The 104208-nt window shown below is 39.4% G+C and overlaps 1 protein-coding gene across 1 annotated transcript; it reads left to right on the forward strand.

Moving 5' to 3' along the window:
• The first annotated feature begins 1509 nt into the window (after positions 1 to 1509).
• LOC121959851 (potassium/sodium hyperpolarization-activated cyclic nucleotide-gated channel 1) lies at positions 1510 to 84080 on the forward strand. Its single transcript, XM_042509368.1, has 8 exons — positions 1510 to 2074; positions 9995 to 10418; positions 39533 to 39694; positions 51704 to 51922; positions 60216 to 60362; positions 65225 to 65465; positions 73909 to 74073; positions 82779 to 84080. The coding sequence occupies exons 1-8, from the start codon at positions 1719 to 1721 to the stop codon at positions 83924 to 83926; spliced, it is 2862 nt and encodes a 953-aa protein (XP_042365302.1). The 5' UTR covers positions 1510 to 1718; the 3' UTR covers positions 83927 to 84080.
• The last annotated feature ends 20128 nt before the right edge of the window (positions 84081 to 104208 follow it).

Raw genomic sequence — 104208 nt, forward strand, 5'->3', positions numbered from 1 at the left:
ACAGCTTATTCTCAGCTAACAAAAACACCACAGCTCTTATTTTCAGATGATTATGAACTAAAGAAAACATTGTGATGATTATTATATATCATTTCTGCCAAAAGTAGCCTACATTATTGTGCACTTGCATACTTTTAGCCAACTTAAGTAACATTTTGAAAGCAGGACTTAAACTTACAGAGTATTTTTACAGTGTGGGATTAGGGATTGTACTTTATTTATTTGAGTAGGGAAGGGGCGGTGACAGTGACTTTTACATAAGAAACCTTTATTTTAAAACAGTGCACAGATGGCTGCTTTATGTTATCCCTTTAAAATCTGAATCGACATCAGTTTTCTTGCGCTGCATTCAGACACCTTTCACAAGCTAATTAACCCTTTAAAACCTGAACAAATTGGTTTTGAAAATATGGGAAAAATAGTAAATAAGCAACTTTGCAAGAAATCAGTAAAAGGTGACAAGAAAATGACTTGAAAATTAGTTTTTGGGGGGAGAATTATTGGAAAATTATCAAAAAGCCAGGGAAAAACATCCACTTTATTTATATTTATTATAGTTTTAGAATTTAAGTTATGTCATGGAAAAAATGTATAAATATATACATGTATTTTTTTATTTTCACCGCTTTGTTTTTTTAAAAATATTTTACTTGTAACTTTTTATTAAAGTATTTATTGTTAATTTTGGGCAAATTCTCCTTAGGTTGCTCATGGCCTTCTCTTGGTGTTTTTGAGAGAAATCAAACCAGTCTGCTCAGGTTTCAAAGGGTTAATATTAAATGTCAGAACAGAGAAACTACCTTTTTTGATTTAAAAAATAATTGTCAATGCTTTGGGAGTACTTTATCATCCCCAAATGTATCCGTCATGACCCCCCCTTTTTTTTAAACACACTACCTGATTAAGTCTTCTCTAAAATGCACCATACAGATGATTTCATTTGTTGCATATTGTCTCCTTTGAATGCATAATGAAGCTCAGGTTGCTGGTATGCGAACAAGTGCTTGTTGCAACTATAGACAGCACAGTGCAGTCAGCGCGTCCGCGCTCTAAATGTTGGATCATATCTGCAACACCTTAAAAGGTGTGATTTCCACAAGATGTTGTACTAGTTTTCTCATATGACCAGTGGAACTACGATCACACCGACATCACAATCTGCTTCACCGTGTTGTCTTCTATTATCACTCCTCAGTGGGAAACAGACCTGCCGCCAGTCGAGCCACAGGAGGCACACATGCTGTCAATTCATTACAAAAACGCACGTCTTCATTAAGTTGGTATAGCATTCGCCGCGCTCCTATAATGTCTGTTCCCTCCCTCCATGTGTGATGCTGGTGGGAGAGGAGGGGAGAGGTGACGGAGGGGGGCTATCATGAGCCACATTATGTAAATAAGGTGCAGGGGCATGTGCCAGTTAAACCGCAGTGCCGTGCGAAGTGAGACAGAAGCAGAGGCTTTGGACGGTTGAAGCCGGGGCCGTCGGTAGATGGCGGTAACCCAAGAAACCTGATCCACAGGGCTCTCGGGCACTCTGTCTCAGTTTGCAGCACTCGCACTGAAGGCAGAGGAGCTGAACAGTTTGAAGGACATAATAAGAAAAAGAGAGAAAGCCCAGGAGAGCTCACGGCGGCTCCTCTCGAGTTTTGCGCGCAGCCCTCCTTAGCAGGAGACGGAAACCTTTGCCAGCAAGAAAAAACGGGAAAACTAAAAACGCCATGGAAGACAAATCTAATTCGTTCTCCAGCAACAAGGAGGAGAAGGCGGATGGGAATAATGTTTTTCAGAGGCAAGACTCGATACAGAAAAATAACACGGGGAGCCAGAACATGAAGGACCACGGCAACTCAGTGGGCTTCAAGGGGGAGCGGGAAGAGGCCATGGTCGGTTTTGACGATCTGGAGGGGGCGGCCAGGCAACATGGTTTTATGCAGAGGCAATTTGGGGCCATGATGCAGCCCGGAGTCAATAAGTTCTCCTTGCGTATGTTCGGCAGTCAGAAAGCCGTGGAGAAAGAGCAGGAGAGGGTGCAAACGGCCGGATACTGGATCATTCATCCATATAGCGATTTTAGGTAAGGGCTGGAAAAGACACCTGCTCACCCTCCCCTCCCTTTTTCACCCACCCCTCCCGTCACCCGAGGGTCTGCAAGCTATACACTTTCACACATAACGCTCTGTCATCGGCACAGCCTGCCCCGAAGCGCTAATCTACCTCTGTATTTAGGCAATCAGGCAGGCTGAAGGCTTCACTGACTCAAAATGTGCTCAGTGAGTGTGTGTGTTTCATTGCGGCATTTTTGTTATAATAGAGAGGCACGCATTTAAAGCAAAAGGTGTATCAGTGAGATGTCCTTGGAAAAAGCATGGTGAATGTCATGATTTAAAAAAACACCTTTTCCACCCCCGATTGCTTCGCAATGACAGCACAGTGGCAGGTTCCTCATTGCGACATATTCGACTCGTGCAGGGGCGACAGTACCTGGACACAACGTGACAATGCCACTGCAGCATCACGGTTGTAAACATTTCATTGTAGGCGGCGGTATAAGACGACGGGCCTGTGTGGCAAAAAAAAAAAAAAAAAAAATGCACAGAATGCGGTAAGATCGTGCAGGGGAGCGATTAAAGAGAAAATGGCCGTGTTTTTGAATTAATCAGTCAAAACTGATCATGCAAACAGCTGACTGGTGATGAATGAGTGATGTGTTTTTGAGGGAGATGATGTGATGGAATGTGTTTGTTTTAGAGGCGATCATGCCACGCTTCCTCCTTTGGCATGCAGCAAATGCCACAGTGACATGGTTTTTGATATTCATACATATTTACCTCTTAACATGGTTTGTCTGGAGGTAAGCAGGGGTGTCATAGTGGAGGGAATGGGGCTGATTTCCCTGGGTCCCAATGGGAGGAGGACCCTTAAAGAGCCTGGAATGAAAACTTTGGTTTTGTTTGCATTTTGTTTTTAAATATTTCTAAGTAATTAGTGCCAAAACTAAATTAAAAATTTCTAAATAAAGGGCACCCAGTTGCTTACCTGTATAGTGGGGCCCCATGTACTGAGGTTGTGTCCTAGCTGCAGTAGCCACGGGTCTGACTCCAACCTGCAGCTCTTTGCTGAATGTCATCCCCTCTTTCGCCCCCTTTCATGCTTAAACTGTCCTGTCCTAAAAGAGAAAGAAAAAAACTGACTGTGAAAAAACAAATCAAAACATGGGAGGAATATATAAATTGAGAGGAAGGGCGGGGTGCCCACAGAGACTGCTTATGCTAGGGGGCCAGAATCTGGTGCCCCTGGCTGTAAGGGAAAACACAGTAAAGACTGCCTGATAAAACCCCACATTATTACACATGTATGGTCAGCAGTGTTGCAAATGAACTCAGCCACTGAGTTCAGACAAACTGCTTCTAATTTGCCTTAATTTGTGTCACATTTCTGGCACACTGTGTTCAAATGGTAAACAAATGAGATCAGGTACAGCCAGGACCTGTTCTTCACAAGCTGCGTGTTTACAGTTCACCACTCAACCAATTAAGCATCTCATCTGGCCCAGTCTCTGCACCAGTGTCCCCTGGCACAGCTTGATGGTGACAATCATCCGCCGTTTTCCATTGAAGCTACATGTAACTTGCCAGGACACGTTGATCCCTCTCCGCCTTCAACACCGGAGCTGTCCGTGGTCCTGAACTCAGAGACAGGCCTGAGTTTGCAGCGCTCTTGTTTCCCTCAGCTTTTATGCTGCTGCTGCTGATTCAGAGCTGCTGTAGTCTGCAGCTGAGTAGCTTTGCATCGCTGTTATTGATAAACAGTGATTTTAATGTGACAATAAACACATCACGTTAGCTCTAAAGTGCACTTACCATATAATCACATAAAGAATAATGCTAACTAGGATATTCTGCACTCACCCACACAGGGACACTGGCATATGCACATGCCCATGTGCTCACGCAGATGTACAATGATGGTGGGCAAGGATTAGTAGCACAACACAACAGTCAATGAGCTTAGCAATCTCTGAAAACAATTATGTAAGGAGATTGACCCCCCCGTTTGCAAGATGGCCAAACCTGAACAATCCTGTGATATGCATACCTTTTGCACAGCTGGCATTGAATTAGTTGTCTTAAGGCTGTATTTTTGATCTACTGTATGCTGAACTTTTTTGAAAGAGATGGCAAAATTAGGAGGAAAGAAGCTCAAAAATGGGAAATAATGTTATTGTAGTAGACAAACAGCATGTTGTGGGGATTTTGCAATTTAATTTCTGCTCAGGGAGATCGGTCTGTTATTTCACTAACTCAGCCCCCTAAGGTTCCTAGCTTGTGACATTTTCCAAAGGGCGTTTTTTTTTCCATAGGAAGTCCTTGTCCTCTAGCCAGTTTAAAGACACAACTCCTTTATGCCAGTGTCATTGCCTCGTAGCTTGTAATTTGAGTTTATATCCCATTGTTTAAAAAACACCTCTCACGCTGGTGAATAAATGATGGAAGTGCAAGGGTACACTTTGTTTGGCAGCACCTCTTGTTCTGTAGCTTAAAAGCTAATCTAGTTCTCCACTGATTATTTTTTGTTTGCTACAGAAGTGTGTATCACTATCATCGTTATATATTAAATATTTTCTCTCCTCTATTACTTTCTATAATGTGGAAAAACTTTGTTTGACCAAAAAGAGAAAACCCTGTATGGTCTTTTAATGAAACTCTTACGTAAGTACAGCCTATGAATGACACCACTATTCACACAGGCTTTATATCGCTTTGTGGGAGTGTTTGAAACTCAATATCCAACTTATTCTTTGTACACAGTGGCTGCTTAAAGATTAATGGCCGGTTAGTAATATTCATTATTCATAGATTTTTAGAGAGGGCCCCATGCATGGCCTCATACACCTCAGGTTATGCTAAGGAGAGGCCTTTGTCATAGCCTGAAAGACTCTCTGTGTTGTTTTGAAGAGGGTGCCTGTTTGGCCAAGACCATGGCCATATTTTTACTTGCCGTTTAATTTGTTACCTAGAATATATCACGCAGAAAATGAAGGGCCGTTTCTTTTATGGCAACCTCTCAACGTTGCCCCAAAATTACATGTTTTCTCTCAATTTTAGGATCCAGTATGGAACATTTAACATATTGCCCGCCAAGAGATGGATCTACAGAGAATGATAGTTGGTTGATGATCCGTACAGTCAGAGATGACTTTGACCTCCATTTATGTGATCTGAAATCCCATTTTTCTCCCTGTATACATCAGCTCTTGTAGCATGCTGTACTCATCACATTGCAGACTGGACAGGGTCAGGCTCTCCTGAGTATGCTTGTATGGGGTTCCCTGTGTTGCTTGGCAGGAGTGATCTGGCATTGATTATGATGGAGTGCTTGTTGTAGGGAGGAAACCTACGAAAAGAAATGAGTTGGCTTGATTTTGAGCAGGGTTGTTTGGCTGGTCCTTTGATCTACAGCAGGGGTAGTCACGACTCTATGATCATTGGTGCTGCATGCTTTGGGGTTCTTCAGCTCCAATATCATGTTTTTATAGGTCCAACAAGCTATAAAAGTCGCAAATCAGCTTTTGGTCTAAGAACTTTAATGGCTTTTTGTTTTTTTGTTTTGTCTGAAAGGTTTTTTCTGTGCTATATTGGGGCGATGCTTTTTAAAATGGGTTCATACAAGGTGCATACATCTGGCAGAGGACCCAATGCTGTGTCTGCAGTGTTATTGCAGAGCCTGCTGTGTTTGGAGAAAACGATCCAGTGATCGCAGCTCCCACCTCAATCAATCAGAGCAGCAGTTTGTTGGTGTCTTCTAGAGCAGGTTGACAAATTGAAGGACTCAGCAAAAGAAATGACTAGTGGTAGTGCAGGGTGCAGAGCTCATCTGGATGTGAATTCATAGCTGCAGGTGCACCAACAGAGCTGCTGAGCCTGAAACCAAGAGTTTGACTGGTGTCTGAGTGCATTGCTAAAATAGGAGCTGCATTCACAGTTGGGCGCACATGCTCTTAGCTACTGGTTTAACTGGAGCTGGGTGCATTTTAGAGTTAAAGCATTGAAGCAAGAGCTTAATACAGTGATGTTGTAAGAGCTGGGTGCAGTCTGAGCTGTCATTAGTGCTGACTGCATTGCCACACTTTGGGACTGGCACTTTAAAAAGAAAGTGAGCAACTCACTTAGCATTCAAACACCTGACATTCTTTTTGTTTTTTTAGGATTTTGTTTACTCTTTAACTAAGTAAACAACTTCTCTCTAATGCAGCATGTTTTGTTGTGTCCCCATCTATAGTTTGTAATTCAAGGAGTGAAACACAATGTTTTATTCATGAGATAAGTGGGTGTCTTAGAGGTCGTGCACAGTATAAATGCTTCCTACACATGCCATGAGGAGACAGAAATATCTTGAAGAAGTGGGCACTTTGTGGGCTTTTGACATATTAATATGAGTGGAAAACATCACACATTTAAATAGAAAAACAGAAATTTCACAGATGCCATGAAAGAATTTGTGAGTGGTATAAGGATCTTTCTGATTTTCCTTTTAAACCGTCACAGATTTTTTGTAGCAATTAATTTAATACCGTATTGTGTTAATACTCTATTAATACTCTCTCTTAATACTCTATTTTTAGTATTTGAAAAAGTAGTTTTGATCAAAGCAGTGCTGTTACGCACATTATTGTATAAATCAATTTATTTTAGACCATGAACTTTGACTTTTTGACCTCGATTACACCTGGCATTAACATGTATTCTGGCTGACTGACAGCTTTGAGTAGGGGTGTGAATGCACCCAGACCAGATTCAGAGGTGGGCTGGGACCCATATGACCACATTCTTTCAACATTGTGTATGCTCATGTGTCCTGGGCCACATTAGAGGAATGCCTAATCAGCTGATGTTCTTGCTTATTTGATTCCCTGACGATATTGAGCAAACTGTCTGTTGTTGTCGTTACATAGGATGCGACACTGATGGACTATCTCTGGATCCACTCTCCATCTGGCGAATGGTCACTTTAATGTCTGCTGGGGGTTTCATGAGCTAACAGAGCAGCATTTGCTAGACAGTCCCAACAAATTTACATCGTCACCTTCATGGCTTGACTTCTGTCATTAAAATTATTATCAGTCATCAGTCACCCGTTATCCCTAGTGCAAAGCTCACACTCCTGCAGCAGTAATGCCTCATTTTATTTTGTGCAGCAGTTCCGCAGAGTTCCAGACATGGTGAATGTGCACCAGGCACCATGGTCGCTGCAGAAGTTTTATTTGACAGATCGGAACCAGTTCTGGTCCCAACATGCATGTGTGAAATTACATGCTACTAGCAATCTATGCATTGAGACACAGCAGCAAAAGTAGAAATTGGGTATAACACTGCACAGTGTACTGTAGTATGTCCCCTCAATGAAAACAAATAGATTGGCGTTGAAGTGTGCACATACCAAGGCAAACCCACAGCTGGTTTGAAACATTTAGTCTTTGCAAATGTGTGTATATTTTCGCATATAGAGTGGGGACGAGAGAGTGGATCAAAAGTGGTCACTTGTGGAGACAAGCTCTAATGCCAGGTATGAAGAGACAAACTAAGAGCTGTCTACTTGTGAATGAATCACTCAGGACACATTTAAATAGCAGGTGTAAACAGGCTCTTTGAGATCTTGATTTTTAACTTCCCCTTTTATTTTTCTTTAAACAACTCCCAAAGTAAAGTAATATATGTTTTCTACAATGATCACTCAAAATATCTAACCATGGTTTATTTTTATTTTTGTTCTTGTTCACATCAGAAAGGACTAGTTTTTTTCAGTGTGTGTTGTTATGAATCTGTTGAAAAGATTAATCACTGCAGATGTCTTTACTACAGCCTCTCATTAAACAGTTAAATATAAATAAAAAGAATAACTCATACCTCACACATGCACCGCATGGACATTATCCTTCCGTGTAGACTGAAGTGGTAGCAGTAAACTGAAAGGTTGACAGTAGTGTGTGTGTGTAGTCAAAATGGTATGATTTATGGTTTTTGTGGTTATTAGCTAAGTTGAACACATTGTGACTCATTGTGATTGTTGCATAAGTAGATTTCTACCCTTAAAACTTGAGAGGAGTGAATAGCATCAAATAAACCAAAGTGCATCATGTTCTGTTTTTTGATGTCCCACTCAAGGTGTTAAGTTGAGGCTCTCTATATGAAGAGTCCACTCCACAGGCCCCAGTTCAATGCCTGCTGGTGTAAAAATACCTATGGTGGATATTATGAACCACCTAGATGACCGCTGTTTAGTTGAAGTGAAGACAATTATCGGACACATGATCTGTGGATATTTATAAAGCCAAGGCCCCGTCTTAATTCATTCAAACGGATCCATTACCGGGTGGCCAGCCAGACAGGCAGCCTGCCAACCAGCCAGCCAGTCCATTTTCATCTTCAACAGCAGCAATGGGCAGGCAGCAAGGTAGAGCAGAGGCAGGCTGGGATGGCGTCAGCGGAGAGTTTTTAGCACGAGATAGGATTCCTGAAAGCATCTATTTTCATTCACGGTTGCCCAGCCTTTATCGAGGCCCAGGACACTTCGTGAAAAGAGCGGGTGCTGATGAATCACTTCTGGCTCTGTTCATCACAAGACAGAGGGCAGGGACATTAACACAGCCAGGAAGGATGAGAGGGTCTCTTTCTACTGGGGCCCTGAATACATATAGCAAGGGCCAGCAGCATATTTCCTGATGTCCTTGAATCATAATCAGGTTTGGGCCCTGACAAAAGACTAAGAAGAGGTTGAGGTAGCAATACAAACATGAGGCTGTCAGAGTTGGTCCTTATGTTTCTTACTTCCCTTTGTAGGATAGCACATGAGAACCAAAGACCCTCTGCACATCCACAGACCTCAGTTTTTAAAGAATTTCCCATGAAAATTGTTAATTGTTAAGACACTGTGGCAACCTGATGTTTAAAGTTCCATTACAGGAAAAAAGTCAGACAACAATAACAACCCCAACATTGTTGTTTAGCCACGTTTGCTCAAGGAGTCTTGGTTGGTTGGTCAGTCCCCCAATATGTACCAGAAATATCTCCACACATATAGGATAGATTGCTGTGAAATGTTGTAGTCATAGTCTCTGGAGGTTGAATCGTGCTGGTTTAGCAACCCCCTGACTTTTGCTGTTGTGCTGTCACAAAGTTGATATTTGTGAATTTGGTATAAAACAGGCCTAAAACCTCATAATTTCTTTCCAAGCCCCAGCCCAAGCCCGTGCCATGGTAGCAGTTTTGGGCCCCAAGCCTGATTAAAAATCTGAATTTTCAGTGTAAAAAACAAAAAACAAACAAAAAAATATAAACAAATATAAATACAAAACACTTATTACAAGCTAGAGCCCAACTAAAGACTCACTCACTCTGGAATCAACTGGTACATTTGTAAATTCGGGTTACTGTTGGAATGCGTTGGTTTGTTCAGAGCACCACACCCCCGGAGGGGCAAAACGTACCCTGGAGATGTAGCAGCAGATCACCAAATGAAGTGAGAGTGAGATCTTGACCCCAGAGGCTTAACTGCGTTAAATTATGTAGAAATAAAATGCTTAAATACCAGTAAACCTACGCATCGGGCCAATTGGGTTCGAGTAGAGTATCAAAGCTCTAGACCAAAAATCTGAAAAACTAATATCATTACCGTCATCCTCAGGTGAACTTTGCATTTACTGCTAATTAGCAATGATAGCGTGCTAGCTTGTTAAGCATAAATGCTGACATGAGGGTCTATCTCAAAGCACCACTGTGTTTAAGCGATGCCTTGCAGAACTGCTGTATGTTCTTAATTTCCTCTCACTTAAATGCTGTCTCACTCTTACAGCCTGAATGTAGGATTTTGATGTAAAACTGGACTTAAGCATAATACTCTCAAAGTCCCCCCAGTGCAGTCACATCCTTTGGAAATGTGAATGTTTTCCAACATGTTTTCTACCTTGCATTACTGAGTCATATGTGTTGCTTTGCAGGTTCTACTGGGACTTGATAATGCTCATCATGATGATGGGGAATCTAATCATCATTCCTGTGGGAATAACCTTCTTCTCAGAGCAGACTACCACCACCTGGCTGGTCTTCAATGTGGCCTCAGACACCATCTTCCTGGTGGACCTGGTCATGAACTTCAGGACGGGGATCGTCAACGAGGAGAGCTCTGAGATCATCCTCGACCCCAAGGTCATCAAGATGAATTACCTGAAGAGCTGGTTCGTTGTGGACTTCCTCTCCTCCATTCCAGTGGATTATATCTTTTTAATAGTGGAGAAAGGCTTTGACTCGGAGGTATATAAAACAGCTCGTGCCCTGCGAATCGTCCGCTTCACCAAGATCCTCAGTCTTCTGCGTCTGTTGAGACTGTCCCGACTCATCAGATACATACATCAGTGGGAGGAGGTGAGTATATGTGTGTTTGTCTGTGTACATCAGTGAACAGGGAAAAAAATACATAAAGGAGATCCATATAAAAGCAGAGAGCAGTGATGCAGAGTGGTTGTGTAGATGGTGGTTCTCTGGCTGGGTGCTTTTCCTGGCAGCACGGAAACAACCTTGAAAGGTTAATGCACAGATAAAATTGTGCATGTTTAATACTAATAGGTGCTGTCAATCACCGCTGGTCTGACGGCTTATCAGTGGATAACAAGTAGTAGATTCAGTTTCAGCTCATTGATGAGTGAAATTAATTCACCATCAGAAATCAGAAGTAACTGACTCAATTTTTTTTTTTTTTTTTTTGCTTTAGTTCTCACTATATAGTGGATATAATGTATATCGACTCATACTAAAATGTACGCTACTCTTTAACTAAGAGGTAATATGAAGATAATGTTCTACATCCTGAAAGAACTGCTTTCTTAAAGGGAACCTATAATACTTTTCCATATTTTGTGTCTGTTTATAAAGTGTTGCAACAAAGGATGTTCATGTAAACACGGGCAAAACTTCAAATAATAAGGTAAACATATGAAAAAGTAATCCCTGCGAGCAAAATCCTCAGGTTTCCTACCGTTTTTTTCTTGTTTTTGCTTGCTACAACATGAGGTCAGAGTGTGCCAGATGTCTTTATATAGTCATCTGCTCCAGGCACGCTAATGTAGGTGTTGACATTACATAACCTACACATTAAGCTACATGCTAACATCAGGGAAACATGTAAACTCGGTTGCCAATGTTGTTAATTTCTGGCCAATTTCAGATCGTAATCCCGCCAGAACATGTCCAGTTGTGTTTAGGAACTTTTATTGGAGATTTTTCAGATTAAAACGTGCTGCTACTCTCAATTACAGCAATTGCCTGGCCAAGTATAGTGCTAACCTACATGTAGTTACATGCTAAGTCAGGAAAACATGTACACTTGGTTCCCAGTGTTGTAAATTTCTCCCTGATTTTAGATCATATTCCTACTGGAACATGTCAGGTTGTGTTTAGAAGCTTTTATTCATGATTTTTTATAGAAGAAATGGCCGCTATTCTCCATGACACTCATTCTCCAGCTGCAAGTGCACTGCTACATGTTGCTTTATGCTAACACCAAGGGAAATATGTAATCATGGTTGCCAGTCTTGTAAATTTCTCCCCAATTTCAAATGTCCAGTCCTGTTTAGAAGCATTTATTGGTGATTTTTAACAAAAGAATCAGAGATCATTTCCCGGCTCAAAGTACACTGCTACATGTAGCTACATGTTAAGAAAACATATAATCTTTCCGCAATTCCGAGATCGTATTCAAACTGAGACATGTTCGGTTGTGTTTGGCTACAATGATGATGCAGAAATGCTGAGATATGGAAGACCCTTATGTGCTGACCAATCAGAGCAGGCTTTTTTGGGAAGGGCGCTTAAAGAGACAGGTGCTAAAAAGGAGCATTTCAGACAGAGGTGTTCCAGCACAAACAGTTTGAGAAAAATCAAATGTTTTTTTTTTTAACATTAAAGCACGTAAACATGTTCTAGTAAAACCTTAAATACAATCTCAAAATGAGCATAATAGGTCCCCTTTAACGTTTTGTTGGTGTGGTTGCACCTGACGACTCTGTTGGATTTTGTGTGAACATCCACAAGGTTAAATACCACTGGACATAGCCGAGAGCGATACATTATTACCCTCCATCGAGTCATTGCACCCCCTGACTCAGACTGTTTAACCAAGCTCTCCTTCTCCTGGTAACGATTTCATTACTGCAAGATTGTGCTCCTCTGTATCATGACCGAACCATTCCAGCAGATGGATACATTTTACACATCAAGACCCAAAGCACCGGCATTATGTTTGATCTGAAATGTAGTTTAGATAAAATGTGCATGGTTGGCTATAACACCGTTATAGTCGCTATTTTTAATGAGCTAGCTGCTCCCTTTCACCTTGTCCTGAACGTCCTTGCTCCGCAGCTCCCTGTCCATCCCTTATTGTCGGACTTTCCTGTTGTTATCACTGCTGTTAATCCATGCTGTTTGTTACACTGATTGGAGCAAATTGAGCTGTTTTCATGGCTCAACCTGAACTTGGAGTGCACACACTGTATAGTTCAATTATATATCAGTAATAAAAATAGTGTGTTTACTGTATAAAGATGAACCAAAGCATTTACAAGCACACTGGCAGATATAATTTAGTGTAAATAGTACAGTTGTGCAGTGTGTCCAATTCCCAGCCCCCATGCTATGGATCAGTGAACATTTATGGTGCAGGAAAAGATCATCTTTGTGCTGGAGTACCAGTAAGGCAGCACACTTTAATAGTGTTTGTGGTATCTTATATTTTTCTGTCAGTGTATATTGTAAACTGTGTTATTTTACAGTGTAATGTGGCATTTGGAAAAACAAAAGCATTATTCATGCTTCAGCAAAGCATTACTCAAGCTCCAAATGTGGATTTACAGTAAAATACGCACACACACACACACACACACACACACACACACACACACACACACGTTACAAACCATATTCTGAAAGTGAGCACCATATGGATTGCTTGGTGTTATCTTGGCATGCATGCGGAAAGTCGATTATGAATTTCCGATCGGGGCAACACTGTATGTGATATCGCCTTCTAGTTTGCAGCGCTGCATGCAGTGGGAGGATGAGATGGTATGGACCAGGTTAGAAACACAAATAGACGATGCCGCAAGGTTAATGAAAATCTGCAGTGAGAATGCAGGGAGGCGGGCAGTGCAGTATATACAGGGATGTGTCATAATGCTCAGATACAACAGTAGAGCCCTTGGCCCTACACTCTCACTTTGTCTCTCTCATGCTCAGTCATTCCTCTTTGTCTCCAGTCGTCTCTCTGCTTGTCAAACTCTCCCTGCTTGTTTCTTCTTCTCTGGTTCTTCCCCTCTCTCACCCTCCTTTCATGCCTTATTGTACACATTTACTCACGGTGCGTCCTCCTCCTTTAGCACCTTGTCTTTTGTCTACATGTGTCCATTGTATGCTTAAAAATACAGTATAGACCCTGAATACAGTTATTTTGGTGTAACCACATTAAAAAGACACACTGAATAATGGAACAACAGCGAATCAGACACATCCACAGGAGATGTTAGAGGAAAGAAAAGGCACTCGGTGGAAATATTCCCAGCTGTCGTAACATGTTAGGTGTAGGATGCTGGATTAGCGCTTTAATGGGGGGACAAATGCAGTCTCCTGCCGTCATAATGGGTTTCAAGCAGCGAACCATCATTACATCAGCCTTGGGACGGACTCGGTTAGTTATTCAGACAGTGAGCTTCGGCAATAAATCATCTCCCAGCCTGGATGTCCGTCATTCAGTCATCTGTCGTGTGCTCCCTGCCCCCCTCTTTTCACTTTGTCACCATCTCTTCCCTCCATCTGCGAAGTAAAGAGGGCCGTTATTTCATCAGCGTCAGAACTGGGCTAAGTCAGATTTGTTGTTTCGCCAGTTACTCTCTGTTGGTCATACTCTGTGGTGTCTCTTCTACTCAAAGGCCGCACACTCCCACAAGCTTCACTTTTACCTCACAGGAGCAGAATTTTCCTGCGTAGTGTGGCAGATACCAGATACATACATATTAAAAAAGATGGTCAAGAGTTAGCTTAAAGGGACAGTTCACCCCAAAATTAAAAATGCATATTATTCCCTTAACTTTCAGTGCTATTTATCAATTTAGTTTGTTTTAATGCGGCTTGCCAAGTGTTGGAGATATTAGCCACGGAGATGTCTGCCTTCTTTTTGATATAATGGAACTAGATTGCACTCTGCTGGTGGTGCTCAAAACACCAAAACACCCTAACCTAGCATTTTCTTCAGGGCTTCTGCTTCCAGACCAAAGAGCTGCTCCAGCTGCAGCTATACCTGCTCTTTCGGTGGGGCCGTAACGTTGGCTAATTCAGTGGTGCGAGGTTTAGCTTGCAGTACATCTCCCTTTTGTGCAGTGATTCTGTTGATGAGTGTTGATTGGTTGAAAGAAAACAGTTCCTACATGAAATTGCTCACACCATGTCTGTGGATTATCTTGAGTAATCGGGTCGTGAATTCTGCCAAGAGACATTGCTGTTGAGTTTTTCAAATGTATTTTTTTTGGCGCTCTGAGCACCACAAGCCGAGTTGCATCTAGTTCCATTTTATTGGAGAGACGGGAGATCTCTACAGTCGATATCTCTAACACTAAACAACCCACACCAAAACAGTCTACAATGATAAATAGCACTGCAGGTAAGAGGAAAAGATTTTTAGGTGAACTGACCCTTTAATATGTAACTTCATTTGCCAATTTTCACAGTAACTACTCAGCGTTTTCTTGTTAAATGTGCTTGTGTCATAACAGAAACCTCTTATGGGCAGCACTGCTGGGAAGCGGCTGCTGGCAATAATCATATAAAAAAAACAGCTGAGTGGCAACAGTATTACTGCCCACAAAGGAACTGATGCATCTTACTTAAGCAACTCACTCTGATTGTCACTCATTAGAGATGATTATTCAATGATTCTATGTGGTTGTGCCAATAAGTCATGAAAATAATGATGGTAAAACAATCTATATATGATGCAATAGTCTGAATAAGCATTAACACTACCTCTACTATATAAGATAACAAGTAAGATGAAATTGTGATTTTTTTTTTTGTCACACAAGTTCTGACCCCAGCTTGATGCTTCTAGGTGCTACTATTTCTGTCTGTATGCATGGTTCTCTCTGTGTTTGTTCAATCATTCATTCATTTGTTTGCGCACACATAATTGTTGCAATGCATGGTGCTTAGGGAAATTGCAGCATACGGTGTGTGAAGGTCTGTGTACTCAAACACCACAATTTAAACAAGCATGAACCAAATGGGGGCTAGTGCACTGTTTACACATCTGGAAGTAACGCAGTGATTTTTTTCTCATGTTCTTATGATTATGTAAGCACTTAGATTAGAAGTTTTAAGTGATTCTAAGCTGCATAAACATGTTTTCACTGTATAGTATGTGTAGCTTAACTCATGTATAATCTGCACGCTACACAGAAAGTGTTTTAGGCGTTTTGTATGTGTGCCAGAAAGGGCAATAGCAAATGTAGACCAAATGTAGTTCCATCTTTGCCTGGGGAAATGTTTTTCAAGGGCATGTTGTTTTGCCTCTTTTACAAGATCTTGAGCATTTTGTTCAAGAACAAATTTTTAAGGAGGAAATAATTATCAAAACATTCTTTTGTGAAATCAGCATTTGCACTGCACAAAACCAGTATTGTCATGTTAACACTTGGTCAAATGTAATGTGAAAAGTGTGCTTGCAGTGATAAACCTGCAGCAAATTATCACCTGCATTTCTCAGTCATACAGAGCATTTTAACATCTTGTGGCCCCTGATTTTTGATTTACAGTCACAACTTTCTTAAGAGAATAATGGATTTAAAATCAGCAGGTGGCCAGAAGCACGACTCCAGATAAAATGTCGTTCTTGTTTTTTTGGAGCCATATTTGGACGAGAGAGTGGAGCTGTGGAGAGCGAGCGGCGTGTCTGATCCACAGACTGTAGCGACGTCTCACAGACAGCCTGTCACTCAAGAGGCCCTGTCCTTAAATATGCAGAACTTGGGGCCTAAATAAAATGTGCAAGGGTGAGGTATACAAAAATTCACCCCTGCGCAGTTGAAATGAGCTATATGTTGAAATGAGCTATAGGAACCAAAGCGTTTTTCTTACCAGGCTGTAAACATGTTTATTTCTGCTTTTTAATGGGGATTGTGTTTTAAACTAGCCTCAAAAACTATAGTTTTTGGTACTCCTGTATCCGCTTCATCAGCCTCGGAGGTTGCTGCTTGGTTCTGGCTGTGATGATCACTCACAGATTATCATATTTATGTGGACTCTATTGCCAGACTAGACGTGGTGCCCTTAATACAGAATGACCATGATGGAGATTTGGTACCCCTCCCCCCCTTTCGTGTAGCTCCCTGTGCGGCTGCCTATGTCGCCTATAGAAAGATCTGCCACTGTTCATATGTGATGGTTAAATATTTCTCACCCAGAGAGCTCTGACAAAAAAAAAAAAACATATTCATAGTTTCCTACTGCTCACCTATAGTGGCCCACGGGAGAATTATATTTAATGGCTGAGTACTTAATAATTCAATGAAATAATGAGAACAGTTATCGGGGGGCATATTTTGCCCTTTCATCTGTAATTTCACAGGCATTTTCAGATCTTTCAAGGGCATTTTTGCCCCCTGCTCCTATTCATTTCTAACCCTGCTTCCCTTATGTTTTTCTTATTATTTCATGTCCTTTCAGATACAGAGCTAATTATCCCGATGACCTTACAGTCACAGTTTTTTTCCTCCAACTTCTGCTGTTACTTTTGGATATGTGCTAATGTTAGAGAGATCTTCCAAGAATAGATTTAGTTGCCACCATTTTTTGCTTCATTGTATTTACTAAAAAACACGCAAAAGCTCACCAAGGGGATAACACATTTTTTACTGCTGCAGAGAATCCCCACAGCTCCCACTGCCACATCTGGCTCATCACAGCCACCAGGCCTCCTGCCAGATCGCAGCTCAGGCACAAGGGCTCAGGTTGGGCTTGTGGCAGCATACCAGCCCCCCCAGGGGCAGTTGTACCCTTTTCTGAGGCCCCAGAGAGAATTTGTGTGTCGCTCCACGGCTGTTTAAAACGTATCACTAACAAGTCAGCAAACCTGATGTTAACAGAATTATATTTTCTTTACCTATTTTAGCCATATTTCATGGAGGAAGTTCAACGTTACACAGCATGGCTAATTGATTCTCATATGGTCATTTTGTCAGTGAAGTATTTCTTGAAGTCTAAATATATTCAGCTGTAGCAGCTATATTTTAATGAAAAAATATACAAGCATCAATTTTAATGAGTTACTTTAACATTTGTTATATTTTATCCAGTCTTTTCTCTGCAAGATGAGTCATCGGTAATTGCTTTTTGCAACATCTGTGGGGACCTAATTATTGTTTTTTCCTGCAATGCTGCAATGAAAATCTGAAAGAATACGTTAGCATAACAATTTTCAGCAAACTGAATTAACTAATTCCCTCTGTTGGAACAAATAATTAATATATGGCAATATCATACATTATATTTTTTAATTTGTTATTGATAAACTTGGCAAGACAAGCAGTCTTATGTATAAAGCACATTTTAAACAGAGGGAGGATGAAGGTGCTGTACAAAGAACTTAAAACAAGACAATATGAAATTAAAACAATACAATTTAAAATAAAAAAATAAGGGTATGAGAATGAGCATTAACAAGTTAAAATATTCAAACCTGTAATAATAATAAGGCCTAGGTTTAAAAAAAAAAAATTACGTCATCTTAAAAATGCTTGAGAACAATATATTTAGTTTGGATTTAAAAACGGCCGTGGTTTGGGGCATTTCTAAGATGATCAGGCAGTTTGCTCCGCTGCTGTGCTGCAGAATGACTAACTGCTCTGACACACAAAGTCGACAGTCGGCCGTCGGTCGACGTTAGGCCGTAGATGAGTTTATTGCACTAGTTGCTGCGGTGTGTCCCGTACCGTTGGCACACATCGGTCCTAGCCGGCTTTTCTCCCGCCAATTCAGCATGTTGTGTCAGCGTCAGAGATGGCGGAGCCCGTCAGTGACTGAAATCATTCTGATTGGCAGTTCAGCTCAGCTCATGAGAAGAGAAACTGAAGTGAGGAAATTAAACAAACGGCTAAAGTCACGCAGTGAGGTTGAAAAACATTTGTTATATAAGGTAAGATTGTGATCCTTTAGCCACTCAACGCTCTTTAACAGAAATGTTTCCAGATGGTTGTGTTGCTGTTCACTGGGGCACAAAAAATGTGCTTTGTTCTTTTAACACTGGATTGTGATGTTAATGTGCTAACTGGCTAACTAGAACTGTGATGGTTTATCAGTTTGAATGACAATTACAGACGTCGGCTGCCTGCTGGTATGGACAGTTATTTCCTCTCACGCAGACGCAGAACATATGTGCCGATGGCCCGTTGGCTGTATGCTTCGCATTATATTCATATGCAACTTTTTGGCCAAGATATGTCGACGGGAGGCAACGCAACAGTTGTTTTGTTGCCAGTAGTTCTCTGATGTTGGTTTGGTGTGTCTTGGCCTTAAAAGCAGCTTCTCCTGGCTGTAAAATAATGAGATATTCTCTCATGATACTGAGGGGAGTTTTCCTACTGACACTGACATTTAACTGAGAAACTGTTCTGCTTTGTGGCAGCTGAGGCCTTACCTTTGAGTGATGGCACATCATTTGTGTGTGTTTAAATGGCCCCGACTCTGCTGTATTACTCACCGTGACTTTAGTTAACCGTACTTACTAAAACACATGCTTCATAATACATTGACTGCATGCGGTAAATTCATTTTGCACCAATTTAATTCAGGAGTTTCTTTCTTCGTTAGTTAAACAGACATTGAGGTGTATCACAGTACAGCTTGTCTGGTCATGTTGCAGAGTCGACTGTATTTTGATACTGTAGTAACACACTATCACACATGTTGAGTTACACTATGATTGCCTCCCTCTATTCTCAGTATAAACATACTAGAGTAACAAGATAGGAGGTAATGTTACTAGTTTAACTTAACACCCAAAGGTGCAGAGCCTGTACATTGCTAAAACATACAGTATAGTTTCTGACTGGTGCACTTTTATTTTTTCTTCACATGTCCCCTTTTCCAATTTCTTTTTTCTGCTTTTTTAAGGCAGCTCCTGATGATGAAATTGTGTCATCATCTCATGCCATCGTATCATCACCAGAGTTGGGTTTGTTGTATAAATATGCCCTGAGGTGTCATTTTTCAAGGGCCAATCAAATGCACAGTCCTTCCCTGAAGTATTCATGTTCATTTATATCATGATCCGTGGCATGCAAGAGGAACTTTGTTTATTTTTTCATAGGGAAATTAAGTAAATGTGCGTGAGGCACATTTCATCTGCCCGTAGGAAGTGGCCGCCATGCTAGCCCACTATGTTCAGCTCCAGTTTGTCAGCATCAGAATCACAGAGCTGTCCTGCGACATCGATGTGAGAGACTGAGTCACTTCTCAAGATCAGATTGTTCCATTATTTCCCACTAATGCCAGGAAAAGATACTGGTTTGTGATCCGTCTTTTAAACTGCCTAGTTGTTGTTTTTTGGGTTTTTTGTTTTGTTCACATGAGATTGGCAATGTCTGCTAGAGCCAACCTCAGGGCATGATGCAAGTGATCTGTTTAATTATAGCGTCTGCAGGGATACCTCGTCTAAAACAAAGGTGCACAGTTGATTCACAGCTCAGTTGGTAAATTGATCTGAAAGAGGGGAAAATGTGAGCCAACTGACCTGGGTATCTAGTTCACTGCGTGGGAGCAGCAGTAGAGGAGACTTTAACTACATTACGCTGGCTAAATTTGGTCTCCAGCAAAATAACCCACACTATTGTGTGACACTCTGACAGAGGACCTTTTTTTAACTCTTCCATCTTTAGACACAGTTTAACCATCATGCTGAATTAATGCCTGGACAGACCTTCAAAGGTGTTTTTTGACATATATTGATAAAAATAGCTTTTCTTTACTTGTCGTGTATAGCACTTATTATAATATACAGTGCAGTTACAAAAATAAATACATTCCTGTAAGGAAAACAAACATTTCACATCAAGGTATAGAACAAGAGCAGGTTTATATCAGGGCTGCAAGTAACAATTATTTTCTGTGTGTCTGTGCTTCTTTGACAGATACCGTAGCTTATATAAAGTAATGGACGTAGACAAGGTGACGTCACATGTTTTTAGCATTTTTGCCTTCGCTATCTTGGATTTTTGAAGCTGGTGGTTACAACATTTGGATGTAAGGGTAAAGATAAGTTAATGCTGGTTGCTAGCTTGGTTAGCACAGTTCTTTAAAGCCAGGGCTAAATGTATTATTGCTAATGCTAAATTGTGCTTTAGGAAAACAGGCTTAAAAAACTGAGAATTTTATTTATGTTTAGTACAAACAAACACTGAACAAGATTTTATAGACAACCAAAATGTTTCATAAACTGAAAACAGCTACTGCAAGCTGGTACTTGGTTACATTGGTGCATTTACAGCTATTGCTAACTGTGATAACGCTATATCTAATGCTAAATTAGATAAAAAGACTTAAAACCTTTAAAACAATATAAACATAGCGAGAGAAGTCCTTATAAGGTCTTTTAGTACAAAACCAAAATGTTGCAATGTTACAGTTAAGCTTGATGAACTGAAAACACACTGTAATAGCGTAGGATAACTTAAAGCTATGCCTGTTTTCTTTGAGCCTGGTTTTATGCCATAGTACCATTCCCTAAACAACGTTTACACTTAGGACATGTCAACAAATGGCCGTCACCCATCGCTAAAAGCAGCCATGCCCTTGATTATGTACACCTTTAAGCCTTAATATAATAACACTTAAACGGGTGAGTTATATAAGAATTAACCTCCCTTACAGCTGTCATGGATTTTGAAAGATGTTAATTTTTGCTGTGACATTAGGCATGGGGACAAGGTGATTAATGAGAATTGACTCACTTTTGGAGCCAGCCTCAAGTGGCCGTTAGAGGACCTGCAGTTTTTAAAACCTCCGCATTGGCTTCATTTTTCACACCTGGAGGTTGCTGCTTGACAAATACCTATTTGGTGTCTTTGAGTTAATTTTTTTCTCCAACCAACAGTCTAAAAAATCAAAGTATTATATATTTATTATATATAATATAATAAACTGATTGAAATCTAGGCATCATACGATGACAAAGATCATGACAAGGCCACTGCGAACTGTAATTTGCCACCTCACCAACAGATAGTGTGTGGAGTCAAAAAGATTAGTTGGCTTTGGTTTATAGACTCCTGCGGAGTTGATTCACTTGTCTCTGAACAGGCCACGCCAAGTCCTCAGCGCCTTGAGGCCTCCACCCCAGTCCCATGCAGGGACACAGGTGCATAAACACACACACTCACACACACACACACATGCACAGAAGGTGTGCTGAATCATGAAGTGCTGAATCATGCGTGAGGTTGAAAGAGAGAGCTAGAAAGACAGATGGATATAGAGGGGAAGACAAGAAACAGAGGGACGAGGGCAGTATGTGTTACATTTAATCTTTGTGTGTGTATCTCAATGCAGCAACAGTGATTCCTGTACTATGTCCCCCTGATTGATTTTCTATTGTGTTGAGACTCTTTGTCTCTGTCATTATTACAGCCTGTAATTGAAGGACAGAGGTTTTTATGACCTGGTAGTGTTTTTTTTTTGTCAACCTCTGCTCTGTTTGCACCAACATGCCATTTATCACAGTGCTACTTTAAACAAAGACAACATGAATCTATAAATAAACAATATCTTCATCACAGAGAACAAATGATGCTTGTAGGAGGGTAACTGAAAGGAACCTGGCCTCATTACCATGCGCTCTCAAATGGCATGTAGTACACACATGAAGTAGTGAGGAGCAGGGATGTGACCGGCTGCAGGACTCTCCTCTGACGGAGCAGAGTCGCTGGCTGATGACTGTATGCAACTGTTTCGTGTTACGGGATGTGATTAGATGTGATGTGATGTGTGAGGCTGAGGATTGTATCAGGACTGTGTCATGTCTCTGTCTGTGCGTGCATCTGGTTATTTCATACCCTGTGGTGCAGAGGTGGCATATGGCACCTTGGTACTGTCAGGCAGTCGATCTATATCCTCACTGAAAAAAACTGCTAAACTGATTAAACCTTTTAATCTGCTAATAGCATGTAAGGGTTCGCTGCAGCAAAAACTAACAATGAATATAATGACCCACAATAAGTGTTTGAAGACAACTAACCAAAATGGGGTAACTTTGAAGTAAATCGCGTGCAAGTAGTTGAATTTATCAATCCTGAAAGAGAAATCACACACTGCTGGTGGAGATTCGCAGCACCTCTGCTGGGAAAGTTGTACAACCCGGACAATGTTTCAACTTTGGAGCAGGTGTTAGTTAGCCCAGATTCTGTATCACTGCTGCACGAGGTGCACGTAGCCAAGACTGCACAGCTGGTTGTTTATATTTAATGTCCCCCAACAAGACAAAGTCGGGACATTGGACGTTGTTTTGCAGAACACACAAAGGTCTGGCTTCACCCGAGGGTATGTTGAGGACACTAAGGGACAGCCCGTCTGTGCCTGGAGATGTACATGTCATTCATCAAACAGAGGCAGCAGCCTATGTGTCACGAGGGAAGTGTACATTTCATTTTTTTATGCATAAAAGGAGAAGATTGGTAAATTGAGCTTTACAGACTTTAAGCTTAAAGAATACAGTGTGATTTCTCTTTTAAAAAGAAGGTGCAAATGTCGCAGCTAGACATGGTACAATGTTATCAAATTTTTTGCAATTTAGGATATCATCGTAACATGTTTCAAACTCTTAAAATGACAGTAATACTTACTGCAATCACTGTACCTCACATTTTGTTATTTTTTATTGCATCACAGAGCAGATCTATTTAAATGAGCATCCTTTATAGGGAAAAACAATTAATATTTAAAAGCAAAAGCTTTCTCAATATGAAATACGCCAATGCTTGCCATATTTTTTGCATTTTTGAGCTTGGTGTGTATGCATGTCTGGTGTTTATTGCTGGTTTCTGAGTAGTCTCTTTGGGTGCTACTGGACATGATATCCACAGTAATCCCAGTAATGAAAGTTCAGCACATTCATCTTATTGTGTTTTTTAATCATGATGATAAATGATAAAAGAAAAACAAAAACGGATATCATCCCATCCCTAGTTGCAGCTGTAATAAACTTGATATCCAACACACGATGACATTTTGATGAGACATTTATAGTGTGCATTTTGGATACAGTTTCGCAGGAGTCTAGGGAGACATCAATCATATCCGAGGCACCTACACCCACTCCACGCAGCTGCGATCTGAGCTTCTGCTGGAGCAGCAGCTCTGTCTGGGTCACCTGTCTCTGCTTTGGTGCTTCTCTACTGTTTGAAGTGACTTTTTGACGCTTTTTTTGTCCAGTATTCTGTCCTCATATCTTATCAGACTTAGTCTTTAAATGCTGAATGACTCCTCTGGCATTAATACAAATCTGTAAATACATATTATTTTAATTTTATGTGTAATAAATGCAAAAAAATGCAGGTGCATTTGAATTGAGGATTGAAATGCATTGAAATTAACCGACAAATTTCACCTATGGTTTGCTGACTGTGCCTATCTCTGTAGGGATCCTTTTCATAATGTTGTCGGACACTTAGATAATAATCTGAGCCTGTCGGTGCCCCGCAAGCACCTTTAATGGACGTATATTGACAGTGCACGTATGCCCTGGGTGGTTACTCTGTAGCCTGTTTTGCGGCTGCCAGCCGCAGCCCTTTCGCTCACTAATGGACCGTTTTAAAAGATTGTTGTTTCCCATTAGTCACATAGACACAAAACATGGGACACTGGGGTCCAGGTTGAAAAATACAGAACTTACCCTTTAAATAAAAGCTACAGTGCATATTTGACCATGTCACAGATCTCACCTGGAACACCTAGAACAACAGAATGAAGCTACAGCTTGAATTGCTATGAATATATAGTGCTGTGTGGATACAATCGATCAATATGCATAATTGCACCCATACTAGAGGCAAATTTGCTGCCCAGTGCTCTTGAGCACTTGGCTCCGGAACAGTGAATTCACTGTTCCCTCTTCTTCGCTCTTGAATTTTTCATCAGTGTTCAAGCTCCATAGTGGTGTTTGTTTTTGGGCATGCTTTATCCCATTTGAATGAGCAAGCCTTGAAACAGCAGCCCCCTTTATGGAGAAACAGCTAAGAAATTTGCATTTTCATGAACTTGTTCTGCTTATTCTTATTCCGATTTGACTTTAAGTAGCTTGTGAGTGCATTTATTTTATATCAAATCATTCCGCTTTGAGTCTTTGCTGTCTGGGGACGCAATAGTGTATTGTAGCCTTTTGGTGGTTGTTGTCAAAAACAGATTCGGGAACCCCCACCCTGTTTGTAATACTGCAGAGCATGACCGCGCAGGCTGTCAGAGGGGAAGCAGACCTTTGTTGTCTCGAGTGTGGGAGCTGCAGCCTGCGGGGGGCTAAAGAGCTCTGTCACGTGTCTTTATGTGTGACAGTCTTCCTGTCACACATTTGACGTGTTGTGAGGAGGGGGACCCTTCCCTGTTTGAGAGACAAGCTCAGTGTCATAGCAACAGCATCAGTGTTAAACGAACCAAAAAAGAATTTGTTATTTTGTCTTTAGAACTAAAAAAATATACTAAAGATACAAAAAAGGCCTTTAAACCATGTACTGTCATTTATATGACTGTTTTTTATTTGAGCTTTAGATTGTGTGTCATTAAATATATTAGGGAATTTAAAATGTCACAACTGATTCTGATTAATTCATACATATTGGGGAGTGCAGGTCTTTCTTGTGATGAAGCATTTAACAATTAATCTTTTACAAAACAAACATTATCTCTTTCCCTCTCTCTCTATTTCTATCTCTTCACCCTGTGTCACAAACACACACACAAGCAAGTAAAGTCCCACACACACACACACACACACACAACAGCCTAATGGACTCCTCCAGTCCAATTTTGTCTCGCAGACAAAATTGAAGGACAATGCTTTTTCCCCCTCTCCTGCTGTCTGTGTTGTTGTCGTCTCTGTTTTAAGACACGGCTCTCTGACGATGAACATAATGTGCCTTGAATCGTGTTCTTCCTCGGCTCACTGCGGGAAGCTCACTCTTGGCCCACGGGGTGGAAAATCCCAGACTCCAGCGCCTGAAAGAAAGAGTTTTTCCTTCTCATCCCATGTAGATTTAACCCATTTTCCCTCGCCAAGTCACTCAGTGCTCCTTCTGTTGCTAGTGGGTCTTGTTAACTGCAGTAGAGAGTGTTAATTGCTTGACCATATGGTGTAGACTACAGAGTTAATTGTCAGACCCATGGCATTAAAGTGGGGAGAAAAGTATAGCTTTAAACACACTGATTATAGTGCCACAGCATCACCTCTGCGTTGCTGAATCATAAACTGTGGGTAGTTTTGCACACAACACTTTAAATACAAGGTAATTAAAATCAGTATGTCAATAGTAACGCCTGCGCAGCAGCTCCAATACACAGTTTTATTAAACTTATTGGTTAAATGAATGAAAGTGTGGCTTGGAGGTGGTGTGCAGGCATTTCTCCTGATACATCAAATACTGGCTGTATCACACATATTCTCAGTGTGTCTTCTAGATATCTTTATAAATAGATCAAACAGGAGGAAGGAGGCTAGAAAGCATTCAAGTGAGAATAAATATAGGTTAAAAATAGGCTACATTGTCAGCACCCATATGCTTCAAGCTTAAAATAAGTAAATCACTGTGTTCAGTGAAAATATATTTTCATATTGGATCGTTTTGTTCAAGGATCAAATAAAGGTCTTCAAAAAATAAAAAAAACAACTCTAAAAACCAACAATTTAAAAACTAGTATGTAGGATTTTGGGGCATCTATTTGTTGAAATGTCATATAATATTCACAACTATATTTTCACTAGTTTATAATAATCTTACACTAAGAATTGTTGTGGTTTTGTCACCTTAGAATGAGCTCTTTAAATATAGAGCGGCTCCTTGTCCACAGAGCCCACCATGTTGTTTGTGCAGTAACCCAAAATGGATAAATCAAAACCTGGCTCTAGACAGAACACGTTTTCGCATTGGGCACCATAGTTTATCTACAAGCTTGACACGCAGGAGTCATTTCAGTTCTGCAACATCACCACTAAATGCCACTGAATCCTACACACTGGACTTTTAAAACAAAGCTGGTAAGATTATTTCCTAAAAAGCTGACACTTTGTGCATGAATGATTTGGACAGCAACAAATTTAGATCAGCCAAACCATATCCAGATGGACAGGCCAGTAGCAGTTACAAGGATAAATAAAGATTTTAACTGCTAGTTAGATGATTGATAAGACAGACATAACTGTTAGACTTAATAGTATGAATGCTGTTTTGGTGAAAACATCTTTTCGCTGTCGTGAAACTATACAAAACATATAGGGATTCCCACACATTCATTTTTTTGTGGCGGCCTGCCACGATTAAAACATCTGCCGCCACATATTGATTTTGTATTTTTGGAGTTTGACTGTTCATTAGGAGCACGATCAGAATATATTTACTGTTTGGTTATTCATGGAACCACATCTTCAGAGCATACTCGATAACTTTGCAGCATAACTCCAGGCACAGTGAAAGTGAAACTTAACCATTAAATGCGCTGGGTCTAAAAGTTTGCTTTCACTCACCTCTGCAGCAGCTGCTCCTCAGAGCTGCTCCTCTCCTCTGATCTGATCTGATCTGACAGGATCGACAGATCAGTTATCCTCCCCATAAGTGCTGCTAAGGATAAAAAGAGCTCAGAGTCTGCCATCGCTGCATTTAGGGGCCTGCAAAAACATCCCCAAGCAAAGCACCCTTTTTGCTTGGGGCCCTCCATAGTCCAGTGTCTGCACAAAGAGACATGCTGTTATAAATTACTTTCTCTGCACAATGAGGCAATTGATTTAAATAAAAAACTTCTTATAGATCGTATTTATTGTGCTCAGATTCCTTATATAATACCCACTGCAGGCTTTACAGGTCACTTCATATCCTTCAGTGACTGTAAGCAGATATGTGACATTTAAGATGTTGCATACTCTTCCACTGGGAGTACCTCCATATGTATATCTCTCTGTTTTCATCTCTTACTGTCACTGTCAGTCTGTCTCTCAGTTCAGCCCTTTATTCGATGTCAGATATAAACAGACACGGTAAAGACAGAGAGGCAGTGACACCGAGGGGCACATGGAGAAAAAGAGAAGAGACAATTTGTCTAGACAGGAGGCCAAATCTTATACAATACGAAAATGAAAGTGTTTGAATTCTTAATATAAATGCTTTTATGCTATATGAACAACTGAATCAGAGCAGTACATGCACTGCCATCCTCTGTCATTGAGCCCGGGGTGTAACTGTTTCAGCAGCCCCGCAGCAGTCAAACAGAATCAACATCTGTTGTTTCTGCCAACATCTGCTGCTTTTGTTTTTTGTTTAGCACAATTTTGTTTTTAAACTTTTGATATTCAGCACAAATAGGAATCATTGTCATGATTTGTATTAACCCCTTCCAGAGGTCTGAGAGAGAAAAACTGTCACCAAAAGCGGCTTTGATCGCCTGTCCGCCCCCATGGGATATCCCCCTGTGAACACAAGTTTCCTTCAGCATGGTGTGCACTGTACAGTAAGCAGACAGATGACAGATATAGTCTTGGGAGAGGGCTAAAGTGATAAGTGTGGAGATTAAGCTAATCTCGGGTTATTTTTGTTCGCTGGGCCGTTGTTGGTAGTTGCTCTGTTTGTGTTTAAGAGGTATGTCGGGAGGCTTACACTAAAGAAAACAGATGCATTGGTGAATCCCTGACAAAAGCTCTTATGATCTGCAGACCCTCCATACTTGACTGACTGATTCTCCACGAGGCACATAATGATCCCGAGTAACATGGCAGACATCCTGTAATGATGCCTTATGCACAATAATTAATTTGTAACTAGTGAAGCATTTAGAGTTCTTCCACTCTCACTTCCCAAGAGTTAATGTTGTGGTGGATGGATTTTACCGAAGCACCCTGCATCCATCTGTCAGAACGGCAGCTGTGCTCATCTTTTGAGCTGTTATTAATGAATGTAAACACAACAATTTATATTGTCTCATATGGAGGAGTCGCTATGGCAATGAGCTATTGTGACATCATGGAGAAGTGTTAGTATGGATGTCCATTTGTGACTGCAGCACAGATTAGATTATGTAGCATATCAAGTGTAGTTGCTCATGATGCTACAGCTAACACAGTCTGAGGTATGTGAGACTAGATAATGTTGTTGCTCCACTCTGGGTTGTAATATCATGCTGCCCCCATAAGGCTGTGCATTTACAGTATGATTGCAGTATTATAGTTGTATAGCACTTCATATTTTGTCTTTTTCTATATCATATTTACACTCCAGATGCAGTTAACAGAGAGGATCAATTGCAATATCATATTAATATATCAATAATTTCACTAGACAATTCGCTAAAATTACTACATATAAAGCCATATCTGTATTTCGGGAAGACTGTGCCCTCCCGGTAAAATGTTGAAGGAAGGGTCCATCTTGCTGATGTTTGCATGAGCACAGCAGGTCACCCTGTGCAATCCAGTCAAATCCCTCCTGCTCTCACATGGGCGCTAATCTTCCCTGACTGCCTTCTTAGCACAACCACAACTCAGGCTACAACACTCGCCCTTCCTCTCTGTCACTCCTCCATGACATCTGCAAAACTGCGTCTTTGCTGTCCTCTTTCTTTCCCTTTCACTCGTCTCGCTGCAGTATATTCTGTGTTTGTGAACTGAGTGTGGTTCAAATTCAAATAATAAATGCCCACAAGATGTTGAAAAATGTCATTTTTGATACTTGAAGAAGATCCATACCACCCTTATGTGTGTATGTTATGTAGCGAGCAAGAGCTGGGAGTCACTTAGCTTAGTTTGGCATAATGTGAAAGTGGTTGCGCACAAAATGCATTTTCAGTTTGCGCTTATACGAGAAAACTTGAGTAGAAACACAAACCGAAAAGTTCAAGAAAAAAAAAATTACAAAAAAAAATTCTACTGTAGGTGAAAAAGTTGGTGTATCGATAACAGGTAAATGCATCTGAGTACAGTAGAATGTTTTAACAAGCTCATCTGTGCACACAGCTGTGTTACCAGAGCAGATCGCTGTAATATCAGCGGTTCAGAACTCTCTTTTTCCATTGTGCAGTGTGCTCCCTGTTATTATGCATTCATTGTTTTCCGTCGTTTGAGGCTTCAGTCGTGCTAGTTTAATTACGTCATCTCAATGTGCCTTCTACTGCAGTGGCATTTGACAGTAGTGAATAGACAAATAAATAAATTCCATTTTATTTTTTAAAAAAATCAGACAATTTGCGTCACATTTTGATGGAAATCCAGCTGTTGTGACAAACCCAAATTTCTCCTCTCAGCCTTATGTAGCTTTAAAGTAATTTGAGCTCATTGTTTAACTGTCCAATTTGCAACTTTGCTGTTTTGGAAGCTTTTTTGCAGCAAGAAAAGCTCTAAAAACTCCCTGTACACCACCTGTTCAGAAGACAGACACAGTTAGTGACTATGATGAACATAGTGGAGCATTTTGCAGCTTAAGAGACAGCAATTCCCCTCAGGAGTTTGTAGCAACCAAAAATGGAGGTGACAAAGGGAATTTTGGAATAAGTTTCATCAGTTGGACAGAAACAGAACTCCAAATGAAAGAAGTTATTTCTCCATCCCTGCTGTTTTTGTTAATAAGCAATAGTTTGCCAACAAGTTTAACGTATGAATTTAGGTGATGTGTGAGTGTTGTGTTCACAACTTGTCTCTGCTGCTCAAAAGTGGCCAAATATGTTGGTAATTAGTAATATTATCTCACAACACAAATATATACTGTAAGCAATTCATACTGAATTTTCTCTGGAGGCAAAACGATTACCGTACAAACTGTATGTATGCCAACTGCAGGTGAATAATGATATCAAACACATTATACTATTTGTGTCTTTTCAAATATTTTACAGAATGAATCTATTTTTGTTTTCAGCCTTGCATCGATGTAGCATGCCTCTCTGTCACCTCCCTGATATCTCTCAGCTCTTTGTCTCTTCCCTCCATCATAGACCGACTAACAACATCATTCCAGGAATTAAGTCAGTGTCCTCAGTCAAACTGACCTGCTGAAACACACTTGCATAAGCAGACAATTGGAGGGGAAAATGGGTCATATGGCGAAAACAGTTGTTCTTGACCCTACTGGCGAGTTATTGGAACAATGTGTCCAAACAGACTCAATTGTTTTCTCAGAAAATCTTCTCATTGGACTGATGAGTTATCAATGCACAGGCGCCACCACCTGAGCTAAAAGCACTGCTTGTGTTTGGAGATATCAGTCATGTGTACATGTTTTCTTAGAGCCTAGCTGATGTTGTTATTTTGTTACCGCTGCTCAGGTTGCAGGTACAAATCAATAGAACATTCAGCCTCCTCTTCATCCATAAATAAATTTGCTTGTTCCCCTGATGCACTGAGCATTTCCCTGCACAAAGAAGACTTCTCTAAGCCTTTAAAGAAATTTCTAAAAGAAAGTGCATAAATTAGCCGCATTACGTTAATTGCATAAATTAGAGCATTGTTGCAGTCAAAAAGAAGCCTCATAAATGCCGATAGAAGAGGTTCAGGATTCGTCTTTAATATTTCAAGTAAATGTTTATTTACAACACAGTGTCCATGCAGAAAACATCATAAATATGACCCCTGTGGCTGTGTGAGCTTCTGCCCCAGAGCATGCTGCCTCTGCCAATGCAGCTCTGAATGGTTGAGCATGGATTTAGGCAGAACAGTAGTGTCGAGGTTATCACGCTCACACGACCAAAATAGACGCAGAGCGGGTGAGACAGCGGGCAAGGCAGCTACGCTCGCAGTACAGTGTGATGTGCTTAGTGGAGGAACTGGAGAATACTGCTGATGGACACAGAAATGATGGAAAAGAGCGGATGAATTCCCATAGGAAAGAGCTACATGTGCAGAAAGGGTCTTTATTTCAACTCAGGATTGACACATTACCAGGGGATGACTTTCCCAGTTTAATGAATGCATTGACTGATGGTTGGTATTAGAGCTAATCCAGTAAAGACAGTATCACCAAATCCTCCACAGCACCGCACCTGCGGTCTATTGTTATCCTACACCTTCACAATAAGGTGTGATATTTGAGTCCTTAATGTTTACTTTGATGATCAAGTATCTGCTGAGGTCACACTGCAATATTCAAACATTTGCAGATTAAATGTGTCGCAAATTTGCACAAAATAAAAAACAAGAGCAGCATTACAAAAAACAACAACCAATAAAATGAGTCCCAAGTGCATCATTTTTTTTGTTAGTTGGATATTAAATGATGGAATTAAAAAGAGAGCCAACTGTGGGTAGCACGTCAGAGTGTGACAACCAGTGAGTTTTAGCTGTAATGTGCAGTTAACACTACATTTTTATTCTTTGAGGCTCATTAGTGGCACTGAGTGTGGAAATCTTCTCTTGTCTTTGCAAGAAATATTCTGAATTTGAGTGCTTGTCAGATGTTTTTTTTTTTTTTTTTTACCATTACAGGTTTGTCACTGAAATGATGAACAATCAGGCTGTTATGACTTAAAGTGGTTACAAGATAAATGAGGATGGCAGGAATTTGTGTGGGATAAGCAACATGCTACAGAAATGTTTTGTTTAATATTAATTCAGTATCAGAAAGAAAACTGACAGGAGTTTTTTTTATAATCTTGTTTTGTCACTGATATTTTAGAGATAAGCAATGGTGGAAAGTAACAAGTACATTACTCAAGTGCTCTACTTAAAGGAATACTTGACCGCCTGGATCATCATTTGAATATCAATTAGGTCTTCTCAACCTGTGTTGAGTTTAATTTGTGAAGAAAATAAAAGGGATTTTGTTTTTTCAAGCATGCCTCCACAGTGAACGAAAAATCCCAAATTAAAAAATTCTTGATCAATTAAAGCCAAAGAGGTCCACATTTAACAACAGCAAAGCAACATCGCTGAACACAGGAGTAGTGTAATTTTGGTGTTTTAAAGAGTTAGTTCAGATTCACCAAAGTCACAACAACACAAACAAACTAACTGATAGAGGGAGCTGTGGAGCAGCTCCTGTGTTTATTGAGGTAAAGTTATGTTTTGTTTTTTCAATGGAAGCTGGCATCAAAGAGAGCATAGAGAAGTTTCACTTTCAGTTCAGACTCCCATCAGAAAGGCCTGTCTCTGTGGGAATTGCTGAGCATACACATTCAATAGGCGAGATTTGAATTCTGCTGCACAAGTTGTGTGAGAGTTTGTAAACGGGTGTTTTTGATATAGTGTCACTGTCATTCAGCATGGACCCCTATGACTTCAGTTCATCAGTTTTTAGATTGTTCTTCACTGTTGAGGCATGCAAAAAATAAAAATTAATTAAGTAATTTATACTTCTAACCAACTTCATTTTAGCAAGAATATAGTACATTTATGCTCTATAAAAGATATGAATCATTGCTATAGATTTAACTCCCTAGCGGTACATAAATAGTCGGAATTAGCTCCAGCTTGACCAACTAATGATCTATCTTTTAGTTTTCTATTTGTCGAAATTAGTCGACAAATAGAAAAGTACACATTTCTGATGTTACAAATCTTTAAACTTACAAATGAACCTAATACTGTCTTTTTACTTTATACTTGCACTTACCTGTTGGCAAAATGTAGATTAACGTAACTCACTCCAGTAACCATGTTCCAACATAAAATCGACCTCTGACTGAATATACACTACTTGCCTCTATGCCTACCTGCAATGCTTAGATAATAATATGATTTGTCCAAAATTCTGTCTTAAATTTGGTTGAGTTACCTTGAAAGGGCCTTAAAAAGTGCTAATCGTAAGTGTCTGGTGCCTGTAGACACCTTGTTTAAGTATTAACTAGTACTTCCTCCATGAATATCACGCTCTACTGTGCATGTAAAGCAAGCGTGCAAGCAGTGAAGAAATAATGACCTCCTCTTTAAAGAGTTCCCTGTTACATTAATAGATCACCACTTGTTTTCTGGCTGTGTAAAGATCCCATTGATCACCACCTGCCTTTTAATTAAGTCTGCGGCTACAAATTACTGTTGGGCCTCATTACCTAAATGTTCTGCTGCAGATGCAGAGGAACAACAGTTTTTACACAGCTCCAACATGGCTCGGAGAAAACCAAGTTTCATGTTGCTGAAAGATTTTCTCTCGTCCTCTTGTGTAGTCTCGTCTATTTTAGTCTGCATTGTAGATAGATTTGCAGACTGATGAGCTTCTCAGAGTTTACAGTATGCTGCCTGAAGCACTGAAATAATGCCAGCTCTATTTATGTTTATTTATTGCTGAACTATACATGTATCAACATGATTGCGCATAGGGCATTATCAGGCATGGAAACTGTAATTACTTCCAGCAAGCTGCTTTTCTTTGGGCAAAGAGAAAGTCTATTTCCAGTGTATATAAAATATTCCATGTTCAGCTTTTCTCATAAGATGTATTCATCGTCTTCAGACATTTTAGAATCTTGAGAAGACTTTAATGTCCAACAAATTTTCTTGTATATAGACGCAGAGGGAAGAAAACATGAGACTTGCTAAATCCCAGTGAATTCCCATTACATGATAATATGATTTTTCAAATCCAAGTTCAACTGTAATTTTGTGATTAAGCAACACCGAGAGAGATCCAAAAAGAAGATTTACAAGACGATGTTAAGCGGGAGAATTCCAGATTTTCCTGGAAGCAGTTTTGTCATCCTTCAATGTAATAGCCAGTGGTGGATTTAATCCCCTCAAATTAGTCCCTCGCTAATCCTCACTAACCTCAAACAGAGGTCACTCATGTCCAATTTGAAGATGCATAAAGAACACTTTGTAATTGCGTGTTCGAGGCCCACAGCTTGATGACGAGTAATTCTCCTGCATGCTCTTTTCTCTGCACATCAGATTCAAAACTTTAGCCTACAGTACGTACATAAACCTGACAGAATGCAGTGGAGAAAATACTTTAAAAGTTGAAGTGAAACACGTGTTGGATGACTATGCTCAGACTGTAACAAGTGGACCAAGTTTTGGTGCTCACAAAAGTGTGTTTGTGTATGTAAACACACACTACCCCCCAGGTTGGCATCCAAACCCTCATCTACGCTACCGTACACTACTGATGAATGGATGGGGACATGCCAAATGTGAATGAGTGGCGTGCTGGCTGGACAAACCCAGTGTGTGACCTTGTGTCGCTATCACATCAAATCTTGGCTGTTTCTGTCTACTGTATTAGAGGATTATGCTGACCCTGGTCAAATTTAAGCTTGATGCACTTAATTCTAAGCCTATATTTTGCAGATGCCAACCGGGAGTATTGGTGGTGTTTTTGGCTCTGAGTCAGTGCTACCTATTTCCTGTCATCGTGCAGTTAACGAACGCCTATGATGGCTGAGAAATGTTCTCGTGGACACACAGCTTGGTCAATTGTTGTATCTAACTTTAGGACGTAGTTCTGAAAATGTCATTACTGTTACAGTTAAAGGTTTTAATAGGACCCCTCTGAACCCATGACAAGAGCACAACCATGCACAGTCACAATCATCAGGGGAGGAAGTGGAGGTGTTGGATTATACAAGGCTTTTAAACAGGCTAGAAACTACATGGATCAGTGCTAATAGAATGTAACCGTCACAAAATCGAGTCAATAAATTGACGAAGGGACAACCCAACAACACATCAGACCACAGAGCTGCAAAAAGAAGCGGGGCCTTGCATGACATAACACAGTGTAAGCTTGTACTAATGCTGCTTTGCAGAGCAGCTTTGCTCACATCTTTTCAAAAACATGCAGAACATGCAGAAGAAGAGAGTATGACAGGCCGGTACTGCAGCCAATCAGAAGCTGCGAATCCCCTTGGGGGGGGGGGGGGGGGGGCACTTGCTCAGCTATTTTTAAAAGGGGGGGGGCACTTGCTCAGCGATTTACATTACATGGCAGATGATGAGCAGATACATACCTGCCTTCTTGACAGACTTTTTTTAATCAGCAACTATTAATAATTGCTGTTTGAAAAACAAACAAAAAAATCAAACATTAGCTTGTCACCCCCCCTTTGATGTTGAGAGAATAAACTACTTGCTCTCTTTTTTTAAAAAATATTTTTCTTATGTTATTAAAATTTTGTTTAAGTTTTTTTTTACAGAAACAACATCACTCTTAGTCAACAAATCAAATGACTCCCACATGTATATAACATTTTTTAATTATATAAAGATAACACATAAATAATTTTAAAGTTTTGTCCCAACGTATAAAAATCATATCTATATTTCTTTTTTATATTATTGTAAATTATTGTGAAAACATTTAGACTTTGGTGGTCACAAAAAACAAGCTATTCAAAGATGTCACCTTGGAATGAATAAATTAAAAAAATAATTCCCAGATTAATAGATAATGAAAATACATTTTAGCCACAGACATTTTTGAACACAGTTTTAATAGGGTTGCTATGCTCAACCCAATTGCCATAAATATATCTTGGCATTGAATGTTAATGCAAACCACAGGTATTTTATGTTTACATGTTATCATGTAGCAGACACACTGAAACTTTATTTTTCAACAACAATTTGGTTAATGTATGTTCAGGTTTTGGCACAAAAAGAGTTGGTTGTGGTGAGTTAAGGATCATTTTTTGGCTCAAACTACTCTGTTTGGTCAAAAACAAAATCTTTTTTTTTCCACTATTGGACCAGTACAAAATACCCTAATCCACAGCCTAAAAGCTGATGAAAACACAGCAGTGAATAATTTAAACATTTACCTGTTGTTTGTAAAATTAGATCAAAAATGACACAACTTGACAAACACTGATATGTTACATATGAAACGTTCCACTGGAACATATCCTTGGCTTGCAGAAACGTACAGTACAATGCCAGCATTTTCTTCAGGTGACTGCTGTGCTTCGTGGTGTAGTGTAAAGTAACAGAGAAATAATCTGTATCTGCATTTTCAGAATTAATAATCTAAGTTTGCTTCATTCAAAGTGAACATAGTTTACAAGTAACCTTTAAGGCTAGTTTAAGTAACTTCCTCTAATGTCGTTTTATGTGAAAGCTTTAGTAAAAAAAAATCCTCAAACGCCATCAGTGCTGTGCTGCGTTTATTTTTAGATCGCGTCTGATTTCCCTACCTTCACATGTTGGCCTATATTTTAATCCTCTCCATCAACATTGTGTGCCGCACAGACACAATACTGTCTGTGGCCTTAGTGCGACTCATAAACGCCCGGTCACAGAAAGTTGCTGAGTAATGATCCGATATGTGCGTGTTTTAAAGTTGTGGGAACTGAAGTCTCTGGCATCTTTAGTTCTGATGACACATATCGTGAGCACGACATAGGACGTGTTCTCCACAGCAGGGACGTAGGCCCTCTGAACAGCTTTTAGAGCCTGAATTTATAAACTCTCTCCCTTTGTACCTTCTCTAACTGTCTTGTTTGTTAGGTTAACTGATAGGTGGTTAACTGATTTATATTACACAGAAAAGTTGCACATATTCAGCAAAGAAAGTGCCATAAAGAGACAATGTTTTAATCCTAATACATTGTATGTCCTTAGTGGTGACAACTCCAACACCCCGCTCTTTCAAACAGTTAAAATTCACCCTCATAGATCCCTACCTCACAATGAAGGTTATCCTGTATAATCCTGTGGCCTGACCACTGATCTACACCTGCAGCCTCTATTATTATCATCTCTATTAATAGACTAATACCTCGTGGCTACCTGCTGCCACTAGCAGGCTTTTCAAACCGGTGCCCCCTCGAAATACAAACCCAAACAAATCCCTCATTGCGTTAATGAGTTTCTACATCTTTCCTCTCTGTGCTGGGTGACTCAGCGTGACCCAGAGGTCACAGAGGCTTCCCAGCAAAGTGAAACGGTCCCTGGGAATTTGTAAAACCTCTCTGCAACCTTCAGACACATGTAACCTTATCATCTGCTTTCCCCTAAAGCCCGGTCCTCTCTGCTTAATTTTTCAGTTCCTTTTGTTGTATTTTTTTGATTATGCATTCATTGAAAGAGTGCAGACAAGCAGTCGACCCACGTCTATTTCTGCCTGGTGTGAATCATTTGCAATTCAAAGAGGGACCAAGGTGCTATTTCCTGTCTCCAGTCTTGTTGCAATCCTCCAAGAATGTGCACCTTTATTAGCTACCATTCTGTCTTTGTTTTCATCTCTCCCGTTCTCTTCTGCCCTGCGCCTGTTGTTCTGTCCTATTATGTCACCTAAGTGTGATGAGTGTGAAGACACACACACCCAACAGAGGGAGAGAGAGATCTGCTAAATTAAGAATAAAGATGTAGGCAGCGGAGGAGATACTGGGTGCATTGAGACAGCCGTCCTGTAAGCTACGGGCTAATTTTAGTCTGTGAGGGCAGTGCACTGTATCTCCCTGTGGATGAGTTGAACCATAGAGGGATCTGAGCATCAGCTCAGCCTCTTGTTCTCTCATCTGTTCTGTGTGTGGACACTGTCCTTTGTGCAGAAAGGTTACAGGATAGTCACAATAGGCCTGGGTGGAGAGATGTGGATTCAAAGAGCTTTTAAAACACCTGGTGTTTAGGGGGTAGGGGGGTGGAGGGGGGTTAATGGCAGATTTTGCATGGCAAAACTGATTCAGAATCAGCACAATATGAAGTCCACGCTCAGGCTCTTTCTTTTCTGGAGTGATTGCACTTTAAGCTTGTGCTGACTGGCATTCGAATCATATACTGAGGACTGAAGGGATGGTTGATGCTGACATTAAGCCCATTTTAACTAACTCTCTATGAGAACTAAGATGTTATAAAAATAATTTCTAGAATCTGCTCCCTACTGTGCATTTAGAGATGCCTCAGGTGGAGCTGCACCTGCAGTGCTCTGTTAATCAGCACGAGTGACAAGTGAGTTTTTAATCCTTGATTACAAACCAGTTTGCCACCTCTTTTCCATTGATCTGACACCCCCTGCATCTCTGTTCTCCACATGCCTGCTCACCAAAACTTTGCGCTTTATAAGAGTAGTTAACGCTTGGGATTTGATTTGGATTGTGATATTAAAGACAACACAATGCTGTGATACTGTATATTACAATATGCCTAAATACATTTTTCTTTGACAACCCGTAAGTCATCCATGCTGGCATTTCCCTGGCATGCTTCTGTCTGGCATTATTTTAGTAGATTTATTACTTGAAGAACTACATTTTGTGTTATCAGCATCATGTACAACTTTGAAACGTTTATCAGTGCTGTAGAAAAACATACCTGAAACAAAAACTTCCTCACTTTGCATGATTTCTTGTAACCTCATGGCAGTGTTTTGTACCATAGCCGGAGGCCCAGTTAAATTGTCATTACGTTTGTGATTAGCAGAATGGGCTGTTTAAAGACAAAAGAAAGCCATAAACTTAAAAATAGATACTAATTACCTGAAATCTTTCATTCAACAAATTGGCAAATGGTGGAGGTTTATTATGCACAACACAGCAATCAGCAATTGCCAATCTTCTTCCTTCCATATTTAACTTTTTTGGAAGGAGAAATTGAGCTCCAGCGTGAGGGTGATTATGGAACAACTAACCTGGAAAGAAGTAATGGGTTTCTCATGCTAATGGGAAACTCTGAATTAGTGCCACAGCCAGCCGGGCGTGAGTCAATTCTCTACGCCCAGATCCGACGTGAATGAAACCGCTTCACATTGCACATACGCTTAGTCACCCAGTTGATGACTTTCTATTCTGAAATTTCCTGCTCTGATAAAATAATATGCATTTAAACACAAGTCCCGGCTGATTATTCCAGATGAATGCACTGCCTTCATCATTGAGGATTATTCACTTCACTCACTCTGCATTACCTACTCTGTGCTGTATGTGTATTTCTTCCACTGGTCAGTTTGTTTTGGAGAGCATCCATGTTGAATTTTACAGCTCAACATCTGTGAGATACACACACACACACACACACACACACACACACACACACACACACACACTGGTAACGACATATTCTCTGGTGGTCAAACAGGCACACCATGCCCTCTACTTCAAAGGTGACTTTGTACTTTTGTGAACGTTTTAAGTCCCTTTTTAATCCTTTTATCTTAAATCTTTTTGTATCTCTGAAATACCAACGCATGTGATGTTTCAGAGACACCAACAGCTCTAAATCTGAACCAGTCTGTCTGTCTGTTTTATGACATAATGTACTTAAACATATTGTATGATCACATAACAAATGAGTTGCTAAAGAGTCTAATTAAGGTCTTTCTATCTCTTTATCTCTTTGACAGATTTTCCATATGACCTATGACCTGGCTAGTGCAGTGGTAAGAATATTTAATTTGATAGGGATGATGCTGCTTCTGTGTCACTGGGATGGCTGCCTCCAGTATCTGGTGCCTCTCCTGCAAGACTTCCCCCCTGACTGCTGGGTGTCCCTAAATGGTATGGTTGTAAGTATTACACACTCTTCTCTTTTGTTTGTTATTTTGGCATTGGGTATATGTAAGAGGGGTTTTGCATTTAATTGTATATATATATTATATTGTGCTAAAGACACATGGCCCAAAACAGCATTGTTCCTGTATTGCAGGGTAGAACTAGTTAGTTCTGGCAGTACAGTATGAGGAGGAAAATCAAAGAGCAGGCAGTTATTTCATCCTTAAACAACCCTGCTCGTAGATAATGCTGGTATGTTCAGACTGTATGTTGACACTTTTAACGGTGCAAGTGCATGGATGGATTACTGAAAAGGCCTACTACTGGGCAAAATGTAACTGGAAGAGACATGTACCAAACAGAAAGAGACTCAGAATGACCACACACAAACATAAAACGACTACAAACAGACAGAGACATAAGGCAACTACAAAGAGACTTAAAACAACTACGAAAAGACTTGAAATGACCAAAAGAAACATAAATGACCACAGAGAGTTAAAACAACTGCAAAGCGACTCAAAATGACCATGACGAAACATAAAAGAACAACAAAGAGACTCACAATGACCACAAAAAGATACAAAACTACTGCAAAGAGACTCACAACAACTATATAAAGGAGCAAAACAACCACAAAGAGACAGGAAATGACTACAAACCGATGTTAAGAGACTCAAAACTACAGAGAAATTCATAAGAACAACAAAGAAACACAAAACTACAGAGAAATGCGTAATGTCTACAAAGTGAGATAAAACAACAACATAGAAGGAGGTAAACAACTACAAAGCCTGTGTGGCTTGCTCTTATGTAGGAGAGGTGGTGGGGCCTTCTGCCTGTCTGTGCCCAGGGGCCTGTTGTCTCATTATCTGCCCATGTGCAAGTTTTAAGTTAATTGTTACCCTAAATAACAAAAGATAGTATTTCTATTTCTATTTATTACATTATTATTGATATAAAAAATACTGCAGTTACTGAGTAATGAGTATTTTTAAAACATAAGAAACAGTCTTGGTCTTGTTCACTCCAAGTGTTTTGGTTTGAAATACAGTGGTGTTCAAGGGTCCATCATAAATAAGAAGTGCTGGTACAGTTCATCAGGGGCAGGTGCGTTATTGATCTGCCAGCCAGCAAAGAAACATAGCATAGGTAGTGAGGCCCTTATTTTTTTACAGTGCATAAATAGCAGAGGTACTGTACAGTAATGGGCTGCATTTTAGAATTTTCTTTCACAGCTAGCATCAAATCTTGATTAACATTTGCAGCAACGTTCTTGGTTTTTCTTGTTTCATAGTATTTGCACACATATATATCACAGTTTTATTTTTTATTTTTTCCTACAAAAAATATGGTAGTCATTCACATCCAAAAAATCTGTTAAAATCAGGCACTGGACCAAAAGAAGACAGCAATAAAACGTGAAGAAAGGTCCACAAAACGTAGCTCCTTTAAGTGCAATTTATTAGCACAACCACTGGTCAAGTCACTTGTGGTTGTGCTCATGAATTGCATTTAAGGGAGCTACTGCGTGTGGACCTTTCTCTGTGTATTTTTTTTCTAAATGTTACTTCTCATGTTATTTCTGGCCCCTCCATATTCTTTCTTTTTTTACTGTTATTGTGCTTTTCATAAGTTGTATAGGGCTATATGATATATTCATATTATATAAACAATAGAGACAAGATCAGAATATAGTGATTAAGAAAACTAACAACAAGACGAAAGCAAAACAAACCCCCAATAGTAAAAAAAAAAAAATAGGCTGTCCCAAATGTATTTGAAGACTATTAAAAAGAAAATATTTGTCTTTGTGGAGCCCCTTAATGAGTATTTAATTGTATCGTGCTTGAGAAAGTACAGTACGTCTTTGATCCAGTGAGAAAAGATAGGTGGATGTGCATCTTCCTATTTAAATATTATTAGGGGTCTGGCGAGTAAAGAAGCAAAAGTGTTACAGTCAGCTGCAGTTTACGTATTACGTTGGGGTCTGGAGGGGCAGCTAAGACGGCTATGAATGGGTCAATAGTTTGGTTCAGGCATTCTGAGATTGTTTTAAATAAAAGAGACCAAAATTCTTGAAGCTTAGCACAGGACCAGAACATATGAGCATGAGTGGTGGGACATAAGTTGCAACGATTACATGAAGGACTAACGTTTGGGAAGTATCTAGACATTTTTTGTTTCATCCAGTGGGTGCCATGCAGGATTTTGCACTGCATTATGCAATGTCTGGCACAGACTGAAGAAGTAAGAACTCTTTTGAAGATAGACTGCCATAATTCCTCTGTAATGTCTTCACCCAGATCTGACTCCCAATCCGCTTTGGCCCCTCCATATTCTACATGGAGTTTGAGCTCTTTGGGGACCGTCTCCCTTCTGTGTCTGCTTTTTCTTGTGTGGGCTGGGTTTTTTTTTCAGTTTTTCCCTCTCCTTCTTTGAGTTGGGGTCAAACGGACTATGGTTGCTCCTCTCAGAGCAATGTGATAGTGTAGAAGTGTGCACAGGCCTCCCGGGTAATGCTGATTGTAAATGCTCGCCGGGGGAACTCTTCTGCCCTCTCATCTCCCTCTCTCTGACAAACATTTCTGTACTCCACATGCACACTGACTGCTCAGAGGCATCAGGCCGGAGGTGCAAATGTCAGCTCTCCTCAACATCACAACCCTGTATCCCCCACTCTTATTTATACTTGAAGGCAATGAGTTGCCCAAGTGAGCCCAGCACCAACTAGCATGTGTTACTCATCCTGAACAGACATTATCTATCTCTGTTTGCACCAGAAATGAATTTGCAGTGATATAATTTTTCGCACAACTGTCACAATTCATTCCTGCTAATGGTTATGTGCACAAAACAACTTCTTCGTTTACTGCAGCATCAGAGATTTTTTAAACTTACCTTTGATCAGCAAGGCTTTGGATTCAAATTGTAATCGCCGAGTGTAATCAGAAACGTCTCCTTGCACTTGTGTTGCTCCTCTTGCTCAGAATGAGTCAGATATGTTCCCCTTCTTGTACGCAAATCGATACAAAATGGGAATCATGTAGAAGGCTAATTTGCTGCCCATTTGTACTGTGGAAATCTACAGCCATATGTGGGGATTGCAAAGGGGCCTCTGAAACAAAGAGCTAATATACTGCAGGATACCTGTGTGCTGGACGCTTATAGTTGAGATAAAACATTGCTGAAATGAAACTAAGATCATTTGTATGCAGTATGTTGCAACAACATCACAAAGATGTCTTCCAGCTCCTGACAGATGTAAGGTTTCTGGAGATATGCTCTGACTGCAGCTGCAGAATAGCACGCCTATATATAGAACCTCGCAGAGTTCGTCTGTTTGGGAATCTGAAGGGACAATAAAGCTTTCAGATATCAGCACTTTCACAACTTCTTGGATTAGGATTAACATATATTTCATGAATCTAGCCCAATTTTGCTTCTTGTGTTCAGGTATGAAAATACAGATTGGGACAGCGTTGAGAGCACCGAAAAGATTAGTTGATTATTTAATTAGTCAATAGGCCTAAAATTAATCTGCAACAATTTTGAACAGTCAAATATCTGATGGTCCAACAAAACCATAAATATATAATAATAAAAAAGATACTGGACCCCAAGATTGTGCCTGTGCAGTCCAATGAAATTGCTTATCTGGTGCATATACCAAAAAAAGTTTCTAGGTTCCAGGTTTGCGACCCTTTGAATATGCACAGTACTGTTTTTGTCTTTGGGCCCGCCTGCGCACTTGGCTCATGGTCTTAACATTGTGATGATGCCACAGATTTACAAAAAATTGGATCCATGCAAGACACAAATGTCGGTCTCTGGGGGAATGTCTTTTGTGTTTGACCCATCCAGCCCCTTCTCCCTTCCAGCCACCCTACTCACACTGTCTCGCTCTTTCCACAACTGTAGTACTGCGGACAGACATATATGCTCAACATCAGATGTGTATGGGGACACCGATGGAGCCTTTTCGCCGTACTCTGCGTTCACTTTGTCTGTATTTGTGCAATTAAATGATTCTGCGTCCACACGTTGCGATGTATTTAATAGCCTTGCAGACCACCGCCATCTACAATGCTGCCTCTGTTAAAAGGTACATTATTACGACCTCCTCCACCGCCGCCTCGTTTGTTGTTGTGTGGAATTTTTGACACTGCCCTCTAGTGCCATCTATTGACTGTATCTCTGCCAGTAGCATTAAAAAATGGTTTATCTATTTTTGTATGTAAAGGCAGTAAAAAATGAACCCTTTGTTTAAAGCCAAGTGTATCAGCAGGCAGGACCACAGACCAGGGGCCATATGTGGTGCCTTGGGAATGAGAAGGGGTTGGCTTTTTAATGCAAATACACACCAGGAATACAGTGTACAACTCCTCACCAAAATACAAAGAAAGTCTCACAGAAACAACAACAAAAAGGATAAATCAATAAAGGAAGTAAAAAGAATTCAATGTCAATATGTTTCACTTTCCAGAAGGCTTTCTGTATTGATTTATTCTCAGTTTTTTGTGACGACTGAAAACTTGCATTGGACCTTAGCGTGCAGAACAAAACGAATGCAAAACATAATTGATGGAAATAACCGTTAGTTGCAGCCCTCCATAAGAAATATTGAAAGTGATTTTTTTGTGAATGTGATTGGTTCTGTAGGATGTCAGCAGCTAACATAGTGTTACTGACTGTAATGTGGTAGAATGAGCAATTTGTGGAATCTGGTCCCTGCGGATCCTCAGAAGTAGAGGCCTGTGTGCTGACTGCGGTCTGCCAAATCCAAAGTGAAAAGCCCTGCCCACATGTGGGATTCCTCTTCTCACACCATCGCGATGCATTAGTGTTCATAAGCTCAAAATCTTGATAAGATATCTCCTTCCTTCTGTTTACTGCAGATATAAATACATAATGTGATCCCTCCGGCCAGTCAGGGGAGGGACTGTCAGAGGTCGTGTCTTTGAGTTGCTTAAGGAGTGACTGCTTTAAATTCAGATTGCATCATTTTTTTATATATTTTTTTCTGTTGTTGGCTTGGTACTTTCTGTCTCCAGCTGTGAGAAGAAGAGTGGGGCCAACGAGGACTGCAGATACTGCTGAGTGTTGCAGTACAGGGTGTAGGACTGTTATCTTCTTGACTAATGGCCTGAGAGTAGCTTCTTACTCTTTAGAGGCTGCATTTACTTAATCACCAGGCAAGATAATGCTGCTGTCCCTGTGTTGGCTCGGGTGAGAGGGTGGTGGGATGTTGCTTTTGTCTGCATGTACAGTGTATAGATTTGTGTTTGGGAGTGTGGAGGAACATGTGAGTTTTGTTAGTGTTTTTTGTGTGTACTGTTCCTGCCTGGGTCTCATGTTAAGGATAGAGACAGCTGAGCAGTAGCCTGTTGAGGATTCATGTCTCAGAGAGATTTAAGGGCCGACGGACAGACAGATAGTGTAGGTAGATGAGACAAAAACAAAACAGAAAGGCTTAGCCTAACCGCACATAACACCCCTTCAGCCTCTTTTATCCCTGGACCACCCACTGCTTTCCCATCTCTTTCTTCCCCAACCCCTGAATGAGTCACTCTCAACAGCCAGAGTCAGAGTTTATGAATTAATCAAATCTTGTTTTTTTAATATCTCTCCTCTCTCATGGCACTTTCCTCAACATGAGGACGTATTGGTTTTATTTTTGCAGAACTAACTCTGCAGATGTTAACAAATCTGGCTGTTTTGGCTAATTATTTGCTGCAGAGAACAATTGTTTGGATGAAGTTGACCCGCCCCTTTATGCACTGTGCTCCAATGACTGTTAAGCAAGCTTCAGCAGAACTTCAGTCAGGTTTCCCCTTTCCTGTTATTAAGTGTTTTTCTGCAGGCCAACTCAACAGCTAACATCGCCCTGGTTCCCTTGTCAAAAAGCCTATGAGGTTTTTCTATTGGATTTTGGATCATTGCAGCAAATAAGCTCTGTGGTAAACAAGTGTTTATGATACTTACACGTTTTGTTCAGCAAGATCGTTGCTTTCATTCAAAATGAACACCACTTTAAAGATTTTTTAAGCCTAAATGTAGTTGCCAGAAATAAAAAGCTAACACTAGGCTACAAGGAACTACTACATGGTTGCATCGCCACTGCTACGAGGCTGTAACGCTGTGTTCGGCGTAGCTCGATGTGATGACGTTCTGTAGTCTCATTTGGCCATTTGTTTGCAACCACCTTTTTTAAGACATAAAAGCTTAAAAGTTTGTGAGTGGGGCATGTACTGGCATTTTATTTCATAGAACAAAACGTGAAAGTCTCTTAAACGAGTGTTAACCACAGACCTTATTACAGGCATCCAAATAAAAACCCATTGACCTTAAGACAAGGGAACCGGAGGTGCTGAAATGCTAGTTCATATTCTGGGATTGAGGTCTCAGTACTGGGGTTATCTATATATTCTTCTATTGCATACTGTAGTTCTTGCTTTTGGCTTTTTGAAGTGGCTTGGCTAAAAAGGATCCGTTGTCATTGTGTTTCTTTTTGTCAGGCTTATCCGACCTGGAAGCATCTTTGTTTTGGAAATACAGGAGTCTTTCCACCTGAATTGTCAAGATGTTAAGCATGGCTGCTAAGAACAACACTACAACAGTGATGCTTAATTTTTAAGGGGCTGTTGCAGGATATTTGACGAGATCACTCTTGTTAATCATCTAGAGAGTGCATGCAGTTTCTCGATACCACACATAAAACAGGTTGCTTCCTTGTGTAGTTTAAACCTAGAAATTTTAGTCAGGCCAAGTCCAGGTTTGTTCACACTGAGACACATCACTGTCTGCGCTCTCCTTGCCAAGTTCCAGTTTGGTACTCACGCAGGACAGCAGACCTCTGCACTTCCTCGCTTATGTGTTCAAAGACTGTTGCGCCTTCTGTGCACTCCCAGGGCGAACAGCTTGTAGTTTGATTACGTAATTGAAAAAAAAAAAAAGAATATTGTGTATCACTTTTTTTCCCCCTCCCGTCCATGGGACAGCTTGCCGGGTTTTAGAGAGTGGTATGATTGAGTAATTCCAACCAGTTAATGCAGATGTTTTTGTGCTGGTTCTTTTCAAATATGGATAACAAGAAAACACAAGAGGGAGGCATTTACGTACCTGGAATAAAATATGAAAGATAAAACTGATGAAATTAGGCACAAAGGAAATGTTTTTTTAATTGCCTTTTACTAAAAACTAATGCTGCATTGAAAGTGGGACAGCTATTGAAGCAGTGTGCATCAGTGGGAGTACAGATGAGTAACCACTTTAATTTTTGTTGTTTGCCCTACGAGCGCTGATGCTGCTGAGGGGTCAAATTCTGTCCTTTGCAGCAGTGCATTACATCCTGTTAGTCTCATAGTTACTCACTGGTATCGACAACAACCAAAGCCTCTGGGTCACACTCAACACTGGGACGATGGTGAAGCATCGATTGCCTTCCCGCTCACATAACCAGTGACATCTTGTGTGACGGGGCTGTTGGAGGCACCACGTTGTGACTAATGAATCCAAATGCTGGCAAGTTGTTAAACATACAATCGCAGACAAACAGTTTGCCCAGGCTGATTATAGAAACTTTTAAGTGATTTGAATCATTGAGATTAGTTTTTATGCATGTGATAATGACGTCTGTGAACTCACTTTACTGTTGTGCTTGGAAACAAAAGGCAGAGCTGCTGAGGGATGAATATGCAACATCTGATGTCACTTGTTTTGCTGCATCCAGAGCTCAATTATATTTAGAACTCTGGAGGAACTGAATACATCTGCTGTGTTAGCCACATTCATTAAAATCAAGGGGATTGTAGAAAGTAGAAAATGTATTTTCTGGTATTAATACTGCAGTGACTCACTCTTCCCAAAGGACAGGAGGCTACAATGCAGGAAATAACAGTTAAATAATCCTGTCATTCTGGCTTTTCTTGACACTTTGAACATACTGCAAGAAAATACATGTTTATGTCTGTCCTTTGATTACTACTATCAACAGACAAAAAAATCCAATACTGTATGTAGTGTAAGATTGGCGGCTTGCACTTCACCAGATCTGCTGTGAGTCACTTACTGTGATCGAAGGAAAAATACAAACCGTAAGGACTGAAACCTGAAATAATACAGATGTTATTGCTGCTATAGTCTATGTTAACAAGAGTCTTTCTTTTTCATTGCGTTTCTGTCTTTTAAAACTGAAAGTTTTGGACATTTTACACATTTGTCTCCAAGATGTTGAATCAGACAGTATTTAATTTGTCATAGATGTCCCACCTCCCCTGTTTTGGGGTCTTATAGCCCCTGCAACATACACCAAGTTATGTTGCATATTTTATATCAAACAGCTACAGTTCAGAGCTGTTAACAGTATTATAAGGGCTTTTAAATATCAAAGCTTGGACCTGAATTTTGAATACAGCAGTTTTTAGTATCATTTTTTGGGAGCTGTCATGTCATTTGTATATGCATTCTGTGTGACATACTACACAACAAACAGGCACTGGTTATCAAATTTCATATTGACACTACAAATCATAAACATTCACAACTCCGGTACATACTAACACCAACACTTTCCTTTGCTATACACAAATGAAAATTCAAAATTCCTTTGATAAATAATCATCCAAAGCTAATTCCTAATTGTTGGCAACTGCTGTTAGGAAACTCTAAGTGAGCAAGTTACGATGGCTGATGAAAACTGGTCACAGCATTTCCTCACTCCTCTTAGATTTCACAGTTCACCTATTCAGTCTATACTGAAATGTGCCTCAAAGTAATGCCTGCATCTATTCAAAAACAAACGCTCAGAAATGTGACATATAGTACAACAAGATGTGACGTCAGTTTCAATCCCTATATAACCTGTAATACGAAAGGATTATATGACACGCTCATGCAGTGCACACATGCCCGGTAGAACTGTTTGAGTGCACCAAACACATGGACAAGGAAAAATAGCAAAAGATGTGGTCAGTCACCACAAGCTTATCGTTTTTCATCTGTCAGAATGAGATTTCTTTGCTTTTCCACAAAGTTTCTGCAGGTTACATGTTAAGTGCACAGATGAGAAAGGGCACCAAAGGCTCATGGCCTTACAAACCGTTACATGGTCAGGTAGTGATCGTGTTTTGTGTTGTGTGCCACTGTGAAATACTACCAAAAATATGAAGTATTTCTGCCACAAATATCTCTATTACAGTGTGTATTGAAGGAAAAATGGTGGCTATTTGTATGGAACTTGAATACATTATTTTGTTTAACGAAAAACAAAAAATTTGAAACTTCCAAAACCAACAAACTGGACAAAATTTCTAATCAGTCTTTGGAAAAATAAACTAATCAGCATGGAGATGAGTATTGGTGAGTCATCCAGGGCAGTTGATTAGCTGTAGATTTACTCATTTACTAAATCCCAGTCGACGAACAGCGTGGAGTCGAGCAGAACAGAGAATGCCGTGACAAAAGGGGGCACCAGCGTGTGAACATGATGGGATGTGCTCTATTACAGTGTGGCATGTCAGCCAGTGAAAAAGGACAGAGAGTAAACATATATTCCGGAGGTTTCATATTTCTTTCATTCGCAATTCTGTTTTGGGTGAGATAGGTTTTCTATTTGGAGCGCCTCCTCAGCATTTATTTTTCACTGGAGGTGATGTATTGGAGGAGTCAGCAAATTGGCTACATGACCTGAACTGGAAAGCTTCCCATTTGTCTCCAGACAGTAACTTACTATGTAGCCTCAGTGGGCCTGTTTGGGAACTCAGTAGAGATTTTGCATGTCTCCAGGCAAAAAGACACACATTTGACATGGACTTTATTAATGAGGAGTCTAAACCCTGATCTGAGACATTACTTCTCCTGAGACTTAAAACCTACAAGTAGTGACAAAAAAAGACATTTCTGAAATCTGGAATGCAGCTATAAAGCTATAGTTCATTTTTATGTATTGCATAGTAATAGTAAGTAGAGGAAGCAAGACTATTTATAAGATTTCTTAATGCTTAGTATATAAGCACAAAGTCCTTTTAAAAATCTGAAACAGCTGCCCAAAGGCCAGTGTATGTTCAAGAACAAACTAGTTTGTACAGTGTGTCATCTGGCCACGTCTGAAATCCCCGTCCAAAATTAGCCTTGCTACATGCAGCCGGTCTTGCATAGTCAAACCTATCTCCACACTGTGTTTTGGCGCTGTGATTGAAAAATAACTTTTGAGTTAGCAACCTAATTGCTCAGTGTCTTATGTGATGTTTTCTTTTGCAGAGATTCAGTGATTTTTAATACCATTGCTCGCCTCACCACAAGCAAATGCTGCACCATAACAAGTTCCCTCTTGACACTATTTTGCAAAAGGCACAGTTGCTACTTCCTGAGCTTAGTGCCGCCTAAGAAAACTTTGATTGGTTTAAAGAAATAGAAACAACCCAGAGCAACACCTGTGGCTAGAGGAATTATGTTTTTTGAGTTTTCTGTCCACCCCATTCGTGGCCATAACTCAATAATTTGTACACTAATTCTGACAAAATTTCACACAAATGTCTGCTAAAAATGAAATGATGAAATTATGACATTTAATGGTCAAAGGTCAACTTCACTCTGGCATTATAATGTTCTGCAAAAAAACTTTTTTAAACTTTATTCAGCGTCATATCTCAGTAACAGAAGGGGAGACATTTGGTTGGATTCTGAATTGGTTCCCACCTTGAAACTGTGATGGTTGTATAGCTCTTCTGTTTGCTGCGGGGCTGAAGATGTGTGTGAAGTATTTATTATTTAGAATATGTAGCTTTTTTGCCGCATTATCCACATTCGAAGTTTTTGAAGCATTGTCTACTGTCATGGCTACACATAACTCTGGACAGACATGGACGTACACTGTAACCGCAGCTTGACTGGTTCAAGGTTGCAGTACACCTGTCAGGCAGTAATTCTAGTTTCCCTTAGTGTGCTATTATTACAGGTTCAGCCATACTAATCTTGTAATGATCCATCCACGCCTCATAATACCTTAGTCTTCAGTACGTATTGTCAAAAACTAATGATAGACCAGATGAGTCATAGGAGCTGATCTCAAGTGGCAGAATTGCACGTCTTCCAGTCTGTTGTTTCCCCGTGGGCAGCAACCGATCAGGTCGTTTTCAAACAACTTAGTCTGAGTAATGACGAGTCGACAATGAAATGGCTGCACATAAACCCAGCTGGACACCTTACTGGATAATAAGGGCCTCATGAACTCCACTCGAGATATTATTATATAGTTGAAGGCACACAGGACGACGTTACTTTTATGAGAACACATGCAGTGAACGATGAAAGGAATGACTCTCGCCCCGCGCAAATCACTTCCCTGCATTTGTAGCAAAGTGTGGCTGAAGATTGTTGTTCATGACTGACTCACTACATTTTCAACTAGGAGCTATGTTTAACATGTTACACATACTGTATATATTCTTATTGTATATCTATATATATGTTGTACATTGTAGCATCACACACATATTATATATTTCTAACTTTATATACTAGTTTTATATTTTGCATTGTAGCAAAAGGTACAAAGTTTAAAATTTTTACACACTTTACATACTCGGTGCATTATACATAGAATATTAGCTGTGAAAGTTGCCTCGGGCATGTCAGGAAACAATTCCACAGACTTCTGTAAAAAATGCAAGTTTTTTTGTTGTTGGAACACTAGCAAACATTAACCCTTCCCCCCCTTGGCAAACAATGAAACGAATAAAGCCAGACAGAGAGGGAGTGAAAGACTGTAAGAAAAGAGAGAAAAAGAGACAGGTAGAGAGTTCAGCCACTCAGTAAGGGCATTACTCTGTGAGGCATGAAGAGCGTGCTGGCAGAGTGTTTGGTGGAGATTCAGTGATCCATCAAAGGAAAGCCTGTCTTTCTATCTTGCCTGCTGGAGAGCCTTCCCTCCCTGCCTTGCCTCGCAGTAACTCCCCCCAACCCCTCTCTGTCTCTCTCTATCTTCCCCCTCTCTCTCGCTCTCTCTCTCTTTGTCCTTGCAGAATGTTTCCTGGGGTAAGCAGTACTCGTATGCCCTCTTCAAAGCCATGAGCCACATGCTGTGCATCGGGTACGGCGCCCGGGCACCTGTCAGCATGTCTGACCTGTGGATCACCATGCTGAGTATGATTGTAGGAGCCACGTGCTACGCCATGTTTGTGGGCCACGCCACAGCTCTAATTCAGTCCCTGGACTCCTCGCGCAGGCAATACCAAGAGAAGGTAAGCATTCTGAAGTTATAATGAGAAATACCTGAGATTATGAAGAATGGGTTTGGTTATCATTTGGGTTTTTATTTCCAATCCAAAATGATACTTTTAAAAATTTACCAGTGCCTTAACAGTACGGATACGTTTTTTTTCAAAATAAAGCACAAAACAACAGTAGACAATATGAAAAAATGTTTTTTTTTTTTATTGCAAAGGCATATTTGAACTGGAAATTGAATGTATTACCTCTTCACAGTTTGAAGTACACTTTGATATATAAATATGAATTGATACAAAACACTATTAGCAAATCCACATAACACATTCACAAATTCTACAAAACTTAACCCAACAACAATAATTTAACACTTATAGTTACAGTTCTAATATAACCAAAATAAATTTTAAGCTGGGATCAGTTATTGTCTCCATAACTCAGATCAGCAGCCAGAGATTCCTCCACCATCTGATTAGGAGCAGCTGAGATCATAACTGATCCACATTAATAGTCCACCTAAAAAATACCTGGTCAGTGTCAATGTGAAGCTAACTTCGCCAGCTAACTAGCAAAACACAGGAGCTGGCTGGGATCTGGAAGAGTTGTAGTATTTATTTACTGACAAATGGCCTCAGCTGTTCACACATTGCACTGCTGCATTTCACTTGATACTCTCTGCTCCTGTTATTTCAATTAAGAAACTGCACGGTATGAAGTGCAAATCTCTCATGTTTTGTTGTTTTAAGGTAAGTAATGCTAATAACCAGAGGGATGGGTCTTAAAGTATTAATCTAAGGGTTTTTGCTCTTTCCGACTGCCATAAAATCCGGCTCATTGGAGCTAGACTTAAATAAATTAGGTCTTCTCTCAGTGGCCCCATGGACCAATGGGTTGAGCTCTCACAGATCACAATATCCGGGGCGATGACTAGGAAAGAGGATTTTCTTCCCCCAAGCAGATCACATAAGGCCAACAGGGTGAAGAGGTCTATGACACGACCAGCAACCTCATTGTCTGTACGCTGCCAGGGAACACATTTTATTCTTCACTTTCATTTGAGTCCCAATTACATCAGGTTTTTTTTTTCTTTTTTTTTTTTTTTTTTTTTTTGCATGGAGGGTGATTATCCAGCATTTCAGCCGAGTCACCATCTGTGATCCCGCTGAGGGGCCTGGGCAATTCCCAGAACACACGGCCATGACTGATGCGCCCTGTGCTCGCACGCAACAAACCTGAGTTTAACTCCCAAACTTTGTCTGCACTTACGCTGCAGAATGCCATGCACTGTACATACACACATATAGTTCAGGAGATTATAGTCCTTTTTTGTATGTCTTGATCTACTTAAATTCATGATTGGGATTAAATAAAGAGCTGACCTTTAGCTTATGTGGTAACATAGATGATGTAAGCACAGACAAGATGATTCATCAGCCATGTATGTAGATTTTATTTATTATGCGTGGTCTGTTTGGAAGCATACAATCATACCATTAGGTATGCCAGAAAAAGATTAAATGTGTCCTAATGCATATGCAATGTGATAAAAATACTGGGATGGCCCACTGCATCTGATAACATTTTGCAGTGACAGAGAAATGCATGTGTAATTTTACTGTCTTGAGTATAATACTGGATGCTAGAATCTACAGTGTATAGAGCTTTAACTACATGCAGTGCAAAGTAACACCAGCAGAGCTCTCCAGGTTTGCCTCTCTGTCTGGCAAGCTCAACTTTGCTGTGTTCCAAAATGCATACTTTTTCTTTTACTTAATTTTGTGACAAAGTAGAAGCTCCTGATTGTTTATGATTGACTGAATATGTAACCTATCGACTTTCTTAATAAGCATTTTGTACAGGATTGCAAATCCATTAAGCCAACAATGTATAAAGAAAGATTATTGATCATTGAAACTTAAAATAGAAATATAATTTAGAAGCATATCAACTTATCTATGGGATTATCTGGCATCATTCAACGGCCCCCAGGCACGAAAAATTAAGATCAATTTAATGCTATATGGCACCTCTATAAAGCAATATTTGGCAAAGGGGTGGTACAGCACCTTTAAAAGATGGCTGTCATATAGCACCAAAACAGGTTTCCTAAAGTTTAGGAGCCAACTGCTTCTGGGTACTGTTAAGCACCATTTTTATTTAAAGTGACTTATAATGGCCATGGACATTTTACAGAAAAAGATATGACTGTCTGTAAAATGTCCAAAAATGATGAAAAAAATTCCCAAGAGTTTTATTTGGCCAAAAGTCTAAAATCCTAAAATATTCAGTTGAAGCACTGTAGCAAAATAGTTAATACTCACATTTGAGTGAATGTTAAAACATTTTGGCTTTAAAAACTATTATTTTTCATCAGTCAACTAATCAATGAATCCACTAATTCTTTCAGCAAATGACATGATGATTGAAAAACAGGGATTGCTGGTGGCAGCTCACCTATATTCATGTTAGCATATACACAGACTGGAAGGGACTGATACACAAAGTACACATTAATTATCCTGCAGGGGGCTGTTGCCATGATTCTTATCAGAGTGTCAGCAGAGTCACCTTGGCTGCGACTATAACAGGACATGCTAAAATACCAGTTCATTAATTTACACCTTGCACATAAAAGCATTTAGGTGTTATCAATTCATTCTCAAAAGACAGCCTGACCTTGCCAGCTGCTCCTACGTCAATGAAAATCCAAAGAAACACCCCCTCTGTGTTTGGTCTGGGGTTTTTGGTGCAGTGCAGTGTTGTTATGCATGGCACTTAAAAATCACCATTAGGAACACAAGCTTTTATGCCTTTATGCAAAACACTAAACTAATTGCTGCAGTATCATTATGGTACAAAGCCACCCACAACTCAGATATTAACAAAAAGGGTGGAAATGGTGAAATCCACATAAGGGGAATCAGTTTTATCACCCTCTAATAGTAATAAAATATTATCATTGCAGGGCCGTAATCACCTTTATAACATTGAAGGGGGCCATGTTCAGTCTTTACCTTCTGTGACCAAACCCTGCCAGGTCTGAGGGAATTCCAACCAGGAGAATTTTGTTGCAGTTTAACAGCAAAAATCTCAGATCAGGGGCTCTCAAAGTCTTGATGACTGAGAGCATAAACATGAAGTAAAAATTATCAAACATGACTTCTTACGACATGCTAACACTTCACAAAAACTATTACAATCAACAGTGATTTAGCCTAAGTAACATTTATATTACATTCTAGTTTTCCACTTTTTAAAGGAATACGTCATCCACTAAATGACAATTTGTATATCAATTAGTCATGCTGTGTTACTTTAAATTTGTGAAGAAAACTCTGTTTCTTGCTTGCCTCCATGGAAAACAATGAACATATTGATTTATTGATTGATTGGGGTCCACATTTAACAACAGAAAACTACATCAAAACATCAGTTTACAAACTCTCACACAACTCGTGCAGTATAATCCAAGTGTCATTTACCCAGTCGTAAACTCATGCATTTTCTCTAAAAAACCTTAATATTTATAAACTGATTGAAAGTGACCCTTATCTATGCTCTCCTTAAAGCCAGACTTTTTTTGAGAAAATGCACATGTTTGGGAAGTACTGAGCATACAACTTGATGATTGAGACTTGAATTATACTATGGGAGACTTTGTAAATGGATGTTTTGATAAAGTTCTCTGTTGTTTAACATGAACCCCAATCAATCAATAAATCAATATGTTCATTGTTTTCCATGGAGGCATGCCAAAAAATAAAGCCCCAAAAAACGAACCCCAATGTTTTTTTAACGAATTCACCTGAAGCAGCATGACTAATTGATTTACAAATGGTTATTTGTGTGTGAAGTATTCCTTTAATGCATTTAAAAGCATGAACTAGAGATAGTACAGTGTACGACATTAATTATATCTGCTCACAGCAGTCGTGCACAAGCTTCTGCTGGAGTACGGCAACATCACTCGAACAAACCATAGAAGTGCACTACACCAGTACATTAGAACCAAATTGGCAAATTGTTACCTTTATTTATGATTATGATCAGGTTTATGAATGATTATTTCCGACAGCAGTGCAGAGTTGCCTGTAATAGTAATATATATCAAAATGATGCCCAGCCTCAATTGAGATATTGATTGACAAAGAACGAGATGAGCATTTTAAAAAAGTCATAAACTTGTATTTATTATAATTCAAAACATAATCATATGATTGATCAGAGCCAGATACACAGATGTCACAGCACATTCCTCCAAAAATTAATGACAGAGGGTCGCCCTCAGCAAACAAGTCAGCCGTTTTAAAGTCACCGTTTGAATTAGTGACATATGTCCTGCTCAGTATGTGATGTACATCTGCGTCACAGCAAATCTGCTTAATCTACATTCCACTTTAGCCTCTCAACATCCCTCCGGGCATCGAACTGACGACTCTGAGGCTGTGAACGCTGTGTTTCGTTGTAACGGAGCCCCAGTGTGGAGCCAGATTCAGCTCGGGCTGATTTGCTGCATGGCTGTGCATATCAGCGGAGCAGGCTGAGGAGCAGCAGGGATGGGTTCAGGGTGCTCAGCCTGTAGTCAATACATCTATCACTGCCACAGCTGGGGGGTTGGAAACATGGAGAGATGGATGTTGGTGTTAGATGTTAGTGAAGGACAGAAGATGTTTATGAGAAGATGAGGAAGGAAGAGAAAGAATGATGTGAGTTATTGTTTTTGTCAATATGTTTTCCTTAAATTATATAACTCTTTTTGTGCTCTCTTGTGTTTAGAGTCAGAGAAATGAAAAAAATGCATGATCAAAGGTGAAGGAAAGAGATGGAAAAATAGAGAGGACTCAGAGGAATCACAGGAGGGGGTGGAAGGAAATGATGGTGCAGAGCATGCATGGTCTCATGGTGTCCCTGCTGTGATCTCCTGATGCTGAATCACTTTAAGGCAGCAGACTGCTGTGTGTCAACCAGTATCTGAAGGGCTCTAAGACATATATAATCTATAAATCTACGCCTTATTTAGCGTAATGCTAACTGTCTGTCCTGGTATACTGTGCTGGTTAAACAAGGTTTAAAACACTAACCTGTGATTTGACATGTCGAATGTCCAATCACAACAGTAATCAGTGTCAAAGAGTCCAGTAAAGACACTGAAACCTGTTTGCAACCATGTATGAATATTGTAAATACTGTATGCTTATTTCTGGCATTTGCCTTGCTCTCCCAGTCAGAAAGTAAAAAAATTAGCCCATCAGCACCTCGACAGCTCACGCATTAACATGTTATATCTCCTTTAAAAACCCCAAACAGTGTAAGAATGACAGGTTGAGTTATTTGGTCTAGCTACTTCATTCTGGGCCTGGAAATATTCTAATCCAGCACACAACTTCCCATAAAAAACACATTGTTTGTTTTTACATTAGCTTTTGGAAGAACCAGGCCATCTGTTTCCCCCTGTTTGCAATCTTTTTTGCTGAGCTAAAACTATTGTCAGTAGGCTCTAATTTCATATTTTACACAGATATGAGAATGGCATCAATCCTCTTGTCTCAGTGAAGACACACTGTCCCACACGCAACTCGTGCAAAATGCTGCAGCCAGGCTGGTAACTAAAATCCAACTGTAGATCTCACAGCACACCAATCCTCACATCCTTTCATTGGCGCCCTGCAAAGTACAAAATAGACTTCAAGATATTGCTTATCACATACAAGGACCTACATAATCTTACCCATTTATACATCTCCAAACTCTTACATCCCTGTACCCACTCCTTATATCATTCAATTAAGGTCTCTTAGACCCCGTTCCCTCTGCAAGTCCAAGGGTAATGCTGCTTTTACTGTTAGGGCTCCATCTCTCTGAAACTGTCTCCCCAGCTCTGTTAGATGAGCTGAGTCTGTAAACTACTTCAAAAGATTTCTAAAAAAAACATCCAACTGACTTTATGTGTGACCTCTATATTTGTCTGCATCCTTTCTATAAATGTAGATTTCGATACTTTTATGCATCTGTATCCTGTGAAGCACTGCTTTGTGTTTTTTTGTCTTAGAAAACATTCATAGATAGCACATACCTTTTTAGACAAACTGAAACTGAATAGAAGTCAGATTTCATTGGCATATGCCACATTTTAAAGTACATGAAAACACATATTTCCATGGGATACTGACTTTGGCAGATAACAAAGTCTCCCTCAGACTGTATTATATCAACAGGAATGCCCGACAGTGCCACTGGCGAGAGCAGAAGTGGGTTAATCTTGAACCGAATAGTTCATCCCAATGTGAGTGTAGGACTGAATATCTCTAGGGAGAGAGAGGGAGTTGGGGGGGGGGGGGGGGACAAAGAGAGACCTGGTTGATGACAAATGTAGTCAGCATTTATCTAAAAACTACAACCTTATACTTAACCAATAAAATTATAGATTTTGGAATTGAGTCATCATCACAAGAACTTGACATGACCTAAAGCTGAAGGCCACATATCAGACCTGATGTATTGGGGACATCATGTCAGTGTCTAACTCTGTGCAACACTCTGCAGCTTCTACTGTGCACTCAAATCACAGTATCACCTCCCCGCAGCCGAGAGGGGGACTAATGAAGGAGGCGTTGTGACTCAAAAGTCCTCTTTCGCTAACAAGTCTCATTTTGTGAGCCGTAGAGGTGGCCGGTGGACTCACAGCTGCAGTTGGCTCTCACCCACTGCTCTGTTGTGATCACCAGAGGCAGTGTGGGAGAGCGTGTTTATTTTCAGGTGTCAGGGCCTTGGACTGACTGGGAAGATTGTTTTTGTGACCCTGGCCCTGTCTGTGTGAGGAAACTGAGACTGATCAAAATAGATGCGCTGAAGTATTTTCTGTCTCTTTCCTTCTCCTGTGGGTCAATACCTGCCTTCAGGTTAATGTGGACTGAATTTTAACTCCCACTAAGATGAAATTAATGAGCCAGAAACAGGACGATTCTCGCATCTCGGCACTGGCGGTATTGCACAAATGGAAAGGTCCTGTTTCCAGCCATGCATGTGCAGTAAGAACGAAATGTAGAGTCACAGGCCATCTGGGTTTCTGATAGAGAGGCCACAAAGTATTTCATCCTTTAGTCTATCTATTTTCTCCCCCTGGTCCTCTGTACTTTGAGTACTACAATAACAGCAATGTTTTAATATCATCATGTATTTATTTCAAATTTTCATCATCTCTTTGGGAGATACATCCCGCTAAATCAAGAAAACTGAAATATATTGCGCTTGGTGAAAAATACGTAACGCACAACTAGTGGCTTATTAAACAGTTAATTATTTAAAAGTCCAATGTGTAGGATTTAGGGGAATGTACCATGTTTTCACAATGGGAACTATAGTTCTCCTACATTTAATATTTTAACATAAAATGGTAAGTTTTGTGTCCTTGAAATATGATTTTAAATTGGACATAGAAAGGACATAAAAATAGTTTATATTACATGCTTATTTATATAAATTATAATATGTGTAAAATATAATATAATATAAAATTTTTATTTTATTTATTTTATCCTAATATTTTTTGCCACTTTTATTTTTTCAAATCCAGTGATTACTGCTAGTTCCTAGAAATTTATAATTTTTCTTCATGTTTTGCTGATATATGAAGTTGAGTGGCGCATTTGAAATCAATGAAATATAATAATAATACATTTTATTTATAGAGCGCTTTTCAAGGTGCTCAAAGACACTTTACTTAAGTTCTAAAATATAAAATAGAATACACTAAAATCAATACTGTACTCGGTGCTGCTCGTGTGCTTGGAATGAAAGATACCACAACAAAAAAATGAGGTGGAATCATGCAAATAATTATCAGTCATGCAATCTGTTCTATCTGCTTTGTTGTGTGTGCAGCTCTTAAACCTCTCCAGGATATCAGGTATACCTTGCTAGTTCACATCAGATCATAGCGTGGTTGCCCATTAGGACTGGGCTTCCTGCATGGGTGAGATAATCGGAACTGCTACCTTGGCCTGACATAGCCCCGGGCCTGTACTTGTTCCTACTTTCTCCTCCACCACCTGCCTCTCTCGTTCTGTCTCTCTCTCCCTCCCCACACACAGAACCAGGGCATGGCACTGTGACTATGTGAGAGCACGGCTTGTCCTCAATAAAGAGACACAAGTAAACGCTCGGTGAAGACCACACTTTTGTTGAGCTTTGTTGTTTATTCAAGGTGTACTCTTACTTGTCTGTATGACATATTAGTAGTTGAATATTTGGTGTACATATGGTGCACATGCAGCGACTGATTTGCATCTGCTTTCTTTGTCTTCCCAGTACAAGCAAGTGGAGCAATACATGTCTTTCCACAAGCTTCCAGCAGACATGCGGCAGAAAATCCACGACTACTATGAACATCGCTACCAAGGCAAAATCTTTGATGAGGACAACATCCTGAGTGAACTCAACGACCCTCTCAAAGAGGTGAGACAACTTCTCCATTAAGACCAGAAACTGAACTAAAGCATTGGCTTCTTCACTCGGCAACATTTAGAAATTTTTTCGAGAGCGTTCATTTGAAGGTTTTATTTTAGGAACAGGTAAAAAATACACCTCAAATCTAAAAAAAAAAAAAAAAAGAAAATCTTGACAGGTAAGCTGTCAAACAGTGGTTTTACTTTAAGAACATGAATGAGTTTATTCCCTCAAGATAAAGAGCGAATCATCATTTGGCACCTTTATGTGTTCAGGACCTAAAACTGAAATACCGACACCTGTCATCTCATCTAACAAGGTCAAAGGAGGAAATATCAGTGAAACGGATTCTCCTCAGCATCCTGGGTGAATCCAGCATCTATCAGAGATGTGAAAATATTCTGCACAAAAACCTGAGCTTCATTTGTGATAAACAACCTGGGCTCCAGAGCTGATAAACAGTCGCCCTTTTATTTAAAATATTTACAAGTCGTCAGATTAGCCTAGAGGATCAGCTGAGCATCCTGTACATTATTCACAAAGAGAAGGAATATTTGTGGAGTCAGTGACCAGTTTTTAAGTTCCATGCTTGCCCTTTGTATCAGCAGATTACATGGGTAATTAAGCAGGGGCGGATGGGACAGGAGAGGACTAAATAGCAAAGCACACGGAGGAATCGGGACTATCTCTCATGTAGCCCCATTAAGTCACCGTGCAGCGGTGTGGGCAGCTGCTGAATTATCCCAGACACTCCACCAGGGAGGTGCAGGGATATAAAGGTATGACTTACTACACAGAGAATCCTACAGGCTAAATTCACCGTGCACAGCAAGCAAAGTTAAAATCTGCATAGAGACAGCATCGCACAATGAAAGCTATGCCCATGGGACAGACGGGTAAAAACAAACTGAGTCGCGCCAGAGCAAAGCAGGACACATAAAGTAGCTTGCGTCATCATTTCACTGAATAACACTTCTTAAAATGTGTCAGTTATGGATTACTTCAAGTTTCCTCCCAGAGAAGGGCGACAAAGCAGGTTAATAAGGTGAATTAAGGCAAAAGCGCCATGTTCGTGTGGCTTGAAGCTTCTGTAACAACAAGCATGTCATCTGTCTGGAGGAATTTCAAATTTATATCAGTGTATTTGATTGTTACATTTTGTTTTACAAAATCAAGAAAGCAGCATTTCAGTCAAGCCTGATGATGCTGATAGGCATAAAAGAATGATGGCAGTCACTTCCAGACAGTGAGACATGAAGCTTATTATTAAAACAACAGGATCAGATCGATACTTAGTATCGGCCAATATCCAAATCTCAGGTATCAGGAATGAAAAAGTCAGATTGATGCATCCCTTACTACTACTGTACTACTAACTCTGTGTAGTACAATATATTGTTTCCAGGTATGCTTGTTTATTACCAGTCTCTTAAAAGGAAGATTCTTATCTGATCATCCATCGGGGAATTAGGTCACTTTGAGGGATGATTGTGTAATATGTCCATAATAACGATGGTGGGAGCACGTGTTATTATCTAATTTTGTGATATATTTCAATAAAGCAATGAAAGGAAAAACAAAATCAGAAGCAGCTTACAAGAACAGGTCAGAACAGTGAATCAAAGTGAGGAAAATACTTGGCTTTAAAAGATTACTGAATGCTGTATCCAACCATTAATTACAGGTTTTAGCTTGATAATTTTCAGTATTACCCACCTACCCCTTGCCCTCACCTCCTCTGCTCTAAGCCTGTGGCACCTTTCTAAATGAGTTTGCTTTTGCCAACTCCTATTTGAATCATATCAGACTAAAAGCAGCCGTACAATTTACAAACAGTGATAAATTTAAGCTCACTCGGTTAGATACGTCTTGATTTGTCAGTGCAGCGTAACTAATGGCACCTTTTCTGTTGTGCAAGGCTCGGTCGACTTGGCCTCTGTAAGAAAGTGGCCATATGTTTTGTTTTTAAGGATAAAGGAAGGGAGCAGTGGGGTTTGTTTTTCAATCTCTGCATCCCTCGTCTGTACCCCAGTCCCTAACCATTTAGCAGCCAGAAATCACTTAATGCAGCTCCATGCCGGACCCATTCCAGGTGGACTCACTGAGGACTAGCTGAGCTGCGCTGATTGCTGCTGGAGTGTCCAGCACAATTTTGGGGTTGCTGACTTATAGGTCAATTTGGAATCAGAATCAGCTCCACTTAGAAGCACTCAGACTCGCTTTGGACTGAAGGAGGGCTGTGAAATCAGCCCAAGTGTACTAACTGATTCTGGCATGTCATTCATCACAAGTCTTGAATGAGTCTGTCAACCAGGTGTGCAAATTGAGGCTGCTCAAGCAATAGGACTACCTGAACTTCACAAAAAACTCATATTCAGTGTATAAAACAGCTATGGGTTTGATGTGTAGTTCAAAGGTAATGAGGCTTACAGAAAAGTCCTCAGTTAATCATCCTGGCGTGCAACTACGGACAATGGTAGAATTAATTTAGAGTCCATCTGCAAAGATGTGAGACTAAGAGGTCCAGTGTGTAGGATTTAGGGGGATATATTGGCAGAAATGGAATATAATACAACAAGTATGCTTTCTTTAGTGTATAATTATCTAAAAATAAGAATCTGTGCATTTTTGATACCTTATAATGAGCCGAACCCAGAACGAACAAATCAAACACTAGCTCTAGATAGGGCCATTTGTGTTTACATGCCAACCACCGTTAGCACCCCCTCCTTGATGAGCCAAAAGGCTTCACAAACATTCACAGATTTATGGAACACTGAACTGCATTATTCAGAGTTTTACTGTTTTTAATGACCGGGTCTTTTTTGTTTTGGAGATGATGAGACCTCTGTGTATAATGTGGCTTCTGGTAAAAAACTCCTGAACGTTGTTATCTTAAGTTTGACCATCAAACACTGTCGGAAAAAAACGCTCATATTAAACGAGAGACTACTGAGATTACTTTGTTTAGCGTTTTTACTAGTTTAAATCACCTGGTCTGTTTGTTTCGGAGAGGAGGAGACCTCTATGAATAACTCGGCTCCAGGTAAAAATCTCCTGAACAATGAACACTGAAGGAATTAGCGCCAGATGTTTCAGCTGGTTGCAATCTGCAGTCCTCATAGCTAGATACTAATAAATTCTACACAATGCTCCTTTAAAATCAGTGTTTTATAATTCATTAAATAACTTATTCATTTTATATTGTGTCATGCAAACAAGACACCATAAAAGTAGTAAATAGACAGTCAATCATTAGTTCTTTTCCAAGTACCCTGTACTGTTTTGTGCTTGTGTTGGTCCACTATGAAAATGCAGTTAATTCACATTTGTTTGACCCGGGTAATCCATCACATTGAACGTTGCTTTGTTGCTGTGCTGCAGCTGTGGGCAGAAACCACTTTAAAAACTCTCCTTGGTGTTGCTTTCAAGGACGCTCTAACATCCAACGATTGATTGTTTGCTGCCCAAAAGCATTTAATTGATACACTGTGCTATTGCAAAATCTGGTCAACGACGGAGCAGCAGAGATGAACTGAGAAAAGGAAAAGGAAAATATGCTTTACGTTAAAAGGTTTGCTGTGCAGGAGCTTTGTCTCAGATTTTACATGTTCATTAATACACCAACAAGGAATAATTTTACTGTGCTTTAACTTTATTACCACAAAAAGTTAGATATTTCTGCAACTTGATTTTCAATTGAGTAAAACTAATAAAAAAGAAACGATAATATTTGACCCTTTGATACAAAATGCAAAATTGTTTGATTTCTTTTGAAAGCTCGGGGGGGGGGGCAATGACCAACTTGATAAGAAATGATCCACAAATTGCAAGAAATTACTAAAAGGTGACATAAAAAAATACTTACTTTAAAAAGAGGGGAGCATTATTGGGAATAATATGAAAAAATAAGGAAAAGGTCTAAAAAATTGTGTTTATAAGTAAAATAATTTTATATTTCAAATTGCACCACAGGAAAATAATAATAAAATGAATACGTAGATATTTCTTATTTTCAGCATTTTTCTGTGTGATTTTTTTTTTTTTCTTTTTCAAACCAATTTCCTCAGGTTTCAAAGGGTTAGCATACACAGTTCTGCTTTTTTTGGGCTACAATATAACATAACAGCCAGACTGTTTTGGTGTCCTCTCTATCTCCACCTCCCCTTTCCTTTCCGCTGTCTCACTGCCTCTTATTCTCCACCATATGACAAATCTTTAAATAGGCATAGCCAAAGATTGTTTCCCCAAGAGGACTCCTGGCTGGGCATGAAAATTGCTTACTATCTAATTCATTAGTTCTGGTGCATGATTGAGGTCAGAGCCCCATGGCATTAGCTGACACCGGCATCTAGGGCTGAGCTAACATCTTTTTGCGAGCGTCCCAGAGATTGGTTATCTTTCTGTTAATGTCCTGTTGTCACTGGAGGAGAGTTATCCCTCATGGGGGGTCAACAACACACCGCTGCAGATGCCAAGTGCCCCGGCTTTCCATCTGCACAGCAACAGAGATGTGTGGGTAAACAGACAACAAGCTCCTAATCTCCTGCTGGGTCTGAGGGGACAGGATGAGACCAGAGAGATGGCCTGCAGCCGGCACCAGAGGGCAAACTCATCAGGATCTGATGCGCGTGCCAAAAAGTTTCTTCTCAGGAGTGATGGGAAGTGCTTTAGAAGTATTAGGGATAAAGCAGCAATCGAATTCACTTATGCCTGCAGATAAAAGCAGCAGATGAAGGATTTGCGCTGGTGTTTTGTGTCAGACTACCTAACCGATGCTCATTTTTCAAGCTGTGGGTGGAAATTATTGAATTATTTATGGCATGATCTCATCTGTTTGACCATCAATTTCTTTTTCCTTTATCCATCAGGAAATTGTCAACTTCAATTGCCGAAAGCTGGTGGCCACAATGCCTTTGTTTGCCAACGCGGACCCCAACTTCGTGACGGGGATGCTGAGCAAGTTGAAGTTTGAGGTCTTTCAACCGAATGACTACATCATCCGTGAAGGCACTGTCGGGAAGAAGATGTACTTCATTCAACACGGCGTTGCGAGTGTGATCACCAAGTTCAACAAGGAGATGAAGCTGACTGATGGATCCTACTTTGGAGGTTAGAACCAAAACGCCACAATTTAAAATAATCCTTTATATATTTACCACATGAAAATGCAAACATGGATTATATACGTGGGCTCTGCTATGCAAGAAAAAGTCACGCATGCATTCCTACAGCACGGTTATATACTGAGACACGACTCTGGCCTGAGGTCGTGCGTTTGATGCTGTTTGAAGTTAAGTTATTGTGGATGTAGATTCTCATTAACCAGTGTTGGACGTTAGTCAGCTTCTGCAGTTACGTAACCACTCATCTGGTTGTTGGAGTAGGCCAAGGCGTGGATCAGGCATCCCTTAGGACACACACAGGATCCTCCCCCACCTTCATACACACACACACCCTCATACACACACACACACACACACATGAACTCCTCTCCCCCTCCATACGTTCCTGCTGCATATACTTGGCACTAACAAGAGCAGCTAGTGTGAAATCAGGAGCTATTCCCTCATTCTGTTCTCTGCGTTCCTCTCTTTTTCTCTCGGCTTCTGTCCCATTGCCTCCCCGAAACATTACAGATATCATAAATGTTTTAAATGTCAAATGTAATTTCATTGCACGTTGTTTACTTGGACACGACAACGTCTGCCTGCGGATTTTGTCGATGTGAAAGCAAAGCAAAGTTTCCTGTTTTAGAGGTTCTTGCATATTTTATCTCATGAGTTCATCCCCACTATGGAAGGAGGCTGAGGAGTCTAAGAATACCTTCGCTTTGGTGTGTGTTTGCTGCATGCAGTTCATGTCTCGCAGGCGAGCCAAGGAAGGCAGTGAATCAAAAAAAAAAAAAAAAAAAAAAAAGAAACGAGTCAGGTTTTTTCGCTGCTTGTTCAAACCACAGGATTGCTGTCATGCTACTAAATGTGCACAGCTACTTGCTTTAAATATGGGATTGCTGGAGGGGGGGTTGCATTTTTACATTCTGCACAGAGTGGACATGTCATATGGTAAAATATGTAGCAGTTGCAGTACTGTTCAAACAATTAATCCTCTGGGGCTGCAGCTCAACAGATATTCTGCTAAAGAATCATTGTGGCACAGAACAAGTGGATCTTGTTTAAACTAAGCTGAAATGTCAGGGTAAAACCTTCGGCCAACAAGGCTCTCACAAATGAATCTTAATGGTGGTGAGTGTGAATGCATTTATCAAACAATTTCAGACAAAAGAAAAGGAAAGCCTGGCAGTTTAACTGGCTGTTGTTTGCAGTTAGAGGATGAAAATGATTAATGGTAGTTTTAAGTTGACTGAACAGTGGTGGGTGATGCTGCAATTTCATAGATGGATTTTTTTTGTATATTATCTTTTAAATTCAACTGTTTAAGATCTTTGGTATAGCAGCTATACTGTTTTTTTATTCTTATGTTCCCCTAGGTGGTATTTCTGTTGGCTCTAATATTTCATGAAGTTAAAGCAGCCGTAATCAATATTTTGTCATAAATATGCATCAAATGACAATATGATAATGTGAAAGGGGTTGCTCGTTTTCGGGAAAAGGAGCTCTAAAAGCCCACTGTACGTAATGTGCTCAGTGCCAAATAGCAAAGAGACAATATCAGTGAGTAGCAGGCGAACACAGTGGAGCATTTAGCTGCTAAAGAGTAAAAGTTTCCCTTAGAGCTAAAATAGAATGAAAGTTGGACTTATATTTATCAAGTGGTCAGTAATACAACCTCAAATAAATGATCGTGTTGCTTTTTTAAGGCTGGATGTGGAAATCAGCAACTATTTGTTAACAAGTCTACTATATTGATTGAAAAAGTGATGATATGTAAATTATGTGTTCATAACTTGTTTTCACTAATCCAAGTGGCCAAAAACAAAATCAGTTATTGCAGATGAAGGGATCATTTATCTGCAACGTATTTTTTCACCTAATTGAGTTAATTATTTTGTGTAACAAATGTCAGAATATGGCGAGAAATCTCCCAAGCTTTAAAAAATGATTCAAATTATTTGAATCCCTCCCCAAAAAAATTACTTTAGGGTACTATCATGTAACCCAAATAAATCTTCACATATTAGAACATCACCTGTTTGGCGATTTAGCTTGAAAATGGACTCCAACTAGTTGATTTTTAATTGATTCATTGAGTGACATCTTCAAACTGGAGCATAACAGAAGAATAAAGGTAAACTATGCTCCTCCTTGTCCAACAAAACTCTGCGTTGCTCTTCCACCAGTAAAGTAAAAATGAAAGCTAAAGCCCTCTCGTTTTGGAACAACCTTTGTCATTCATTTGTTGACGTTTCGCCACACAATATTTGCACTCCTTTTGGCGCTGTTCATGATTGTCATAGCTTCCTTTTGGATGCTACTACCTGTTCACTACCCTTTAATAGAGTCCGACCTCACCTGTACTTTGCCCAGAAATGTCCCATACACTGCCGCGCCGCACACGTCAAGAGGGTCATAAGCGATGATCGAGAGGGACTGTTTTTGTATGAGTCGATACTGTACGTTGTTTTTTAGAAAAATCCCACAGAGTATACTTTTTTCAATAAGGCGAACGTCTAGGCATCCTGCAGGAGATGAAGCGCCAAACTGTTCACTAACAGGAGTCTCTCAAACTGCTCTGCTGAAAATTGACCTCCGGAGACCAAATTCAAAAATCCAGGAAATGTGTTGAGGCAGCTTGGCAGTTAGTACTTGTCAGGGATTTTTGGATTATGGTTTTTCAAGCTTTGTCTAAAAACATTTTGAAGGTTATTCTGCACCACAAAATATAAACTCGTTTTGTTTTGTTCGCTGTCTGTTGTGCTCTCATCCTGTGCTCACAAATAACCGCTCACTGCAGATTGATGTAGAAGAATACAAAAGGAGTTCAGACTGTGAAAGACTTTGCAGTGAAAGATCAGCATATATATTCAGTTTAATGAAAAAAAGACAAAGCATACAGAGAAATTGAGAACATAGAGTAGATGTCCCTGTTTAATCTTTTAATTAAAAGATATGCGTTGTATCTGTCCAAATAATAAAGGGCGCTCTGTTCGTTTTGCTGTGTTCTGTGCGTGCCGGGGCCACCTGCTGTTGCCTTCTGCCCAGCTGGTATTTTTACCCGTTTGTTATGGCATTAGTGGATGAGCCCCGAGTTGGGAGCAGCTGGCTGTACCAGGCACCTCACTCTTCCCCCTTTCCTCCTCCGATGATTCACACTCCCCTTACAACCAGGCCAAACCGTGGCCAGCATGAGAAATCATCGAGGGAGACAGACGCACAGGGAGGCAGAGCGAGTAACAAAACCGAGCCCGGCCACAGGAAACTATTAGCATAGTAATGAGCAGGACATCTATGAGGACAGTAGGTCACAAAGCACCTCCAACCATGGTCAATGCTGCGCCTGCATGCTAAAAAGGTATCATAGTAATCACTCCTGGGCCTCCTTGAATGGGATTACATACTGGTACCACACAGCTCTGTAGTGAAGTCACTCTGAGGCTAAGGGACTAATAGAGTGTAATGCTAGGACAATGACAGACAGACAGTGAAAATCCTGATTGGGCTTCAATGTCTTAGTCATGTGGGACTCCCTCTGTGTTTGCTCACAGCCGTGGAGGGAGAAGGGGAAGAAAAGCAGGTTGCTGTGAGTGTATATGACACATGAAGTGATGGCAAATTTCCACAAATGCTCCTGGGGTCAACTGTGACGCTTCGTGGCTAGGCAACAGACACATGTCAAACTGAATCATGTGAAGGGTTAACCCTTTGAAACCTGGATTGACAGCAGTTTTTTTGAGCTGCTTTCAGATGCCTTGCACCACAAGCTTTTTGACCTTTTGAAACTAGAGCAAACTGGTTTGATTTCTTTCTGAAACAGGCAATTTTTGTCTGTCCAAAAAATGTCTTTGAAATCTATATTTATAATAATCCTCATGTTACTGAAAGAAATGAAACCAATTTGCTCAAGTCAAAGGGTTAACAGGGCCTGGCCTTACACACACAAAGCTTGCAATACACCTGTGCACACACAAAGGTCTATCAGGTGTCAGTGTTAATGTTTTTATCAGAACAAGTTTTAAAATGTCTGCATATTCTTATTCTTAAATTATGACAATTTTGTCACAAGCAAAGGACAGAGCACAGTGAAAAAGTGAAAAAAAAAAAAGTGCTTATGTGGTGTTGATTATTACTTTTTACATGAAATAAGTTCATTAAAAGTAGTTATATACATAAACGCTATTTGCAATGTTAGTAATTTTGTTCACAGTTTTTAAATTCCCAAACTATAAAATTTAATGAATTAATATGTTTTAAAATTATGCAAATGATGTTGAAAGCAAAAACAGAGACAATCTCAGACTATTTACAAAAGTTCTTTTGAAGTACAGGAGAGAAAATACAATTTGAGAGATATTTGTAAGTTGTACAAAAATCCAAAAAAAGAGATTAAAAGCAGCTATATTTTTGTTGTTGGGCCTACATTTTGAAAGAATGCCAAGATAAATTTTACAAATATAAAAAAACAAAAATATTAATTTTTGTTTTTCAAAACAGTGGTTTACAAAGCATTTTTTTAGGGTTACAATATTGAATGGGGGTTGCTTAAAATTTTAAAAAAGAGGTAGTTTAAATTGTATAAAATATGAAGAGAGAAGACAACCTGAATTGGGAGTTACTTCAAATCATCAGTAAGAGTCAGCCCTTTACAGTAGCCACACAAATCCAAACATTATATAAGTATTTTGAGAGAAATCAGGAGTGTAGCTGCATATTTCTGATGTATAATGTATGTATGAAGAAGCGTTAAAGCAGTGAACGCAGTAAGAGCAGTCTAAAAATACAGACTTTTCCCACTCTCTGTCAGCTAATCGTCAGCGCTCATGTTCTCAAACAATCACTCACAACTGGAGTTCAGTGCAGTCTGACTTAATGAATTAGCACAGTCTGAGGGAACTATTTTAACAGGGGGAAAATGGAGAAAAAAGGACAAGAAAGTTTAGTGTCCCGCTGTTGTTTATTTCAGTATTTATTCTACTGCTGGTAATATTCACTTTTAGGGTGCTGTGGCCTCCTGAAAACACAATCAAAGCAAAACCAGGTAGAGCAAATTATCCACCTCACTGATGTTAGTGAGAATAAGCAGATAACAACATGGATGAAATACAAAATCCTCAGTCACCGTCACATTGGACAGTAGTTCCATTCCTGGAAAAAAGTGCTTAGAAATTAAAAATAATTCTGCAACATAATTCTGAACATGTAAGTAGTTTTCCCTGACCTTTTCTTTTATCCCTTGACATTTTCCCCTAGCTTTTTTAAAAATCATTTTCTTAAACTACTAATTTTATGCAATTTGTGGAACATTTCTTATCACTGCCTTTTACCCATGTTTTTGAATGAAATCCCACCAGTTTGCTCAGAAGTCAAAGGTTTAAAATACTAATGAAAGGAAAGCAAAAAAGTGATGTCGCTCCAGGTTTTAAGGGGTAAAACACAACACATGATTATATGGATTATACATGAATTGTGGTTTATTTTTTGTATCTTTTTTTATGGGGGGTGTCTTTAGGTAAACATATGAACAGTGCATGAGAACAGCCTGCGCCCTGCTCTACCTACCAGCACCACAGCTCACTTGTTATCACCTTCTGAGCTTTCAAGCAACACATGTACCTCTGGATGTAACCACACAGTGCAGCATGCAGCCGTGCGTTTGGGTCCCTCACTATCTGTGTCTGTGTCTGCTTCTCCAATCTTTGTGAAACTACATTTAAAACGATGGAGGATTTTCTGTCTCTCTGTGAATCTTCCCTTGTTAACAGAGGTACCACTTAAAGGGAGCTTTTCCATCACAACAGTACTAACACCTTCACACCCACAGCTTGAGTGTTGCTCTCACATCTTGTGCACACTCATGGCGTAGCCAAGTCATCACGACAAGTTAACATTTAACGACTTAACGAAGATGGAAGTTGTGCTGTGGGTTGGACAGAAGTGCAAATGTGGGCGGAGGTGGAGCGCTGTCGGTGGGTGAACGGGATTGAACAGAAGCCAAGGGAAGTTGAGACTTAGAAGGCGGGTAATGTTTTACAAGCTTATCAGGGGAAGGAAAAAATGTAGGCTGCTGGGGGGGCGGATAGATAGATTGTGAACTTTCCGCCTCATGTCACTGATTCATGAAAACACTGAGGAGATCAAGCACACCATCACATATCATCTACAGCCGCACACACATTTATTTACAGCTAGCTAAATGAGATAAGGAGATGCAGAGTGGTTTGCACGTCCTTTTCAGGCAGCTAATTTTCCAGCAGCTCTACTGAGATATGGTCTCCTAAAGACACTGTATGAAATCTTATTGACTAATCATTTTGTCATAGAACCTGGATTTTAGCCTGGTGTTATTGACATCATTAGTGAAACATTTCTTTTGGTCATTAACATTTTAGGTCCCAATACTTTAGGCTGAATCAACAGCATGACCTTTTTCTCTCAACATGATTTCTGGTTGCAATCATCGAATTGCTCTTTAAAAGACCCTCATACTTGAATAGCTATTAGCAGCAATAATAAGTATCCTACAGAGAGAAAATGACTATGAAAATGACTATAAATGACAAAATAATTTTGGCATCACAATCTGAGAGCCAGAGTTTCATCCAAAGTAACAGTCAAAGAGGTGACTAGTTTTTTTTATTATCCTTTGTAGCAGATTAATTTAGACAGACGAACCCGAACAGACCACTATGTGTTTGTGTGGAATTTTGAGAATGACAATCTGTATTGGACAGTAACATTAGTATTATTATTATTGTTATTATTATTATTATTATTATTATTATACATAAGATAAACTTTGAGATACTACATTTTGTGTTCACTTTTTGTACCTCTGATTAACTACTTTTTGGAGATTTACATAGAAAATATGATAACAATATTAAGAATGAAACCACTGTTAAAGAAGTCCTGAACCTCTCTGGATTTTTCGCCCTTGCAGGAAAGGATTACAGTGGAAACTGCATATATGGATCAAAAAGCTGGGCACAGAATCATTCCTATACAAATGCTGTTTAAATTATTCACTCATGGTAAATAGGTATTCTGCTAACAGTGTCCATTTTTGGTCTTTTTCTTACATGACAACATATGGAAAAACATTTTGAAAATACTATTTTTTTTACTCCAGCTGGTCACCTTAGGCTGCTGCTGAGATGGGATGAAGAAATTCATGGCCTCTCAGTGAAAAACATAGTCTCCTCGATGCTTATGACAAAATGTCAAAACAACAAAATGCAGCAGCAAAACTGGTGTTCCTCGGGCTAGGTTGTGTTGTCTACTCAAACAGCGAGAAACAGTTATGGCTGCAAGTGATGGAGACAGAAAATGACTGTACACAAAGAAAGCACTTGTGGTTAAGCGGGCCCTTGGAGAGTGAAATTTGAACCACAGTAAGCAATATTAGTGTGTTAGTGAGTATTTGGATCATACACAGTAAAGTACTTAAAATTGATTATAAAATTGTATTAATCTTACTACATCTAAAGAAATATTTCGACACTGAAAATATGGTGTTTTCATAAAACTGGGCTGTGTGGGAAGATGTGAATACTTTTGAAAGTGGTGCTACATGACCAGAAAAAACAGAAAAAGGACTGTGACATTCGCTTTTGTTCAAGAGGTAGAAAACCTACAACTACCAGAATGCACTGTGACAGAGAGGAAGTACAATCTGTAGTTCGAGCGGCGGCACTAGAGCAAGCAAAAAGCCATATGACATTTTTGACAGGCACACCACGTTGCTTCTAAAATGGAGCGCATTTTACTTTTACATATATTGTTTTGACACAAAGCTGGTTGAAAAGCAGAGTATTCCTTTAATTTTTTGGGAGGAAAACATAGCAACATGAAAAAAACACACACACACACACACAAACAGGAAACAAGATGTATGCTATGTTATTATCAGGTGTGAGAAGAGCTGCAGGGTCAAGTGTTTTAATGCATTGGTCTGTTTTTCTAAACACAACACAAAGCTAGTGTTCTCGTCACATCTTTTGCATGTAAGAACCTGCAGAGATTGAACAGGAATACAGGAATCCTAGCTAACCAAACCCCTGTTTAGTCATGCATTACATTTGAGAGCTGATGCAGTGCATTGATGAGGTGATGCAGTAACGCCTGACGGGCTTTCTTTTTGTAAAGCTGGCTACTGTACTGCATTATGGGACCATTAGCTCTCTGCAGGATGATGAATTATGTTGGTATAATGCAAGTGACAGCAGCACTGATGGGCTTCTCGTTTTATTTACATTCACATTAGCTCCTGCTGCTCTACCTTTTGTACTCAAGGTTCATCTTTATGGTAATCTGTATTGCAATTACTGCAATGATTTCCTTTAATGTTCCTCTGCACTCTCCACTTTTGTTACTGTTTCTTTATGTGTCACATTTTTATGCTCTCACTGTCTGTTCTCCTTTGTGTTGCTGCCTTGCAGAGATCTGTCTGCTCACCAAGGGTAGACGAACTGCGAGCGTGCGTGCAGACACCTACTGTCGACTCTTCTCCCTCTCTGTTGATCATTTCAATGAGGTGCTAGAAGAGTACCCCATGATGCGACGCGCTTTCGAAACCGTCGCCATCGACCGATTGGACCGCATCGGTAAGACCTGCTTACATATAATCCCTGTCCTGTCTGATTGGTCGAATCTCTTGCCTGTCATCGTGCCTTGTTGTCTTGTCTTTATCAGTATTTGTTTGCCTTCTTTCTTCATAAAAGCATTGTGTCTGCCATCTTGTGCTGCATGACCTGTATGCTATTTTTTTTTTTTTTGTTTGTTTGTTTTTTGTTGATGTTTTTTTCGTCTCTTTCTTTGTCTCAAATAACATTAAGAAAATTTGTTGTAACCAGCATTAATCCTTCTAAAGAACCAAAGTAGAGTTTTGTGGTTGGATTAACTGGAAGGCAGTGCATGTCGCTGTCCGGGAGGGAGTCAGTTCGCCCCCTCGTTGGCTTGGTGTTGACCCCCCCACTGGATGTCAGCGAGTGGATGGAAGCTAACCTCACATGCATGTGTGTCTGGCCCTCTTTCCACTCATCTGCACTCCTGGGTATGAGCAGCACCCCACCCCATATCAGAGTCCTCAAAAATCAACCTGTAAAAGAAACAAAGAGCAGGGCCAGGTGACATCAGGGAGGCTCTAGATATCCGGTCCATCCATCAGGCAGGACCCTGTATAGTTTCATTCAGCTCCTCATCTACAACGCTTCCTTATTTTCACTGTTTGATTTCTAGAAGAACCTGGCCATGACAGATTATAGCTGAAATAGACTGATAATGTTTCAGACACACTTATATTTGTTAGAGTTTAAAAAAGGGGCACATGTATGGAGTACAAACAGGGCAATAATTGGTTGCATTGACCCTTATGTTGCAAATTCTCCCACTCCTTATCCTTCAGTCTGCTCTCATACTTTGATTGGAACTGAAACACTGATAAATTAAACGTGTAGAATATGATAATATGAAAGTGTTTTCTAAAAGGATCATTTTTGTTTAACCTGACTGACTTTGTCTTCGCTTATGTTCTGCTGCATTAGAAATATATTTTTGAAATGATAATTTGCTCCTTTTATCAACATTTTTATATGAATCCGTTTTCATGGACATCTCAGCGTCACATTCAAGGAAAAGATGGATTTATTCAGTATGCCTAAAGTGTATAATGAGGATTATTTTCAGCATGTATTGAGATCTCAGACATAACTGAAGATCTAGTACCTTATCCCCATTTAATAAAAACATAAAATGACAATATGTCAAAACTTGGAAAAGGCAGGTTCAGATTGAAAACACACTAATGTATAAACACACGTAAATAGCACACGTTCAATCCTTACAGTACATTATGGTTTTCTTTTTACTCAGCTACTGTATGCTGTCAGCGAGGCAGTGAGCAAAGATATTTTTGAAAATTCAGTTTGACTAATTCATTTCCACCTGTGACACCAAGCAAACACAAAACTTAATTTTTTAATTGCAGACGGATTTTCTCTGATGGGGATGTCAACGGTTAACCATTAACCGGTCAACCGCTGAGAATATTTTTGACCTGTTACATATGTCAGTCGACAAATAGGAACCAGCTAGCTAGCAGAGCTACTCATTTGGCGCTAGTGACATCAGCTAGTGACAGTTCGACCCAACAGCGTTGTTATGGAAACATTGTGCCCACCCTTCCGTCTCACCCAACCTGGTGAGTATGATTTTAAGCCGTTAAACCCCTTTAGCATTGTTGACTATGTCATCACGTTTTTCAGTCAAAAACCTGCATACTCACACGGGTGAGCTGGAGACAGGGAGACCACCTCTACATAGATAGACATTTTAAATGCAGCGCTAAAGCTCACTGTGGCAATGCAGCACCTGAAAGGCTTTTTTTTTTGTTTGTTTTTCTTTTTAATTAACTGGTTATTTACTGTTTAATGGGTGTCAGCGTATTGAAAGTCAAATTAAACTAAACTGACATCCCTACCCTCTACGTAAACAAATATTTGCTATTAAGGCGACACATTATCGGTGGTGAAAACATCAATCCTGCTGTTTCATAGAATTCTCCTTTTGGCTTTTGTCACACAGAAATACAAAAATTAATAATCTTTTACAGCTAATCAATCATAATTTTTTCATGTTGGAAGAAGTGGAATTAGTTAAATGAACTACTTGAGAAATGATTTTTATCATTTGTTTTTATGGCTGCCACATGTTCAAGCTAAGCAGCTCATCGTTAAAAACGATAAGACAAACAACAAACTTTTTCCCTGCCGATAACATCAGAAACCATTATATTTGGTGACTTGTTTTCCTTTTACATTAACAAAAACACAATATTACCTGAACTACATAAGTTAAATTGAATTTGCATTATGACAGCGTGCTAATGTCTCATATCAGTGGTTAAAGCTTGAAGTCTGTATCTACTTTTCTATCTGTTATTGTTGTTTTTCTTTGTCATGGCTTTCTATTTGTGTATTACTTTGCCTGACACAGGCACATCGATATTGAATTGCTTTACAACCCGAGTGTTGACTCGACATTGAAATAACATTGTGTCAGGCAAGTCAGCGATGAACAAAAGATTTGGAACAAGACCGCTCTGTTGAGACAACCTTTTCTCCTCAGAATTACGTTCATATGTAAAGTGTTTTTGGGGGGGGACAAAATGGTGGCTGGATGACTGCATTTATCTAAATATCTCACAAAAAAAGCAAAATGTTTAAACTAAAGTTCATACCCTGTCTGCAAAAGTTAAAGGGACATACCAAGCCAAAATCAAAAGTACATATTTTTCCTCTTACCTGTAGTGCTGTTTATAAATCTAAAGTGTTTTTCTATGAGTGGTGGAGAAATCGGCTGTAGAGACGTCTGCCTTCTCTTGAATATGACACTCCAGCTCAGGCTCATTCCCAGCCTGTCAGATCTTGATGTTTGATCAGTGGCCTGCGACTTTGGATAGCATTGCACAGAGGCACCCTTAGTGGCGGTATGAAATACACCAAGTGGCAGCACTTTCTGTCGCAGTGACCATATTATAAAGAGCGAGAAAGTGGGGATAGGATTTGTAAAACGAACTCAGGACTTTCATCTGGGAGCCCGCTGTTCGTTTCCTGTGTGAAACCAAAAGTCATTTCAGTTATTTTATTAACAACGAAGTGTGCAAGTATATGTTGCATGCTACACTAGAAGAGATATATATAACGTTAGCAACAAGTATTAGCAACATGATGTTATTATCCATAGTGTTTTTTTTTCTAAACTTATCAATGTACTTTTGTTCCCAAACCTAATGAAGTAAACCTAAAACCAAAGTTTTCCTTTACCTGCCTTGTAAGTTTATTTTGAAAAAGATGTATTTTGCGAGCAGAAACTGTACAGTTCCTGTAAAAACGGAAGTGTATTTTAAAAAGACGCAATGCATGTAACAAGCATAAGTTGGCACACCGTCCCTGGCGTCCTAAACTGCTGGAGGAGGGTACCTAGTGAGTCATATTTTAGATGTAAACATTAATTTCGTCCCCCTCGGCTGAGCTGCAGTGTTAGCTAGCTCCGTGGTGCTAGGTGAGTTAGCAGTAGATGCACACTTCCTTCAGTGTGGTGATTCGGTTGGTGGGTGTGGTTCAGTAGAAACAAAATATTCCTACATGAAACTGCTTAAAATAAGGTCTGTGGATTACCTTGAGTAACCAGGTCATGATTTCTGGGAAGAGACATCGCTGTTGAGTCTTTTAAATTTATTTATTTTTGGTATTTTGAGCACCACAAGCCGAATGCCATCTCGTTCCATTATACTGGAGAGAAGTCAGACATCTCTACAGCTGATATCTCCAACACTCAGCAACTCACACCAAAACTATCCAGACTGATTAATAGCACGACAAAAAGGAGGAAAAATATGTATTTTTTGATTTTGGGGTGAACTGTCCCTTTAATATTAAACAAATCTACTAAATGTCCATCATCAGTCTCTATCCAACTGATGCAGGACACAAACGTCCATCTCTTGCTTTTGACTTTTATCTACGTGTACGTCAACACCCACATTTTTCCCCTGTGCTAAACAAACGTCCTCCCACTTCTTCCACATGAACTCAACACAAATAACTAATTGTGAAATAGCTGCATATGAGTGTAATTCACAGGAGACGAGGTTGCGGGTTTTTTTGGACTAGCATTATAAAAATAAAAAAGCTTTCTTTGCCCTGTACTGAAGTCCCATCACAACACACCGAACGCCATTTTGGCCTCAACTGTCCAAATCTACATTTGCCCTTTTTATGAGAGCTACCAGCTGAGATAGGTTTTCACCAAATGTGACAAAACAAAAAGCTGCCCACTCTGACTGACACTCCTCAGAGTGATATAGATTCGATCCATCCTTTCAGACTAACCATGAAGGGGGTTTTGTCTCATACGAGGGAAGATACTTTGTCATGATCCGTGCTGGTTGTATCGTTTCTATATATGAACTGCATTTGGTTACATGCTTGTCTTGCTCTAAAAAGGAAAGAAGAAAAGTAACCATGCTTTGAAACCAATAACGTGTTGCACATTTGACATTATCTTTTATCTATCTAAAAATTATTTGACCAGGAGTCCGTCTTGAGACGAGCACATCTCGTTTTCAAGAGTGTCCTGGCCGACGAGTAGGCATCAGGTAAACACTTTATTCCAATTCCAATATTCGAACAGGGACAAATTGACCTGTAGAGGCTTGCTAAATGGATCCGGTCTCAAAGTCATCCTCCAAGAGTTTGACCTCTTACTGGAGGTTACATTAACTGTTTAATTCCTGCATCAGTGACACATAACTCAAGTCACCCACACCAGTCCTGCAGATGTTTTGATGGACACATTCAAAATGTCAACAACTAAGACAATCAAAGAAACAAAAGATATCTCATTCAGTGTCACATGCTCATGTTTATTTTTCAAGAGTTTTCACAGAATAATTATTAGCGAACACATGCTGAGCTCTATTGGTGTGACATTTATTTTGATTTAATCTTTGAACCCTTTGTTCAAAGTGTATTCACAAACGAAACCATGTCTGCAGATTAGTAAAAACTTTACTAATGCAATGCCACACACTCTTTTTGTTACATGCAGAAATCCCATTTCATTATTTATTCATGTTTTCACCAATAGAAAAACAAAAGTTTGTTTCTGATTGTCTGGCTTGAAATATGAATTCTGTCTTTTGTGTAAATAATTTGGGAAAATATGATAAGCTTTTCTGAAATTCATCAAAAGTCTTTGACTGTATTTCGACTCAGAGCTGCAGTAATGTCATGTTAACTACATGTGCTGAGCAAAAGTTTATTTAATCCTCAAGGAATCATTTTCTCACACACATTTTCATTAGTTGTTCTTTCTAAAATAATTATTAAAATATCCCTTAAAGAAACTGGAGACAAAAACATTTCCTGCAGTGACTCATAAAATAAAATAAACCACTTTTTTTTTTTTTTTTACAAATTATTGGTGAAATTACTTTTAAAAAATTGCATTGTGAGTCAGAATGAAAAAAATGTGTCTCTGTAAAGCCTTGAATGCATCTCTGTAATCTCAAAATTTGTGTATTTTATTTTAAACAAATACAGCCTTCATTATTTATATGATGTTTGTGAAAATTATGATGTTTGTGTTTTGCTTGTTTGTTTCTTTCTTTGTTTGTTTGGTGTGTTAGTTGGCTTTTAGACTGTTTTATAACGGTTATGTTTTTGATGTCAGATATGGGTTAATTAATGTATTATATTCAATTTTATTTTTAATTATATTGTTTGGTGAAGTTTCTATATTAAACTAATCTTACTGGTTCTATTGTGCCAGTAAAGAGAAATAAGTTACACAGTAACGTAATAATATTATTTTGGTGATTTGACCCATAGCTGATTAATTTTTATTTCAAATTCACAAGTTTTGTATGTAAAACAATGAAGCATTTCTTTACCCATAAGTGGTGTTTACATTTTGTTTATGTTTTTGTTTGTTTGTTTGTTTTCATTTTGATTGTAAGAGATAACTTTTTTTACAATCTTCTCATAATGTTTCAAAGTTAGCTTATAGGTCAGGTAAAATGTATGCTGCAGACATGTTCAGAAAGTTCTACTTCATTAGAAAATCAGTCCAGAATATTGAGAACCAAAAATACTGCTGATAAAGTACAAGGCAAAGTTGAAAGTATGGAGGACGAAAAATGACTTAAGTAAATACATAAATATATGAATAAAAACAGGAAATAAATAAATGTATAAAATAAATACAGGAATAAAAAAATAAAATGTGAAATAAATAAAGAATAAATGAATAAAAATTGATAATCAAACAGGACATATAAAATATCTTAGATTTATTTCTACACTTCTACAAATGCATTTATTTATTTACATTTACATTTATACTAAATTAAGAAGGTGGCCCTACTTTTTTAAGCATTTATGTATTTATTTCAGCATTTATTATTCATTTATTCTTTTATTTATTATGTTTTATTCACATGCTTATTTATTTCCATATTCATGTATTTATTCTTGTATTTATTTATTTTTATACATTTATTTATCTATTGATACTTTGGTCACTTTTCGGCCTCCATAATAAATGGTCTGTTTATCAAGAGATCCCTTTGTAGAGATTTTCACTGTAAGAAAAAAAAATTAATGATCAGAGCAGGCCAGTGTTTTTATAAGAAAAGGGTGTGTGTTACAGCAAAAATCAAACTCACACATCACTGTAAAAGTGTGTGTGTGTACAGTATTACACAGAGGGACATTTACTGAGATATAGTTTAAGTAATATTGTATTTTTCAAGGTCAGTCTTCAGCTCTGTGCTGCTGAAGATTAAATTCATAAAAGTTTATCTTGACTTTAAATTGTTACAGTACATACATACATATTCTACCAATGTGCAATAGACTTTCACAACCATTCAGATAATTTTTTGTTGTTGTTGTAGCCATAATGTAGCATGGAAAATCACAGCTTTGTAGGAGAGGATGTGACGTGGACTGATTTGCTTCTTAAAATAACTTAAATGTGATTGTATATACATATCTCTAAAGGTCTGTTATAGTATTTGGTAAGTGTCTACTTATCTTTTGCACATACTTAACTGAAAGAGAAGAAAAGAGGATAAAATGTCAAAGGGAGATTAGAGGAGGAGAGAAATAAGAAAAGGCCAGGAGGGCAGCGGGAACAGCAAATCCTAAGAATACCCCTGTGTCTAACACTGAGATCCTCACAGGCTATATTTGGAGGAATAATAAATATGTGTTGTCCTTCCGATCTACAGAGTTTGACCCTGTCACCTTTAAAAATGCAATCAAAACAGCATTGTAAGTTAACTGTAGTCTCATAGTACATGCGTGGTGCTAGCAATAGCTCTGAACCCGACCCTGTAGTGACTGTTGCAGTCGAGATGGCTGCAAAACGTAACATCAATCCTGTCTTATAGCTGAATGCACGGCTTGTTGGCAGCCTTGAGAGGAGAAAGCCATCCAGAAAACGCTGCTCAACTGTAAATTTGCTGCAGAACTCTTCTGCCCTCAAGGACGGGGCTTAATGATTGATTGACTGTGGCTAAAGCCTTCAGCGCACTTAAAGTCAACTCTGTCTTCTTTACGGACAAGTAACGCTTCACAGCCTGTCGATAGACGAGGTCAGCGGTAATTACAGGAAACACATCCTCTAGATAGATTTGGACGCAGTCATTCAAAGTAAAGATGTTAAATAGATGAAATTCTGCGTTATTATTATTACGGTCAAATGTGGCTGTTCTTTCTACAAAAGACCAGTTTCAAGAACATATATCATGCTTGTAGTACCACTCAGCATTTTACCACAGTTTTGCTCCCAAAGCCACAGAAACGGTCGGTGTTTAAAGAAGCCATCTGTCAAGCTTTTATTATCAAGAGCTATGACTTGTGACAGGCCGGGAAAGATTTACAGGCCTGTGGGCTCAAAATGCCCTTTAAAAGGCAGAAATAAAGCATCTTTTAAAGCAATTCACTGTTTTGAAGAAAAGCGTATTTAATTTTGCAGACAAATGAATTCTAAAGTATATTTTATCACGAAAATCTCGAGAGAATTCAATGCAGATTTGAATGATAAAGATAACAGCATTCTGTGGTAAGATGAGTTTACATAAAGGTATTTAATGTATAGTTATACTCACAATCTGTACCCACTGTAGTAGTGTGTTAGGAATACATCTTTATCTCTTTCTTTGCTTGTTTTAATTGTTACCCTGTTTATAGATTTAATAATTGTCCTTGTGGTGTGTTTGAGCAGAGCTGTTTTTGTGATTTAAGAAGTGTTGTGGCTTTTAAATTGATTCTTAGAGTGTAGACTTTTTTTTTGTCTTTTCTTTGACAAAAGCTGTCCAGTAATGTGACGTGTGGGTACAACTCATCTTCTGTGTCTCATTGTCCACATCAGCACCCTCACTGTCGACGCTACAACGTCACACTTTCAGTAATCTTTGTCTCCTTATGTGTCCTCCACACCTCTCAGACTGAATATTTCCCATAGTCATTACCATTCAGTGTCCTTCACAATTTATATTCAATATGACAAACATGAGTGGACGTGAAAGGATGCAGCTTGTAAGAGATGAAATTAGGGATTTGTTAAATTTCGTGGAATCAAGAGGATGAAGCTCCTCTGTTGATTTTGCGGTGACAAAAGGTTTTTCCTTCTAAAACATACAAGCTGCATCTTTATTATTCCTGCCCTCTTCCTGTGGTTCAGGACTACCAAAGTTTGCCATGGCTGTATGTGCTCACCTCTCCTGACTGCACCCCAACAGGGAAGAAGAACTCATTGCTGCTGCAGAAGTTCCAGAAGGATCTGAACGCCGGCGTTTTCAACACGCAGGAGAACGAGATATTGAAGCAGATTATCCGTCAGGACCGGGAGATGGTGATGATGGTGGACCGCAAGCAGTCAGTCACCGGGATGAACTCAACACCAATGTCAGGAAACTCCATCATTAACTCGCCTGCCCAACCTCCTTTCCCCACTGCCTTCAGCACCAATCAGCTCCAGCAGTCCTCTGTCCCCATGACCTACAGTGCTTCAGCTATTGCCAATGCCTCTGCTGCCCGCATGCTGCCAGCCGCCGCCGCCGCCGCCGCTGCAGCGCAGGGGGTTTACCCCGCCCCCAGTCTTTCCCACGGCAACCTCAATTCCTCCTTAGTCAACCCACAGACCCCGCTCCAGCAGCAAGGAGCGATCATGTCACCCTGCTCCTTCACGGCTGCTATGTGCAGTCCACCAGTGCAGACCCCTCTGGCTAGCCGGAGCTTCCAGTACGGCTCACGCACAGCCTCCCAGCTGTCACTTATCCAGCAGCCAATGGCTCAACCATCTCTACCCACACAGCCGCCGCTCGCCCAGCAGCCTGCTGTGTCAACTGCAGCCTCTGCAGCCGCAGCCTCTGCAGCCGCAGCTTCTGCAGCCGCAGCCTCTGCAGCACAGCAGCAGCAGCAGCCCTCACCTCAGCAGCAGCAGGTCCCTTCGCCTCAGCGGGGAGACATCCACAAGAGCACACAGGCTCTGCAGTCGGGAAGCTTGAGTCGAGATGTCAGACATTTATCGGCCTCCCAACCATCACTGCCACATGACACATCTCTGGGGCCCAGAGTGCACCCAGCCTCAGGAGACTCTCTGGCCTCCATTGTGCCACCGACGGCGGCGGCGGCGGCGATCCAGGGAATGAATCTGCAGAGCGGCATCCGCACCACAGTGCCCCAGCGTGTCAATTTATTCCGGCAGATGTCGTCAGGAGCCTTGCCCCCGGTGCGCTCGGCCGCAGCGGCAGCAGCAGCAGCGGCGGTGGCAGCAGCGTCATCATCCTCGACCCAGCACAGGGAATCCCCCGGATCTAGGAGAGATTCTGTCCTGAGCAGTACGGAGACTGAGCAAGACAAAATGCGTTTTGCATCAAATTTATGATCCCATTTTTCCCTTTTCATTTTTTAAACTAAAATATGTTTCAATTCATTTTTAAAAATGGAGATACAACAAAAGAGATAAAGATGAGGAACTTCAGCATTTTTTGTTTCTCTCCAATTTTCTTCTAAAATAACCTCATAGAAATCCTGTACATACAAGCCCTTGTATTATATTTTAGACACATTGTCTCCCTAAACTTAAGAATGTATATTATACAGATACATCTCTCTTTTCTTTGACGCCATATGTCATCATCCTCGACCCAGCAGTGTGTGTGTGTGTGTGTGTGTGTGTGTGTGTGTGTGTGTGTATATATATGTGGTGTGTGTGTGTGTGTATATATATATGTGTGTGTGTGTGTGTGTGTGTGTGTATATATATAGATATATATATATACAGCTGTATGTATGGGTGTGTGAGAGGGTGCGTGCATGTGACTGTGTGTGTAAAATCCAACTAAAATATTTGGCAATGGCAATTTAAAAGCTGTAGTATAAACATGAGTCTTCCTTTCAAAGAAATATTAAGAATTATATACAATGTATGAAGTTTTTTTTTAATTTATTTCTTTTCTGTTTGCTTTTTGTTTTGTTTTTTTAAGCTGGAATGCATTGTGAATTCTGACAATGACTCATATTTCTTTTTTTTTTTTTGTTTGTTTTTACCACTGAGAAAGAGAAAAATTGTCCTCTCCTATTAAGCAGCTTTAGGCACCACTGTGGAATTATACATGCAAGCAACTCTGACAAATAATCTCAAAAAGCACACACTCCTGAAATGAATCTCACACCAGTTTCCTGAATCCTCATTTCAGACACAAACACAGATACTGTAACTAAGTGTTATGTTGCTCTCCGCAACAAAAAATACAGTATGCTGAGCCACTATATCCCCACAGCGGCTCACATACAAACCATGACAGTGTTATGGGTCCAAAGGGAATAGATAATAGAAATGCTGCTTTCTTTGTTTTGTTTTTGTTTTTTCTTTCCGAGGAGAATGGAGTGTGGAGCAAGATATGGATGGATGCTATTGTTTTCTATTTCTAATTTCAGATGGCTGAGATGTTACGTAATGTTGCTTAAAAATTCTGTGTATATTTATAATATTTATAAACTAAAGATTATCACCATTATGCAATAGACTGTGACATAAAGATTACCTATATGTGTGCTGTAAATAGTTTTGTAGATCTAGTATTTACAGATACTGTGTGGTGCATTCTCTATCATAACAATGTCTTACTTCTATCAGGAACCTGGATATCATCTATACGCGAAAAAGGTTTAGTGACAAATTGCATATGTTTCATACGAGATGAGCAAACCTTAATGCAATAGCTAGCACTGCGTGATGCTGGGAAATGTCTGATCGGAGGACATTCAAGAAAATCTCTCTCTCTCCGTTTCTGTATACCGTTCCTAGGTCTGGTGTCGTTTTTCATTTCACGTCATTATATTTGCAGACGATACACAAATTTATTTCAGTCATCCTATCATAGGTACATGTGTCTTTTCTAATCACCTCATTTCCCAAAAACTACCGAGGATCATTTAAGGTTGATTCTTTGGTTTACACTCAAATGGATTCAGTCCCTCCAGGAATTCGTGGGTTTTGGGGGCATCGCTGCATCCTGAAATGCCTGATTTTAAGGCAGCTTTTCAAAAAAAATTACAATGCACGTTGCAGTGTTTTCAGGTGTTTTTATTTCTTTTTGTCAGTGTAATTGCAGGGGCAATTACGGCTACCATTCATCACAGCGCTTGTCCCAACAATTCCTAAACTGACACCAAAAATGCTTGACCCATTGATAATCGTTTGGTGTTAAAGCGATGCTAACACTTAGCACAGTCTCTTTACATGTGTAACGTCCAGAAGCGGAACTCACACTCCTGCAGCAATAACACAGAGATCACACTATACGGCCGCAGTCCCACCTTTATACCACCCTTTCATTTTTCATTTTTGGTTCACACGGGACCAAACGTGCATCATTCTGCTTCTATGTGTGATTATAAACTGCATCACAGCATCCCGCGATCAAAAAGAGCGTGACGGCGTAACATTTAACACACGAGCATCCGCCTCTTGAGTGGCATCTAATATACACAACGACAGCACTTTCTATACAATAACAAAGGCGTAACATGTCAGACACAATCAGTTAACTTCTCTATTTTATGGCGGCTGATCTCGTGCTCTGCTCGGAGAGCTTCTTAATCTCATTGTTTTCCCAGTTTGCACACATTGTGGCCACTGTTCTTCCTCTTTGAGTTAGCTGTTAATTGCTACAGCTTCTTTTTAAACCTCCCACGGTGGGTCGCACACATCAACTCATTGTTAAAATGTCACACCTGTGCTGCCCGTGGTCCTTTTTTTCCAGCTTTCTGTCTCACACAGACCTCATTATGGCACTGCTACCATTGCTGTCCATTCCCAGCTCAGAGGTGAGGCCACTCTGTCCCCCCTTTCCGCAGTCGGATGTTATATACGGAGCGGCGAGGCAGCATTATGGCTTGATATTCCCACCTTGAAAAGGCGATGTAAATGCGGCTATAGAGAAAGTGGGACAAGGAGAAGCGGAGTGAATCAATACACTGCGTGCAGCTGTACAGTGAAATGAGATTTTACCTGTTTTAATAGTAAAATTTGCAATACAGTTCAGTGATTGGACGCAGGATTCATGGGGATTTGCTGAATTTGCATTAATTGGTGTGATTGCAACATCCTGGAGGGACTGATCATTTTTAAAATCTATCATTTAAATATGGGAATATGGCCTACGTTTTTTTTCATCAGACCCTTTTTTTTCTTTCCAAATGCTTCTTGAGTATAACTGTACCGTACGCTGTCATATCACAATTACTGTAGCTGAAGAGCCCAGCACGACATTTTCAACTCACGTTTTAGGTTCAGGTATCCAGGCGCTCAGGTGTGAAGGTGGGGACACTTTCAGAGAGGTTTATTTGTGCTGCTGCAAGTCGGATGAAGAATTGCTGGTTTGCATTAAGGTTTCTGTCTCATGTAAATCCATTCTGTGGGCTCAGGCACTCTAAACTGACCTGGACTGATGTTAAGGCAGGAAAGCAAGGTCAAGCCAGAATATTGTGACTCTGTCAAAAAGGGTAAGAGCTTTGTCGAATATTTTAATCTTACGGTAATAAAAGTATTTGATGACTCAACTAAACTAAGCCTGCCATCACGGCTAATAGGCCATTTCCCTGCACATACAGCAGACCTGTGCACGAGGCCTTCATACGGCGAGTCGAACCTGACAAAGCGCTTTGCCGCAAGTCGTGCGGAGTCATCGTTTTCGCGGCACCGAAACATCCCATCAGTTCAAAGTGACTAAGCCCTCCACGATGCCGTTTTAAAAAGATTACAAGTCTCCGCTACAGATTGTGTCGATAGTGTACCAATACAGTCAACCCACCAAATGTCATGAAAGCATGCACTGTCACAAATACTTAAAAAGATACTATCTCAAAAATGTTGACGTTAAATGTAATGTTAGATTATGTTTTGTTCATTGTCTGTCTGCCTAGACGTTTCTCTGTGTGTGAACAGAAGCATTGACTTTTTCACATGGACATTCTTAAGTATTTGTGCCTAAACTATAGCCATGTTCCATCCTTTGTTATGAGTGTGAGCTCGGTGCGTATGGGGGTGGGGGGGGGGTGGGGGGTGGGGCACTTCTGCACACAACTGCGCATTCATTCTTACTATACTCTATGTGTTCTATGTCTCAGTGTTTTTAGACAGGAAGGGAGTACGCGACGATGGCCAAATGTCTCAACTTTATCCAATTGGTATCTTTACTTGCAATGTGAACTTCTAGAGGCAGGTTGTTTTTTTTTTTTTTTTAACATTCTCGGTCAAGCTATATAGAATATTTAAAGAGGTCATGTACAGTTTAAAAAAATAAAAGGAAAAAGTGCAATCTTTAGCAGTAATATCATGCTCAGTGAGACATTGTGTAAAATTGGAGCACCTTTATACCTTTCTTTGTAGCTAGCCACTGATGTTTGGGTTGAATATTGATGTGTGGACAGAAACTGGCCAAAGCGAAACATTCATTGTCTTTGTTTTTGAATTGCACTTTCTGATTTAATAATAAATAAAAGAGGAAAGGTACAGATTCTTTCAGCTAGGTTAGATGTTGAAGGAGTTGGTTAGGGAGCAACATCCCTGAGAAGCTGCGCTGCCCTGATCCTGCAGGAGGGATGTTCTGTTTGCAACGAAGAGCGCTTAATCGTGAATATGCCATAGTGTATAGGAACTAGTACACAGTCAAGATGGATAGCAGCAGCACTGTTGCTTTGTGCTGTTTTTGATACTTGCCTTTGGAGGGAGAGCTTCCCAACTATGTGCTTTTTTCACTATCACAACTAACATACTGGAATGGGCATTAATGGTGATGTACAACACAAACTAACGAGCTTACATATTAGCAGTATAGAGACTCAACAAACCAGCACATATATTTGTATATTTCTTTTTGTTTGTTGTTTTGTTGGTTTGAGAAGAAGAAAAACAAGAAGAGATGCAAAAAGGAACTGAGAATAATAACAACGCCCAGCGAGGACAAACCAAATGTTTATTTGGTTTGGATGACCACAGGTTTCATATGTTTACTGATGATATGCGCAGTGGAGAGAGGGGCGGAAGCTACGGCGAGCTGCTCGGTCCCCTTAAACGCCACTCACATGGTCATTGTTCAGCTCATTTCTGTAATCCAAGGCTTAGAGAAAAACTGTCAGTTGGTTACTTGATACAGACGAAAGAAAGGTAAATGTAAACTTTCTTACAACAATATGCAGACAAACAGTGTTTGTCAAAAAATCTTTTTGATTTTTTTTTGTTTATTTTGTTTGTAAATAATAAACCTTTAAAATATAGAAAATAAAAGACATATTGTCATTTAAAAACGAGAGTGTGTGTCGTTCTATTGTCGGTGTCAACAGTGTGCGTTGTGCAGACTCGGACTTGGACTTGAGTCAGACTTGTCACAAATTTGATGACCTGACATAATCAGAAAAGACTGGCAACTCGACTTGGACTTCAACAACAATGACTCGTGATGTCACTTAGACTTGAGCTTTTTGACTTGAAAATACTTGTTGCCTTTCCTCAAGCCCCCAGATTAAGAAGTATGTTGTTTATTTGTGCCAAGAATGAATTGATTTCACCTCTTTCACTGAATCAACAAACAACAAACAAATTCATGCAATACACGACCAGCAGGTCGACACGTAATTCCCCAGATCTGCTTTAAACTGCTCCAACGGCGTCCAGTCAAGTCTCAGGACAAGAACTAACTTAACATTACTGAGCTCTAGCTGGAAGAAAATTCAATACAAAAAAGATTTTGTTAATGTGGATGTCAGCAAAAAACGATTTACAGTGTGCAAAATGTGCGGGTTGAAAATTAAGAGACACAACAGCTTCCAGCTCATTCAACTGAGCCATTAATGATAAAGATGGACGATGCGTTTCCGCTTCCGCTTGTACAAAAATGACACCAAAATATCCCAGATACCGTCACTGCCATCCTGCCACGGTGATGTCGTTCTGAGCCACAGCCTGCACAGTAGCGACCTCACGCACTGTCTATTTCCTGCACATACACTCGTCTGAGCGTTCTGTTAGCGCGCAGCTGTCAATCATGCATCAAATCTACTTCCACAAACACCAGCTTGATAAGATTTATCTAAATGACAGAAACCATATTTGGAAAAACAAATGTATTTGACATACATGACGGTTTTTAGTTTGGCCCATGTCTCACCCACGAACATGAAGGGGGGGCGGAGACTATGACCTGTACTGCAGCCGGTCGCCAGGGGGGTGATCGGGGTGATTTGGCTACACTTTTTAGGAGCTGTCGTGTCATCCATTTTTCTTATACAGCCTATGCTATGAGCTAATGATGACTTGTTTTGACAAATAAATACAAAATTTAAAAAGCGCTCGTGATTTTTATAAACTTAAATTTAAGACCTGGGACTTGTCAGTCTTGACTGGTGATTTGACTGCAAAGACTTGCAACTTAATTCAAAACAGTGACCTGGTCTCACCTCGTGTGATGCAGACAGGCGCTTTTACTCATTTACAATTTAATGGAGGGAGAAAGAGGAGAAATGCTCTGAGAGATGCAGCGGTGATGGAGAGGGTCGTAGAGTATTCAGAAATAGTGTCTGTCAGCAGTTACAGCTGAGGTGAAAAATCGCTCCATGTGGCCACCAGGGATTTCCATTCATTACCCACAAATCCAGTTATCAGTCCTAAAGTCATCATACAAAAGAGATTTCTCTGCATGACTGTGTATTCATAGATGAGAGCAGTTACTGAATGCTAATGTTGTTTTTATACATAAAAAAAGCAGAACCTTGCTCTTATTAAAGCCGCAGTGTTTTGTTTTTTTTATTGCATGTTCAATAGAACTACAACAATAAGTCAATTATCTGATTATTCATATGACAGAAAATTAATCTGCAACTATCTTGAGAATTGTCTTAGCCATTTTTTAACCCCAAATGTCAAACATTTGCTGGTTCTAACCTCTCAAATATCTGAATTTGCTGATTTTCTTTGTCGTGTTAGTTAGTAAACTGAATATATTTGAGTTTTCTGCTGTTAGTTGGACAAAACAAAACATTTTCAGATGTCACCTTTGACTCTGGTAAAATATAATGATCATTTTTTTACTACATCTGACATTTCAAAGGACTGATTAATCATTTGAGCAAATAATTTTAAAATTAATCGCAAAAAAATAAATTAAAAAATTACTTGCCGCCCCAGTGTTCAACACTGTACATTGACAAATAATTGCCAGCAAATTTTATCATTTGTTAATTAAATTAAATTAAATCTCCAAATGAACTCTGAGTTCTGTTCGCCTCTTCCCTCCCAGTTTAAAACTGAGCGCGGCTCAAATTGCAGAGGTGGTTTGCGGTTACCTTTTGAAAGCCGGGCTCACGAGGGTTACAGCAGGGTGACACACGCTTCAGCTGATCTGCAGCTCCGTTATTAGACACACTGCCCTCAATTAGACATTTATGCTTCATTAAACCTGAGTAACTGTATTCAGAGGGAAATTAATTTTTTAGCATGTGTTCATATGACTTAGGATGCAACCAAAGTTTGTTTAACAAAGCCATCGCTACAGGAGTATTGATTCCAGAGCCATCACATTCACAGTCATGTAACATTAATAGATACTGATGATTTATATAAAAACATATATTGTTCTATGTGCTGTTTCTAGGCTGAAAAGAAGCAATTATTTGGTGCATTTTTTGGTCTACGTGCTTCATTTGCCCAGCTGATAATAATTCCATATGGTTTGACAAATAATCTTAAATGAATACCTCCAAACCCAAATGATCATTTGTATATCAGTTGCTCACCTCGTGTTATCTTGAATTTTTCACATTTTCTCCTCAAATTCAAGATAACACAAGCAAAGAATACAAAAACAGGGAGAATTCTTGATGATTGAAGTCATAGGGGTCCATGTTTAACAACAGCAAAACTATATTTAAACATCAATTTACAAATTCTCACACAGCTCATGCAGTATTACCTAAGTCTCATTTATCCACTCGTATACTCAGTACTTCCCAAACACCGATCCTTTCCGATGGGCAAAGTTTATTAAATCAATCTATGCTCTCTTCAAAGCCAGGCTCCATTGACAAAAACAATCAATTTACTAGCTTAGAAAACAAACATAACTTTCAATATCATTTTATAATCTTCATCAATATAGTTTCCTTATTTGTCATCACTGACTGAAGCATGAAACTTACATTTTGTACTTCTTAATGAATGCTTCTCTGTTGAAAGATTATCTCATGGCTCTGATGGGATGTGATTGAAAGCTCTGGAAAAAAAAGACCTTTCTAAATCTGTGTTACTGTTCTGCGAATGATGGGGCTCTACAAGGAACAAAGCACATCCATTCATCTTCCATTCAGCGGGTAAAACTGTTCAACTTGTGTTTAATTATAGAGATAGCTCGGCTTAATGGGATGAATGAATGGCCTGATTAGCATGCTTAAACACTGGTAATGGAACTACAGCCAACATTATTACCCCCTATGACAAAAATAACAACCTGACCCAGAGTCTGTTTTTGTTTTTGAGACATGATTTTTTAATGTCTACCAAATACCTACTGTTATGTAACATTCTCCTCATAGTTCCCCCCTCTTGTTATTTCTGCATCTATCCTTCATTTTTTGTGAACACTGAGGACGGTACTGTAATTAAAACTGTAGGCCTACTTTATGTGCACACAGTTTGACTATATGACTGTACTCATCCCTGTACCCAAGGCTGGGCAATACATCCACGTTATATGGATACTGTGACATTAGACGAAGTGTTGTCTTTTCCTGATTTTAAAAGCTGCGTTACAGTAAACTGATGTGATTTTCTGAACGCTCAGCCCTACCTGTGCTGAATGACCTCTTAGTGTGCATGAGTAAGTAGTTCATGCTGTTCTTCACTTTCAGTTTTGCCAGAATCAAGATTTATTATATCTCCCATAATGTCACCCATTGTGGAAAAACTTCCTTGCAACTTCATATAATAGCCTCATAACTATTACTTTTATCTTACAGTGGCAAACAACAGAGATTAGACTCAAAGGCATGGCTTACAGACGAGGTATTAAAGTTACAGTCTTTACTTTAAGTGCGTAGAGTTTGCAGGTATCAGTCCAAAAGTATAGGCAAAGGCAACCCAAAAATTTAACATTAGGGGACACACATATGGCTGGGGGTGCTCTGCCATGAATTTTTATGCACCAGTTTGTGCCTTTTCTACCTCAAAGTTTTGTCAAGACAAAGTTTTTGGCTACTTTCATGTTTTATTGGAGGAGACAAACTATAATGTTGTAAATATTGAGGCAGACATGCCTCTTGTGTCCCACCCTGAAATGTCGGCCTAAGGCTGATGAGGAACAGTGAAGTTGAAATAGCACCAACAAAGGGAATCACACAGACTAAATAGACAAGGGAGGCAGGTAATGAGGGACAGGTGGACATTATCAAGAGGGCAGGGAGTGAAGTAGCATGAGCTGGCATAATGACGAGGATTGTGAAATGAGAGACAAAGGTAAGTACCAAAACAAAACAGGATTTTTTATTTATTTTTTTTAATGGAGACAAAAAACATATCCTTAATCTCTGGACCAGGATGTACCAATGTTAATACTTTTTCTTTAGTAATCAATACTACAATAAAAACTGGAGCTTCCAAAAAATGTTAGGACTATTTAAAAACACAAATTGGTGCACAAAATCTCACCAGAATGCCGTAAATTATGTGTAAGGTAATGGCATATGTGTTCCTCCCAGTTTTGAAACAAATCGTACGTCTTTGACCGCTGACGTACCGACAGTTTATGGCATTTGTGAGTTGGCTGAGGCTGATTATGATTTGTGATATTGGACTTTATAGATCAGATTGAAAGTGAATTGAAATTACTATTTGCACAGCCATTTGGGACATGCTTTGTGATTGGGCTTTGACTTTATTAACCTGTAAAGCACTTTGGGTGGCATGTGGGTATGAAATATGCCATATAAATGAGTTTGCCTTGCATTGCTTTGCAACAGAGGGGGTTGCGAGGTTGGGAGAGAGCTCTAAAATGATACCTCGCTCAGGGCACCAAAATCCAGGACCAACACAAGTTTTCCAAGTTAAACCGAGGGGAAGAGAGAAGAGCCGAACAGGGTGAGTGAAGTCCATAACTCACTTTATTTTATTGGTTTAAACCACAACAAGCTGATATCTAGTTGCAGGTCATGACCTTGAATCAGGACATAGTTGTCAAAGTAATTTGTAATCATTTCCACCAGTCATTTTCATGTGTTTGCTACCTTTATATTTATTTTATTCAAGAAAATTAAAGCAGCCAGCTGTGCGCTCAACAGAAACTAAAACTTTTACTCATTAACTGCAGTACAGTCATGTTTGTTTCTTGCACCACCACGCAGTCCATGGCCTGTTCAGGTTCTTTCCAGGGAACTGTGGTCTCCAAACAGGTTGTTATGAATGCATTAGTAGGTCTTAACTCCCAGGGTGCACCTGTCAACATCATTAAAACAAGAAGTCCCTCATCCCAGCATCCCTTCATCTGTCACTCCCGTCATACATTGTTGCCTAGTTGCCCTCTCATAGACGCCTCCACGTATACAGTAGGGATTAGCGAGGTTATCTCCTTTGAAATAAGACTAAAATAGGGTTACAGGCTTAAGCTTGACCCTCACTGATCCAGCAGTAACTCAAGGTTGACAAATGTGCTTGAGTGAAGGCATTATATTTGTGGAAAATATTATTATCATTAATATGTAAAGTCTCTAAAATCCCCGGTTTTTAAATTACCATTAAAAGAAACAACCCAACACATGAGACATGTCTGTAATAGGCTCCTGAAGCTGCTACCTGTCCATGTAAGAAGGAAAAAAGTAAAAACCTTTCCATAATTTAAACAGTATAAAGCATTTCTACTCACTGCCACAACAACACACTCCCTGCCTTTATTCTTTCTCCCTAAATTTCATTGAACACATTTTATTGGTTTTCTTTAACTTACTTAAAGTCCAAGGGTTAAGGGTTAGTGAGGGGTCACTGGAGCCACTCCATCCAGTGGTAGATTAATCAGGATTAGTACGGGATGGGTTAAGAGGTCAACTCTAAACTTAGTTTTGGGTTTTAGCTATTTTTATAAGCCAGCTACTGCAGCTATGGCAAAAATAGCAAAACACACCGAGCAAAATGCAACTCATCTATGAACATTTTGTGGCGGATTAGGGGCCGCACACGTGAACAGGATAAAAAACGACGACAGTTTTTCCTTGACAAGGACAGTTCACAGTCAGGCCAAAACTGAAAAAATGCTGGCCAACATTCACAAATTATTACCAAGATGTATCTAAATTTTAAAAGAAAAATCAATTGTTACACAATGGAAAACAGTAATACAACCCCCCACCCATCTCCAGCTATTGGTATGAACTTAAACTTAAACTTAATTTGTACTATATGCCCATGCTATTAGTTGATACATTAATTCAATTCATTAAAGTGTGTCGATGCAATTGAGAAAAACCAAGAGCATACAAAAATGGTTCTCTAATTCAGAAACTCAAAATATGCATTAACATTTTTACAGATTTTGTTGCAGATTTTAGTTTTATTGAAACCCTGGCGCTATTCTGTGGGTTAGACTTTGCAGGGTAAGCTTTAGGAATATGTTTCAAAAAAAATTCTTAGGACTCAGAATTTTATTTTATTTTTTCACTCATTGGGCGAGAAAATAACCCCTCATACTCTCCTTTTAGACCTCACGTCCCAATCACTCTTCCATTACTTGGACATCACATTTTGACTGTTTCCAGACCTGTTTTATTTCCACCCTTACGTTACCAGAGAAGGAGCCATAATGCGTGTTAGTTTCATGTTTCTGTGCTGAAATATAGTCTGTCAGACACATTTCGAGGTCCCTGTGTGATAACATTTGTGTGGCAGTTGTGTGATGTTTTAATTTCGCCATCACGTTTAAAGAACATGTGCTTTAACCTTGGTATGACCACTAAAATGACTTACAACTAAATTTGCTTGTCCTTTAGAATGATGTTATCCGACACTGCAGATTCAATTATTTAGGATTGCACATCAAAGCATTTTATTTAACCTGCAGCACCGGGGTCAACAAACATGTATGTTAAATTATACCAAGGACGGTATGATAGAGAAGAGCTGTAGAGTCACATTGGAATAAAAAATGCACTGTGGGGAGTTCTGCTGAGAAATAATGGACATCGTTTCTAATGAATCTGTAGAACAAATAACTGATGATTTATATGACAACAGTTTACCATTTATCAAAGGCTTAATGAGCTACTCTGCTTACCCCACACCAAGGACTTTAATGAGTTCGGTGGCATCTCTGTGCCGTGCTCTAAGACAACTGGTCCAGCCACTGTGTCCAGATTTCTCTTTGGTCATTGGTTCAGGGTTCACACATAAGATAAATTACCGCATATTCAGTTATTATTTTGCAAAATGTAAACTAAATGTTGGCTTAGAGCACAATAAATATATAAAAACATATTGCAAGAATAAAGTATAATATTTAAAAATTTGTGTAGCACTGCAACCCTAAAACTGCATATGCTGGTTGTTCTTGTTTTTTTTATTAGTAATTTTACGTCTCTGAAAGTGGGAGCTGGTCTACCACTGCCTCGATCAGTTAGTTTGTGTTTTTGTATGACTTTGGTGAATATGAACTATCCCTTTAAATCACCAAAAATCATATGGTACTGTCCATTTGAAAAGTACTGAGCATTGGACTGTAAGCCTGGACTATAAATGAGATGTGGATTGTACTGCACGAGTTGATCAAGAATTTCCTGTTTTTTGCATTCTTCATTCACAAGAGACATGCGACATGTTTTCTCCATGAATTTGATGTAACACGAAGTGAGTCATTTATATACAAACAACAATTTTGTGGTTGAAGTAGGCCCAAACTGCCCAAATGCTCCTCTTTTTTCTCATTTTCCATGCAATTCATCACTGCATGCACAGCAACACTTGTCAGTTTACCAAAAGGCAGCCCCTTCAGTTTGTGTCCTGTTTGTCCCCCATGATCGAATTTCATCAGGCCAGTCAAATCAATGTCAGCTTAACTTCTTTCCCTTCATCGCATTTCATTTCAAGCAATCACCCCAAGACATTTTGTAACATTAAAGAACCGAGCGACCGTCCTCAGATGCCCACGTAAAGGTCACACCCACAAAGAGAAACAACTGTGGTAATCCACAAGGTGATACCTGACGGGGTCTGCTCTGAAATTCTCCATATTTATGCAGCTTTTCATTTCGACAGCAGTCCACAGATTGATTGTGGACTGTATTTAGAGGGGTCACCTTATTTTCTGGTTTGTCCCACGGTCACACTCCGCCTTTCACATCCGATATCTCCCCACTGTCCTGAGTCTGATTCATTTCGCTTGGTCAGTGTGTGTTTGTGTTGTTCATCTGTGCAAGAGATGCACGATGTCCTGGCCTGTTGGGCGAGAGCTTCCTGGGAGCCAAAACAGTGGACTCTGATTAGAATGCAAGACCAGCCTTTCTCTGCTGTTTTGTCTCTGCGCGCGCGCACACACACACACACACACACACACACACATTATATTCCACTTTGATATTGTATCCACAAACTGTAATATCAATAAATATTATGCTGAGATATGATGTAGACCATAGGTAGAGTACTCATTACATACTTCTTTTAAACATGAATTTCACAGTCTTCTGTAAAGGTATACTCGACTTGATTTAGATCAAGCTTTGTTTATTTACAAACACTGAAGTCGACAGCAAAAGGTCAGAGGTTATTATGCATTGCAGTGGAAATGGAGTCATCTCATTACCCATCTTCTTCAAAGAGGGCACAGCAGGAGCGCTGCCTCTATGAGCTGAGCTCAATATTGAAGTCTGTACAGCAACAGAAAAGTCGATTGAGATTAGCTCTGTGAGGTCTCTGTCTGTGCTTCACAGGGGGCCAGTTTCAGTGTGGGATGGTAACTCAGTGTTAGTGTTTATCTCTATCTTGGAGCCTAAAGTGATCTTTTCAGTAAGTGTTTTTTCATCCACCTGTTTTATGCACATTTTTTGATTTGCATATAAAAGAAGCTGAAAGCTGTTAAAATGAAATATATTGCAAAATCCTGATGTGGAAACATTGGTGTATTGATAAAAGCAGAATGTGACAGAGTGCAATGGAAACATACTCGCCAAAGAAATGATGATGTACTAAAAGCGTTTTACTTAAATGTCAGACTGCAGCTTCCGCTCCCAGCTCAGTCACCAGAAGAAAATGCAAACCACAGGTACGTTACTTTTGCATGTTTCAAATGTAACAGTTCAAGGTTTCTGAAGTGGTATAGTTCTGATTATATGTGTATGAGCTGACTTTGCCATGGGAAGATGGAGGGGATGATGAATGGTTTATTTGCACTGCATTTGTTGTGGGCATTTTAATTCATCCATCCCTAACTGTAACCAGGTGGTTTTGTGCCTAAACATAACCACACATTAACCACAGTATTGTTGAAACATAAAGAAACATAAATATATCCACTACAATGCATAATAATGTACAAAAGTAACATATCTATAGTTTACAGAAACACACAACGCCAACAGTTATCCTGGGGAATGGGTGCTGCCCCACCAAAGACAAGAAAACATAAATTTTTGTGGACTGATTAAAACCTTTAAATTTTCAGTGAAGGCGATTTTGGGGAAAGACTTTTGATATTTGACCTCAACACTTAAACAAATACATTCCTCCTGGTAATATCGACAGTTCTATTATATTTCATTATATTAGCATGTTGACAGCTTGTGGACAATGAGGAGATCTTTGCTGAAATTTGACAAAAAGTGTATTAGATTAGAATCTGCACCTTTAATATGTGAAACAAACAGAAATGCCAACTCTTGTTCTCCACCTTTGGGGTTTGACTCTGTTATTATGTGCATCTTCATCTGACTGGTGAATCAGTGTCACTGCTTATCTCAGGGAACCGATTTCTAATATTCACATTACAGTCGTGTATGGATATGCACAATAATGCAACTGACATACACTGATGATATGAAACAGGTAAAAGCTGCAAATCTTCCTCACATTCAAGAAAATATCCAGTAATCAGCAAGTGCTAGGTAATTATTAAACCTGTTATCGATTCACTTTCAGTTGATTAGACAGTTGATCCTTGCAGGGTCGCGTGGACCGTTATTCTGAGCAGGCTGCATGCAGCAGTTTGTCTCTGCTTCCACAGGGATCACACTGAAGACAAGAGACATTTCCTCTGCCGAGCTGGATATTTTTTTTCTTATTCTGTCTTGTTTCTTGCGTGTGGTACCCAGATGTGCTGTGAGTCACTTTAACCTTTCCCGAGCACCTTGCCTTCACATAGCATTTAACCTCAGATATGACTGCTGGACGTCTCCGCTGACCCTGCGGTAGAGGTTCGAGGCTTCTTGTTATCTTGTTACTCGCACTCTCTTTCTTTCTCACACACACACACACACACTCATATATATTTTGTTTCTCCCTTGGCAAAAAGCCTTTCTATCTCCTGTATTAGCAAAAGCTGAATTCTGATTATCAGCAAAAGCATTTCGAGAGCGTTCCCAGAAATAGGGGGACAAACACGAAGAAATGAGAGATAAATTGAGCAGCATGAGGGTGTCACTAGATAAAATGAAATATGAATATCGGTGTATTAGCCACCTTGCCATCTCCCAGCTCTTCACAACTCACACACCCTTTTATTGATGAACTGTCAGCAGATGGTGTTCATCATCTTCTTCATAGAGCTGCCTGTTTGGGAAATACTGAGCATACGACTGGATAAATGATTCTTGGATTATACTGAACAAGTTTTCAGAGTTTGCAAACTGATGTTTTGATATAGTTTTGCTGTTATTTGATGTGGACCCCAATGACTTTGATTTAACAATAATTCTCTATGCTCATCCTTTGTTCACACTGGAGTAATGAGAGAAAGTTTTCTTCATGATTTGAACATAACAAGGAGTGAGCAAATGATATACAAAAGGTCATCTGGGGTTGAAGTATTCCTTTAACTCCCTTTCGAGACCATAATATTGTGAAGATCCGTAGAGTTATTTGATAATTAGACAAAACCTGTATGTATATCTCAATGGGAATATGCAGTAGAATGAAGCTAATTGATTTTTCAAACATTTTACAGCCCTGATTAATTTATCAGTAGGATCTTTTCCTGTGTGTTCCTATACACAACAAAATAAACAACAAGATTAAAATTCCCCCAACATCTGCACAATGTAAAGTACGCACACAATAGGGGACTAACATGATTAGAAAGGCACAGAGCACCACAGGTTTGCCTCAATCCAATTGAACTTCACAACTTAGAGATAATTGCTGCGTAAACTGCTGATTAACTGCAGGGAGAGGCGTATTAGATCAGATACAGTAAGTGGGGGATGTCATTAAATTTATCATAAAAAGTTCAATTTGTGGCCTCGCCAATAATCGTTTTCAGGCACAAGTGTGATTTAGACTTCTTCTCTCAAGTTTTTGACAAGGATTCATTTGTTACTGTGGGTAAACACGATAAATGTACGCGCTTCATGCAGACATCCTTGTCTTGGGCTACATTTCTTATGATATCTAACATATGACACGCTTAGCTGTGGATGAATAAACCACCCCACGAGAAGCTTCATATCTTTAGCCTCTCATCTGAATCCCTCCCTCTGACTGACTCACGGCTTTGATCCCACACACATGCAGCAGGGGGTCTCTAGGGGGGTCTCGATCGGCAGATTATCTTATAACTACATCAAGGACGACATAGAATATCCCTTAACCAGACCAACTCTTCCACTCTAACGTTAATCTGTCTGAATGAGACAGGATTAATACTTTCCCAGAAATGCCAGCCTACAATGTGTAGGGGCAAAAGGAAAACTGACATCCACCTTCTGATCCTCTGAAGGTCAAGACCTCGTACACAGTAAGTCTGAATCAGTCCTGAACTGATCCACAGGCTTTTATGTCAAACAACAGCAAGTTCACAGGGGATGTAACAAACTAGTTTTGAGCTCATAAATTCTTTTTTTGAAAGCTAGGGAAAAATGTCTAGGGAAAAAAGAAAAATGCTAGTGAAAAACTATATTTATAATGATCATACTACATATTTAAAATTATGTTACTGAATTGTTATATATTTTTCAGTGCTTTTCCTAGGTTATTTTATTGATTAATTTTTGGTTAGACTTTCATCTAATTCTAAGGTAATTTCTTGAACTTTTGTAATTATTTCTTTATTTTGGGGTTATTTCTTCCTTTGTTGCTCATTGCCTTCTTCCCATGTTGAAGAAGGCAGTTTTGATTGTCTGATGTGTATGGACTTATACCAGCACAGTTAACATTTAGGGTTCCACAACAGTCTTAAAATGAGTGATGTATCTGTATAAATGTGTTAGGTGATACTTTTTCCTTATAACAGGCTGGTTGTACTTTAAAAAAAAGATAAATATGCAGCTTTAATTTGAAAGAGTTCATTGATTCTAAGGAACAAAACATTCACTGAGAACAAGTCCTTTCAAGTTTAGCAGAGACTCATGAATACTCAACCCATTTTCATTCAGATATCCTGAGATGAGAGTTCAAGGGATCCCTTTGAAAATGGCCATGTCAGTTGTTCCCTTGCCAAAATCTAACCTAAATTTGGAGCTTTATTTAGCCCCCCCCCGCCAACAACTTGTGTCGGCATTGTTGTTAGAAACGCATGCCTTAAGTTGTCTAGTTTTATAAGGTAGCTTAAAAACTCCCAGCCTCCTAAAGACTAATAACGGCCTCTAATTATTTTCGCCAGGGGGGGCTATGGATCCCCTGGCTGCCCCCTAGTGATGGCACTGCTCTACAACACTGCATTTTCATGATTGATCTAATAACAGTCAATGTATAGAAAAAGTATTATTTATTTAGAAAGCCAAAAACTCAGTTAATATGCTTCACTGAAACCGTGATGATGTGATTTGATCAGACTTGATTGACAGTGAAAAGGAAGTACAGAAATCTCTTACATGAAATAGGCAAAACTGTAACAAACTTTGGCTTTATTTAGGTGATAGAAAATGCACCTATTTTGTTTGTAAATTAATTGTTTAAGTTAATTTTCGGTCAAAAAAAGAGTTAAAAATAATGGGATAATTCCAAATTCTTAGATAAGAAAATTTGCTGATTTTGCTTGTCTGCCAATTTCCTCATATTTTACAGAGCAATCAATCAACTGACAAAATAATCAAACACATGAGTGTACAAGAAAAATAATGAATAACTGCAGCCCTTGAACTTACAGTAAGGAGCTGAGTGAGAAAATATGTTTCCAGGGCTTTTACTGGCACATGAGTCTTGTAAAACCTTGATGTGGATTTTATGATAATGTTTCTCTCCCCTAATACATTGCATGTTTGTTTGTCTTTATTGCTCCTTGGTTGTCACAATTTAGATGTTTGGGAATAAAAAAGAGCTGCTAATAATTATTTTCATCACTGATTAATCTGCCACTTATTTAAAGAGAGACAGATAATTAGTATAAGCTACAGATTTTGATATCACAAAATGTTTTGGAGCAATCTCATCTCTAGAAAAAAAAAGAGTGTGACTTTTCACATTTTAACACCACTTTCTAAACCAACTGCATAATATGATCATTTTGCAAAAGTTAACTACCAAACAATAATTACTCTGCCAAAACCAGGAGGTCTGCAGACTCATGAAATCATCCACTAACTGGACTGAACACAGCCAACAAGTGAAATAATAATGTCCAATCCCTAAATTGGTGAAGCGCTGATCTCAAAACAACTTTATGGAACGACGCCGGAAGTCAAAGCGGAAGTCAACAGCAGGATTACTTTTCCCAACTTCAAGTTTGTGGTCGGTAGGAGCTAACACGGCCAAGTGCTGGGAGGACAGTTACCAAAAAATTGATACGAAGAGCGGCTGTGGAGCACACATTGACCGATATTCTGCCTGGAGTCGCATGTTCACAGGTGAGCTTTATAGCGAAAATGCTGTTTATTTAAGCAGCGAAGGTAGAAGAAGCTAACATTAGCAGGTAGTAAGCTAGCTGGTTAGCTAGCAAAACAGCAGCGCTGTGTCAACAGAGTAATATCAACACCGCGTTTATACATTACATTATACATACTAGTATACATACTAAACCTAGTTAAGTCCAAGAGTTGCCATAAGTAATGCTAGTACGAGATTTTTCGCCTGTAATACCGCAATTTAAAAATACCTTGTCACTCTTCAGTGCAAGTAGCTTACAACAGTTATCAAGAAAATCTACTAAAGGTTAAAACACACTATGCAAATTAGCTTTGCCATTGTTACATTATTGTGTATTACCACATTTGATTTTGTAAAAAATAATTATTTACGCAGTAACATACACAATGTTATATAATGCTGGAACTGGCTGCAACAGTAGCCACATTTAATACCATATCTTCTTAAAAACAATACTTGAGTAAATGAACTTTTACTTTTCATCACTGCAGTCCTGCAATAAATCCTTAACTTCATGAAGGTTACTCAAGGTTGGGAAATTACTTATGAGATGTAGGTTATCCTGTAATGTGACACTTATTTACCTCATTTGATTTGATTACTTTTCTATTACTTTTCCAATAAAAGTTGTAAAACAGACAATGAAGGCAAAAAGACCTAAAAAAAATAAGTGCAAAAGTGTAACACTCAATTTTGTATATCAGAAACATGCCAAAAAGATGGCATTCCTGCACTGTGAAAAGATGTAAAGCTACAGAATTAATGTTATAGTCTTACATATGAGCTTTTTACTGACAATTATATATTTGGATGTTGTAATAACAAAAATTTTGTAAAGTAACTGTAATTTCATTCCATGTCTTTTTCTCATTTACTGCAACTGATTACAGCATTTTTTTGTGATTTGATTGTGTGATTTTAATTCCATAACTCTGTAACTAGTTACTGCCCATTGATTGAACTGTACATAAGATGTAGTTTGAACTTAATTGCAATATATACTGACAGGGGTTTCTGTTATGGTCTCCAAACTATTTATTTATATAAGTGAGTGCAGGTTAGATGACAAGCTCTTTATAATGCAGTACTATTCAACAGCGCCAAAAACTGCAACCTCTAAAATGATTCTGTGGTTTTTTAAATCAGTTTATTTATTTATTTAGTTAGTTAGTTATTTAATTTGATAGGGACGGACCATACAAATTGAAAATGGAAGATATCAAGTTTACATACAATAACATGCATCCAATAAACACCTCTATAATACAACTTTAACAAATACTGAATATACTGACTTTCATGACAGTTTGATTTATTACAGGACTGTTGTCTTAGACTGCTTTAGTTTTGGCCCAGTGTACCTACATTCACTGAAATACAGTGCAAAAGGATAAATGTATCAATATAAACTGCAAAATCCAGCAAATCATTAGTGTTTATCAAAGTAAATTAACAAGCACTGTGTTTAAGCACAGTTTTGAGGTACTTGTACTTAAATTCATGCTACACTATACTTTTATTCAACTTCATTTCAGTGGGAAATATGATCATTTTACTGCATTATGTTTATCTGACAAACATAGGTAGCTGTTACTTCTCAGATTTTTCAGAATGTCTTT

The sequence above is a fragment of the Plectropomus leopardus genome, chromosome 20, assembly GCF_008729295.1.
Source record: "Plectropomus leopardus isolate mb chromosome 20, YSFRI_Pleo_2.0, whole genome shotgun sequence".
NCBI classification, from domain to species: domain Eukaryota; kingdom Metazoa; phylum Chordata; class Actinopteri; order Perciformes; family Serranidae; genus Plectropomus; species Plectropomus leopardus.

Excerpts from the sequence above, each read along its gene's own strand:
- LOC121959851 (XM_042509368.1), top strand. The coding sequence starts at position 1,719 with ATGGAAGACAAATCTAATTCGTTCTCCAGCAACAAGGAGGAGAAGGCG. Across the intron at positions 2,075-9,994 it reads CATCCATATAGCGATTTTAG|GTTCTACTGGGACTTGATAA; the intron begins GTAAGGGCTGGA and ends GTTGCTTTGCAG. Across the intron at positions 60,363-65,224 it reads TCAACGACCCTCTCAAAGAG|GAAATTGTCAACTTCAATTG; the intron begins GTGAGACAACTT and ends TTTATCCATCAG.